Below are 105,743 nucleotides of genomic sequence, written 5' to 3'. Positions count from 1 at the left end.
GTGAAACACAGAGCAGCAGAGTTAGAAAAGTCCTTATTTTCACAGTCAATCTCCACATTCTTCTTTTGTTTTTGGCGATTCGCATGTGTCACAAGGTTCAATGAATGAGGAAGCGGGAGACGGCATTTCCAACTCAGGTATGTAACTCTTTATTCTTATGAACAGAAAACACGTTAGCACAAGGCGTTACGGTGAACACAGCTTTGCGGCATCTGTTTCTCTCTCTCCACTCTATGGACTGGTCACCTTTTATTTCCCCTGTCTCTCACTGCGAAAATTGAAACAGCAATTACCAGCAATTCATCTCCGGTGAAAACACTTATCGCTTCCTCTCTCCCTAGACGAACGCTCGACCACGCCCTCGCCTCCACAGCATGCTTCATGCATATTACCACCTACTGGGCAGGAGGAGAATTAATAGTAAAAAAGGACTTAAATATTGATCTGTTTCTCACCCACACCTATCATATCGCTTCTGAAGACATGGATTTAACAACTAGAGTCATATGCCTTTATGTGTGTTTTTGTTTTTGTTTTATTTTTTTGTTTTTGTTTTTTGGAGCTTCAAAGTTCTGGTCACCATTCACTTGCATTGAATAGACCAACAGAGTTGAAATATTCTTCAAAAATATTTGTTTGTGTTCACCAGAAGAAAGACAGCCATGCACATCTGGGGTGGCTTGAGGGTGAGTAATGGGAGAATTCCCATTTTTGGGTGAACTATTCCTTAAACTTTTAATTTTGTACCTGACAACCTTAAAAACAACAACAGTTTGAAGTGGATAAGTGCTCAAAAGAGTTCTCAATTTAAATATCTTTGGGTAGATTAATAAATGTTTATTATTTTTCCAAGAGTGAACAAAATATTGAAAAGAAAGGTTGTGAACAGAAAACATTTTGTTTTTAGACTAATATTTTTACAGACAAACATACAGTATTCTCACTATGTACAATGAAAAATAAAGTGTATTTGCATAGTCATTGTTTATTTGCATTTGCATATTCTCTATTAAGACTGGTCAGTTGGTCTGATCCATGCAGCTGGTACCCACTGGGGCTCATCCTGAGCTCTCCTCACTGCAGTCAGCAGCTGCACACATGCAGCCTGTAGGCCATCATTTACAATCACATGATCAAAGAACTGACAGTAATGCTGTTCCATCTTACGTCCTGCATCCTCTATTTCCTGAAAATCTTCATCCTAAGAAAGAGAGAAAAAGTGAAAAATATGAGAAGTACGGGGTTGAGAAAACTTTCAGACATAAATATTTCACAGCAGTTCAAAAGTAGACAAAAGTACTATACAGAAATTCAAGAGTGGCTGACATCAATTATAGCACCTTTAAATGATAACAGAAAAGGAAGGTGAATAAAATAGACTGAGTGGATATACAAATAGATGCAGGCCCACCTTAAAGGCCCGGCTGATGTAGTAATTTGTGATGATTTGAGAGCTCATTCGCGTCTGCTTCATCTGCTCAGTAGGAGGAGGCTTTATAAAGATGGCATACGCCCTCAGCTCTGGGGTCCTCACTGACTCTAATGCCTGGAGTTAAAAGACACAGCAAGAAGAGCAAATAATCAGAGGAAGTCAGGTGTGGTCAAGCAGTATTTATGTAAATTAGGGTTAGGTTATGTAAGTATTGCTTAAATTATATCAGTTGTGAAAATTTGTTCCGGAAAACTCGTCATCACAATGTAAAACTTGTTCTGAGTGGGTTTTTGTGCATTGCTATGTGGTTGGCCCGAGTCAAAAGAGTCTCTGATACGGCTTGGCTCCTTCAATGAAAGTCTATGGCATTTTTCGCCTGTTTTATCATCTTCAAGGTGAAAATCGTAAGCTTGATCCCTTCAATAAAGTAATGCCACACCTCTCTTCAACAAGCCACACAATTTGAGGTATCATTCATGTCCACAAATGATGTGGGACGAGTTATGTGTCTAAGTGTAAATGTGTAAAAGCATCAGTATTATTAACCTCTAATCTTAAAGGAATAGTTCACCCAAAAATGAAAATTCTTATCTTTTACTCACACTGAGACCATCCTAGATGTGTATGACTTTCTTCTGCAGAACACAAATTAAGATTTTTAGAAGAATATCTCAGCTCTGTAGGTTCATAATGCAAGTAAATGGTGGCCAGAACTTTGGAGCTCCAAAAAGCATTTATGCTGGTTTTATGTGCTTTTTGGAGCTTCTAAGTTCTGGTTACCATCCACTTGCATTTTACGGACGTACAGAGCTGAGCTATTCTTCAAAAGTCTTTATTTGTGTTCTGCAGAAGAAAGAAAGTCATACCCATCTGGGATGGCCTCAGGGTGAGTAAACGATAAGAATTTTCATTTTTGGGTGAACTGTTTCTTTAAGATTAGAGGTTAATAATACTGATGCTTGCCTTAGCAAATGCCACTAATAGTACTTGAGAAAGACATTCTCATAATAAACTCACATGTGGCTCAATGTCAATCACACAGATCTTTCCACTGGCCAAAACATCTTTAACTGCATCCACACTAGTGCCATAGAGATGACCTCTTAACTCCCCAAACTCAATAAACCTGAGGAAGACAGAATAAATGCCACTGAGCTACAATGGATTATGAAGAAAACAGGTTTTGACTAATGAAATGAATAAAACATGCAGTACATCAGAAAAAAAATATTGTCTGTTGTTGTACAGCCTAGTACATTTCAGGTACCTGTGATTGCAGACCATGTTGTCAAACTGTTCTCTGCTGATGAAGTGATATTCTCTGCCAGATTCCTCGTGGCATTTGGGTGGCCGTGTGGTATCTGAGAGGAAATAACAGTCAGAGAGTTTCAACAAAGCATATTTGTACACTTTTAGTTTAAACATGGTTAAGTTACATCTGGGATTTAAAATCCCATTTAAACCTGGACTTAAATGCTTTTAGGTTTTTGAAAAATATAAAGAAATATTTAACATTCTGCTATTTTTCTAGGTCACTAAACTATTATATCGTGAGTTAAAAGTAAAGATGACACACCAGGAGAGCCAGGGGTGCAGAAAATGTAATAGTCTTTATTGAGCTTCACAGATGGAGCGCGTTTCACAGAGTCAAAGTGAAAGAAGAGAAAGGGATTGCGGTTCCCTATCTATCACTCACTCGACGTTGTGTCGATGTAGTGACACTAGGGGTCAACCTTGGGAGCCCCAAACGTGCCTGGGTCGCAAATGGAACGGCAGAAGATTCAGCTCACTGAACAAAACCACTCGGCTCCTCAGCACAAAACCTGAATGAGTGGTTGCGAGCCAGCTCCTTTTATACCCCTATGTCCAGGGGAGTGGCATGCAAATTCCACTCCCCAATTTCCATTGGCCTTTCCTCAAAGATCAGAGGTGTTTGGGGCTCCCAAGGGCGACCCCTAGTGTCACTACATCGACACAACGTCTCGTTCCCTCCATCAGGGAACGGAGGTTACGAAAGTAACCAGGATGTATTCTATAACTATGTGTGTGCGTATTCGTGTCTTATCTATGTTGAGTTATGTGTGTATGTATGTGTCTTCAGCCAAAAGCCTTGAGGCCTTGGCGGTTTGCTTCTGGTTATCTAGTGTCTGCTGGTGTCTGGCACTGTGTTCTCAAGCAAGCATCCTGCACATACCAAACCCCCCTCTCTATCAAACAGGTGGAGAAGTACAGCAGTGGAAAAATACAGTCTAAGCACATTATGTTTTACACAGTTCTACATAGAAAAATAGCATATACCACATTTTCCCCCCTCTTGATAATGAACATGATCACCAATATCTCTTCACATTCGAGGGAACCAAAGGTGTAGAACTGCCATTAGTAGAGAGAACCTTTGATATGGCACATCAAGATGACAACACATATCAGGAGCAGTGGTGCAAACAACTGTGCCAGTACTTTGAACACTGAACCGAACATCTTTGTTAACCAATTCTCAATTGTTACAGCCCAATCGCTTGCAGACGGTGAGTTTGGCACCATGTCCCTCATATGTTTGATCAAAACAGTTAGGTTAGAAGAATAGTCAGGTACGTGGAAACAAAAATGGAAAATAAAAATGTATTTAATGACTATGAAGTGTCAAGTGAAAATGTCAAGTGGTGTACTACACTGAAAAAAATGACTAGTAAGATTTACCTAATTTTTATTTTGCAAGATTTTGTACACTGTTTTTATAGGTCAATTTTAATGGTATAAAATAACATCTACTTCATGAGATAATTTTGATTAAAGTGAGTAAATATAACTTAAAAATTTCAGTTAATACAGCGACTTTTACTTACAAATCTGATGTACATGGTACTTAAACTTATTACGACTGAAAAAATGTTGAGCATTTTATTAGAACATTACAGAATTTTAACTTTCCTTATATATATATATACAGTGTGTGTGTATATATATATATATATATATATATATATATATATATATATATATATATATATACACACACACACACACACACACACTGTTGGGTAAGTTACTCTAAAAAAGTAATTATTACTAACTACTAATTACATCTTCTACAGTGTAATTAGATTAGTGTACTAATTACTCTGTCTGAAAAGCAATTGCATTACTTATTACTAATTACTTTCTAAAACCCTTATCAACCTTGACCAGAAGAAAAATACAAAGATAGACATGAAACTTTTCTTTTAATTCTTTCAGATAAATCATGTAAAATCAAATAAATGATTCATGAAGTGGCCAAAGAATTTAAGTGGGCTGCATTTAATTAGAAAACATAAATTTTAACATAAGACATTACAGTACATTTCGATTTTAAATTCACTATTGTTTTATATAGAATTGTTGTATAGTCCATACAGTATTTAACATAATTACATCAGAAGTAACTGTAATTAAATTACTGAAAAATTAAGAGTAATCCCATACTTAATTTTCTCAACGAAAAAATAATTTAATTGCAGTAATTAATTACTTAGTAATGCATTATACCCAACACTGTGTATATATGCACCGATCAGCCACAACATTACAATCACCTGCCTAATATTGTGTAAGTCCCCCTCATGCTGCCAAAACAGCACCAGCCTGCATCTCAGAATAGCATTCTGACATGATATTCTTCTCACTACAATTGTACAGAGCGGTTATCTGAGTTACCATAGACTTTGTCAGTTCAGTCTGGCCATTCTCTGTTGACCTCTCACATCAACAAGGCATTTCTGTCCGCAGAACTGCCACTCACTGGATGTTTTTGGTTTTTGGTGCCATTCGGAGTAAATTTTAGAGACTGTTGTGCATGAAAATCCCAGGAGATCAGCAGTTACAGAAATACCAGCCCGTCTGGCACCAACAATCATCATATTTTTTCCCCATTCTGATGGTTGATGTGAACATTAACTGAAGCTCCTGACCCGTATCTGCATGATTTTATGCACTTCACTGCTGCCACACGATTGGCTGATTAGATAATCGCATGGAAGATTGTTGGTGCCAGATGGGCTGGTTTGAGTATTTCTGTAACTGCTGATCTCCTGGGATTTTCATGCACAACAGTCTCTAGAATTTTCTCCGAATGGCACCAAAAACATCCAGTGAGGGGCAGTTCTGTGGATGGAATGCCTTGTTAAAGAGAGAGGTCAACAGAGAATGTCCAGACTTGTTCGAACTGACAAAGTCTATGGTAACTCAGAAAACCGCTTTGTACAATTGTGGTGAGAAGAATATCATCTCTGAATGCTATTCTAAGATGCGGGTTGGCGCTGTTTTGGCGGCATGAGGGGGACCTACACAATATTAGGCAGGTGGTTTTAATGTTATATGCTGATCTCTAAAGCCTGAATCTCTAAGCTGATTTACAATCTTAAATAATATTTACTTACTTAAGCTAGAGCTTAAGTAATAGAATAATAGAGTGTTTGAATAGAGTGCAAATGTAGAATTTGACTCTACACGACTTAATCATTAATTTCAAAAAAGTTTTCGGTTACAAACATCAAAAAGTATTATGAGGGTTACTCCATTTGACCTGAACAAAATGTGTCTTTTCATAAAAATTTCAAAATATCTGATATGTTTTAAAAACTTCACACACATTCATAAATGGTCTGAATGGGTCCTTTCTGGTTTTTTTGACAACAGAATGACCACCTCCATGTTGGTTACACCACCTGACTTTGATTTGGTGGACGGAAGTTTTTCCAAATATTAATAACATAAAACAAAATTCACTGCTTATTTTTTGAAGAAATAATAATACATAATTCCAAACCACGTATGCCAACATTTGTTTTTAAGCATTTTAGCTTTTAATGAGACCATTTGGATATTTTTTACGTAAAGCCCAGCAAAAAATATCGAAAAAGAATACAGTGGTTCCCAACCCAGTTCCTGGAGCCCCCCCAAACACTGCACATTTTTATCTCCCTTATCTGACACACCCAATTCAGGTCTAGAATCTCTGCTAATGAGTTGTATCAGGTGTGTTTGATTAGAGAGATATCCAAAATGTGTAGTGTTGGGGGGGCCTCCAGGAACAGGGTTGGGAACCACTGCCTTAATAGTTAGGCATATGTCAATGACCCTTAAATGAGTAAAATGCTTAAAAGAAGCATTTTTTCAAGCTTTGGGAATCACACTATTCACAACAGTGTAATCACACAATTTCAGATTTACAGAATGAAACTCACGGGGAACAGCTCCTTGGTAAACCTTAGGATTGATCTCGATTAGCCTCCTGCGTAATTCATTGACCCCGACCCCAGACGGACCTGACAGCAGAACATCGGCAAAGCTTTAAAATTTTTGGTGCAAGCATGGATGCAGCTACAGGAAGTTGTAGCAGGTTATATGTGTTTTTGCTGGATGATTTTTGCTTCCACTTGTGTGGAAACGCAAACAAAAACACACTCACTCACCTAACAGTGCTATGAGGCGGTGTGTGTGTTCTGGGTGGGGCTGATATCGCACCACCTCCTCGTAAGGGTTAGCCAGGGAACTGTAACAGCTCATGGGACAACGAAGGGACTCGAACTGGGATGTTCCAAAAGCCTGACCCTTCCGCCGGCGACAAAGACGCAGACTGTGCCGAAAACCAGCTGACATGCATATGAGAAGATGCACAAACATTAAATGATGGAAAACAGTCTAAAAATGCCACAGATGTAGGAATAGACAGATAACGCAAGTAGTATACATTGTATTCTATAATTAATCAAAATCAATAATCAGTGCTAGTAATTTATGATCTAATGGGGTGGAACATTTTCTATGATTTTACAACCAACCATTAACTTATAATTGTCACTTAGATACTTGAAAGATTATGGTCTTATTCAACATCATTAGTATGTGGGAAACGTTGGGGTCTACAAACAGAGATCAGATAAGAAAAATTGCATTCATCTTGTCAGAGATTGTGATGCTGTAAACATGATTCATCTGATCTGCTTTAGGGAAAATTTTCTTGTAAATTTGTAATATTTGAGATTCACTCACTCAGATAAATCCCCTCAATGTTGGTGATGAATTCACTCTCCTCTGTAACAAGACACAAAGAGTGCATTAAATTAGTCTATTGGAAGAATTATTAAAAAACAGAATAATTAGCAATTAAATTTTATTTTAACTAGTTCACTTTTATGGTCTTTCAGTCATTTTCGGAGCTTGACAGCATTAGCCCCCATTTAATTTCATTGTGTGTAAGCGAGCAGCTTGAAAAATATATTATCTATTAGTGTTCCACTGAAGAAATAAGCCATCTAGTTTTAAAATGGCATTAAGAAATTGTAATTTTTGTTAAGAAAAAAAAATTCTTTAACTGTATGATTTATATTTCCATGAATAATATGCACTCACCATCCTTAAGCTCTTCTTATGGAAACATCATGCAGGGAACAGATTTTAATAAAGATGAGAAACAAGCAATTTAATGCATTTAACATCATATGAACATCATATTTAACACCATAAACTCGGGGGGTCACGTGATGCCATGCGAGATGTGTGAATCACGAGCTCTGCGCGCTTTGCTAGTGTTTAATTATTTTCATGTTTAATCCGGTGAGATTCGATACACCCAGTTACATATTTGCTCTTTGAGGCAAACATGGCAAAGAAGTCAAAATCCTCAGACTCTGGAGACATTAAAAGACACTTACGTGTTCAAGCTGAGGCCTCTGACGGGCCTGCGAGCCGGGGACTCGATTTGGAAGGCACGTCGGGAGAAGAAATCCAGCGTCAACTGTCCAACATCTCGGTGATGCTGACAAAGGTTGTCGCTGACTTGGAGGATCTCGCTGTAATACGTTGATCGATTACGGCGATGGAAGCAAAGTTCTCTGAGATGGTCACAAGAGTGACAGATGTTGAGAAAAGGATAGATTATCTGGAGTAATTGGAAAGGGAATTAACCACTAATCCGCCCGCGTCCAAAACAGACATGGAACACATTTTGGAAAAACTGGAATATTTTGAAAATGTGAGCCGAAGGAACAATATACAGATTGTTGGAATTCCTGAGCATGAAGAGGGCAGAGATATGGTGAAATTCCTGGACGAGCTCTTCCCGAGTCTGCTCGACATAACAGGCCATAAAGCTGGAAATCAAGCGAGCTCACAGAGTCCAGGCTCGGAGATCTGCTGAGGGAGACAAGCCCCGATCAATTCTGGCCAAATTTCTGAAATCAACTGATAAAGATCTCCTGTTGCACCAGGCGAGGAGCAAAGGAAAGCTTTCTTGGAAGAATCACAATATTTTCTTGTTCCCGGATTTTGCGAATTCGACAAGAGAGAAACGCGATCGGTTCAAGGAATGTAAGAAACTCTTACATCAACGGAAGATCGCTTTTGCACTGATGATTCCAGCCAAACTGAGAATAGACACCAAGGATGGCAGTAAAGTATTTTTATGCCCCAAAAAGGCACTGGCCTTCATACAAACTATGGGTGAGTAAACCATCGGGCGTTTCTTATGTGAGTGGACTGACTCGCTGTTCAGTGACTCGACTGTCTAAGCTGGGCACCATTTTTTGTTTCTTTTTGCGTTGGCTCCACCTAGCAGCTGGAGTTTGTTTTGTGGCATGACATTACAAGAAACTTTTGCATTGATGGAAGATCGTTTTTACACTGTTCCTGGTGTAGTTCCCGGACAGATTGAGAATGGACACTATGGATGACCTCAAAATATCTACATGCTCACCTAAAGGACGTCTTTTATAAAGTTGACGGACTAAGTCATGATGTATTTTTTTTTACGTGGCCTCCGAGTGCATTTAACTCGCTCAATACACACTTGATCATCCGAGGAACCTGGATGCCTGTTTTGTTTCTTTTCGTGCTGGTTCTGCCTAGAGGCTGGAGTTGGTTTTGTGGAATAACACTGCTTCGGGACAGTATTGTGGATGAATCTGTTCGTTCTTTGTGCTTATGCCTCCTGTTGGCTTTGTTTTTGTGGAGTATTTTTAAAGGACATCAGAATGATTACGTCATCTGCTGCACTCATAACAGCCAGCTCACTGAACAATTGTTTGTCTGTCCAAGGAAACTGAATGGCTTTATATCGGCTGGAATTTGTTTTGTGGAGGAACACACCTTCAAGACAGTTCTGTGAATGAATCTACACATTCTTTGTTTTTATTCTGCCTGTTGGCTGGGGCCTGTTTTACAAAGTATTTTCTGTTATTAATTTTGCCTCACAAAATTTGTATAGAAACACCGGGCTTGAGCAATCCAATGCCAAAGTTGTCACGGGGACTCTTGTATGTGTACATGGACCTTTTGAGTTTAGAGGGACTGACGCCGGTTGGCGCTGTCGTGCACGGGGTTAATGCGCACATTTTACTTTTTTCTGTTTGTTTTGTTCAGGGTTTGATTGTTGCATTAATGGGGAATGTGGTCTGTATAATCTTGCTTTTGACACACAATTTATTTTTTTATTATATCAATATGTCAAATGTTAATATGAATGGATTATCTCTCTCCTCATGGAATGTGAATGGGTTGGGGCACCCCATAAAAAGAAGGAAGGTTATTTCTTTTCTTAAGCGTTCAAGAAACGCATCTTTCCCCGCAGGAAGCTGAAAAATTTGGGAAGATATGGGGTGGGCATGTTTTCTTTAGTGCTGGCTCGAGTAAGAGTAAGGGAGTCATTACATTGATAAGTAAACCTCTACAATTCAAATTTCTCAAACAGATTAATGATAAATTAGGAAGAGTCATTATTGTTTTAACAGACATTCAGGGGCAAAGGTTGATTTTGGCTAATATCTAGGAGACTTTAATTTATTGATGGACTCAGTCCTTGATCATAGTGAAGCAAAAGTGTGTAAGCCCTCTAGAGCAACATTGACGCTTCACAGGATGTGTAAAAATCTTGGTCTTGTAGATATTTGGCGACTTTTGAACCCATCTGGTAGGGACTATACATTTTTTTCATCAGTCCCTAAGATTTATTCTAGAATAGATTTTTTTCAAAGTCACTCATTTCATCTGTTGTTGATTGCTCAGTTGGAAACATTTTAGTCTCAGATCACGCCCTGGTGAGTTTAGAGATGTTCCCACACACAGAGAAAAAGAAATCTTATAGTTGGCCCTTTAATGTATCCCTTTTGCAAAACCCTGATTTCCAACAAATGTTAAAGACTGAAATCAGTGTCTATATGGAGACCAACTGGTCCTCAGTATCCTCTGTGGGCATGGCTCGGGAGACACTTAAGGCTGTTCTTAGGGGTCGGATCATACAGTATGCCTCATTCATCAAAAAAGCTAAAGCACAAGAACTTGTGGAGTTGGAAGGGAATATTAAAAGTGCCGAAGCAGAGCTGAAGTGCCGAATGTCATCTGATGGCCTCAGAGAATTTACCCAACTGAAATATAGATATAATACTATTTTGTCACGGAAAGTGGAGTTTTGGTTGTTCAGGGCAAGACAGTCATACTGTGAGTCAGGGGACAAAGCAGGGAAGCTTTTGGCTAGATATATAAAGCAGAGAGAGTCTTTTTCTATAATTCCCTCAGTGAAATCTGCTGGTGGTGAAATGTTTACCTCGGCCATTGATATTAATAATGCTTTTAAAGAATTCTATATTGATCTTTACAGTTCCACGAATTCGTCTACTTATGAAGATATTAGAAACTTTGTGGAACCATTAGATCTCCCTAAATTGACGACTGAGCAAAAAAAATTCTCTTGATTCTGAGAAACCTTGGAGGAGCTTGACGAGGTAATTAAGCCCTTACCTACAGGCAAGTCTCCCGGGCCAGACGGCTTTGCCGCTGAATTTTTTTAGATCTTATGCTACAGAATTGGCTCCACTTTTGTTAGAAGTTTATACAGAATCATTAAAGAATGGAAAGCTTCCCCCAACCATGACACAAGCCCAGATCATTCTGATTCTTAAAAAGGACAAAGATCCAAGTGAGTGTAAGAGTTACCGTCCAATTTTCCTGATCCAGCTAGATGTAAAAATTTTGGCTAACCGATTAAATAAAGTTATGACATCTCTTATACATATAGATCAGGTTGGTTTATTCGGGGCCGTAGCTCTTCTGACAACATCAGGCGTCTAATCGATATCATGTGGTCAGTGGCAAATGATCAGACTCCAATCGCTGCCATCTCACATGACGCCGAAAAGGCGTTTGATATGGTAGAATGGGATTAACTTTTTAAAATTTTAGAAATATACGGGTTCGGGAATACTTTTATTGGATGGATTAAGTTACTTTATAGACACCCGGTAGCGGCGGTACAAACTAATGGATTAATTTCAGATTATTTTACTCTGGATAGGGGCACACAGGCAGGGTTGCTCTCTTTCCCCATTATTGCTCTGTCTTGCCCTGGAACCATTAGCAGCCGCGATAAGAAAAGAGTGGCGCATAAGCTTTTGCTTTACGCAGATGATATTTAATCATTAGTCTCCGACCCCACTAGTTCTATGCCTTGCCTCCACAGAATTATCAATTCCTTTTCTAAATATTCAGGATACAGAGTTAATTGGTCTAAATCCGAAGCTTTGGCTCTGACTGCTTACTGCCCAGTAACGGCTTTTCAGCCGGGCACCTTCCAGTGGCCCAAACAGGGCATTAAGTATTTGGACATTTTATTCCCAGCAAATTTATGTGATTTAGTCAGTTAATTTTGAGCCTTTAATGAAAAGGTTTTCGAGTCATGTGGGCAGGTGGGCTTCATTACATTTATCGATTATTGTGAAGGTTAATGTTATTAAAATGAACTGCATTCCAAAATGTAACTACCTGCTGCAGTCTCTCCCTGTAGATGTTCCCCTCTCTTATTTCAAACAATTTGATAGCATAGTGAAGTCCTTCATTTGGAATGGTAAGCGTCCCAGGTTACATATTTCAATAAATCACATAGGCCGATTGACAGGTGGGCTAGGCCTACCCAAGATTTTATTTTATTATTATGCATTCGGTCTCAGACACTTGGCCCATTGGTCGCTCCCACCTGAGAGAGCCCCTCCCTGGTTCTATATTGAACAGGAAGTTCTTGCCCCTATTTCGCCATTGCAAAGCCTTTCGATCAAACTAATCGGAGAAGTTAAGTCACACCCCGTTATCTCGCATCTGCACCTGGTTTGGACAAAAGTGTCCAGAGTGTTTAATTCGGAAATTCGGGGGGCAGGGGGCAACCAATAATCCTCTCAGCAGTCCGAACTGTCCTTTGTAGTCTTCTGATGTCTGATTTCGTAGCTAAACCAGACAGTTACTGAAGTGCAGAGGACAGACTCAATGACTGCTGAGTAAAACTGTATCAGCAGCGCCTGTGGCAGGTTGAATTTCCTCAGCTGGTGAAGGAAGTACAACCTCTGCTGGGCCTTTTTCACAATGGAGTCAGTGTGGGTCCCCCACTTCAGGTCCAGTGAGATGGTAGTGCCCAGGAATCTGAATGACTCCACTGCTGCCACAGTGCTGTTTAGAATGGTGAGGGGGGTCAGTGTTGGGGTGTTTCTCCTAAAGTCCACAATGATCTCCACCGTTTTGAGCATGTTCACCTCAAGGTTGTTTGACTGCACCAGACAGCCAGCTGTTCATCCTCCCTTCTGTATGCAGACTCATCATCATCTCAGATGAGGCCGATGACAGTGGTGTCATCTGCAAACTTCAGGAGCTTGACAGAGGTGTCCTTGGCGATGCAGTCATTGGTGTAGAGGGAGAAGAGTAGTGGGGAGAGCACACATCCATGGGGGGCACCAGTGCTGATTGTACAGGTGCTAGAAGTGAGTTTCCCCTGTCTCACAAGCTGCTGCCTGTCCGTCAGAAAGCTGGTAATCCACTGACAGATAGACATGGGAACAGAGAGTTGGTGTAATTTATTCTGGAGTATAGCTGGGATGATGGTGTTGAAAGCTGAACTGAAGTCCACAAAAAGGATCCTTGCATTTGTCCCTGGTCTGTCCAGATGTTGCAGGATATGATGCAATCCTATGTTGACTGCATCATCCACAGACCTGTTTGCTTGATAAGCAAATTGAAGGGGATCTAGAAAGGGTCCAGTGATGTTCTTCAGGTGGGTCAACACCAGTCTCTCAAATGATTTCATGACCACAGATGTCAGGGCGACAAGTCTGTAGTCATTAAGTCCTGTGATTTTTGGTTTCTTTGGGACAGGAATAATGATTAAGTGTTTGAACCAGCATGGGACTTCACACTGCTCCAGTGATCTATTGAAGATCTGTGTTAAGATGGGGGCCAGCTGGTTAGCACAGGATCGAAGACACGCTGGTGAGACGCCATCTGGGCCTGAAGCCTTCCTCGTCTTTTGTTTCCGAAAGACGCGGCTCACATCATCTTCACAGATCTTAAGTGCAGGTTGAGTAGCAGGAGGGGGGAGGAAGGGGGTTGCAGGAGGTGTTGGTGTTTGTGTGAAGTGAAGGTCAGAGTGGGTGTGGGGTGTGAGATTGGGCCTTTCAAATCTGCAGTAGAACATTAATAAGTCCCGTTTCTGTTGATCAGAGTGGATTGGGAGGGGGTTACTACACTCGATGACCTATATGAGAGTGGAGTACTGAGATCTTTTGATAATTTCGTTCAACATTTTAAGATTCCTAGATCCCAGTTCTTTAGGTATTTACAGCTGCACCACTTGCTCTGTACTATTTTTGGGAGTAGTGTACACCCCCCTAAAGCAGCAGATGCTCTGGAAATGGTGATTACTGCTTTTGGGAAAGGTCATGAAGCATCAGTGTATTACTCCCTGTTGATTCAGAGTCTGGGGGATGGAGCTTCATCTTCTCTCAAGAGATTATGGGAGAAGGATTTAAATCTGGTATTGGAGGAGGGAGTGTGGGCCAGGATCCTAAAAAGCATCAAGTCTGCATCTAGAGATGCAAGGGTCCGTCTGATGCAATTTAAGATTTTGCATCGGTTCTACTGGACCCCCTCTAGATTGTATAGGTTGGGTCTTAAAGACACACCCACCTGCTGTGGTGCCAATCAGAAGACGGGGACACAATACATGTATTTAGGGATGTGTAAAGATCCAAGAATTTTGGTTGAGGGTTCAGAACTTTATGAGTGAGGTGTTGAACACTGAACTTTCATTTAGACCCAGACTCTGTATCCTGGGTGATGGGATGACTCTGGACATTGGGGACAGTTATTTAAAAAGTTGGGTCCTAGCCGGAGTCATGATTGGTAAAAAAAATCATCCTCGGACTTCCGGTTTGGCGATGTAAGAGAGGGCAGCAGAGATGAGGACCTCCCAACCACACTCCTTTTAAACATATTTAAGCATCTTCTTTTTTTATCTAAATGCTCTGCAACATAAAATATAAGAACTAAACATAGTTCAGAAAGTGAAATGAGCAACTCTAAACAAAAGCAAAGTACCACACCAGCAACACGGTCAGGCGCTACCCTAGCGGGCAAGTTAGCAGCTATGGTGGCTAACGATACCACTAGCAACAAGGATACACCTGAAAAAGACAAAACGGATAACTTGTCGATGAGTAAGCTAGTCTCCGAACTGGAAAAACAGCAGGCCAGTTTTAAAGAGGACATGGCAAGTTTAATTCAAGATTCAATCAAGCCGTTACAAGCCTCCCTTGACATGCTACGTGAGACAGTCAGTTTGTTTCAGCACCGACTTGCATCTACTGAAGTATTGGTTGGTGAAAACTTCGAAAGGCTAGTCGCCGCAGAAGCGACGATTAAATCCTTGAAGGCACAGAATTCATCTCTTCTTGACCAAATTGATGACCTTGAGAATAGATCCAGAAGGGCTAACCTGCATATTATCAATATTCCGGAAGGCACTGAGGATGGAAAACACCTCATCGGATTTATATCTGGGCTGCTTAAAAATACCATGGAGAGCGTGTTTTACAAACCTCCTGAACTTGAGCGAGCGCATCGCGCACTTTGCCCCAAAACTGGAGCAGGGCAATCTCCAAGAACATTCATTGTCTGCTTCCACCGATTTCAGGAAAAGGAAAAGGCACTTCACTGGGCCAGGCGACATGATATTAAATTCAACGGAGTTTCACTGAGGCTATACCCGGATACGAGCGCAGCTTTAGCAAAGAAACACGCCGGATTCAAAGAAGTCAAACAATCCCTCTATCAGAAAGGCATAAAGTTTCAACTTCTGCATCCTGCCTGTCTCCATGTGAAATTCGGAGAGGAAACTCACACTTTTGATTCACCTGAGGCTGCCGAGGCTTTTTACAAACAACGCATCCTTGTACAGGACTAAAGGCCGGCTCTGGTCGTAATACATTGACTGTGAAGTTATATGACACAGACAATATACTTCAGTCAAAAAGGTGACTTTTTATATCTTTTTTCTATCACAAGTTATCTAAAACCTCAAAAAAAGACTGTATGTTTGTTTCTGTTTATTGCCTTAAAGTTTATTCAGTACAATGCGTAACAATGACGCTATGCTGAAATCCGTGTAAATATTGTGGTTTGGGGTCTCTCAAAAAGGTAGAGAGAAAAAGACTGGATAATCGGGAGCCATGCAATTTAAATGGGTTTCTGCGGCTTGTTTCAGTTGGGGAAGCAAGCATAGGAAAAATGTTGGGAAGTTTGGTTCTGTGTTACATTTATCCAAAAAGTGTTGGAAAAGTTTTGTTTTATGTTATGTTTTTAGAAGAACTTAATAGTGAGGAATCATGTATATTGCTGATTGCTGTTTAAATTTATATTTGCCCATGTCTAATTTGGCCGATTTAACTAAATCTCCGGGGTGGTCGCAAGTTAGATTTGTTAGCTGGAATGTCAAAGGCCTAAGTAGCCCAACCAAAAGAGGCAGAATTTTTGCATACTTAAAAAATTACAATCTTGAGAATTGAAATAAAAATGTCAAAAAAACGGGCATTGTTGATCATCTCAGAATTAGGCAATCATAGGTGGGACAAGTTTTTCATTCTAACTTTAACTCTAAGGCAAGGGGCACTGCCATATTGATACACAAAAGCATCCAATTTACTGCCTCTGCTTCTATTGCAGATCCTCAGGGAAGATATGTTGTAGTCTCTGGGATGTTATATAATGTCCCTGTCATATTAGTTAATGTATATGCTCCTAACTGGGATGATGTGAGTTTTATTAATAAGCTGGTTTCTTTATTGCCAGACCTAAACTCCCATCTCATGATTTTTGGTGGTGACATAAACTGCATTATGGATCCATCCCTTGACCGTTCTAATTCCAAATCTTTATCCCGTTCTAAGATGGCCCAAGCCTTATCTATATTCATAGATCAAGTGGGGGCTGTTGATCCTTGGCGATTTCTGTTTCCACACAGCAGAGTATATTCCTATTTTTCACATGTTCATTACTTCTATTCAAGAATGTATTATTAATTTATAGATAAATCTCTCCTTCCTTCTGTTGGACAAATCGAATATTTACCTATTGTGGAATCAGACCATGCTCCCTTGCAGTTAGACCTTATTTGCAATTTGAGGTATAACGAACGGCCTTTGTGGAGACTAAATATGGCCTTGTTATCAGATCCTGCATTTTGTGCATTTGTATCAACAGCTATAGATCATTTCCTATTACACAACAGGTCAGAATCTACTTCAGCATCTACTTTGTGGGAGACACTTAAAGTAGTTATCAGGGGAGAAATAATTTAATATACTTCAACTCTCAATAAAAAATGTAAACAAAAACTGGATGATTTAATTGATTCTATAAGAAGGTTAGATTGCCTATATTCTACGTCACCCTCACCTGAACTTTACAAAGAGAACTTTGCTCCTCTAATCGACAAGTTAAAACTGGAATTTGTTGTTTCTTTCTCTTGCAGGTAGAATTAATTGTGTAAAAATGAAAATTTTACCAAGGCTCTTGTACTTGATTCAATGTAATCCAATCTTTCTAACAAAATCCTTTTTTCAGAATTTAGACAGACTGATTTCATCATTTATATGGGGTGGAAAAACACCTAGGATTCGGAAGGAATTTCTCCAAAGACAGAAATCTCAAGGCGGATTAGTGCTTCCTAATTTCAGGTATTATTATTGGGCTGCAAATATCTCAAAAGTACTTTATTGGCTTCAGAACCCCAAAGATGTCTGGTGTATTTCAGAGGCGAATTCTTGTACTTCATCATCCCTTCCTGCTTTAGCTTTATCTTTGCCCCTTTGTATTTCATTGTATACTCAATGCCCAGTCGTAGCAAATACCCTCAAGATTTGGTTTCAATTTAGACAATGTTTTGGTTTCAAAGACTTCTCCATAACCAGCCCTATATGCAAGAATCACCTATTCCTTCCAGCTCAATTGGACTCAGTCTTCAGTCAGTGGAAACAGTCGGGTCTTGTCAGATTTAGTGATCTTTTTATTGATGATTTTTTTGCCCCGTTCTCCACTCTCTCCTCAAAATACAATCTGCCAAGATCACACTTTAGATATTTATCTAATCCAAAATTATTGTCCCACATACCCCTCCACTCCTCCCAGTACAGGATAGGATACAATTTTAAACATCCCCTAACATTTGAAGGGAGTAATTTCTAATGTATAACACTTTAATGTCAGTAAAACATATTAATCTAGATATATCAGAGGAATAACCTGGAATAATGCATTATTTAGAGTGAATGGAACAACCTCCTGTACTCGCTTAGGTTTTCAGTTCAAGGTCCTCCATTCCATCAAGGTCCACAGACTTTATTACAGCAAAGTTAGGCTGTCCAAGATATACACAAATGTAGTTGACATGTTGTCGCTCTGCTACAGCAGACTTGGCTCATATGTTTTAGGCTTGTCCCAGACTGTTTTATTATTGGACAACTATATTTAAAGTTTTGTCTGAGGCATATAGTAAGGATATCAGACCTAGCTTTGAAATGCCTGTTTTTGGAGTACCTGAGCAAGGTGTGTTCATGCCAAAAATTGTCAAGACACATGCGCTTTTGCATGTCTTTTGGCTCGGAGAAGAATATTACTTGATTGGAAATCAAGTAAACCACCTTTAGTTTCACTCTGGCTTAGTGATGTGATGCTGTTTTTGAAATTGGAGAAAATTAAATATTCTCTTAGAGGATCCACCAAACGTTTTTATTCAGTATGGACTCCAATGATTTCATATTTTGTAAAGGGCGTAACCCTTCCCCCAAACTAAAATTAATAGTGTAATTAAAAGGCCTGTGCACATTGGAATGGATAACGCAATCAGACACAATGGGCTAATAATGATGTCAATTATTTCCTCACTGTTTGTAATATCCGATCTTCGGGGGGTCACTGTTCTTCCTTAAATAAAAATATGAATGAAAAAAAAATCATCCTCAGGGGATAGAAGTCGGCTGGAGTACCCTCATTTAGGGAGTGGTGCGGGGAGATGGGCGAGGTGGCGGCGTTTGAGGAGATGTTTTTTAGAAGGCTGGGGAAATGGAAATGGGATTTGTTCGTTGGGGGGGTTATTTGGCTTTTTTGGATGGTTTTCAGGGAATGGCTGTGGAGAGGGATTTGTAGTTTAGTTGGGTATGTGTTTTATTGATTTTGTTTTAATGTATATCTTGTTTAGTTTTAATGTATTTTGTGGGGGGGGGGGTAATGTGAATAATTGATTCCATTTTTTATGTTGTGTTTGTATGTTTTATTTTTGGAATCAATAAAATTGTTAAAAAAAAACAAAACAAAAAAAAAACACAATAAACTCATTCACATTATGATCTTGCTGTTTCTATCATTTGCCCTAAAGAAAATACAATGTCTGCAGTATTTTTTTCTCCTGATAGGTCAGGACTTACCTACCAGATTCAAACGTCTCTTCATCTGTGCAAAAGAAAGGAAGTTTAGAATGAGCTGAATACTATAATGAAGCACACATGCATTAAGCACAACAATTGGGATAACGAAAGAAACTTTTACCTGCTTCTACACAATTTTCATCAATAGCAATCATGTCTTCTTCTAAAAGGAAGAAAAGAGGGAAAAGAAGAAAAGAAAGAGATCAGAGATGAGTGTACGTCAAATTCAAGACAAGGCCCCTGTGTTTCAAGAGTCCAGTTTAAATGCTCACCTTCATCCACTGTGCTCACTACAGGTTGGCATGGAAACAAAATAAAACCAATACATAACAGTTAAATGTGTTGAATCAAACACATACTAAATAAGAGCACATATGACACAAGCACAGTGAGACTGATCTCACGGGAAAATCTGCGTTAGGAGGTCAAATTTTTTGTGAGTCAAAATCAGTGTGTATGCTTTCCAAATTCATGAACTGCCCCAGAGGCCAAAGCTGGAACAGTTATGCGTATGTGCACCTCTGTGCATCACTGTGCAAGCGCAAGACATGATTAAACATTAAATGAATTAAAAATTGTAATTAGCCATGCACCAATATAGAATTTCTGGGCAGATACCGAAGGCAATAACCGCTAATTATATATATTTTTCAATTTTCAATTTACATTTGTAATCTTTTAACCTGGACTGTTATCTAATTCATTAAAAGCTACTCATTTGAGAAATATGCTATTTTAAAGCTTGGAAAAGTTTAACTGCTCCTATTTAAAAACAGGTTATACTAGTGTTTCCCAACCTTTTTTCTGCCATGGCACACTTTTTACGATTAAAAAAAATCCCACAGCACACCACTATCCCTCTATCCCACATGACCATCGTCGATAGTTTTCCTTTTCAAGAACTTGTCCATGTTTTCTATCTGTCTTATGCTGCCTTCATGTGCTATCGGAATTATCCTACTTCCCACTTCTGAAGTGGTAATTACGAGTAAGTCGTGTCCACGTGCTTTGTTGTTGGAAAGAACAGGAAACATGGACGATGCCAGGTTCATTCATTCATATTTCTTGAGGAACTTTTATTTTATTTAGATGGACCAATGAAGCAGAGCTGGAACTACAAGCCTGCTTTGACTGCACTGATTGGAGTGTTTTTGAAGCTGCAGATACCAATCTGGACGAGCTCACAGATACTGTGACATTATATATCAGTTTCTGTGAGGATATGTGCATTACTACTAGGACTTATTTAACATACAACAACGACAAACTGTGGTTTACAGCAGAACTCAGGCAGCTTCATCAGGCAAAAGAGGACCCTGCAACAGTGTGGAGTGGCCTGAAACAACTTACTAACTACAGGACTCCTGCCCCCAACACTGTAGTGGGCCAACAACTGGCTGACAACCTGAATGTGTTCTACTGTAGATTTGAAAGGCCCAATCTTACACCTCACACCTGCTCTGACCTTCACTTCACACAAGCATCAACACCTCCTGCAACCCACCTCCTGCTACTCAAACTGCACTTAAGATCTGTGAAGAAGAGGTGTGCCGTGTCTTCTGAAAACAAAATACAAGGAAAGCACAGGGACAAGATGGTGTTTCACTGACTTGTCTAAAATCCTGTGCTAACCAACTGGCCCCCATCTTCACACTGATCTTCAATTGATCACTGGAGCAGTGTGAAGTCCCATGCTGCTTCAAATGCTCAATCATCATTCCTGTCCCAAAGAAACCCAAAATCACAGGACTTAATGACTACAGACCCGTCGCTCTGACATCTGTGGTCATGAAATAAATTGAGAGCCTGGTGTTGGCCACCTGAAGGACATCACTGGACCCTTCCTAGATCCCCTTCAATTTGCTTATCGAGCAAACATGTCTGTGGATGATGCAGTCAACATGGCATTGCATCATATCCTGCAACATCTGGACAGAGCAGGGACATATGCAAGGATCCTTTTTGTTTCAAGATCTATGCACTGTGTTATATTGTGTTGGGGCTTGTTTTAAGCGCGATCCTTTGCTGTAAGTAAAGATATGCTATTTTCCATATTCTGTTAAGTGAAGTAATAAACCAGAACAGATTATCAGCGAAAATATCGGCAGTAATTCCACTATCGGCACAATAATTATATTTAGATTTTTCAGGTTATCTGCAATAGTACATAACAGCCACCGATATATCGTGCATCCCTAATTTAAATGGATGTGATGTGAAAGACATTTGAGTAGTAATTACATATATATTCATAATCTACTCCTAACCCAAACCCTGAACCTAAAGCTAACAGCACAAAGACCAAAACAACATTCTTTCACTTAATTCTTTGCAAAAGTAGCATCTTGCAATCCTTAGATCAAAAGGAATGGAAGATTTTCGGGGCACGAACATTCATCGCATAGTGGTTCCGAAGATTCCCGTGTGATCATGTTGGCACAGTAACCATGTGTTTACTCACAGGTCTTGACACAGATATGGGGTTGATAAGGCTGAGACCACCAGAACTCTTTCTGCTTCCTACAAACACACCCAAACACATTCGTGTCATAAATATAAAGCCTAAAATTCGGGACAGCAGTGATTATCAGCATAATCTTAAATCACATTCAACTCAGCTGCCAAATCTCATCACATCATAGCCCATGCAGATGTGTAATTATTGTCACTGACCTGTAACCCCTATCTACTAAGAACTGACCTTTTGAGCAAGCTGGTGGAGGGAATGAGGCCAGCGCAGGCAGAGATGCTTGGCAGTTTTATGGCCTGCCACCAGAGGGTGTCTGTCTGATCCACAATCTCCAGGATATCTCCTTTCCTGAAGGCCATACCAGCGTCTGCGCAGGGGATGGAGGGGTCCGCATGAGGGTTATAGTCCACCATGGCACGCACATACAGCTTGCAAAGAGAGCCATCAAAGAAGTCATGAATAAGTACAGTGCAGTTGTACAAAATCCAGAGATTCACAGGTGATAGACACACTGATAGGCACTCATGCTGCACAGTGTACACTAAATACTGCCTACTATTTTTTTAAAGTAATTTGTAAAACTGTACACAGTAAACATTTCAAACATTATTATGCTGCATTGTTGTAAAATGACTCATTATGTGCATGTTTATTTTGCAAGTGGTATCCAGTGCTCATATTTGAGTTAAAAATGAATTTTTTAATATGCAAATTCTGAACAGATCAGTGTGTAGATACACCCAAAGCTAAGGCAACAAATTAATTATATATGTATAAATACAAATAAGAGCTAGAACTCATGATAAAAGCAGTAGGTTACAAGAACTACTGCTATAGAATATTCCAATGTTAAAGGGATAGTACACCCAAAAATGGAAATGCTCTCATCATTTACTCACCCTCATGCGTGAAAGTTAAAGTGGAGATTGACTGAGCAGGTAGGAGAATTTACAGTAAAAAAGGACTTAAATATTAATCTGTTCAGGCCCGGTTCTTCGAGGGTGCTTGAGGATGCTAAGCACCCTCAAATGAACGTTAGATCACCCTCAATTGCAGACCAGGACAAATTACGGCTGCGCCTCCACAAGCGTTTAATATGCTCCAGGTTGCCAGATAATAGATGTGATTTTAAAAATCAGTATGTCCTCATTTTCAGTGACAGATCATGCGCAGAAAAAAAGAAGCAATAAATGTTTTCATATGAAAAAAAGATTTTTAGTTTATTTAGTAGCATTTAAACATGATTTCATCTTTTATTTTAATGTGTAATTACGATACGTCTCCAGTTTATACAGAGCACACCCACTATTTTCAGAAGCACCCTCAGTGATTTTGATCTGGAACTGGGCCTGAATCTGTTTCTCACCCACACCTATCATATCAATTCTGAAGACATTGATTTAACCACTGGAGTCAGATTCATATTTAAGTCCTTTTTTACTGTAAATTCTCCTCCCTGCTCAGTCAATCTCCACTTTCATATTCTTCTTGTGTTTTGGTGATTCACCTTCATCATTTTTTGTTTAGGCTACTGGGCAGGGAGAAAAAATTCTAGCCAAAAGGACTTAAATATTGATCTGTTTCTCACCCACACCTATCGTATAACTTCTGAAGATATGGATTACTTTTATGCTGATTTATGTGCTTTTTGGAGCTTCGACATTTTGGCACCCATTTACTTGTATTGTATGGACCAAAAGAGCTGAGAAATTCTTCTAAATATCTTAATTTGAGTTCAGCAGATGAAAGAAAGTAATACACATCTGGGATAGCATTAGGGTGAGTAAATAATGAGAGGATTTTCATTTTTGGGGAACTATTCATTTAACACAAGATAACTCACCATAGTTTGGTTGTTGACTGGCCTGTCAGTGATAGGAACGACCTTGAACATTATGGTTCCATGGGAGTGAGCCTGTGGCAGGAAATTAATAGCATGAACTTTATAAATGTCCCATAAAAATAAATTAGAATTTGTTTGGTAGGTCCTTTCGTTGTGATGAAAAGAGGGAGTTATTTACTCTATTTTAACCAGTGGGTCAGGGATTAGCAGGGTAGCAGGTCTCGATTAGCCCCTGCTGGAACTATACCCTATGATGGGAAAAGTATGGCTGAATCTGAATATTCCTACTATAAAGTATGGCAAAAACAGTAAGCCAATGAAGTAGTATGTCTAAATCCTCAGTATTTATAAAACAGTGTGCTGTAAATTCTGGTGAGATTCTAAAGTGTGCATCAACTGGACACTTTATTATCCTATAATCCCACGGGAGCTGAGGAGACGTCATGTTCAAAAGACTAGTTGGTGGAGAACCACAGGTCTTTTCAACTGTAAGTGCCATATATAACAAGAAAGTTGTTCTTTGTGTTTAGGCTAAATGGTGCTTTTTTTTTTTTTAACAAAACCAGAGCAGATTATTTTCATGGTTGTTGTTATTATCTCATATATTCAGGCCATGGAACGGTGGCGACGTTCCCGGATAAAGTATGTCTAGAATGTTTTCTTACTGCTTACCTGCAGACCTAAAGAACGTAATTTATTACCGCCTGAAAAGTGCATCCTTCATCAAATGCAGTACATATTCTAACAGCATGCGATTGCGGATGCAGCTCATACTTCTTCCTTGACAGCCATTCAAATGTAGTAATTTTTTCTGACACATTTATTTATTTAAAAAAAAAAAAACATTAAATTCCAATATTTTCATTACATAGTAGTTTTTGAAGGGCTCTTAAAAGCGTGAAATGGACTTTTTTTGCCTATCTGCTGCTACTGATGAAAGATTAGTCACATGATTTCATTCTTCCGGGGAACCCTGCGCTAGCCAAGCAAATACCATTGGTATGAATGGTAATGCTAACGGATAGCTTTATATTTTAGACCTCCTAGATTTTAAATATCAAAAAGTATTATAAAATTATGAACACATTCACAAATGTCTTGCTGGTCTCAGTTGGTTTATATTGGTTAGTGCTAGTTTAGCATTGGTCTAGCTGGTGAACTGGCATAGTTGTTCTGTTCACCAGCCATACTTTATTGATGAACTTGTTGATGAACCTGGTCAACCAGCATGGTCTTTCTGGTGAATCTAGGTAACCAAGGAAGTCTTGCTAAATAAGGTAGATAAGTAGTTTTGTGGGGACACTAACATGCCGGGAACCAGCATCCAGAGAACAATAGGTCAGTATATAGATCTGTAAGTGAGAGTGTGTACTAACTAGAATCTGGATGATTTGTTCTGGTTCCAGTCCAAACACAGGATAACCATTCACCTCTACCAGCCTGTCTCCAGCATGCAAGAGACCTTCAACAGGAAGCACATAGACAAGATGCATGAGACAAATACTACTGACATAGGGAGAATATGTTAGTGGCATATCACAGAAACAAACAGCGCGATGTTTCGAAAGAATAGTAAAATAGGACCATCCTCACCACTGCGGTCAGCCAGTCCTCCATGTATAACCCGAGCAATATATATTTCACCTGTCACCTCATCTCTCCTGATCGTTGCCCCCTTAGTGTCAGAAGAAAGCAAATATCAATCAAAATGTCTCCAAGGCTCCATTAGGTATGTATCATGTACAAAACATGCTTTAAACAAACATCATAACAACATCTGATAGGAAAGGCAAAAGGATGTTATTCAATGACAGACAACTGAACTGAGATTAGGGCTGGAAGTCGCTTAAAAAAAAGAATCGATTCTTCGATTCTGAGGCATTGAGAATCGAAACTTGACTCCACTTAGGGCAATTGATTTTACTCAGGGCCATGACATCTTCTGTCATTCATACTATCAGCCATAAATAGTGTGAAGTATGTTTTATATATGATATATTATATGGTCACCCTTTGCCTAGAATTTGCAGACATGTACTCTTGACATTTTCTCAACCAACTTCTTGAGGTATTACCCTGGGATGCTTTTTAAACAGTATTGAAGGAGTTCCCATCTATGCTGGGCACTTATTGGCTGCTTTTCGTTATTATTTGGTCCAAGTCATCCATTTCAAAAACTTTTTTTTTAAATTAAATTTTAGTTTTATAATGAAATAAATTAATATCGTGGCACAATTCTATTTTTGTCTACAAAACTAACTTCAAACATTTAAGCATACGCCTTCAGATCAAAAGATTTTTAAGATCATGAGAAACAATTCAGACAAGTGTTTCAAAACTTTTGACCGGTAGTGTATACATATACTGTGTGTATATATATATATATATATATATATATATATATATATATATATATATATATATATATATATATATATATATACACACAGTATATATACAGTACAGTATAAATACAGTATATATACTGTATATAATAAACAAGAGAAATAATCTCATGAAAGATGATTAAGAGGAGGAAGATGCTGAACCAATGAGATAAGGATGAAGGGGTAAAACAATTAGTCCAATAAATCACTGCAAATACATTGGAGAAGCACTGATGTTGTTAACTTGACATATTAGATGAATAAGGACACACACAGATTAAATGTTTGAAAGCAGCATGCCTGAGACTGCAAGAATCTGAAAGGATGTTCAGAACCGAGGAAACATTAAAATGACCTTATTCCTTTTTCTTGTTTTTCCTCTTCTTCTGGCTCGAAAGACACCCAAATGTGCTGCTGTTCACTTTGTGGTTTTTGGGAAGGACTGGATGTCAAGGAGCCATTGGTCATCTTGGGCTGTCCATAAACCTGTCTCCTTTGAGAAGATGTAGATGGCTTTGTTTTTACTCCGCTTTCAATGATGCAGTGTTGGAGGTGTGACCAAAAGATCTCCCCTTTGATACCATTTGGTGCCCTGGTAGAGTGATGGCAGATGAGGAAGATGACGAGGAAGAGGAGCAGGAATGACAGTGTGAACATCGAGAGGAAGTGGTGATAGCTGGACTGGCAGGGATACTGATCGATGTGTTAGCCGTCCTTGCAGCCTCAGTGCAATGTGGCAAAACTGCATTTATTGCAACTGCTTTGCTGCGGGCGTTACCAAGTCTCTCTTTCAAGGATAACACTGTGAACTTTGGTAACTTTTGTAGGTGCCGAAGTTATGTTGCCCGTGGTGACTATCTCCTGGAGCTAATCCACTACATGTGTAAGCAGCGTTAGAGCCTGAGAGTTCTCCTGCATGCTCTGGGACATGCGTTCTGTAGCAGCGGCCATCCTCTCTCCGAGCAGCTTTACGTTTTAAGAACTGTGCTTCATGCAGCAGGCTGCCTGCTTCAATGAACTCAGCTATTCATCTAGACCTTCCTCCTTTGCCGACCCTGTATGGGAGCATGTGGTGGCCTCTCCTACCCGATGAGAGTACACTGGGCTTGGGGGAGCAGTTTGGGAATGAGGGGTGTTTCTAGAAGGTTCTGTAGGGGCATTTGAAACATAATAGCAGGGAGACGATGAGGAAGTTCATGAAGATAGTTGGGGGTGCATATGTTGCATAGAATTACCGACATCACTTTCCTCCCCGTTGTCTACATACTCAGTCACATTGTCTTCAGAAAATGAATGAGAAACAAAAGATGAAATGGATGAAGACAGGAAGACAAAGATTAATGATTAGATAAGGCTTTCAGCAGAGTCACAAATCTTGCTGAAAAGGAATAATGGAAATCTCCAAATCCATAGGTTTGGTCCTTACCAATCACGATTGAGCTACAGACACAAGAGGAGGAGCAAATGATGGTCTGTTCCCATAATGCATTGCGCTGATGGCAACTTCCAGAAGTGTTGGGACAGTTTGCAGTGATGGGCAAAACAATGCTTGGGGAAACAGGAGTCTTGGCCGATGTGCAACTGCCCATCCTGGGACCTTCCAACATGGCGTCGAAGCCTCTAGCCAGCTGTCCCCCTGTTGAGAAGTATCCATGGTGGGTCGCTTGCCTTAAAGTGTCCCAGTGGCTATGGATCCCTCTATCAGCTCTGGTCTATCCTTGACAACACATCTTACAGTTACCAATGAGAGCACTTGACAGTTGTCAACAAGATGGCAGTTTGCTTTTTTCTTAAAGACCCTATGAAATCACTTTACAATCACAGTTTACTTTCCTGTGTTTATGTATTTTCTTTTGAAACTAAGTTGTGGCAAGATATTTCAAGGGGCTTGTTCCTATTAAATAGCCAATAGCCTTTAGCTTGCATCATAATCATGAACATGATTTGCTACTCGCTATTGCTAGTCAGAAGTAAGTGGAATTAGTGGGAGGTACATTCTCATTCTAGAGAGCATTTTATTGGACAAAATGAGTAAGTGCATGATAAGGTTGCCAACTCTTCTGTATTAGCTGGGACACCCTGTATTTTGGCTGAAATTAAGACTGTTCATATTTTGTAAAATAGCTCTAGCATATAGATGGCCTCAAAGCTGATAGATAAAGTTAAAAGCCACACAGATTTAGCTAAATGAATGTTAGAAGAAACAACAGCTAAAACCGCTCCATATTCACTAGATTTTAAACCACTGGCAGTCTCTATCTCTGTTCACTTGTTGCCATGTTGATCTGAAACACAGGCTCCAGTGATGCACATTGAGAGAAGCAACAATAAATCACAGGTCAGTAAAAACAAGCCTTAGATTTGCCTGCCACTCCTTTTTCTGGTCATGCTCACCAGAGGCTGATTGTTTTTGACTAGGCAGACGATCCTCATGGCTTCCTCGTCTTCAGGGATGTCATTAGGCAGTGGTGGCAATTCCGGCTCATAGTCCCTCAGACTTACTGTGTCATGTGCTGAGAGGAGAGCCTGAAAAATACATGCAGTTTCTATTATACACAATGATTAACAATAAATACCAATAATATTAAATAAAAATAAATAAATAATAAGTGCCACTTTTTAATAATGACTAATTAACAATAATATAAGCATAACAACAACTCAGCTGCCTTTGAGATGAATAGGAATGCTAACAGATAACTTTCTTCTATAGGCTTGCTTGTGTCTATCAGTGTCTACCAGATAATAATGTCTTGCATTTGTAATGGGAGCCAGCTGGTACATGATAGCTGTGCGGTATGTGTAAATCTCACTCCCCTGGCCTAAAGAGGTGCACTAGCGACTGATGTTAGATGCTGCAGCCTTTAGCCTCCTTGTTAGCGCGCCTGCCTCCCATGCTGGAGACCCTGGTTCGAATCCCGCTCGGAGCAGGTCGAGCAGGACCAGTTACAGTGGTGCTGTGACTTGGATGGGAGTGAGGTTTAGGGGAGTGATTGTAACTGGGAGTGAGTGTAACGGGAGCCAGCTGGTACATGATAGCTGTGCGGTATGAGTAAACTTCACTGCCCTGACCTCAAGAGACTCACTAATGACTGACGCTAGAGGCTGTAGCCTTTAGCCTCCTCGTTAGCGTGCCCACCTCCCATGCCAGAGACGCCAGTTCGAATCCCGCTCGGAGTGGGTCAAGTAGGACTGGTTACACCTTGCATTCCAGAAAGGTTACAGTTTCTCTTCTAAACCACATACAAACTCCTTACTGTTGACACCACACATTACAAAGTCATATATCTATAATATGAAGTTGGAGAGATGTTAAGTCCATCTCGTGACCTGAATGCTCACCTGTAAATGGGGCTGACTGAGGAGGTTATAAAGTTCTCGAGCTTCATTTGAGGGGTTAGGGATTGCCAGCAGGTCAGAAAGAATCTAGAATGCAATTAAGAGTTCAAATGTATTGGTGGCAGATGTATTGGTTAGAGTCAAGACCAGGCCCCTTTACTGTACACTGTGTCCTAAACAGACATGATGCGATATGATTCTAGAGACAAGCAATATGTCTTTCAACAATGAATGCAAAACAGCTGCAAAACAGGGAACAGTTACAGTCAATCAGAACATATTTGATGTACAGTTATGTACAGTAATGTACCAATCTGGATTTTAAACCAATGAGAGTTCACAGTGGGCGGGGCTCCCTGGCTGGCACAACGTCGCAGAAATAGAAACTAGGTGAACGACACTGCTTGCAGCGGCTGTGGCTGGCTTGGAGAAAAACTCAACATGGAAGAGATACCTTTTATCGTGTTACTTCTGGTTAGGACACGATGTTAGACCCAGACCTATACTAGACTCCCAAAAACTTAGATGCAAAGTAATACCAGACTCCCAAAGACCCAGACCCATGAGAATGTATGAGAAGAAACTACAAAACTTGAGAGCAGGGCTGACCTGCAGAGAAAGTCCAGATGAATAGGAGAGATACGGCCTAGCGGAACCCTTCAGGTGCTGCTGTAGACATTCATACACCTGCAGAGAAAGAGGATGAACCATGACTTTCACGCATTGTTAATAAGTGTTTAAGTGTATGCAGGGATATCTGTACCTTTAGTAGAGACTGCAGCCAGGGAGCGTTGAGCAAACTGTACAAAAGTTCAGCTCCGTTTATTTCTTTATTGATAGAGCCCCTCACCTCAGCAATCACATATGCCAAGATCTGCGTCAGGCCTGGAAATGCATGTGCAAACACATATAAAACTGCTTGTTTGTTAAATACATGACAGTAGCATGTATTGGTGGTCATTATCATTAGCATCCACAACAGCACTCAGATTAGCGTCACAAAGTCCAACTTTAAATTGGTAACTTTTGAAGTTGCGGCTTAGCTTGTCTTACCCTTGTCTCCCATCTCCCGTGTAGCTGACTCTGGATCATTCTCCATGTCTGGTCTCATCCTGAGTCCTGAAGCTACTTGGGTGTCAGGCTACAGAAAAACAACACACTGGCCTCCTCATATACAACTGCAGGAAAAACACTCGGATCACAATTCAAGTGAATTTCAATTTTCTTTTTTTTTTTTTTTTTTTTTATCACATGCTGTGAAAAAGGTCCATAAGGGCTGATAACCCAGAAGTTTTAAATTAAAGTCCCAGATTAGAGGATGGTCCATCAACTGGTGAGTACCCTTGTTACAGTTTTGACCTTGAGCAAGACCACAGGTTGCTTTTGGGGGCCTGTCCTTTAAGTATGTGCACCTTAAGTGGCTTTGGATAAAAATTACCTGTGCTACATAACCAAAATATCAGTCGGAACAGAATCTGTACTTTTAAATGTTTTATAATACTTCATAGTTACAGTCCTTCTAGTCTACATTAGAGAGTCCATTTGCATTGCCAAATCTGATTGTTGAGTGGATGTGTGCAGAATTTACACTTAACAAATTTGAATCCTCACTGGAGCATCCCGGGAACACATAGAGGAAGGGAATAACAATCGTAGTCATAAATAAACAGTCTGCTTGATTGTCCTACAGGGAACTTCCTTATAGATAAGCCCAAGAGGCAAGAACCATCCAGGCAGAGAGTCTTAAGAAGCAAATCCAGTTCACTTACCTCTCCTGTGACGTTCAGCTCGTCTTCTCAGTTTTTATTCCCAGTTTAGAATTTAACAGACTGAAGAGCTTTTGCTAGCTCTATTTTGTATGATGATGGTCAGTTTTAATGTTGCTCGCTCAGATATGCTGGTACAGACAGAAGAACAACACGCCTTAGATTCCATAACAGAGCACGGAAAAGTCCCCTTGGAAAAAGGAACGTAATCTTTCTCTATCCTGCTTAATCCCTTGCATGCAAATGAGTCAGAGAGAGAGAGAGATAAAGAAGGTGAGGGAAGAAATCAGGAAGGGAGGGATTGGATAGTATACAACAAACATATAACAAAAAACATGCTCACTATCACCAACACTTGGCACACAAACATTCAGTGATCTACGATTTAATAATTCCTCACTCACTGCATCACTCAATTATACCGCTCGCTCTCTCTCTCTCTCTCTCTCTCTCTCTCTCTCTCTCTCTCTCTCTCTCTCTCTCTTCAAATGTGCTTTATTGGCATAAGAAACGTTACAATGTATTGCCAAAGCATTTGCAATGTTTACAATGAATCTTGAATAGATGAGATCAAATTATAAAATGACTAAATAAAAGACAAATAAACATATAATGTAGAATTGTGTGTGGGTGGGTTTGGGTGGTTTACGAGGACATTTTTCTAGGTTACAAACTGGTAATTACAAGGGTATTATGCTATAAATGTGGTTTATGAGGATATTTCTACTGTCCCCCTAATTCAAATCACTTAAAAAACAGACTAAATGATGTTTTTTTGAAAATGTAAAAATGCTGAAAGTTTTTTGTGAGGGTTAGGTTTAGGGGTAGGGTTAGGGTTAGGAGATAGAATTTATAGTTCGCACAGTATAAAAATCATAATGTCTACGGAGAGTCCTCACAAGGATAGCCGCACCAACATGTGTGTGTGTGTGTGAGTGCATCACTGATTGGTCACTCCCTCTTTTTGTGGCAGGCATCAATGTACCATCCTGCTAGTAAAATGCAATCTCTTCCTTCATTTTTCATTTTGTGGATGATGATATCAGTGTCCTGAGGCAGACTGTTGTTAGTCATGTTCATCCTGTTAGTTGTGTTAGTCTGTTTTTGCAGCCTCAGGACCATCTGAATGAAGGGGCTTTTTTCAATAATCATTCCATGGTTTTTAAGGGCTTTAAAATTATAAGAGTTGAGGTGGATCATTTTGAGATGTTTTCAAAATTAGATGGCTCGTTTCTCAATGCGAATCAATAGAGGATATTGGCTAAATTCCGCCCTGCATGCATTGTTTGATGTGTTCCTCTGGACTCTGAAGATACTTTTAACATTCTGCATGCATCATGATTCAGAAGAGGACCCCACACTTTGCTGCCATATAATGCAATAGGTTCTTTAACTGATGGGAATGTTTTGAGCCAGACTGTAATTGGTATTTCAAATTGTATAGATACTTTGATGGCATAAAAGGCCCTTCTTGCTTTCTTTTTCAGTTAATTCATGGCCAAGCTGAAGTTTCCAGTTTGACTTATTTTCAACCCGAGATACGTATGTATAGTTTGTGGCATGTTCAATTTTGGTCACACCAATGGTGAAATTGGGTCTCTATCCCTGACATCTGTGTCTTTTGTGAAATGTTAGTATTTTAGTTTTGTTAAGGTTCTCTCTCTCTCTCTCTCTCTCTCTCTCTCTCTCTCTCTCTCTCTCTCTCTCTCTCTCTCTCTCTCTCTCTCTCTCAAATTCAAATTCAAATTCAAATGAGCTTTATTAGCATGGCTGCATACAATGTACAATGTTGCCAAAGCATTCTGTAATAGTAATAATACAAATAAACAAATATAAAAAAACATGTATTACATTCATAAATCAAATTGTGAACAATGAGTAATGGTAAATTAAACTGACACTTTCAGTATTTAGTGAGGGGTCACCCTCTCTCCCTCAGATAATGACAGGAGAACACATACTCTGCTGCTAAATCTATACATTCAGCCTCCTCTGCAAGAACATATGAGAGTTTCTCTATATTACTCATTCTGCTGAATTCAGCCAGTATCTGTTCTATGAGTGTAAAGTGTGTGTTTCTAATGCTCTCATATTTACTGCACTCAGTGAGGAAGTATAGTTCATCCTCTATGACTCATTGAGTGCAGTGTGAACACCGTCTGTTCTCTCTGGGTTTCCAGTTCTGTCTGTGTCAACCCGTCTCTACCGCCATGCTGTGTTCACTCACACAATGCTTGTGTAAGGAGCTTCCTGTGACGGTAGTCTTTAATTTTGGTCAGATATGATGCCAATCTACACTGCCTGGCCAAAAAAAAATTCGCCGTTTGGATTTAAATAAGCAGAGTGTAGTTTCTCATTTCTTAAACAACCACGTCGGATGATGTATCCCGGGGTCTTCTGATTTTTTTTACTGTATTTCAGAAGGGGCAAATTATTAGCCTGAATCAAGCAAAGAAAACAACTAAGGAGATTGCTGAAATCACTGGAATTGGGTTAAGAACTGTCCAACGCATTATTAAAACCTGGAAGGATAGTGGTGAACTGTCAGCTTTGTGGGAAGAAATGTGATAGGAAAAAAATCTTGAATGATCGTGATCAGAGGTCACTAAAACGCTTGAAGTCACATCGTAAAAAATCGACAGTAGAACTCACAGCTATGTTTAATAGTGAAAGTAAGAGCATTTCCACACGTACAATGCGACAAAAACTTACAGGATTGGGACTAAACAGCTGTGTGGGCACAAGAAAGCCACTTGTTAGTGAAGCTAATTGGAAAAAAACAACTTCAATTTGCTAGGTAGCATAAAGATTGGACTGTGGAGCAATGGAAAAAGGTCAGGTGGTCTGATGAGTCCAGCTTTACCCTATTCCAAAGCGATGGGCACGTCAGGGTAAGAAGGCAAGCACATGAAGCGATGCACCCAGTTCAACTCTCCCATCATCAATACAAGATCTCGGCCAAAAATTAATGCAACTCTGGACGGAAATGAACGTTGCATAAGGTTGTTGAAACAATGCCACGACAAATGCACGCTGTAATCAAAGCTAAAGGCGGTCCAACTAAATATTAGAATATGCAATTTTTTTTTCTCCCCAGTTTGGAATGCTCAATTCACAATGCGCTTTAAGTCCTCGTGGTGGTGTAGTGACTTGCCTCAATGCGGGTGGCGGAGGACGAATCCCAGTTGCCTCCGCGTCTGAGTCTGTCAATCCACGCACCTTATCACGTGGCTTGTTGAGCACATTACCACAGAGACATAGCGCGTGTGGAGGCTTCCCGCTCTTCTCAGCAACATCCACGCTCAACTCACCACGCGTCCCACCAATGAGCGAACCACAATATAGTGACCACGAGGAGGTTACCCCATGTGACTCTACCCTCCCTAGCAACCGGCCAATTTGGTTGCTTAAGAGACCTGGCTGGAGTCACTCAGCACTGCCCAGTTCTGCCCTACAGCCCAGGTTAGAAGCACTTCTGTGAACTCCCAGGATATTTTTACAGAATTCAAGGTGGAAAATTTCAATTTAACTTTCGTCTCAGGATTCATAATTCAGTTTATATTTGGGTCCCCAGATTTCGCTGCCATACATAAGTATGGGCTTGATGACACTGTCAAACAATTTCAGCCACAGTTTAATAGGGAGGTTCAATTTAAATAGTGATTTTCTTATACTATAATATGTCCTACAGGCCTTGTCTGTTAGGCCTTTTTTTGCCAAGTCAAAATGTCCAGAAGCAAATATAGTCAGACCTAAATAATTGTAACTGGTAACATGGTTAAGAATTGCTCCCCCAGGAGGCCTGGCTAGCTCAGCGAGTATTGATGCTGACTACCACCCCTGGAGTCACGAGTCTGAATCCAGGGTTTGCTGAGTGACTCCAGCCAGGTCTCCTAAGTGACCAAATATGCCCGGTTGCTAGGGAGGGTAGAGTCACATGGGGTAACCTCCTCGTGGTCGTGATTAGTCGTGATTAGTGGTTCCCGCTCTCAATGGGGTGCGTGGTAAGTTGTGTGTGGATCGCAGAGAGTAGCATGAGCCTCCAAATGCTGTGAGTCTCCGCAGTGTCATGCACAGCGAGCCACGTGATAAGATGCACGGATTGTCTCAGAAGTGGTGGCAACTGAGACTTGTCCTCCACCACCTGGATTGAGGTGAGTAACCGTGCCACCACAAGGACCTACTAATTAGTGCGAAATGGGCATTCCAAATTGGGAGAAAAGGGGATAAAAAAAATAAATAAAAAAAATTATATATATATATATATATATATATATATATATATATATATATATATATATATATATATATATATATATATACACACTATATTGCCAAAAGTATTCGCTCATCTGCCTTTAGACGCATATGAACTTAAGTGACATCCCATTCTTAATCCATAGGTTTTAATATGACGTCGGCCCACCCTTTGCAGCTATAACAGCTTCAACTCTTCTGGGAAGGCTTTCCACAAGGTTTAGGAGTGTGTTTATGGGAATTTTTGACCATTCTTCCAGAAGCGCATTTGTGAGGTCAGACACTGATGTTGGACGAGAAGGCCTGGCTCGCAGTCTTCGCTCTAATTCATCCCAAAGGTGCTTTATCAGGTTGAGGTCAGGACTCTGTGAAGGCCAGTCAAGTTCTTCCACACCAAACTCGCTCATCCATGTCTTTATGGACCTTACTCTGTGCACTGGTGCGCAGTCATGTTGGAACAGGAAGGGGCCATCCCCAAACTGTTCCCACAAAGTTGGGGGCATGGAATTGTCCAAAATCTCTTGGTATGCTGAAGCATTCAGAGTTCCTTTCACTGGAACTAAGGGGCTAAGCCCAGCTCCTGAAAAACAACCCCACACCATAATCCCCCCTCCACCAAACTTCACAGATGGCACAATGCAGTCAGACAAGTACCGTTCTTCTGGCAACTGCCAAACCCAGATTCATCCATCAGATTGCCAGATGGAGAAGCATGATTCGTCACTCCAGAGAACGCGTCTCCACTGCTCTAGAGTCCAGTGGCGGCGTGCTTTACACCACTGCATCCGACGCTTTGCATTGCACTTGGTGATGTATGGCTTGGATGCAGCTGCTCGGCCATGGAAACCCATTCCATGAAGCTCTCTACGCACTGTTTCTTGAGCTAATCTGAAGGCCACATGAACTTTGGAGGTCTGTAGCCATTGACTCTGCAGAAAGTTGGCGACCTCTGCGCACTATGCACCTCAGCATCCGCTGACCCCGCTCTGTCATTTTACGTGGCCTACCACTTCGTGGCTGAGTTGCTGTCATTCCCAATCGCTTCCACTTTGTTATAATACCACTGACAGTTGACTGTGGAATATTTAGTAGCGAGGAAATTTCACGAGTGGACTTGTTGCACAGGTGGCATCCTATCACAGTACCACACTGTAATTCACTGAGCTCCTGAGAGCGGCCCATTCTTTCACAAATGTTTGTAGAAGCAGTCTGCATGCCTAGGTGCTTCATTTTATACACCTGTGGCCATGGAAGTGATTGGAACACCTGAATTCAATTATTTGGATGGGTGAGCAAATACTTTTGGCAATAAAGTGTATATATATATATATATATAAGAACTGGTCCACCAAGTATAAAAATATTTTTTTGTCTTAAAATGATTTTTATTATGAAAAATGATCACAGTCATCTTTCGTGATTTCCTTTTTTTCTCCTGTTCAGTTTTATTTTATTCAATGATTTGCTGGCAACTGTGAAAAAAATGTTAGTCAATAGTTTTTTTTTTTTTGCCAAATTTATGCTTTTCTCGTCAGTTCCAAATGTGGATGGGAGAAACACATCAGTCATGTTCTCAGCATAAATTCTGTGGAGTTCAGCTTCATACTGGGCTGGACTGTCTTTTCTCCAGAAGAATCTGGTTGGGAGGGGATATAGTTTAGACTTCTGATCTGAAGATGGTAGAAGACTTTTTAAACTAATAACTATGTGACAGTGGTCCGAGGGAGGTAGCTGTGGCATCAATGTGAAGTAATTGATCTGGTTTTGGTCTAGACCTGTGATGGCGTAGTTCACTGTGCTACCACCTAAAGAAGAGCAATAGGTAAATCGATCCAGAGAATCATCCTTTGTTCTGCCGTTCACTATGTAGAGACCAAGGCTTTTACAGAGCTGCAGAACTTCTTTTCCATTTCTGTTTATTGTGTTGTCATAGTTCTGATGTGGTTTAGTGGAATGTTTATTTTGATTTCATATATTTGTATTGTTAATATATACTTATCTTCAACTGAACTACTATAATCCAGTTCTTTCCCAGTTCTTGCATTCAGATCCCCCATTATTAGGACTGAGCCAAGAGACTGAAACTGAATGATCACAGATTGTAATGTGGAGAAGATCTCCTCACTATAATTTGGTGACTCATGGGGGGGGGGGGGGTGTAGGTGGCACACAGGTAAGTATTCTCATCTGTAATTATAATAATTATAATTTTAATCCAAATATGTGTTCTCCCTATTTGGTCAGGCTTTAATGGGAAATATGTTCTTTAAACCAAACAATAATTCCTCCTGAACCTCTTCCATTTTTAACTTGTGGGTGTTTCACTGATGGTATATGTAATTATCTGTAGTTTAAAGGAGTGTAGGTTTTAGACTCTAATTGGCTCCATGTCTCAAGTAATATTATGACATCTGAGCTATATACAATATTTACAAAATCAGGATCTTGCTTTTTTCTCCAAAAGCAGCATAAAACATTCCCTGAATGTTGTAGTTTGTGATTTTAAGTGATGACATTGTGATTTTGACCAGAAATAATGATTCCTGACCCAATTATGTAATGAAATATACTGAATTAAATGAAGTACCTTAGAATATCAGATGTATAACAAAAAGAGAAGATACAGTAAAATATATGATGGTCATATACAGTGCATCCAGAAAGTATTCACAGCGCTTCACTTTTTCCACATTTTGTTATGTTACAGCCTTATTCCAAAATGGATTAAATTCATTATATTCCTCAAAATTCTACAAACAATACCCCATAATGACAACGTGAAAGTAGTTTGTTTGAAATCTTTGCAAATTTATAAAAAAATTAAAATAAAATAAATAAATAAATAAAAATCACATGTACATAAGTATTCACAGCCTTTGCTCAATACTTTGTTGAAACACCTTTGGCACCAATTACAGCCTCAAGTCTTTTTGAGTATGATGCTACAAGCTTGGCACACCTATTTTTGGGCAGTTTCTCCCATTCTTCTTTGCAGGACCTCTCAAGCTCCATCAGGTTGAATGGGGAGCATTGGTGCACAGCCATTTTCAGATCTCTCCAGAGATGTTCAATCGGGTTCAAGTCTGGGCTCTGGCTGGGCCACTCAAGGACATTCACAGAGTTGTCCCGGAGCCACTCCTTTGTTATCTTGGCTGTGTGCTTAGGGTCGTTGTCCTGTTGGAAGATGAACCGTCGCCCCAGTCTGAGGTCCAGAGCGCTCTGGAGCAGGTTTTCATCAAGGATGTCTCTTTACATTGCTGCATTCATCTTTCCCTTGATCCTGACTAGTCTCCCAGTTCCTGCTGCTGAAAAATATTCCCACAGCATGATGCTGCCACCACCATGCTTCACTGTAGGGATGGTATTGGCCAGGTGATGAGCGGTGCCTGGTTTCCTCCAGACATGACGCTTGCCATTCAGGCCAAAGAGTTCAGTCTTTGTTTCTCATGGTCTGAGAGTCCTTCAGGTGCCTTTTGGCAAACTCCAGGCGGGCTGTCATGTGCCTTTTACTGAGGAGTGGCTTCCGTCTGGCCACTCTACCATACAGACCTGATTGGTGGAGTGCTGCAGAGATGGTTGTTCTCCTGGAAGGTTCTCCTCTCTCCAGAGACAAATGCTGGAGCTCTGTCAGAGTGACCATCGGGTTCTTGGTCACCTCCCTGACTAAGGCCCTTCTCCCCCGATCACTCAGTTTGGCCGGGCGGCCAGCTCCTGGAAGAGTCCTGGTGGTTCCAAACTTCTTCCATTTACGGATGATGGAGGCCACTGTGCTCATTGGGACCTTCAATGCTGCAGAAATTTTTCTGTACCCTTCCCCAGATCTGTGCCTCGATACAATCCTGTCTCGGAGGTCTACAGACAATTCCTTGGATTTCATGGCTTGGTTTGTGCTCTGACATGCACTGTTAACTGTGGGACCTTATATAGACAGGTGTGTGCCTTTCCAAATCATGTCCAATCAATTGAATTTATCACAGGTGGACTCCAATCAAGTTGTAGAAACATCTCAAGGATGATCAGTGGAAACAGGATGCACCTGAGCTCAATTTTGAGTGTCATGGCAAAGGCTGTGAATACTTATGTACATGTGATTTTGTTTTTGTTTTTTATTTTTAATAAATTTGCAAAGATTTCAAACAAACTTCTTTCATGTTGTCATTATGGGGTATTGTTTGTAGAATTTTGAGGGAAAATAATGAATTTAATCCATTTTGGAATAAGGCTGTAACATAACAAAATGTGGAAAAAGTGAAGTGCTGTGAATACTTTCCGGATGCACTGTAGATGCTCATGAGTGATGAGCTGATGATTTGCTATGTGTACATTTGGCATGAGTGCACACACATCAGCTATCTCTGCATTAATGGCATTGATGATGTTTTGTGGAACGTCTCTGCGAGGCAGCAGTGTAGAGATGATGACTTTGGCACTGGGATAGATTCCTCTAGCTGTTTTCACCACATTGATGGGAGCTTTGGTGACATCCACTCTCCTGGTGGTGAGGTCGTTTGTCCCAGTGTGCAGTATGATTTGTGATGGTGTTCCCGAAACATCCTCTCTCAGCAGCTTCAAAGCAGAGTGAGAGGTGGGACACCAGAGTTTCCTTACAGTCCTCCTTGAGAACAGTCGTCTCTGGTCCAGGTGGTTGCCTTTAGAGTCACAGAGGATGATGATGTTGTGTTGTCTCTTCTGTTCTCTGTTGGATGTTGTTGTGGTCTGTGGATATCTCTGTCTGATGCTGATGTGTTTTCTCTTGGAGTTCTGAGAAGCTTGAGAGACCTGAGAAACCTGGGTTGCAGGGGATGGGCATGTGTGTGTGTATGTGTGTGTGTTGACACACTTCTGGTGTTGTGTTGTTTTTCTGATGTGTTCTGGAGGAGAGGTGTTGAGTGTTTCTATGCTGGCACACTGTTGCTGTTGTTCTGTGGTTGTGATGTGTTCAGTGTTTGTGTGTAGCTGTTGTCTCATCTTCCCAGGTTGTTTCTCCAGCATGTTGCTGTGTTGATCTCTCTTGATCAGCTCCTCTCTTACCCTTCTCAGCTCCTCTCGCAGCTCCTGGTTGTTCTCCTCCAGCTGTCTGACAGCAGAGCAGAGCTGATGAAGTTGTTGTGTGCTAAGGTGGCTGGTCTGGTTTTGGAGCTGGCAGAGGTTGTTGGTAGTTTCCTCTTTAAACAGGAAGTAGTCCTGCTCCAGCTCAGCGATGTTGTCTCTCAAGGCCTTGATCTATGGAGATGCAGGAGAGACAGGGTTTCTGTGTGCTACAGGGGTGCTCAAGCTGAGGGCTCCTTTTGTGACTATTGTGGAGCAAGACTCTACACTGCTCTTCACCTCAGGGTCTTTCTTAAACTTCTGAACCTCCATTTTAAAGTTTATGAAACTCTTCTGGAATTCATCAAGGCTGGGTTTTGATCCCTGGACCATGACTGTACCATTGTGATACAAGTTTACAGTCAGCTTTATCTCGATTTTCACCTTCCAGAGTGATTTGTCTACCTTTACTGATGCCACCTTTTCTGCTGCAGTTCATGGCAGTTCAGAGATTACTGTGCCAGGCTGATGGCTGATCAGTGAAGAAGGGCAGTTTACAATGGACTCTGTTGGGTTCTGGTACACTGTAGTCAGACAGCAGCATCTCTGGGTTCTCTCTCAGGATCATATCTTTCATCTTCTTATCTTTGTTTGATTTAACTTTTGCAGGATATATTAACTCCAGAGTATATTATCTTTTGACGTGAAAGTTAAACTAAACAAGCACCACGTGACTTTCAGATGTAAAAGTGAAAGTGGAGATTTAGAGTAAAAAAAGGACTTATATTTTTATCTTTTTCTCACCCACACCTATTATATTGGTTCCGAAGTTATGGATTTAACCACTGGATTCTTATGGATTACTTCTATGTTTCCTTTATGTGTTTTTTGGAGCTACAAAGGTCTGATCACCATTCACTTGCATTGTATGGACCTACAGAGCTGGGACATTCTTCTAGAAATCTTCATTTGTGTTCTGCTGTAGAAATAAAGTCACACACATCTGGGATGGCATGAAGGGGAGTAAATGACGAGAGAATTTTCAGTTTTTGTTGAAATATCCCTTTAACAATATGCATGTTAACATGATTTTAGTACGATAAAGTCCCTTTTCTATGTAGTTATATTCAAATTTAAAATCAGTTGCTATGACAACGTAACACTGCAAACTCTAAAATGCCTGTAAAAACAGTCATTTAAACAACTTTACAGCTTAAATAATACAATAATTTATGTAAGTGCTTTTCAGCTTCACATTCAGGCCTTTATACCCTGCAAAAATTGGCCCCATTCACTTCCATTGTAAGTATTTCACTGTAACCACGTTTTTTTTTTTTTTTTTTTTTTAAGTCGAAAATAATTTTTTGTGGTAATCATCATTATGCCACAAATGCTGTTGATTAAGCTTAACTTGTACTGAACCCATAATATTTATTTAATTGAACAAAATTAAACCATTATGGCATAAGGCAGGGGTCAAATATATTATGAATGCAGATTTTAACCTAAAGGTTCTCAGGACAAGGGTTTATTTTATTTAAATGTCAATCACATTGATGTCAGGGCATGTTGCCACACTCAGTGTTGCAGTTTTACATGTTGTAGTTTTAAACTGTTCCTAACCCTAACTGTAACTCATTTGATTCATGAATTGTTTGGTTTCATAATTGTTTTAATTTATTTCAGAAAGGACATTTTAAATACACATATGTTGTGCAAATTTTTTTTTTCTTTAGATAGTACAAAGATGTATTCTTCACAAAGGTGTATTGAACACCAAGTTCCCATTGTCACATAAAACCTGATAACAATATCTGAACTCTATCTTTTTTTTTTTTTTTCCATGGGAAGGTGTAAATGTTCAATAGGGTTTTTTTTTTTTTTTTTTTTTTTTTTGGCAAGGACTTTCAAAAGTAATCCTATCCTGAGAAATAACTGTCAATTTATTGCAGTTTCCCATCTATTAATCAATTTAACAATATAGCAAAACTGATTTGATGGGTTTGAGTAAAGTCCTACATTTTTTGTCTTTGTTTTTCCATTCCTACCATCATATCCCTTTCATGAAACTAGTGTGACCTCAAACAGTCTGAGCAGCAGAACCTCTGTGTAACACAACTTGACACAGAGCCGTTTTATTCTGTTCAGCAGATGCTTAGCAAATCATCCCTAGGCAAGAGATGACATTTTAATAAAGTATATCACAAGAGGATTCCATGCTTTAAAAACTGTAATATCCTTTTCCAGACGCTAATACATAAAAATCCCCCCAAATAATAAAATAAATAATTAGACAAAAACTCAGTCATCAATTTATTGCCTTCCATTTGAACTACGAGTCAGTAACAGCTTGAACAATAAAAGAAACAAATTACACAAAAACATCATACTTTACATATACACACATTCCGATTAATGTGCGACACATTAATGGTTAATGTGGGTACCTTGGCTCAGCAGAGGAATACTGATGCGGAAATATGCACCATTGACTTCCTGTACCAAAAGTACAATCATGATATTCATGCAACATTTCAAGTGTCAATGGTTGTAAACATCAATAATTCTTTGCCATAACAGTTTCACAGAGTTTGTCCGATTAGACACAGCTCAGACATCAAAATCCAGATCTCTGATCCTTGGGAATGGATTTTCCAACCATTTATTCAAACTCACTCCGAGCCACTTTTCATGTCATTGTTCTTATGTTGCTCTGTGTGAAATGCCCAGCAGATTATCTGCACCGCTCAGATTATTTTTGCTGCACACAGACCTAACCATCAAATAAATAAAACAAAGTCAATAAAAGAAATTGCATTAGTCTGTTAGCATTAAAACTTGACACTCAACTCGTACTGTAGCTATTGCTGGGTATAGTGATGCCATGATAACATCCATAACACTGTCAGAGGCACTTTTCAGAATTCTTAAAGGAATAGTTCACCCAAAATTTTCAAGTATGTCATCTACTCATCCTCATGTCATTCCAAACCCATATGTCTTTCTTTCCAATGCTGAACACACGTTTTAATGAATATCTTGGTCTTCCTTTTCAATACAATATCAGTTGATAGTGACTCACTTTAAAGCTTAAAAAAAGACAGAAAAAAGCATCATAAAAGTAGTCCACGCAACTCTTTCATCATATTCCAAGTGTTCTGAAGGTACATGATATGTTTTTTGGAGAAAAGCTACTGTGAATGCACAATGGACATTAAGATTTTAATTGAAAAATGTCTTAAATTTCAGGCTGTTTCACACCAAAACCTATCATACTTCTTCAGAAGACTTGGAATATGACGACTTGCATAGCCTACTTTTATGATACTTTTAGGCACTTTTTTAAGCTTTTAACTGATTGTGTAGCACTGTGATTGTGTTGGAGAGATGGAACGGGATGTTCATTAAGATTTCTCAAAGTCATGCAGGTTTGGAATGACATGAGGGTGAGTACATTATGACAGAAATTTCATTTTAGATGAACTATCCATTATTAACATATATGTTAAGAAAGAAGTACTAGTTTCAGCAATAAATGTTACAGTGTTTGTGCTTCATGATGAACTTTCTGCTAATAGTGACTCTTAACGTGAACACTGAGATTTGTAGAAAGCAGATCTCATAGTAAAATTAGTTCAGCATGCAAATCTTAGATTCCGGGGGGGATGGTATTCCTCCCAATAATCAAAACAAGCAAGTACAACCCCCCCAATATTTAAACCTTGATCAATGGAAAAATATAAATGGTTCACGCTGCAACCCCCCTCCCCCCTCCCCCCTCCCCATGTTCAAACCAAATCTACATCCTTGCTTGAGCGTTGTGGTGCATGGGAGCAAGACCTCAAAACTTTCGTCCTGCTTTCGCAGATTCGGTATGTTAACAAAAACATGCGAGTCCCTGACCCTAATATACTCCACCCTCACATTAAACACCCATGGTTTGAAACAATTCCAAATGTTATATGGAATGAAAGTTTGAAAGTCGTCTGCAACTGGAAAAAGCCATTTGAACACAAAAAATACTTCATATTCCCCAGAAAGGACTTGGGGACTGCTGTGCGACTGCATAGAGAATGAACAAACAGTGTTGACCAACAAACTGTTACAATAATAAGTTCAATCGAACTAAGAAGCCTGTAAACACAGATTTACATAGAATAAAGCAGGTCATCAATTCTGTGCATGGAAAAAGATAAAACAGCCCACCAATTGTATTCCAAATGGATCAGATGTCAGGCAGATATTTGAACACAAATCTGCTTGTGGGACAACAGTCCATGTCTTGCCATTTATTCATGGTCATTTATCAATAAGACACATATCTTGTTGCATTTTTACGAATGGATGCATGAATGAGGTCCAAGGCAGTGTGCTCATGGCATTGAATGATCTAATACTATCAGGAACAATTTCGGTTAATGGGTAGTTTACGTCAAAGACAGAGGTAGATGGCAACCATGATAACTTCATACATCAATATGGCTGGCGTCTGCTTATAGAGTCATTGCTATGTTAAGCTCCTTTCATTCTGTGGAATTGACCCTTCAATTCTGAGCCAGTGAAACACTGAGAATAAACCATATAATCATACCAGATGTGAATGATGTTACATCATCTTGGTAGTGGTGTAACAGTAGCAGTTAAAAAGCCTCAAACATTATAAACTAAGTGAGGAAGACACAAAAATATTAAATAATAAATGTTAGAATCGTTTCAGATGCAGTATAGATGCAAAAAATCCTTGCCACAACCAAAGACTAACTTCCCCAGAAAACTGGATGGTTTGGTGTGACTATGGGACCTCAGCCAGCGGTATAACCCTCCCTGGGCTTTGTGGACCAGGCACAGAATGTGACTGGCTCATCACACGTCAGGTCACAGCATCATTCCTCCACAGATACACTTTGATTGGCTGGTCTGTTTGTCAGTCATTCCAGAGGTGTTTGAAGAAACTTTTCATTACGTGACCTTCTCATGCTGGATTTGATAGTAGCATGCCTAAGTGAAGAAGAGGAAGAGTATTTAATCTCTATCCAAACATTGGCTTTGGGTAAATTCAGAGTGACAGATGTGTAAGTGAATACCTTGAGCGTGGTGAACATGATTCCATGCTCGCCATGTTGTACACACGGATCCATCAGGTCTTCAATCAGGCTGACCTCTGACCCCAGATTCCGTATACTGTAGAGAACAAAGGCAACAACTAAACTCTGCCCATTAATTCAAAATTGAATTAATTTTATATGTTAGTATACTCCTAAAAGGAGACTAAATTAACTTCTTAAAGACATACACATTTCAAATTTACAGTCGTTCTCTTTTCGGAGAAATGGATGAAAAATAATTTATAATTAAAAAAAAAAAATGTATCTTGCACTCATGGCCCTATCCACATTTTTGTCCAATCAAATGTTCTCTAGAGTGTATATGCTCCTCCCCCTAATGCCATCTGCCTCTGACTAGCAATAAGCATATTTACATTCACACCAATATCAGTTTAATCCAAAAATCCGACAACGGAAGAAAACAGCGTTTACATCATCGGGTTATTCTCTGCGTTTGACGGCAAAACGTAAACAGGCATGCGCACAACACCTGACACACTGGATAAGCCGGTAAGACAAATCAGGGTAATGGCCAAAAAAATACCTGTGTCGACTGGTTTATTTTTAAACCATTTATAGCCTTACCCTGAAAAAAGGAAAGCTGTTTAAGGTGTTTACATGACCACATACAATGCTGGCTTATTAAAGGGATAGTTCACCCAAAAATAAAAATTCTCTCATCATTTACTCACTCGCATGCCATCCCAAAGGTGTATGACTTTTTTCTTCTGCTGAACAGAAATATTTTTAGAAGAATATTTCAGCTTTCACAATGCAAGTGAATGCTGACCAAAATTTAGAAGCTCCAAAAAGCACATAAAGGCAGCATAAAAGTAATCCATACGACTCCAGTTGTATAATCCATGTCTTCAGAAGTGATATGATAGGTGTGGGTGAGAAACTGATCAATATTTAAGTCCTTTTTTACTATAATTTCTCCTCCATGCCCAGTAAGTGGTGATGTGCATGAAGAATGTGAATCACCAAAATCAAAAGAAGAATGTAGAAATGAAAGTGAAAGTGGAAATTTATAGTAAAAAATGACTTAAATATTGATCTGTTGCTCACCCACCCCCTCAGTAAATTTTTATTTTTGGGTGAACTATCCTTTTAAGGATAATCGGAGTAAGAACATGCATGTAAGCGTGTTAAATAGCAAGTAGCAAATCATGGTTTGTTGTTGTGACATCATTAATGGCTATAGGCTATTTAGAAAAAGAAGGGCTGTGCAGCTCGATATGTCCTGACTCAACTTCCTGTTTCCATAAGAAATCCATCAACACAAAAAAGAAAATTGCGCTCGTCAAGCGAATTCATGGGGTCTTTACCAATTCGTTTTTTTTCTGTGCTAACGCACCTGCAGATAAAGCTGCAGTCGCAATAGTCAATTTTTCCACCGATTTTCAGACGTAAGCATCCTTTGCACAGAAACTCGAAAATCAATTTAGTAATTCATGGTAATTGTGTAACCAAAGGTTTTCCAAGGGTTCGCTTTTATTTAGTACATTATAATTACTACAACTACAATTACAGAAACTGTTAACATTTCCATGGTAGTCCTGTTTTTATTTCTCTGAGCTTCACATTGATTTGCAGCCAAAATAAGCCATTCCAATACGTAACAGGGAGTCAGAGAGAAATGTCTTAGGTGGCGTTCGCACCGCACGCTTTTTGCGTTGTTTTTTTATTATTTTACAATGCAAATATGCTAGGGCTATGAATCAATAATTTAAAAAAAACAATTCATAGCACAGTTTTCTGTGATTAATCGCGATTAAATTATGGTACATGATACATTACAACAAACCGTAAAATATCATCAAAAATATACTGACTTTATACTTTGTCATTATACAAATTTTCAAGGAATTGTTTAGTCATCATTTATTTTAATATGTACATGGTAAAAAAAAAAAAATTATATATATTTATTTTATTTTTTTATTTTTTTTGCCTGATAGGGTAATTTAGATAATTTTTTTTACAGGTATTAATCTTTGATACAAGTATATGTATACATGCCATAAATTCAGTGGACATGTTGTATTTAAAAGTTGGGCAAAATCTTCTGGCCTTTTCCAGTGGACTTTTTGTTTTATAATGCGATCAACTGGGCAGATTCAATTAATATCAAACATTATTTGCAAAGAAACTTAAGTGCACATTGCCAAAGCATTATTAGACACTTAACATACAGCTTGCCCTTATCTCTCGCACGCCTGGTTCAACATTTGCAGGTGTAGTCTCCATTCTCCATACAGTAAATACGCTCCCGTGTTTATTATGCCCGGGACATGTGTCGCGCATAATGAATAAGCATGCACTGCTCCACAAAGTTTCTGTGTGAGGATGTGTAGTCGAGTCGAGAGTGTACCTCCTAAAAATGTATATATACCTATTTCAGCCATAGAAAGTGGGGGAAAACTTTAGTAAAATTTTGCACATTGTAAAAAGTTGCCTGGGTTTGTTCCTGGCAGGCAGCAGATGCCCCAAACTTGCCCCCACCCTAATTCAAACCTATAAAGCTGAGTAGTCTGCCAGGAACATCTCGGGACACCTTTCTCCTATTGCGTAAATTTTCAGGAAACAAACGAATAAAAAAAAAAACAGATACTGCATTAAGTGCGTACATTTTTTTTTACATGTTCGGCAAAAAATATGAATCGCAGAAATTAACGTGTTAAATTTCCCAGCCCTAAAACATGCACTAGATGGATGTTTTTGACCATTGTGCTGCATCTCGCTGTTTTTTCACCATCACGCACACGAGTGCCATGCTTTAAGACACCATGTTAGTTTAATAGAAACACAACTTTTAAAAATGCATCTTGAGGCACCTGCATTCTGTTCATTGCGCTGCATCTAGATATTTTAAATGCAAGAAAGCATTTGGTCTAAAAACACTCTTAGGCAGTTGTTTATCCTGACACCCCTCTTTCATTCTTAACCGGTGAGTGTGACAAACCAACCAACAGAGGAGGATGAGATTTTAGAAACAATAGTCAGTAGGTGTGGCATTTTCAACATTTTTGATTTGTTACTGAGTTGACTAGGGTAACGCCAGCTTACTATATGTTTTAAAGGAAAATATGAACCCACTTTATTTTAGATGTTTTTAACAACCACGAACTTAAGCATTTGATACAATGTACTTATTATGTACATGCGTATTGTTGCATTGTACTTACATTCAAAGCACCTGCATTTAATTACATCAGTAGTTATACTGTCAACCTTATCCCTATACCTACCTCAACCCTTACCCTAACCCATAACCCTAATTCTAAACCTACCTATACCTCAACCTCAGAGGCAGCAAATGTCAATGTTTTTGCAGAACAACATGTAGTAACACAATAAATACATTGTACTGTATGTGTTTAAATGTTAGTACATAGTAGTTAAAGACACCTTATATAAAGTGGCACTGAAAATATATTCCCCTCCTAAAAACATCTTAGAAACGCTGTGATCCTTACCGTGCACGCAAAACAACGAAGAGGAAGACAGGAAACAGGTCATCCATAGACCACAGGAAATCTTGTTTCAGGAGTGCAAGTACAACCTGGGTTATCTCTTCAAAGGTCAGCTGGATGACCTGGAGCTTATCTGAAGGCGTGAAAGTTGTGCTGTTGAAACAGAAAGGGAAAAGACTTGAAAACGATTTACCAGAGAGAAATGACAAAAATCAAAGAAATGCTTGCTTCTGTAAATCTCAAACCTGATTTGCTGTAGTGTCTCAACTGCTGAGGCAAAACAGGCGTCCTTAGTGCTTGAAATTACCTACATGGCCAAAAACACACATGAATGTAAACTATAATGGAAATGCAAATATTAAACCTTACATCCTAATAGAGTTTACTCATATTTACACTGATCTTTATGTATTGCTTCATGTTGCAGGGTTTAATTTCAGGGACCTTAAAGTGTATTGCCATGAGTGAGAGATTTTTTTAAGGGTTTTTATACTCGCCTGTTGTTTTTCTCCATGTACAGTAACAGTCACAGGCCAGAATTTCCTACAAAAACAGATTTTACTGGCTGTAAGATGAATCACTATGAATCTGTTTACATATCATATTATGTATATGTGCATGTGGCACTTACTGTTGAACCCCAAGAAAGGCGAGCAGTGCGAGGTCTGGTTGTTTGTTGAGTCGTAACACACAATCCCAGTACACATCATCCTCCTTCTCTTTCTCTAGAGCGTAGAGAGTGAAGAGAGGAGGATAGAGACGTGGCAAAAGTACCGGAAGGAGGAGAGCAGAGCTACTGACCACACACCTAAAAACACACATAAACATATCATATAAATGATAAATAAACACACAAAAAAAGCGAGGAAATAAACATGGGAAATAGAGAGTTACTGAGATCACAGCATGTATGACCAAAATACTTTCGAGCAAATGTAAATTCTCTCATCATTTACTCACCCTCATGCCATCCCAGATGTGTATGACTTTCTTTCTTCTGCAGAACACAAACGAAGATTTTTAAAAGAATATCTCAGCACTGTTGGTCCATACAATGCAAGTGAATGGTGATCAGACCTTTGTAGCTCCAAAAATCACAAAAATCAAACATAGAAGTAATCCATACGACTCCAGTTGTATAATTCATGTCTTCAGAAGTTATATGATAGGTGTGGTTGAGAAACTGATCAATATTTAAGTCCTTTTTACTCTAAATCTCCACTTTCACTTTTACATCTGAAAGTCACATATGGTGCCTGTTTAGTTTCACTTTCACATCTGAAAGTGAAAGTTAAAGTGGAGATTTAGTGTAAAAAGGACTTAAATATTGTTCTGTTTCTCACCCACGCCTATCATATTTAGACTTATAGATTACTTTTATGTTTCCTTTATGTTATTTTTGGAGTTACAAAGGTCTGATCACCATTCACTTGCATTGTGAGGATCTACAGGGATATTTTTCTAAAAATCTTCGTTTGTGCTGTGCTGAGGAAAGAAAGTCATACACATCTGGGATTGCATGAGGGTGAGTAAATGATAAGAGAATTTTCATTTTTGGGTGAACTATCCCTTTAAGAGCAAAGCATTTCAGGAATCAATACAGTCTATCCATACAGTCCAGTCATATCCATAATTAATCAATCAATCAACAAAATGGTTAAATCATGTTAGCCTGAGCCTTTAAAGCACAACATCTTATATACCCAGGTTTAGGAGACTCCAGCTGCTTCCCAGTGGGGTCTGAGTCACTCTTCTCTTTAGGAGGCTCGGCCAGTGAACAGCCTTCCTCTGGCAGATCAGGAAAGAGGAACCTAAACACAATACACACATTAACATTCACGGTTCAACACAAACTAGATGGAAGTACATTTAAGAACAGCCTTTTGTTGTCATTATGACACACACACCTGACAAGCTGGAAGATGCGACAGAGATAGGACTTGATCTCGTTGACGGCCTGGGGCAGTAATCGACGATTTGCTCCAACACCAACATACGTCATACGGTACACCGAAACCAACGTCTCCACCAGCCGACCCAGAGGATGCAGCGGGGTGTCACATGCCTGGGGTAAAACATCAGGGGTCAGTGATATGGTACAGACCAATCTTATCAGAAAACTGCTACAGCAGGGAGAAAACACTGGAAAGACTGAGACAATATAATGTTGGTAATCAAGGTGGTATTAGTATATTGACAGTGCATGGCCACAGACTCACCTTGACAAGGTACCGGCGGATTGTATGATACACCTCTAATGTAACAGGACCCACATGCTGCGGGATAAACTCAAGACTCTCCAGTGTTTTATGATGAGAGCGACTCAGCAACTCTGGACTAAAATACACACACACACACACATTTGTTTCACTATATTAGTGAGGGCATGTCATAGACTTCCTTTGATTTCATACCAGGCTAATTATATTTTTTCCCCCTAAACATAAACCTGTGCACATCAGGAGATTTTAAGCAAAACATTATGTGGTCGAAAAATGAGTCATGTTTACCAGTGCGGTTCAAGCTCAAAAGTCAGTTGTGTAGAGTTTTCACTACATCAGTGAGGCCATTTTTGACAAATCAGTGACTAGTGAGTGACAGAGCTTCTTTGCAGGGGTGTGTGTCCGTGTGCATGAGTGTTTTGGTGCACCTGTCTCTCTGCTGTCTCCTGTTAGCAGTGAGTGATATGGCGATGTTGTCCCATGCTATACTGGTTTGTCCCATTCCAGGAGAATCACAGCCCAGACTCTTCCAGCACTCAACAAACACAGCCTTCCACTTCTCCTCAGAGTGGACCGCTATCCTACCCAGCTTACTGCAATGAACACAATCACACACACACATCAGTCTGAGACAATGCCGCTTCAAGGGATAGTTAAAAAAAAACAATAACATTCTCATCATTTACTCAACCTCATGCCATCCCAGATGTGTAAGATTTTTAAAAGAATATCTCAGTACTGAAGGTCCATACAACGCAAGTGAATGGTAACCAACACTTTGAAGCTCCAAAAAGCACATAAAGGCAGCATAAAAATAATCCATAAGACTCCAGTGGTGAAATCCATGTCTTCAGAAGCTATATGATAGGTGTGCGTGAGAAACAGATCAACATTTAAGTCATTTTTTACTATAAATTCTCCTCCCTGCCCAGTAGGTGGCGATATCCACGAAGAATATGAATCACCAAAAACAAAAGAAGAATGTGAAAGTGAAATTGGAGATTGATAGTAAAAAAAAAAAAGGACTCAAATATTCATCTGCTGCTTCTTCAGAAGAAAGACAGTCATATACATCTGGGATGGCACAAGGTTAAGTAAATGTTGAGAGAACTTTCATTTTTGGGTGAACTATCCCTTTAATGTTTGAAGGCACTACACAGTTAAACACACACTCTTACATTGCATTAGGCTTGTCCTTGTCTGAGTCATAGAGGCTGGGTTTGTAGTAGGAACCGGAGATCTTTAGACCGGTTCCCCAAACCCCACTGAAAGAACCTTCAATGTAGTCTCCATTAGGCATCGTCAACACACCCTGTAGAAAGAGGTGCCAACTGACTGTGAGATCATTTAATCTGTGTTAAATGTAGATGGACACGCATGTTAAAAGTCGGTGAGGGTGTTTGTGAGCGTTTTAAGCCACCTTTCCACTTAAAGTCCAGTCCTCTGAAAACTCCCCTTCAAATGTGGTGTCATCTTCAGAGAGTAAAACACCAGTGCCCTTGGTGAGGAAAACAGACAATAACAAAATAGAAATCAAATTTAAAGTGAAATACCATCTTATTTCAGGCATAACAAATGCTTACGGTTTGGGTTAGGGTTACTATAGACTATAGTAATTATATTTAGTTGTATCTGAAAACAACAGAAATCAATGGGAGGTTCCTAGCTTCCTAGCCTAGCCTTTCAAACAAATGTGTGTGTGTGTGTGAGTGAATCTCACCATCATCTTGTTGTTACTGAAAGCACCTTCATAGTAAAGGCCAAACTGTGTAACAACAACTCCATTCCCCTGACGCTGATCATCCAGCCACATACCCATGTATTTCTCCCCTCTGACACAAAACACACAAAAGTTACTCATGTGTAAGAGCGTGTTTAATATGTTGGTAGCACTTTACAATAAGGTTCCATTTATTTACATTAGCTAACAACATTAGTTAACATGAACAATGAACAATACTTAAGCATTTATTAATCTTAGTTAATGTTAATTTCAACATATAGTAATACATTTTTTAAATCAAAAGTTGTATTTGTTATCATTAGTTAATGCACTATGAACTAACATGAATTAACAATGAACAACTGTATTTTTATGAACTAACATTAACAAAGACTAATAAATGCTGTAAATACTGTATGTTTAATGCATTTAAACTATACTGTGCCTTCCATTTAAGGCCAATAGCATACCTGGTGATGTCATCAAAAATGCCATAGCCAGATTTCTTGTCGTATTGCCACTGGCCAATGAAGACACTGAGAGAGGTGGAGTTCAGTTTCCCACTACTCAACATCCCATGACCGTGACGCAAGTTATCTTGAAACAAGCCCTCGTACACTTCACCGGAGGCGTACCTGAACACAAACACACCCGCATGAGAATACAAACTGTATTTTTTTCCATATCTGAAAGTGAAAGTTAAAGTGGAGATTTAGAGTAAAAAAAGGACTTAAATATTGTTCTGTTTCTCACCCACACCTACTATATCGCTTCTGAAGATATGGATTAAAACACTGGAGTCGTATGGATTACTTTTATGATGACTTTATATGCTTTTTGAGCTTCAAAATTTTGGCACCCATTCACTTGCATTGTATCGACCTACGGAGCTGAAATATTCTTTCAAAAATCTTCATTTGTGTTCTGCTGAAGAAAGAAAGTTGTACACATCTGGGATGGCATGAGGGTGAGTAAATGGTGAAAGAATTTCATTTTTGGGTGAACTATCCCTTTAAGGGCAAAAGTGTTGTGGTAGCAATGATGGCAAAACTGTAATGATTCGTAATTTTGATAGATAGACAAATTGATAGATATTAATATTTATATTGGTTTATGTTTATTTCACGTTTTGTTAAGATTAGCATCGTTTTTAATGTGCAATAATTTTTATTTCTTATAATGGATTTTCACAGTTCATAGTGGGTCTGGGATATGGCTAAAACAGTAAAATCAGTCAATAAAAGGCATTTGAAAAGTACCAAAAATAAATGATAAAGGGATGTTAAAAAGTTTTCCCAAATCAGTTTTAATCATGTAACAAAAAGCAAAAAGTTTAAATTTGTTTGTTTGAATAAAAATCAACCCCTTGGACATAAAATTGCCCGAAGATTATTTAACAGCAAAATACGCAGAGACTCACTTGAACGTTCCAAAGCCATGCATCTTGCCATCTTTCCATTGCCCTTGGTAATGATCACAGCTGTTCAGGTTTTTGTTTGGTACCACGTACTCTCCAATACTACAGAGAAAAAAAAAAAAAACAAAAATTGGCTGAAATGTTGCCTATTACAGAAATTAAGGAGTCAGAAATCAATAAAATTGACTAATTTATAATCCGCAGGACAATTTAGCCACTAACCCATCTTCAAGGCCGTTCTTGAATGTCCCTGTATACATTCTTCCATCCGGCCATTTGACCACGCCCCTAAAACACAGACATAGCCAATCACTATCTTCCCCTTTCTAAGATGAGTTCCAAACTCCCACAATTTCCCCTCTCATGGCCTACCGCCCATGGGGTTTTCCCAAGACCCATCGTCCCTCGTACGTGGCCTCCTTGAGCCGACTCTCTTTGTAGAACGTGTACGATGCCGTGCGTGAAATAGGTGGGTCTGCTCTCTGCGTCAACCCTGTGGAAGGAGGTATCCCATCATGCCCCAGTCCACTAAGCGCCTGCTCCACCGCCTGGTTTATAGAACGAAGCCACTTTGCCTGGAATCATTGGAAGTGGGACATAATTGTTTAACTGAAAATACAGCTACACAGTTTATAATAAATCTAAAAAAAGAAAGGGTACACAGCGCACATTGGTTGTGCTCAGAATGGAATACTAACTAATAACTAACTGAATACAGGTCATGCCTCATCAATTGCATGTTTAACTTTGTGCGTGCCATTCAGTTATTTAGCTTTCTTTTTTTTTTTTAAATCAGATTTGAACAAAATGTCAATATTTGGCAGTTTCTTCAAATAATATGTCAAGAAAGGAAATGGAAGGTCAAGTCAAACACATAGCATTGTTGAGTACAATATTACACAAAGTGTGTTATTTTGCATACTACTGCCCATTTTGGCAAATATACTGGGTCATACAGGTATTCTATGCATACAGAAAATGTGCATACGATGCACAGTATGCACTCTATAAACTGCATATACTGTACAGTAAGAGTAGTAAGGTAGTAGGCTATTCCAAACAGTCACAAATTATGAAGATTGTGGCCTGGTCTACCTTTTCAGCTGGTGAGGAGGCCATCAGAGTGAAGCTCTCCTCTGGTGATGTCACCTTTAAACCATACCTGCAAAGAACAACACACATTAACACACAAAAAAACAACCAGCATCGGGTAAGTTACTCAAAAAAGTAATAGACTAGAAATTCCTAATTACTTCTCGACAATTGTAATCAGATTACTTTTGTAAAAAAATACTTTCGAAAAAGTAATCATATTACTAATTACTTTACTTTTAAGTTACTTTCTCAAACACTTTTCACAAAAGGTTTGTTTTTTCATGCAACAAATTCAAAATAATGTCTATATTTCCACCTTGTTCACTGTCGTCGCTGAAGCGCAAACAGACGTACATATAGGGCTGTCACGATTATGAAATTTGGCTGACGATTAACTGTCAAACAATTAATTGCGATTATGACGATGTCTGTTTTAGGGCTATGATGGTTATATTTCTTAAGGTGCATGTGTGCTTCATACCCATAACTAAGTAATTTTTACATATTTAACTTCAAATATATAAATTAAATAATAAAATAAGGATATATGATTTCCTTATTTTCCTTCCGAGGGCTTTAAAAACTTAAGAATGTCATGAAAAAAAATAATGTTTTAAATAGCAAAAGATTTCTAAATACTTAAAATATGTCTTTAGTTTTGGTCAATTTTAAATTTGCACTGTTGTTTTTGGAACCTGTACATTTTATATAATTATAATTATTATTATTATTTATTTATTTTTCTCCCCTTTTCTCCCCAATTTGGAATGCCCAATTCCCAATGCGCTCTAAGTCCTCGTGGTGGTGTAGTGACTCGCCTCAATCCGGGTGGTGGAGGACGAATCTCAGTTGCCTCCGCATCTGAGACCGTCAATCCACACATCTTATCACGTGGCTTGTTGAGCACGTTACCGTGGAGACGTAGAACGTGTGGAGGCTTCACGCTATTCTCCGCGGCATCCACACACAACTCACCACACGCCGAGAGCGAGAACCACATTATATCGACCACAAGGAGGTTACCCCATGTGACTCTACCCTCCCAATACTCATAGAGGGGAGTGTTGAAACGTGTCTGCCAAGTCAGGATCTGATGACAACAGATGCCAGTGTTTTTTAAAACGTTTTTTTATACAATTTGAAGCAGGGGAATGAGTTGTAGTAAATGTAAAATAAACCTTTTTCTCCGTTTTTTACTAGCTTGCAATGATTCAGTGCATGTTTTTTGAAAAGCTGTTTTATATGCGTCATCAAACCACTTCTGTGTGTAACCGCGCTGTGGAAATTTCTGTCGCATTATCTTATTCTGTCGTATTTTCCATATAATCATTATCTGAATGATACAAATGTCTTATTCTAAAAAATTGACTTTTTGGCAGACCCTCTTTAAAGGAACAGGGTGTAAGCTTGAAGCAAGGAGTGAATTTCTGTTTGTCTCCTTCGTATACAGTAAAGACGCTGGCTATCACCCCTGAAGTTCACTAGTTTGCTAGTTCGAAACCCAGGGCGTGCTGAGTGACTCCAGCCAGGTCTCCTAAGCAACCAAATTGGCCTGGTTGCTAGGGAGGGTAGAGTCACATGGGGTAACCTCCTTGTGATCGCTATAATGTGGTTCATTCTCGGTTGGGCACCTGGTGATAAGATGCACGGGTTGCCAGTCTCAGATGCAGAAGCAACTGAGATTCGTCCTCCACCACCCGGATTGAGGCGAGTCACTACGCCACCACGAGGACTTAAAGCGCATTGGGAATCGGGCATTCCAAATTGGGGAGAAAAAAAAAAAGGTGACAAAATCTCTAAATGATATTTATGTGCATCTTAATTCACAATTGCTCCACCTTTGTCAGCAGGTTTAATAACAATATCTGAATCTTTATTTAACTCCGACAAAGCTTTTCTTTCATCAATAGACAAGTTTTGTGGTATTTGTCGAGAAGCGGTACAAGACTGCATAACATCTCGTTCAACAATCCGACAAAAGGTGTATATAGAATGATTAGAGACGTTGGGATAAAATGTGCTCTTGGGTATGAAAGGGGTAAGAGACTGAGACGCATTGGAAGAGACAGACTTAGAAAGAAATGGACGTAATTTCAGTTTTTGAAAACATTTATAGAAGTCCACTTGCAAACCAAAAACACTGACCCCACATGTAGGTACAAACGAAAGTCCTTTGGACAGAACAGAAATCTGATCTTCAGAGAGTTCTTTTTAAGGGCAAAAAATGTCAAAGATCTTTTGGTTCATGCCCGTTTTAAAAAAACGAGCCCACATCTAACCTGACTGTGTTAAGCCCTATTCCAAATGGCAATTATAGATGTGGCAATTGTGCCCAATGTAATAATACCTACACAACAAATCATTTCTGCCATCCCTGCACAGGGAAACGGTTCTCCATCTCTGATGTCATTCCATGTACCTCGACACATGTGGTTTATTTAATACTTTCTCGTTGCGGGATGGGGTATGTGGGAAAAACGTCTAGACAACTTAAACAACGCATCAGTGCAAATAAAAGTTCCATTAGATGAAAGGATATGAATTATCCAGATGCGGATCATGATGTTTCAACTTTACGATTCATTGGGATTGAAAGGTAAAGGTGCCACCTAGAGATGGATATATAGACATATACTACAGAGATGTGAGGTCTTTTGGATTTACTCTCTCCAAATGTTAGCTCCAGTGAGTCTTAATGATGAGCTTCCTTTTAATGTTATGCTGTGATGAAATTGAGATGTGTTTTGTACACAAAATTATCTGCAAATTTATACTACGCAGTGAAAATGTAATTTTGATATGTTTTGTAAACTAATGTATGTGCAATCTTGATGATGAATTGTTGGATTAAGGGGATTATACTGTATAGCCTTCTTTATTAGTTTTGATTTTGGATTAGGGTTTTCGATTTAACGCGTTAATTCAGTGCGATTATATTTTAAAAAAATGCGTTAAAAAAATAACGCAAGTAATCATGTCCCCGAATATTCCTTCCATCTGAGCAATTCAAGCTTGAAGTACCACCTGTTTTCTCCAGGGGGCAGTAAGCGAAACTTCAGCTGTTTGGGCAATGCGGTTATACAGAGAACAAACCACACTCACCGACAGCAGACAGCACAAGATGAGAACACTTTCTTGCATTCAAACACAGCTTGAAGGAGCGCAAATACGAACGCAGGGATCTCAAGACGTGCAAGAAGCTTCAAACTATGTTTAACTTGACACAGCTACCTAAAAACGGTATGTTTATGATGCGACGCAAACGAGACGCTCCAAAAGCGTCTGACACAGGTGTGCATTGACGCGTCCTTAGAAGAGACCTCATAATAAATCTATCTCGGACTGATTGACGAATTTAATTACAAAATGGATTGTGTGAACTGTAGGCCAATTATAGGCAGATGACTGTAACACAGTTCAATGGAAAGGAGGCGGCGAGAACCGGCTTAAAAATATAAATTATATTTTAATAATAAACACAAACGCACAAAGGTGTCGGGCAGCTGCCCGTAACTCTCTCTCTCTGTTGCACTGCCGTCTCCGGTCGCCTTTATCCCTCTCGGGCTTAATCAGCCTAATTAGGGGCCAGGTGTGTGGAATCACGGCCTGGCCCCGCCCTCCGCCCTGCCACAACGACATAAGTTCAATAATATGGAAATAAACATATATTGCACACAAAAGTCACTTTTTGAATTGTCTTTTTGGAAACACTTTACAATAAGTTTCTATTTGTTAATATAAGTTAATGCATTAGGTATCATGAACAAACAGTTAACAACATATTATTTACAGCATTTATTAATCTTTGTTAATGTTAGTTTATAAAAATACAATTGTTGATTATAAGTTCATGTAAGTTCATTGTGCATTAATTAATGTTAACAAATACAACTTCTGATTTGAGAAATGTATTAGTATATGTTGAAATTAACATGAATTAAGATTAATAAAAGCTGTAAATGTATTGCGCATTGTTAGTTCATGTTCACTAATGTTATTAACTAATTTTAACAAATGGAACCTTATTGTAAAGTGTTATCGTCTTTTTTAATACTTTACACATGTGCCACAATGATGTAATGCATTTTAATTATCTACATTTGTATTATTTTTAATATATATTTTTATTTATAATGACTTAAATATAACTATTTATAAGTATTTAATCATTATTTATTGAATTATTGTTATTTGAGGGGCTTTCTAAGCAAATATTTATATATGTGAGCAATTGCGGTAAATTTGATTAGTTAATCAGCATACCATGTAATTAATTTGATTACAAATTTTAACAGATTGACAGCCCTACTTTGGATAGTTATTGTTTTCATGAATTTGTTGTTTCCTGATGTCGATTTGATATGGTCTTGGTATGATTTTCAGAGGTTACATCTGTTTGGAATGTCCACTAGGTGGTGTATTCCTCTCTTTTGTCTTTCTAATTAAATAAAGGGATAGGTTGTCACACTTTTGCTGATTGTCATTGGCTATGACGGTTTTTGTAATTGATCTTGAATGGCTACTCCATACTTTAAATACGCATGTGATACACTCTTTTTCAAATACCTGATGAAGGTTGCATGACTGAAATGTTGTATTAATTCATTAAATTGTTTATTCGCAAGCAACAGCAGTGTGTGGGATTTCATTTCTTGTTTATTTATCTCAGTTGTTTTTCCTACGCACCTGCTGATAATTTATCAGGTGTGTGGTTGTTTTTTCTTCTTTTTTGTACATATTGTTTTTTAATGAAACTTTAAATTACATTTTTTAATATATTTTTATTATATTTCAATCATATAATGTTATATATTGTATTATATTACATTATGCAATTGTTAAACATTTCTGTCCTAATTTCTTCACATTCACATGTTATTTTAATGATTAAACCCACAAGCCCTTATTTCTCATGAAGCAAAACCTTTGAGATTTTGTTTCATCATTTCATCACTTCACAGAAATAGAGTAAATGTGGGTCTCCTCCTCTGTGTCACTGAGTGTCATAAACACTGTATGTATGAACTCACAATGACCAGAAATGTTTGCCATTACACGATCATTTTAAGTGAAACCGGAGCGCTTTGTTTATATTTGTTAGTTTATATTTTCGTGGGAGTTTGGTTCGAGCCTCTGCTGACGGCGCACGCATCAGAGTGCTTGAAAAGCGCATCACGTGCTCTTCCAGACAGGAGCTGCTCTGGTTGACATCTGCAGTGCGGCTCAGTAACACTCGGAATTCAACTGAATGACACATAAATGTGCCGTTTTTGGCATTTATATGCTTAAAATTCCCTTATTTGTGCATTAAAATGTGATTAGAATTTTAAGTGCACAATAACTGTGATCAGATGAGTATTTCATAATCGCGACAGGTCTACACCTGAGCATATGAACATGAAAATATATTTGAAATGTATTATACAGAAATAATATTGTAGAAATATGTGTAACCCAAGTAATGTACTTAATTGAACATTAGTAATTGTAATCCGATTACAAGAATTTAAAATGTAATGTGTTAGACTACTTTAATTATAAGTAATTAGATTACAGTAACTAATTACTTTGTAATCAGATTACACCCAAAACTGCAAACAACAAAGACACTTTGTAAGTAAACAAAGCAAATAAACATGATTCGCACACTCACAGGCCAGTGTTTTCCTCAGAAATAGGCTCCACCCACAGCGTAGCCAATGGGAAGACGTGATGAGTGGAAAACTGGGAGGGGTTAAAAAAGTAATGCAACTAATGCCAGAACAATTTGCAGACAATAAATGCACTGGGTCATATATGATTCTGCTCTACAGTTGTGATAAAATAATCTCATTTCCTGCATTTGAATTTGATTCACCATGCTCCCAGTAAGTAGCACAATCATTTTATCTAGTGAAACAAGGTTTTAAAATGAGGTACTGTAGGTCAGTAATGTCACGTAACTGCAAGTTCATAATCAGGGACACATTCACACACAATAAAGAGGACAGGGGTATCTGGGAATATTGGGAGGAAAATAAGGGATGAACATCTCAAATATTCACTGTACATTCACTAAGACAAGAACCAGTACTGTTCAACATAAAACCATCTAGCACAACATGCCCCCTACTACAATCAGATACAGGTATATTTATGCACGGTGCTTTTAAAATTATTTTAAACGGGGTTTGCAAGCAGGAAGCCTTGGAATGTACCCAGACAGATATACTGTCATCTTACTATGGTGTCGTACCACACTAGAAAAGGACATTTTAGACAAGGGAGCACTAAAAGGAATGAAAAAACAAAAATTCTTTCTTATGTGGAACACAAAAGGAGATCTTTTAATGAATATTACACCCCGAATATGATACATGGGCTACATGGACAACTTTTATGATTCTTTTGTGTCCTTATTTAAGCTTTAAAGGTGCAATATGTAAAAATGTTCATGTAATATTTGCCATTGTGTGAACGGCTTGTAACGCAACTTAAAAAATTAGCCCTTCCCGGACTTCCTAGGTTGCCTATTAAAGCCTGCAGACTGATTTTCATGCGAGGGGAGCAGGTCGCTTTTGCCGGGAAAATCCAAAGTATGTGACGTTTATGCTCACTCCCGAGAGCCTTGCCTCAGTGCTTCTCTTCCGCTATTCAACAGCGACGACAAACTGCAACACTAGGTAACGTTATCTTAGAGATGGAATCCAGCAAACGTCCGGCTCCCAGCACAACACCGACTCCTACACAAACTCAGAGTAAGCCAAAAAAAAAAAAAAAAAAAAAAATTTACTGAATCCCGTCTGGCTAAGTGGAACGTGATCGTGGTTGAGCGAAAACTAAAGCGAACATCGGCAGGGCATTTGATTCCTGGGGGGACCTTCGTTTGGTTTTGGGGATCAGAACAGACCCTGAATTGGGGTTCTTCTTATTGGACAGGTAAGCTTACATAACTGCAAAGCATGTGAAATATAGTGCCTTAAGGACTGATTGATTATGTAGCTGTATGTGTGTGTCAGTATGCTATGTTGGCTGATAAGTAGTTTTAGTTTAGTCTCAAAGTTTGTAGTAAAAGAATCATAACTGTGTAATTGTAATTATGCTACCTCATCTGTCAGCACGATGCCAGTGAATCACGTTCAGTCTCTTTGTACGTTACGTCATTGTTTTGGTCGATGCTCGTTCGCGTCCCTATGGAGTGTGTGCACGAGTGCGAGCACGAGCAACAGGTAGCTGCTGCAGTTCACTTAATGGCCACAGGTGTCATTAATAACAAGGGTTTCTGAATCTTACATACTGCACCTTTAAAGTGAGTCACTACTGCCACTGTATTGCAAAGACACCAGGGGAACATCATTAAAACTGCTTTAAAGGGATGGTTCACCCAGAAATTGACATTATTTACTCACCCTCATGCAATCCCAGATGTGTATGACTTTTTTCTTCTGCAGAACACAAAGAAAGATATTTTAAAAGAATATCTCATCTCTGTAGGTCCATTCAATGCAAGTGAATGGTGACCAGAATTTTGAAGGTCTAAAAAGGACATAAAGGCAGCATAAAAGTAATCCATACGACTCCAGTGGTTAAATCTATGCCTTCAGAAGCGATATGATAGGGTGAGAAACAGATCAATATTTAAGTCCTTTTTTTATATAAATCTCCACTTTCACATTCTTCTTCTTTTGTTTTTGGCGATAAGCATTCTTCGTGCATATCGCCACCTATTGGGCAGGGAGGAGAATTTCAAGTAAAAAAGGACTTAAATATTGATATTTTTCACCCAGATCTATCATATAGTTTCAGAATGGATTTAACCATTGGAAATGTATGGATTACGTTTATGCTGCCTTTATGTCCTTTTTCATAATTTTTGGCCACCATTCACTTGCATTAAATGGACCTACAGAGCTGAGATATTTTTCTAAAAATCTTTGTTTGTGTTCAACAGAAGAAAGTCATAGACATCTGGGATGGCATGAGAGTGAGTAAATGATGAGAGAATTTTCATTTTTGGGTGAACTATCCCTTTAATTTTCCACATAAGAAAGAAAGTCATATGGATTTGGAACAACATGGGGGTGAGTAAATTATAAAATAATTTTTATTTGTGGATGAATTTTTCCTTTAACAAAGGCATTGGGAAGATGCATGGGGCCAAACACTACAGCTGTAAGGTGCATCCTTGGTTACTGGGGGCAGTATGCTACAGAGGAAACACTTTATTTGTACAGCCCATACTTACAAGACTCTTATAGGGGACCATGCCCTACCAAAACAAAGATAAACATAACTAAAACATTAGACTTTGGAAACAGATTGTTTGTTTGACCAAATGCCCAGATGGCAAAAAAGAAAAAAAGAAGTGAAAGTATTGTTTGAGAAAAGACAGAAAAAGCAGAAATTAAGATGAAATAGTGGTGATTTAAACATATGTATAAGGACTGCAACAAACCTGTGCATGGACGAGCGCATCGTTAAAGAGGATGAACCAGTTGACAGAAAAACGCCCTGCGTTCTGAAGACTCAAAGCTTTATTACTGCTTTCACAGATCAGCCGACGAGACGGCTTCCGGAGGGAGTCCTGAAAAGAGATGAGAGCTTGTGAATTCAGACCAAGTTTTAAAGAAATAGTTCACCTAAAAAAAATAAGTATTATTTTAATTTGCCATTCAGCTATTATTCAGTGATAATACTGAATTATACGTGTTGTATGATGAGCAGACCCAAATTTAAACCGTTATTGACTGATAATCTTACCCTCTGCCATAGCGCTTAAATCTCATTTGTGATTGCATTTCTAAAAAAATTGCTGTGTTGCAATAAGTCACGTGACACATGAGAACTGATTCCATTTGGAGATGTGAAACCTACTGCAATGGGTCTAAAAACTCAAAATTATCATCATATGGCTTTAGAAGACTCAGAATATAGAAGACAAGCCGTATGGAGTACTTTAATGCAGGGTTATTTAAATTTATTTTTTTTTGTCTTTTTGGAGCTTTACAGTATAATTCACCATCTGCTTCACCCATAATACTGAGCTGGAATGTATTTAGGGTGAGTAAGTGATGCCAACATTTTCATTTTTGGGTGAGCTATTCCTTTAATTAACAGAAAAACTTCATCCAAGTTCTCTCTCCTCAACAGGGAGAACATCTGGCTGTCTGGTGCGCATTAGACTGTCTGCCACCTGGCAGCTAAAGTGCCTGTGAGACCCTGAGAATGTGACTCACGGTCATCTTTCCAGGAAAGGTCTTCCAGAAGTGGAGTGTGTACTCTGCTTCCTTCCTCCTCCTCTTCAGATGAAGAGCCATTGACTCGTATTTGGAGCAGGCATCTTGAAGCTTCTGATAATCCACCGAGTGCTGTCACACAAATGAGAATGAGTGAAAATCGTACTTCTGACGTGTGTTCAGAATGGGGTGGGATTACATCATTCAATATTACCCAACATGTTGCCTTGGAAAGAAACCATTCATAAGATACAAAAATGACCCAAGTTCAGCCATGAAACTGGTGCATTAAAAAAGGCGCAAGCTGGTATGTTCTCTGAACTTGTTATCTGTTAGCCAATTGGCTCGTTCACATGTGACATGTTAAGCCAATCGGCTTGAATGGTGTAAGCTGATTGGTCCTTTGACATGTAATCAGGTAGCCAATCAACTTGTGACTCTCTGTGTAACATTTAAATTGCTGTTTTACAGATAAGCTGGTTTCACTACAGCACACAGTGAGAGTTTTTCTCTGAAACCCACCTCCACCCCAGCTCCACTGGTCTAGATTAGCTACATGGGGATTGTTTGTATATCTATTTCTGTAGCAGCATGCCCTATATGCTCAATGCCGCATGTCTTGCATATTAAAGTGTAAGACACTTTATAAAAAATAAAAAAACATTTTAAAAAAAGAGAAGCAGCGCAACTGTCAACATGTCTATCTAGTGCATGTTTACAAAGAAAAACAACTGAAAAACAGGGAGGACTAACAAAAAAAGTCATTAGATGTGAATGGCCCATAAGGCTGAATGCTCTTCATCATGGCCACCTTGTTTGACCAGCCGAATACAATTCACTTAATCTCTGTGATCAATCATGGATGAATATGCCTGAGAATAGGGCATTTCTGCAATGACATTGGTAAGCAAGGGCACTATGGTTTCCCCGATGCGGATAACATGGATGGATTCGTGGACTCCAGCCAAAAAATTGAATTAACTATAAAATGCGGAATGTCACGGTATTTGACATTATTTGAGAATAAAATGAATGTTTAAATGTACAATAGTTTGATTCTTAAAACGATCATAATAAAACAGATTTCACAGGGCCCTAGGAAGTGAAAACGTTTTGCTTCCACACCAATAGATGGCAGTATAAAGTTTAAGACTAATGTTTTAACCACCAAGAAAACAAAGAAAAAATGCACCTTGAAATACATCATGGTTTCATGCTGTAACTATAAAATCAGGAGAGTGAATCATTTTTATGTGAAGTGAAGCATGTAATGAGTACTTTTGTGTGTTACGACAATGCGGGTGATGAAATGAAGAAGTGTTACCACTTCTCCAGTGAGTGTTGGTGAGAGTGTGTACCTACCACTTCATAGCAGGTAGCCAGTTTGAGCAGCAGTCGTCCATATTCATGCAAGTGCATTAAGGGCAGGTAAAAGAGATGAGCCAGATTATCAGCTAAGGGCAAACCCTCTTCAGAGCACTCAGACAACCTCTGAACAACCTCCGCCCCCTTCCCAAACACATCGCTTTAAAAAGACGAGAGAGAGAGAGAGAGAGAGAGAGAGAGAGACAGATTCTTAATATAAATGTCATAATTTAATCTTAAATTCTGTTAGGTCAGCTTCCACAAAAAAATAAATAAAAATAAAATACTACTACTAATAATATTTTATACATATACATATATATACACAGGTGCATCTCAATAAATTCGAATGTCGTGGAAAAGTTCATTTATTTCAGTAATTCAACTCAAATTGTGAAACTCGTGTATTAAATAAATTCAATGCACACAGTCTGAAGTAGTTTAAGTCTTTGGTTCTTTTAATTGTGATGATTTTGGCTCACATTTAACAAAAACCCACCAATTCACTATCTCAAAAAATTAGAATATGGTGACATGCCAATCAGATAATCAACTCAAAACACCTGCAAAGGTTTCCTGAGCCTTCAAAATGGTCTCTCAGTTTGGTTCACTAGGCTACACAATCATGGGGAAGACTGCTGATCTGACAGTTGTCCAGAAGACAATCATTGACACCCTTCACAAGGAGGGTAAGCCACAAACATTCATTTGCAAAGAAGCTGGCTGTTCACAGAGTGCTGTATCCAAGCATGTTAACAGAAAGTTGAGTGGAAGGAAAAAGTGTGGAAGAAAAAGATGCACAACCAACCGAGAGAACCGCAGCCTTATGATTGTCGAGCAAAATCGATTCAAGAATTTGGGTGAACTGAATGGACTGAGGCTGGGGTCAAGGCATCAAGAGCCACCACACACAGACGTGTCAAGGAATTTGGCTACAGTTGTCGTATTCCTCTTGTTAAGCCACTCCTGAACCACAGACAACGTCAGAGGCGTCTTACCTGGGCTAAGGAGAAGAAGAACTGGACTGTTGCCCAGTGGTCCAAAGTCTTCTTTTCGGATGAGAGCAAGTTTTGTATTTCATTTGGAAACCAAGGTCCTAGAGTCTGGAGGAAGGGTGGAGAAGCTCATAGCCCAAGTTGCTTGAAGTCCAGTGTTAAGTTTCCACAGTCTGTGATGATTTGGGGTGCAATGTCATCTGCTGGTGTTGGTCCATTGTGTTTTTTGAAAACCAAAGTCACAGCACCCGTTTACCAAGAAATTTTGGAGCACTTCATGCTTCCTTCTGCTGACCAGCTTTTTAAAGATGCTGATTTCATTTTCCAGCAGGATTTGGCACCTGCCCACACTGCCAAAAGCACCAAAAGTTGGTTAAATGACCATGGTGTTGGTGTGCTTGACTGGCCAGTAAACTCACCAGACCTGAACCCCATAGAGAATCTATGGGGTATTGTCAAGAGGAAAATGAGAAACAAGAGACCAAAAAATGCAGATGAGCTGAAGGCCACTGTCAAAGAAACCTGGGCTTTCATACCACCTCAGCAGTGCCACAAACTGATCACCTCCATGCCATGCCGAATTGAGGCAGTAATTAAAGCAAAAGGAGCCCCTACCAAGTATTGAGTACATATACAGTAAATGAACATACTTTCCAGAAGGCCAACAATTCACTAAAAATGTTTTTTTTTATTGGTCTTATGATGTATTCTAATTTGTTGAGAGAGTGAATTGGTGGGTTTTTGTTAAATGTGAGCCAAAATCATCACAATTAAAAGAACCAAAGACATAAACTACTTCAGTCTGTGTGCATTGAATTTATTTAATACACAAGTTTCACAATTTGAGTTGAATTACTGAAATAAATGAACTTTTCCATGACATTCTAATTTATTGAGATGCACCTGTGTATATATATATATATATATATATATATATATATATGTATATATATATATATATATATATATATATATATATATCTATCTATCTATCTATCTATCTCCAATAGCACATCATTCCTTCGCAATTTTTCAAAAACTCACTTGCAAGGTTTGACAAGTGTCTGAAATCCCCCCATGACTATGAGATCACCAACTGCAGTACAGTACCTGTATAAAATAATAAGACAGAAAAACAATAGAAGTGAAGGAAATTACTACAGTGAAACTGAACTGACGTGGAGGGTTCTAACTGTATATCTGTAAAGCTTAAAGGGGCCACATTCTACACTTTTGCCATACTCCAAATTTACAGTGTAAGTCAAAGTTTAATCAAAAACAGCATTTTGCACCCTCTCTCTGTCCCTTAAAGGAATAGTTCTCCCAAAAATGAAACTTCTCTCATCATTTACTCACCCTCGTGCCATCCCAGATGTGTATAACTTTCTTTCTTCTGCCAGTGAATGGTGGCCAGAACTTTGAAGCTCCAAAAAGCACATAAAGGCAGCATGAAAGTAATCCATTCAACTCCAGTGATTAAATCAATATCTTCAGAAGCAATATAATAGGTGTGTGTGAGAAACAGATCAATATTTAAGTCCTTTTTTTTGCTATAAATTCTCCTCCCTGCCCAGCAGGTGGCGATATGCACGAAGAATGCGAATTGCCAAAACAAAAGAATAACAACTCTTAAGAGAGACGAGAGCACTTATGAGGACTGTTTGAAAGTGGCCATTTTCAGTAAAAAAAGGACTTAAATATTGATCTGTTTCTGAACCACACCTATCATATCGCTTCTGAAGACATAGATTAAACCACTGGATTCGTATGGATTACATTTATGCTGAATGTATGTGCAGTTTTTGAGCTTCTAAGTTCTGGTCACCATTCACTTGCATTGAATGGATCTACAGAGCTGAGATATTCTTCAAAAAAATCTTCGTTTGTGTTCTGTAGAAGGACAAAAATCATACACATCTGGGATGGCATGAGGTTGAGTAAATGATGAGAGCATTTTCATTTTTGGGTGAACAATTCCTTTAAAATTAGAAAGGCTGTTGATACTCGGTTATGATTGGCTAACCTTCTGGCTGAAGTTCTTTAGGGTGGGTCAAGTTGATGAATATTGGACAGGCATCTGTTAATGTGGACGGTTATACGTTAATGTGTTTGTGATGTTTAAGGGGTCGTTTACACCAAACACGGTTTTGCATCTATATGCTGTGTTTTTCAATTGTTGTCCAACATAAACATGCAATAATTCTTGCGCAAGAAGCACTGCTTTTTTTAGACGTCATGTCTAATAAAAAATGCATCTTGAAATACCTGTGTTATGTTCTATTCGTGGTGCTGCATCAAGCTTTATTAATACAAGTATGTATTCGGTGTGAACGGCCCCTTACAATGGACACTTCTAAATGAGCTGTTTTTGCAACTTAGTTTCAATAAATCGTCTGGGCAGACAAGGGTGGGAGCTTTGTGTTCACATTTGAGCATAAGTACATAGTAAGCTGAACTCTATTTCAAAAAGCAAGTTTAATCCTGTTTTCCATTATATGTCCTTTTTAATAAAGATGGGGTGAAGAAAAACAGCCAAGGCCACTTATTCCATCTGCTGAGGTCATCACTGAGGTAACCTCCACACTTCAGAATATTTAATTGCCTGTGTGTGTGCTGTATACTTGCTCTGAATAAGTGTCCAGGAACAGATGTGCATCGTCAAGAAGAGCAAGACCTCGGATATCACGCGAGCGCCGCAGGATAGAGCTCAATAAGGCAGAGTTTTGACCCGTTAGCTGAGACAGTCGACTCAATCGTCCAATCAGATTCTGCAGCAGCCCTGCAGTGGACTGACCGAGGGTGGAGCTTAAAGAGTCTAAAAGAAATAAGTGAATTTTTAGGACTAAAATCCCAAATAATCATTCAGTCTCACAAGATATTATTTATAGTTTGATTTCTACAAAAACCAAGGACAAGATTGTAAAGATTCTGAACATTTGGGGAGTTTTTCCTGATGTGGTGGTAATGCAAACAATATAATTTTAGTTGATATAAAGTTGGTCTTGCAATGCTAATGAAGATATACATTATTCTAAATGAGAATCAGATGGAAAGAAAATGTCCCTGTTTACACCTGGTCTTAACATCCATCTCAGGTGATGAAATATCAAAAGTGGTCATAGGAGGTGGTTTGAAACCTGCTGTTTACAATGATCTGTCTTGGCGGACCACTTTTAAACAGGTCACCCGAGACGGATGTTAAAGGGATAGTTCACTCAAAAATGAAAATTCTCTCATCATTTACTCACCCTCAGGCCATCCCAGATGTGTATGACTTTTTTTCTTCTGCAGAACACAAATGAAGGTTTTTAGAAGAATATCTCAGCTCAGTAGGTCCATATAATGCAAGTGAATAGTGACAAATCTTTGAAGCTCCACAAAGCACATAAAGGCAGCATAAAAGTAACCCACATGACTGCAGTGGTTCAATCCATGTATTCTGAAGTGATTAAATCGGTTTTGGGTGAAAACAGACAAAAATATAACCCCTTTTTTTCCACTACACGATCATGGTTTCAAGCTAGATTACACTTGTAGTGTTTGACGCATGCGCAAAGCGCTAGATGGCGCTAGGAAGTGTAATTGAGCTTGGCATTATAATCGCCAAGGAAACTGCTGATGTCAAGATTTATAGTGGAAAGGGAGTTATATTTTGGCCTGTTCTCACCCAAAACCGATTGGATTGCTTTAGAAGGCATTGATTTAGCCACTGGTGTCATATGGATTATTTTATGCTGCCTTTATGTGCTTTTTGGAGCTTCAAAGTTTTGTTCACCATTCACTTGTATCGCATGGACCTACAGAGCTGAGATATTCTTCTAAAAATCTTTGTTTGTGTTCTTCAGAAGAAAAAAAAAAAAAAAACACATCTGGGATGGCATGAGGGTGAGTAAATGATGAGAGAATTTAAATTCGAACTACTCCATTAAAAATGTAAACGGAGCCTATAAGACATCATTCATGGATTGTCATACAGCACATACCACACACTGTCATACCCAGTTTGAGCAGTGGTTGGAGCAGGAGTCTCTTGATATTGCTGAGTTTGCAGTAGTATTTTCTCTCTGTGGCCACCAGCTCATGCAGACTGGCAATAAAACCCATTACATTATGGTCCGCCAATGCCGCGCAAATCTGTCCACCCGCACACACACTGCTCACATAGCCCAGCTACCACACACACACACACACACACACACACACACACACACACACAGAATGAAGAGTCATACAAAGTCATGTCAATAACAGTATTACCACACCATCAATAGGCACAACTCAGAGTCAGAGATTAACAATAGTACACCATAATATAGAAAATAGTCTGGACAAGGAATGAGAAAAAAACCATCTGAAATGATTGCTCACATTCATACAAAAGGGGAGCAGCACAGGCTGCTGTGTGTACTCCCCTGTTTGCTCCTCTCCCATCTGCTCCACCTCCTCTTTCACCTGCTGCCCACTGTAGTACAGGATTGGCTGGATGCAATCTCCATCAGCCAATAGGAGAGTGTGCTGTTGCCCCGCCCCTATATCCCAGACACGAATCCCCTCTGACAGCTGCAAGAGGACAGAAGGGGACAAACAGAGTAAACTGTCAAACTGTGTTCAAGAGTGTACACTTTATACAAAGAGACTCACACTGCAGGTTGTGTTTTGTCAGCATTTTGAACCAAGCCATACTTGGGGACACATTGTTGAAAAATGTCCCTAGATATCAGGTGAATGTGACTAAGCCTTCTTTTGGGGATATGCTCAAAGGAAAAAGAGTTTTATGAAAAAGGTAAGTTAAATAATGTTTTTTTTTTTTTTTTCCTCTCTTTAAAAAAATGCTAAATGTTTTCTTTTAGGGTTACGGTGTGGGATTATTTAAAAGTTAAGCGAGTAATTTCTGTGCCACTAATGGCACCAAATGTAATTGCACAAAAAATGATTGTTTTCTAACAGGTTTCCTGAACACTCCCCCCATTTTCCAATTGGTCAGCCATACAGGTAGCCCCGCCCAAAACTCACACCATCGGTTCAGCTAGAAGTTGACTTCTAGAAGTCAGACCACTCAAACAAAAAGTGCAACGTTGAAAGCGCATTAAACTCAGATAGGTGCAGTGGTCATTTTTACACACTTTTTTTATTTTAGTAATAATTTTTGTCTTTTAATGAAAATGTCCTTGAAAATGAGCTAATATTTAATCATGTCATATTCATTCATTTTCGTCAATTTTACTCAGGCTTTAAATGGTATATATCTTTGAATCGATGAAAAAAAAAACATATTTCAGATGACTACCATGTGATGTAAAATGACAATAAACATGTAAAACTATAACAGACCAAATATTAATATTCAAACGTTTTGAAAATATACAGTATAAACATTTAATTATTTAAACATGTATCAAACATATGATTCATCGACGTAAGCAACACGAGAAAAGTGTCCAGAAAACCTGAGCTAAATCCTAAATAGCGTATAACAGTGCCAGAAATTAACTTTTCCATAAATGGGCAATTATTGCCCCCTGGATTTGATTTTCAGGGGGATTTTATTTTTTTGAGGGCATTAACACAATGGCACGGAACATCAAAACAAACTGGTATTGGTTTTTTTTACATGTCTGGGTATCCAGCCACATAATTTTATACACATTTTAAGATATTGCATAAAAACTACTGGATGGAAACACTGAGATGCGACTGAAAAATTCGTTCATAACTGGACTAACCAGCGCACCAATCACCGGATCTGAAATGTTGCTCTGGTCATCCTGAAATAAGTTTGTAGAGGAAATAAATCGAATACAAACTCTAATTGTGCCAAAGACCAGGTTTATTGACACTTTTGAAAAATATCTTATAGATCCGCACGGCTAAGTCATAAAGATGGAGGAACGCACACACATAGTGCTCCCACAACTGTGTAACATGCTGTTACTCCCAAACATGAGACAAGTTCTTTAAGTGTTTTGTCTGTGTGCTCTAAACTGTGAGTATTTTAGTAATAAAAGAGTCACAGCAGCTACAATTTATCCGGATTGAATGACGATGTTGTTGTGAACACATGGGATGGAAACACAGCTTTATTCGCACATTGTTTGTGCGATATTATGGTTTTTCGCAAAAATTAAATTTGCAACTTGGATGGAAACATGCAAACGGGTGATTCACGGTGCCCTAGCGGCCAAACGGGAAAATTTATCAGCCGATTATTTAAAGGGGTCATGAAATGGAGAATTAAATTTGCCTTGATATTTCAACATATAAGAGGTAAATGTACAATAAAAACATACCATAATTTTCAGAACTAAAAACTTCCTTCCCAGTCTAAAAAGAGCATTTATAGTTACCACCCTGCTGAAACATCTCATTTTGAAAACTGTGTGTTTGTGACATCACGGGACATTGCTCTCTGCATTTACATGCCCCACAACATGCGTCATCGCACCCTTGGCCCTGCCCACTGGAGATCAGTTCAAGAGATGGAGAGAGCAGGACAGACAGGCCACGTGTGGTCAACTACTCCTGAACACCAAAGGGGACCCATCTGGACTATTTTGAATCATTTTTGTATATAAACATGCACTAGACAGACATACAGCTGTCATGTATCTTGCACCACTTTTAAAAGATGCGGTGTCAAGTTACAACTCTGAAATGGAGACTCCATTCTGTTTATTATCCATTCTATTAAAATTAGTCATTTTAACCATTTAACATAACTTTTAAAAGCCATCATTTTTATCAACTGTAGGCCTAAAATGCAAATGATCAGACTTCTGTTTTTTTTTTTTTATCATTTACTGACAACAATAACAGAAAACTTCCAATCTTTTAACCATTTTAACATCATCTAACAAACATCCCATTTTTGTTATTTAGCGTGAAATAATCCCAGATGATGTTCTTTTTTTTTTTTTTTGCTGTCGGCGACTGGTTGCGTCTTTCAGCACTTCTGCACTCTAAGATGAGCGAAAGGGAAAATAGTTCTATCCTATGCAACTATTTACTAATATAGCTCATTTTTCACTTTGACTCTTATGAAATGCAATAATGTTCATGGTAAATAAATAATACATTTACTAGTTTAGTAAAAAAAAACCTGTATTATCAATATGTTTAAGTGAGGATTGATCCCTTCGATACAACATCACTATCATTTAGTTTGTGTGTATACCTTGGTTAAATGGGGGAAGGTGGTGGGTGATTCCATGTGTCCCAGCTGTCCAGAGGTGTTACAGCCCCAGGAGAACACCTGCCATACACACACACATTACATGAAGTCCCACTGTAATAGAGTCACCTCTTAATAAAAAAAGGCACAGATATGCAGGTAAAGTATCACCTGTGATTGTGCTGTAAGGGCGAGAGAGTGATGAGCACCTGCAGCCACTCTCAGCACCTCTTTACCATTCAGACTCTTAATACAGATGGGCTGCGCTCTAGAAAGAGAGAGAAACAAATGAAGAGCTTTTCACTATAAAGTCTTACATTTTAATGCATCTAATAAGTTTGTCCTCACTGTTGTAGGGCATATCAATCTTTTAAAGCTTTGAATTTTACATAACTCATAAAGCTTGACTTTATAATACAGCGTAGATCAGGAGTGCTCAGTCCTTCTCACTGGAGACCTAGATTCAAGCCTGCATATCTGCCTGTGATTGACAAGTGAACCCAAACACCTAGACCTGGACAGTTTAAGTGTGTTTGGGTTGCTGACATACAACATGTCTTTTCAATGTCAAGATTTAAGTTTAAGATTTATAGTAACATATAAAGTGTATATTTTAGATGCTAAGATCTGGCCGTGACTGGTTACCATTTAAGTTTTTCACCATTTTAATCACCTTTTGCATTTTTGCAGTTCAGATAAGTAATCCTGAAGTGTGACCAATTCATTTTTCAAAGTAACAATATTCCATTTATTTATATGAATTCATAAAAACTGCATGTAGAATAAATAGGGCTATCAAGTCATGATTTTTTTGATTTTATTATTTGATTTAATTTATTCATTTCTTACATAATTAATAAGCCCCTTTATTACGTATTCCATGCTGCCTGCTCTTGGCATGATTAAATGTGTTAATATTTGAATTAACTTTTTTTTATTAATTGCACTAAATTAACATTAAACTGATAGCCCTAATAATAATTGTACAATATAGTTTTTTTTATGTTTAAAATAGTTTTAAAGGAAATTTAGCATGTCACACTGCAGGACACCTCTCTAGTAATGGGTGGAATCTGACCTGGGAAGCAGGTCTCCATGTCCAAGCTGCCCTTCCTGGCCCCGCCCCCAGCTCCACACTTCTGTCTGCAAGGAAGGCAGGCTGGTGTCGGCCTCAGGTACGCCTTCTGAAGCAATCGGAACAGCCCGCATTCGGGGACGGCTCGTCCGTCGCAAAAGACGAGGAGACACTGAGAAAGAAAATAAATAGCACACAACACATTCAAGAGAGCGAGGGACATCAATGTCCAGGTGGAGTAACAACATGCAAAATCACACAAACATGCAACCAAAGATAACCAAAGAAAAATCTTAAGAAAATAGGGTTTACACTTTATGGGAGCTCTCCTTTGTGAAAGGTTTGTTTATTGAATATATATTAGTTTGATTCTGCAATATGAACACAAACAAACAGCAAAGAGAAAATTCAAATGAATCAATTAACAGCACTGGCGCAGACCCTCACACTACACCAACACAACTCAACTGTATACCTCTCTGCAAAACACACACACACACACACACACACACACACACACACACACACTGCCATGCTGAGTCATGTTCCAGCCCCACTGGGTTCCATCTGTCGCACAGGTGGGGACAAGAATGAGGAAGGTGTGTGTGTGTGTGTGTTTGTGTTGCAGGTAGCTCAGTATTGGCTACCATTGTCTTTTCTAGCCCATCTATCATGCTTTATGATGTTTGAAGACAGACAAACAAACCGGGTTAAAGGGATAGTACACCCAATAGAAATTCTCTCATCATTTTCTCACCCTCATGCCATCCAAGAAGATTATGACTTTCTTTCTTCTGCAGAACACAAACAAATATTTTTATAAATGTATTATAAATCTCCACCTTTGTCAGTGGCTGAATGTGAAGGCAAAAGTGAAAGTGTAGATTTACAGTAAAAAAGGACTTGAAAATTGATCTGTTTCTCACCCACAACTATCATATCGCTTCTGAAGACATGGATTTAACCACAGGAGTCATATGGATTACTTTTATTCTGCCACTATGCCCTTTTTGGACCTTCAAAGTTCTGGCTACCATTCACATGCATTGTATGGACCTACAGAGCTGAGACATTCTACTAAAAATCTTAATTTGTGTTTTGCAGAAGAAAAAAAGTCATACACATCTGGGATGGCATGAGGGTGAGTAAATGATGACAGAATTTTAATATATGAGTGAACTATCCCTTTAAGACCGTTTGTCCGGCGCTCCAAGTCTCAACAGCAGAGAGACCTCAAAAAGCTCCAACATCACAATCTCTAACCCTGCAGACTACATGTAAATATTTTTTTACACATGCAAAGCACTTCAGCAGAATGTTTTCCGAGAGCTTGCACGAACTTGTTTTGACTACATATAATTAAAAAAAAGAGAAAATGCACTATCATCATTACATAACCCTCCAAATACAGTTGACAACCTGTTTGTCAGCTAAGTAAGAAGGACTACTTCTATGTAAGGGTGAATCGCACAATGCCTGTCAAGAACATGTACAGGTCATATTTCAGGGCAAAATCAACAGCAAAAATACATTAAATTTAAAACATCAAATTAAAAGCCTGTATGAGGATCTCTCAGAATTTTGCCACTGCAAAATTGTTCCCATAAAAATTAAGCACATTTTCCACCAAATTCAGTTATAACAGTAATGAGAAGAGACTCATTCCCATTAATGTGATGTGAGTTAAAATATTTATATATTACTTACATCTTTACAGACTTTACATTTATGCTGATTTTAATAAAAAAGTTAATAACTGTATTAAAGTATTTTGTTACTGTTTTACAGTAACAAAAACTGCAAGAGAATAATCATTTCATTGAGAATAATCAGAATTGCATTACAGTAATGACAATTTTGGGGGGAAATGTGCTTAATTGTCATGAAAGTTATGGTGCATGTTCTTCATGAAAAATCATTTCTTTTGATTTTGAGCTGAATTATGACCTGGATATGTGTCTGTGACATTCACACCTAAATCTACTTCTGATCTGTATGTTATTGTTCATTCAACTACAACTACACACAAAAAAATACCTTCAGTCGCTGCAGTGGAAGACGACGCCTTCACCTGAGACTCTGCATTGTCTGTAACCATGGCAACAGCAATATATGGGACACCTGTCAAAGTGTGCCATCGGCAGAAATTTGAAAAGGCACGCCGATAAAAGCCGTGCCATTAACAAACACATTACAGTACACATTCACATGTCGGAAACGCAGAGATTTGCAGGGCTTTGCTTTGAACTGAATGAACTACAGAAAGTCTTGACGAATGGCACCGCATTATGCTTAAACCCCACGTGCTTAAACATTCAGCTAATGAAAGATCACGTACAATAGCAATCATTCCTCTGGTTAGTATTAGGCATACCAGTCAGCCTCACAGTTTCATCACACCCTCTAAAACAGGGCTCTTCAATTACTTTTTTTCAAGGGCCAGGTAATCCAAATGAAAATTCGAGCAGGGACAAACTTTTTTTTTTTTGCACGCGTAATTATCAGATCTTTTTATTTTATTTAAATTTTATTTTATTTCAGATCTAATTGTGTACCTTTCGCCTCCCAGATGTCCCTAATTTTTTTAGTAAAATGGGGAGAGTATTGAGACAATTCATTGAAATTAGCCAGCTTACTGTCATTTAATTTGACAAATAAATGCAGTCAGTAGAGGAGGAATTGCAATCAAAAGGGAACAGTTGCCCTTCTGATAGGATTGTAATATTGGTCCTGATATTGCGCCTAATGCAGGTTGCCACTGGTGCAATCATCATGGCCCTGTTCAAGCTGGCAACCTGCACCAAGCAGTGGGGAAACTTTCAGTCTTAGTATAAGGATCATCCATCGATGTGTATATGCTGTGTGCACAGCTATTAAAGACAAACTGATGCAGTGTATTATCAGGGTTTACATATGATACATTCCTGATATTCAATAGGCTATTTTGAGCAATCATCTAATCTAAAGCATTGCCATCACAACTGCATTATATCCTGCATATTTGTCCAGCAACTTTTAACGGCCAACTGAACTTGATTGTCATCTCAAATTAATTTTAGCGTCATAATGCAATTTACATTTTCTGAAGAAGCTCAGCAAATGCAATCCGAGGTAAACAGGGTTAGATTTAAAATATTTAAAATGTTCAAAAGCTAGTTTTCTGAAAGTGAACTCAGCATTGGACAAATAGTTCTGATATAGTCTTGAAAAAAGTGTAGAACATTCTGAGAATGTCATTCAGCCAACTTTTTTCGTCTAAAGAACAGGGTAAGACTAATTTCATTTTGTGTAAAGAAAAGGCATATATAGGTCTAAAAAAAAATTAAAAAAAATTTCATGTGGTCATTAATTATTTTATTTAATGCTTTATTCATTTGGTAATTTATTTAATATAATACAGGGAATTTAGATGGCATTTTGACATGTACATGTAAGCTAAACAATAATTTTATAGAATTGGGCTATATGTTAGTGTTCCAAAAAAGCACACTGATGCTTTTCTCCTAGTATTGTGTATTTATTTTTAATTTAAAATATCTTTGTGCACAGAAATTATATGTTTTTTTGTATTATGGGCTAATTCCATGACTACCGTCTATTATTTTGAATGGTGTGGAAAAGCAACTTTAATAAATAAACGGATGGCTACCGTGATTAAATTAATCACAAACAGTGGCCATACATTTGTTCTCTGTGCACTTGTCCATGTGCATGATATGAGATATTTGTGTTGGCACTCCTGGAAGTGTCATGGTTGCAGCATCGGATCTATATGCCGTTAAGCTCAATTCATAATCACGTACAATAAATTGGCTTTCAAGGATGTATACCGTTGTCATGATTAACGCAAGCTAACGATTGGGGTAAATTCTGTCATGTGACACTATATTTTCGCATTTAAGCCAATTTTCTCGACAAAAAGTGTTTCCAAACCAGGTTTTCATGACATTTGAAGTATCGACATAGAGTTTATGCGCTAGATTTAAATGGAAAAATATTATGTCGACACTTGTGAAATTTTAGCGATAATTTGCATTTCCATCAGCCTTATTTTGATGTGCTAAAACATTTTTTGCAAAAAATCCTTGTATGGAAATGTAGTTAGTGCTGATGAAGGTCATTGCTGACTTGGAGGATCTTGCTGTGATCACTGCCATGGAGGCGAAGTTCACTGATGTGGTTACAAGAGTGGGGGATGTCGAGAAATGGATCGATTACCTTTATCGGGTTTGAGGGTCTTTATAATCTTGTTTTTGACCCACAATCTATTTTTTCTTAAATGTCAAAATGTCAGATGTTAATATAAGTGGATTGTCTCTCTCCACGTGGAATGTAAATGGGTTGGGGCACTCTATAAAAAGAAGGAAGGTTATTTATCTTCTTAAGCGTAAGAAATATGATATAGTCTTTCTTCAAGAAACACATCTTTCTCCACAGGAAGCTGAAAATCTGGAAGGATATAGGGTGGGCATTTTTTATAGTGCTGGCTCGAGTAAAAGCAGGGGAGTCATTACGCTGATAAGTAAACATCTGCAATTCAAATGTCTCAAACAGAGTAAAGATAAATTAGGAAGAGTCATTATTGTTTTAGCTGAAATTCAAGGACAAAGTCTTATTTTGGATAATATTTATGCACTTAACATTGATGATCAGGGCATTTTTATAGATCTTGAAGGGATGTTGCAAGCCGCTGGCACCCCTCATGATATAATATTGGGAGGAGACTTTAATCTTTTGATGGACTCCTTTTGAGTCCTTGATCATAGTGAAGCAAAAGTGTGCAAGCCCCCTAAAACAACATTGACGCTTCTCAGGATGTGTAAAAATCTTGGTCTTGTAGATATTTGGAGACTTTTGAACCCATTTGGTAGGGTCTATAATTTTTTTTTCAAATAAGTCCATAAGATTTACTCTACAATAGATGTTTTTTTATATATACATAAGTCCCTCATTTCATCTGTTGCTGATTGCTTAATTGGAAACTTTTTAGTCTCAGATCACGCCCTGGTGTGTTTAGAGGTGTTGCCACATATGGAGAAAAAGAAATCATATAGTTGGCGCTTTAATGTATCCATTTAGCAAAATTCTGAATTCCAACAAATGCTAAAGGCTGAAATCAATGTCTATATGGAAACTAACTGAATATCCTCTGTGGGCGCTTAAGGCGGTTCTTAGGGGTCGGATCATACAGTATGCCGCATTCACCAAAAAATCCAAAGCACAAGAACTCGTAGAATTGGAAGGGAATATTAAAAGTGCAGAGGCAGATCTGAAGCGCTGAATGTCGTCTAATGGCCTCAGGGAATTGACCCGATTTAAATACAAATATAATACTATTTTGTCGCAGAAGGTGACGTTTTGGCTATTCAGGGCAAGACAGTCATATTTTGAGTCGGGGGACAAGGCAGGGAAACATCTGGCTAGATATATAAAACAGAGAGAGTCTTTTTCTACCATTCCCTCAGTGAAATCTGCTGGTGGTGAAATATTTACCTCGGCCATTGATATTAATAATGCTTTTAAAGAATTCTATCTTGAGCTCTATAGTTCCACGTCTTCATCTACTGATGAGGATATTAGAAACTTTGTGGAAACATTAGAATTTCCTAAACTGACGAAAAATTATCTTGATACTGAGAAAGCCTTGGAGGAGCTTGGTGAGGTAATTAAGGCCTTGCCTACAGGCAAGGCTCCGGGGCCAGATGGCTTTGCCGCTGAATTTTTTAGATCTTATGCTTCAGAACTGGCTCCACTTTTGCTAGAAGTTTATACGGAATCATTAAAGAACGGAAAGCTTCCGCCAACCATGACACAAGCCCGGATCAGTCTGATTCTTAAAAAGGACAAAGATCCAAGTGAGTGTAAGAGTTACCATCTAATTTCCCTGATCCAGCTAGATGTTAAAATACTACCAAAAATTTGGCTAACCGATTAAGTTATGACATCTCTTATACATACAGATCAGGTGCGGTTTATTCAGGGCAATAGCTCTTCTGATAACATTAGGCATTTCATCAATATCATGTGGTCAGTGGTGATTGATCAGACTCCGGTCGCTGCCATCTCACTTGATGCCAGAAAAGGCGTTTGATATGGTAGAATGGGATTATCTTTAAGATTTTGGAAATGTATGGGTTCGGGAATACTTTTATTGGATGGACTATGTTACTTTATAGACACCCGGTAGCGGCGGTACAAACAAATGGATTAAATTCTGATTATTTTACTCTGGATAGGGGCTGTTTTGTCTTGCCTTGGAACCATTAGCAGCCACGATAAGAAAGGAGGATGATTTTCCATGGGTGGTGGCGGGAGGTGTGGCGCATAAGCTTTTTCTTTAAGCAGATGATATTTTATTATTCGTCTCCAACCCTACTAGATCTATGCCTTGCCACCACAGAATTATTAATTCGTTTTCTAAATTCTCAGGATACAGAGTTAATTTGTCTAACTCCTAAGCTTTGGCTCTGACAGCATACTACCCAGTAACAGCTTTTCAGCCAGGTGCTGCCAGTGGCCCAAACAGGGCATTAAGTATTTGGGTATTTTATTCCCAGCAAATTTGTGTGATTTAGTTAGAGTTAATTTTGACCCTTTAATAAAAAAGGTTTTCGAGCGATGTGGGCAGGTGGGCTTCATTACATTTATCTATGATTGAGAAGGTTAATGTTATTCAACTACCTGCTACAATCTCTCCCTTTAGATGTCCCCCTCTCTTATTTCAAGCAATTTGATAGCATAGCGAAGTCCTTCATTTGGAATGGTAAACGTCCCAGATTACACTTCATTAAATTACATAGGCCAATTGACATAGGTGGGCTAGGCCTACCCAAGATTTTGTTTTATTATTATGCATTCGGTCTCAGACATTTGGGTCATTGGTCGCTTCCACCTGAGAGAGCCCCTTCCTGGTTTTGTACTGAACAGGAAGTTCTTGCCCCTATTTCGCCATTGCAAAGCCTTTCTATCAAACAAACTGGAGAAGTTAAGTTACACCCCGTTATCTTGCATTTGCACGCGGTATGGACAAAAGTGTCCAGAGTGGTTAATTCAGTCATTTATTTAAATGTTGCGTCGAACATATGGCTGAACCCAAAATTATGTATTAATAAATCCCCTTTCTGTTGGACAGAGTGGATTGTGAGGGAGATTAATACGCTCGGTGACCTATATGAGAGTGGAGTGTTGAGATCCTTTAAAAATATGGTTCAACATTTTGGGATTCCCAGGTCTCAATTCTTTAGGTATTTACAACTGTGCCATCTGCTCTGTACTATCTTTGAGAGTAGCATACACCCCCCTAATGTGGCAGACACTCTGGGAGTGGTGATTACTGCTTTTGGAAAAGGTCATGAGGCATCAGTGTATTACTGCCTGCTAATTCAGAGTCTGGGGGACAGAGCTTCAACTTCTCTCAAGAGATTATGGGAGAAAGATTTAAACTTGTTATAGGAGGAGGGAGTGTGGGCTAGGATTCTAAAAAAGGTCAAGTCTACATCTAGAGATGCAAGGGTGCAATTTATGCAATTTAAGATTTTACATCGATTCTATTGGACCCCCTCTAGATTGTATAGGCTTGGTCTGAAAGACACACCCACCTGCTGTCAATGCCAATCAGAAAATGGGGACACAACCCATGTTTTTTGGTGGTGTGTTAAGATCCAAGAATTTTGGTTGAGGGTTCAGAGTTTTATGTGTGACGTATTGGGCACTCAAATTTCATATTGCCCCAGACTCTGTATTTTAGGCGATGGGGCGGTCATTAATATAGAGGATAAATGCATAAAAAATAGGGTTTTTTTTTTTTGTGTGTGTGTGTATACTTTGGCTTTGACCACAGGGATATCTGTTGAGGGTCAGGGTGGGGATTGGGAGGGGGAAAGGGAATAATGGGGGTTAAAAGTTGATTCTGTGTATATAGGTTTTGCTTTTCTGTTTCATTTGTTAGAATCAATAAAAAGTGCTAATCAGAAAACCTTTTTCAGGCATTCTTCAAAAATGATGGAAAAGAAGCGATACGTTTGAGCGAAACGTTATTTAATAAAGATTTACAAGCTATGACAGTTACCGGAGGGCCAAATAAATAAATAAAAATTGACGGGCAATTAGTTGACCAGCCCTCCTCTTAAACCAGCCTATTAGAAAAGCATACTATTTTCTTAAAACATTAATAAAACTCATCACAAAATGAATGGAGCTGTTAGTTACTCGTAGCTTTTGCAGCAGCAACAATACGAAAGAAGCTCATCAACTAGTCCATGCTAATAAAAAAAAAAAACACACGCATACACTCACCTCTCCATGCAGACTTACAGAGATGGTACACAGAGTGTAAGAGAAGAAGGTGTATACCCTGAGAGAGCAGGCCAGGCAGAGAGAGGCGACGGCTAAGCTCCGCCTCCTCCTCACGAATGTCCCCCAGGCTGGAGCTTTTCTTCCCCTGCATGGGCTCCTCTTGACGCAGTCTCTCCTCAACTCGCTCACGCCCCTCTCCTGGAACCTAAAGGACACCGATCAAAGATCAATGGTCAAAGATCAGCTCCTGTCTGTGATAGTTGGATTCTTGTTTTGTTATTATTCTTCAATGAGCAGACTTCTTATCCAAATCATCTTTGAACAACACAAAACAGAGTGCAAGCAGACGAGTGGGGGCAGGGAAGGGGTGGAATGAAATATAGGTTCAAACTCAAACAGTATGTACTAACTGTGAAAATGACATGAAATAAATAATAGAAATGGAATAGTTTTAAGGTTTATGATTCAGGCATGAGAGTGCCATTGTATCAGTGTAACAAACAAGTAACATGAAACAAATATTTGGTGCCACTTAAAATATATTTTGGAGAGTAAATGGCAAAAATTGATGTTTTTTTTTTTTTTTTCCAGGTTGAAGTATTTGTGTGTATAATTAGAGGTAGACCGATATATCGGTTTTACAGATTAATCGGTGCAGAAAGCTGCTTTTTGGAACTACTGGTTATCTGCTAAATTCCATACCGATAGTTGCCGATATTTTTTATTCCTCCGTGTTCGGCGCTGGAGGATTCTACAGTTAGAAAGGCTTAGTTCTACAGTATAACAGCGGCCTCTAGAGGTGAAATAAAAACAATCACTGACACTTTGTGGGAATTTGCTATATGTAAATCTGTCATCATCGACAATATTCATACATATTTTTATCCTCACTTTTTTTTAATACTCACTCGCATATTTGTATTTTGTTTAGAAAATCAAGTATTATAAATTGAAGCGAGGGCATGCAAAGAAATGCAACTTTATAGAAATGGGCTCCATCAGCAGATACATCATGTCTCCAACTTCATATCTTGTGAATAATAATAATAATGAACCATATCGCTCATAAACCTCATCATTAAAATAAATAAACAAAACCCTTCATCTGGTGAATATATATGATATAAAAATACTTAAATATGCACTCAGTAACTTTTCTGTTTGGACTTACACTGACACCTAGCGGCTTGGATGCAGCATCATTTAAAATCAATAGCTTTCAGTTACAGATGCCATTGTAGAAATTCACTATTCACAGTCAGCCATGATTACTTTAATCAATGAGTGAAAGTGTCAAATAACAGGACGGTTTCTGAGATTAAACGAGAAGTATTCGGCTGGTCATGTGATTCTAAAATGGCAGCCCCCATGTGCGGACCCTCTCCATGTAAATGAAAACAGCTTTTATAAGGTTACTGATATGACTGGAGTCTGGATTTCTGGCAAATATTGCAAAATTACAATTCATGTCTTTAGAAGTTAAACTTTTTTTAATGAGGAAAAAAATTACAGAGTGAACCTTTAACTATAGAGCATTGTGTTGGAGTCAAGTCAGTGTCATCTCAAAATAAGAGTCACCGGTGTGTTTTAGGCTTGATTACAGTCCCAGAATAAAAGTCCTGGGTTATGCCTGGGTTTTTTCCCGGTTGTTATTGGGATTTTGGATGCACAATAACTGCTTCTGGGATTTTATTCATTTTAGAATCTTATAGCATCTATGTCTTTGCCTGTCATAGTAAGGAAAGACAAATCATTTTTAAGATTCCACAAATCGATTTTAAAAACTAATCGAATGATTAATTGTTTATTGGCCTTTTCAACCACCTAAATTGTCAGTATCGTCAAAATCCACTATCGGTCAACCTCTAATATGAATAAATGAGTAGGCTATATAAAAATGCTTGTAATCAAGTAATGTGTTTTTTAATTTGTTTGTTGGATATATTAAGTGTATTAAGAGATGTCTTGCAATTATGTTGCTGTTTTTCTCTTTTTTGGGGGGTTATTTCTTTTAAAATGCATTTCCAAATAAATAAAAAAAAGAACAAACTGGTCATCAACACTTACCCAGTAACCAATCACTTTTCTCAGGGAGAGCGCCTCATATGTGGATGCTACACGCTCCCCAACTGCAGATGCACACGACACCACTAGGTTATTTAGCGCTGACCCCATTGGAGTCACAGACTGGGCAACCGGAATCAAGGGGTTACATGTGAAAGCATCAGCAGGGTCACCAGAGAGCTGTGATGGGACACAAATAAACTGAACATGAGAGTTCTGTATAGTGCAATTCAGATTAGGGATGGGTCAGGACGGTTGACTAGTCGCCCAACAACCAAGGCGGTTAGAGAGGTTGATTAGTGAGTTTATATACATGTTAAGTATTTTGAAGGGATCATTTTATAGACAAAATTTTAATTCTTTAAAGAAGTTCTGATGTAGACTTCTAACAAAACTAATTTCACGCATTTAAGCATAAGCCTTTGATCAAAAGGTTTTTAAGATCATGAGAAACAAACTTTTGACTGGTAGTGTACATCCACTTTATGCTTGTTGAACATTCACTGTTAAGACTAACGAGTTTGAATCCTAACAAAGAAAAAAAAAAATCAACTTATCAAGTTCAATGCAACTGGATGGGAAAATATTGTTTTAGTGAGTAAACTGTTTGTGGTGATGTGGGCATGACCGAGCGACATCTGTGGAGAGCGAGGTTGGGAGAGGAAGAGTGGTAAGGGTTGACACCTATGGGAAATCACCTCTAACAGCTGTTTTGTGTTGCAGTGAGAGCCGGAAGGGGTTAAAAGGGCAGTCCAGACCACCGGAGGAGAGAGAGAGAGAGAGACACACACGCAGCCAAGTTCATTCACATTTATTTACGTTGTGCTAAAGTTTGTTACGCTGAAAAGTGTGTAATAAAAAGACTTATGCTGGACATTTATCCAGCCCTCGCTTCGTCCTTGAGAAGAGAACTTGTGATCTATCACACTGTTATACTATGTATTTTTGAGAAAGATAAAGGAGAGCCCTTTAAGTGTTTAATGTGACTGTTATCTGGGGGTTTTCAAGGGTGTTATAGTATTGAGGGGTTCCACTGTACTGATGAGTGATGTTTGTGGTTAAGTCAGAAACAAATCATTGTAAAGACACTTTTATGGTAATGCTAGAGCAAATTCTAATTTCCTATACCTACAATGTTGTTGCAGCTGATAAAAATGAGAAATCTATTAAAACTCTAGTTTAAAAAAGTATGCAAGAAATGTAATCCTTGTGTCCATGTTGGTTTCATAATTTTCTGAAAAACTTTAGTAGCATTTTATACAAAAGAAAATGGATTTAATGACTTTAAAAATGTCAAGCAGTGTAACCATCAAGGAAAAGGTGTTAAAATACTTTGCACCTTGAATACACGTGAGTGTATTTTCACTCTTTTCTTTTCACATGACAACAAAATGGCTACTTGCAAGATGGCTAAACCACCTGCCTTTGGTTGTTCTTTTTTATATATATAATTATAAGATTATTCCAAACTACTTATGCCAACATTTCTTTTTTCATGAATTTCTGCTTGTAAAGACACCTTTACTTTTATTTTTTTTTTATCATCTACAGTCGGTTACACAGAAATTACTTTGAGCTCAGAAAATGAAATCATGTTCATCCTAGTAAAGGTATATTCAAGTAATTGCTTAAATATATTATTTTAAATAACAATAGATCCGGACAAAAAAATTTGTCATTGGCCTATTTTCCACCATCGGGTCGAACGATTCTGAGCACGGTACGGAATGGTTAGAGTAGCATTTCCACTTAAGCACGGTTTGGCACGGCATAGTTAGAAACCGATCTCAGCTTGGAATTCTCCGCACAGTTAGCTAACCGTACTCAACCATGCTGGTGGAATGGGTTTAGTACGTGGCGACTCGTTTAGTGTATCACAATAAATCATGATTTTATTAGTATTGTAGCCTACATTCATTTTTCTTCACGCCTTTTTCATCAGGTAAGAAGATTACTAGCTCATTTAAACTCGAAGTATATCAATATATTCTCATATACTATTTTTATATAATACTTACAATAGTACTACAGTATTTTGTCAATAAATATCCTTTTTAGCTAGTCTTGGAACGTTTACCTTTCTGCATGTTCGTGTCCGGTGGCAAACACAAGCAAATGATGGTAAACCTCTCGCCTTTTTCTCTTTCCTTTTTACAAAAGACGGATCTGTTCCGTACCACGGTGGAAAAAGAAACTTTAACCACGCCAGCTGGCACGAATCAGCACAGAATGGTATGGTTTTACGACAAGAACTGTTCGGCCCAATGGTGGAAAAGCAGCTATTGACTCTCATATCACATCAGGGTTTATAGAGTTGTTGCATGTGACTGACCTGAGCAGAGTGAAGCGTACTGGAGGTCTTGGCCGTGTGTTCTGGCAGCGAGTGATCAGAGAGTCTCTTCAGGTAGGCCTTCACTGCCTGCTCATCTGGGTATGGAGAGGACTTCATCCCTGTTCCTAACACAGACCCACTTGTGGTCTTACAGCAGTCCGGCTCAGGGATGCTGGTCTCTGAGGCTTCAACACAAGCCTCTCCATTAATGACTGGATCTTCAGGCTTATTTGAGTCTTTTAAGGCTAGTTCTGCAGGTTCTTGGCCATATACAGGTGCCTGATTTTGAGGTTCAGAAGCAGGTGTGCTTGAAGAGGGAGGTGTAGATACAGGGTTGGTGCTGGAGGTAGGTGATTTTGGGATCTCGCTGGGTTCCGAGGGAGAGTTCTTACCTGTCTTATCCAGTAACCCCTGATCTGGGCTACATTCTAAGCCAGATTTAGTCTCAGTGTTCTCAAGCTCAACCCCTTGTGGACAGTGATGGCCATCAGAGATGATAACATGGTCCTCCTTGTCTGTCATTGTGTAGAGCAGCTGATGGCACTGGCCACACTTGTCTGGAGGGGGTTTGCAAGGTTCCTGTGGAGGGGGCAGACAGCGCACTAAAGCCAGGCTGTGAGAGGCTCCACAGGCCACCTGCAGAACATGCCTTCCAGCCAGGTGCTCCACCTTCTGGGGCTTCCAGACAGGAAAAGTTGAGGTGTTCAGGCCTAGCTGGCAGCCGCTCCCCCAAGCCCAGACTTCGTGCTTGGCTGAAAGAGCCAGTGTGTGCTCATCCCCACATGCCACCTCCTGGATCTTTATTGTCTGAGAAGGCATGGTCTCAGAGTCAACCACTCCCACAGGGGTGGGGTTAGGGATAACAGAGAGTCCTGATAGGCCACATTGGCCGTGAATGTTTTCTCCCCACATGTGCACGCCTCCATCCTCTGTTACGACTCCACTGTGGGCGGAGCCAGCTGCCACAAAAATGACACGTTGTTCACTAAGCACCGCCTCCAGAATGGGCTCAGTTGCCACTGATGACCCTTGGTTTTGCTTCCATGGCAACTCACCAAAACTGTAGACTTGTCCCCCTAAATATACAGTGGTTATATAAATATAACTGTATTGTAATCTCATTGCAAAATGTAAGAGTAGCAAAAATGTATTTATTGTCAAATCTTTTCACAACATGCAAAAGCACATGCTGCAATCTGAATTGCTAAGCTTAAAGCAATAGCTCACCCAAAAATGTTAATTCTCTCATCATTGACTCACCCTCATTCCATTCCAGATGTGTATGATTTTCTTTCTTCTACAGAACACAAACAAAGATTTTCAGAAGAACATCTCAGCTCTGTAGGTCAACACAATGTAAGTGAATGGTGACCAAAACTTTGGAATGCAAAAAAGCACTTAAAAGTTATCCATATGTCTCCAGTAGTTTAATCCATTTCTTCTGAGGTGAATCAATCTATACAATTGGAACAGACCAAAATATAACTCCTTTTTCACTATAAATCTTGACATCAGCAGTCTCCTTGGCGATCATGATTTCAAGCTCAATTACACTTATAAGCGCAATCTAGCACTAGGAAGTGTATTAAGCTTATAATCATGATCGTGCCTAGAGACTGCAATGGCAAGATGTTCAGTGAAAAAGGAGTTATATTTTGGTCTGTTCTCACCCAAAACCGATTATTATTTTTATGCTGCCTTTATGTGCTTTTTGGAGCTTCAAAGTTTTGGTGACTTTTCACTTGCATTGACCAACAGAGCTGAAATTTTCTTCTAAAAATCTTTTTTTGTGTTCTGCAGAGGAAAAAAAGTCATACACATCTGGGGTAGCATGAGGGTGAGTAAATGATGACAGAATTGTCATTTCTGGGTAAACTATCCCTTTAAAAACCTTTGCAATCCATGTTACTTCCATAATTTGATGTATTTTTTTCTCCCAATATTGGAATGCCAAATTCCCACTACTTAGTAGGTCCTCGTGGTGGCGTGGTTACTCACCTCAATCCGGGTGGCGGAGGACTAGTCTCAGTTGCCTCCGCTTCTGAGATAGTCAATCTGCGCATCTTATCACGTGGCTCGCTGTGCATGTCACCGTGGAGACTCACAGCATGTGGAGACTCATGCTACTCTCCACGATCCACGCACAACTTACCACGCGCCCCACTGAGAGTGAGAACCACTAATCGCGACCACGAGGATGTTACCCCATGTGACTCTACCCTCCCTAGCAACCGGGCCAATTTGGTTAATTAGGAGGCCTGGCTGGAGTCACTCAGCACATCCTGGATTCAAACTCACGACTCCAGGGGTGGTAGTCAGCATCGATACTCGCTGAGCTAACCAGGCCCCCAATTTGATGTATTTCTGATTGAAACAGGATATTTAACGAGAAAAGAAGGGCCTGACTTGACCTAAAAGTCAGTTACCAGTCGCTTGTGCAACTACATACCTCCTGAAACTCAGCTGGCACCCACATTTAAAGAGGTCTTTTCACTGTTATTTGAAAACTAAAGGCCAAGTTCCCCTTTGGGAGCATCTCAATGGTAATACTTCTTTTTCAAAACTAACGTTATTTGCTATTTTTACCATAACCTGCATTATTTGTAAGATTTCATAAAGGCTGCCTTACATACAACAGTGGCCTAAAACAATGCCTAAATAGCTGTTTGGCTACTGGTTAACATAAAAAGAATAGTTCACCCAAAAATAAAATTCTCTCATGACATACTCACCCTCCTACCATCCCAGATGTGTATGACTTTCTTTCTTCTGTAGAACAGAAATTAAGATTTTTAGAAGAATAATTCAGCTCTGTAGGTCCTCACACTGCAAGTGAATGGGTGCCAAAAGTTTGAAGCTCCAAAATCCACATAAAGGCAGCATAAAAGTAATCCATACGACTCCAGTGGTTAAATCCATGTCTTCAGACACGATATGATAGTTGTGGGTGAGAAACAGATCAATATTTAAGTCAGTTTTATCATAAGTTCTCCTCCCTGCCACGTAGGGGGCGATATGCACGAATAATGTGAATCACCAAAAACAGAAGAAGAATCGGAATGTGAAGTGGAGATTGACTGAGCAGGGAGAAAAATTTATAGTAAAAAAAAAATAAAAAATTTAAATATTGACCTGTTTCTCACCCACACCTATCATAGTACTTTTGCAGTACTTTTATGTTGCCCTATGTGGATTTTAGAGATTAAAAATGTTGACACCCATTCACTTGCATTGTATGGACCTACAGAGCTGAGATATTCTTCTAAAAATCTTCGTTTGTGTTTAACAGATGAAAAAGTCATACACATCTTGGATGGCATAAGGGTGAGTAAATGATGAGTGCATTTTCATTTTTGGGTGAATAAAACTTTTGACTAAAATCCCACAAGGCCTAGGTGATGTCAGACCAGCAATGTGTATTAAGAAAATAAACAGGGTCCACTGTGATTTCATATTGACTTTAAACAAAGGGCTTATACAATATTAGTGCCTTCCTTGCACATATTGAATTGCCTAGTCTAATTTGCATGTTTATCCATCTCTTGTTCAAGTGTGAATAATGAATGTATTACCCTCTACAAGGAGAACACCATGTCTGGCCCCGAGGGCAGCCTGGAGCACCGGCCGGGAGAGCAGCACCCTCTCTGGTGTGGTGCTGTAGGAATATCCTCTCCACTTATAGAGCAGACCTCTCTCCCTAGAACTGTCCTCTTCACCAGAACTTGAAACACACCAATACACTTACATTCAGAGTAGTCACGAGACCATGAATGCACAAAGTCTGCATTGTTCTACATTTCCACAAATAAAAGTGCCAATGGGAAGATGCACTCTCACCTCTTGTGTTTCTCCATCTCTAAACATCTCCCATGTCACAGCTGGTGCTTTTGTCCCTGTGGATGATTAACCTGTGAAAGAACAGCTGACAAATGAGTTAATGTAAGATTCATCTATCGAACATTGTTGTTGCAAATAATCTGAAATAAAGTTATCTTGCAGGCTGACATAGATGAGGTTTTGTTGAAATTGTGAGATATGACTTATAGTATTGAAAGCAGCTGTATGAATGAGTTGAAAATTGCAAACCAATCAGTAATGTTTTCGCTTTCTATGCCATCAAGTTCAAGCAGGAGTTTTTTTTAAAGGGATAGTTCACCCAAAAAAGAAAATTCTCTCATCATTTACTCACCCTCATGCCATCCCAGATGTGTATGACTTTCTTTCTTCTGCAGAACTCAAACAAAGATTTTAAGAAGAATATTTCAGCTCTGTAGGTCCTCACAATGCAAGTGAATGGAAACCAACATTTTGAAGCCCCAAAATGCACATAAACGCAGCATAAAAGTAATCCATATGACTCCAGTGGTTAAATCCATATCTTCAGAAGTGATATGATAGGTGTGGATGAGAAACAGATCAATATTTAAGTCCTATACTCTAAATTCTCCTCCCTACTCAGTAGGTGGCGATATGCATGAAGAATGCGAATCGCTAAAAACAAAAGAAGAATGTGGAAATGAAAGTGGAGATTGATAGTAAAAAAGGACTTAAACATTGACCTGTTTCTCATCCACACCTACTATGTCTCTTCAGAAGACACTGATTTAGCAACTGGAGTCATATGGATTACTTTTATGCTGCTTTTATGTGCATTTTGGAGCTTCAAAATGTTGGTTTCCATTCACTTGCATTGTGAGGACCTACAGAGCTGAAATATTCTTCTTAAAATCTTTGTTTGAGTTCTGCAGAAGAAAGAAAGTCATACACATCTGGGATGGCATGAGGGTGAGTAAATGATGAGAGAATTTTCTTTTTTGGGTGAACTATCCCTTTAAAAAAACACTTGCTTGAACTTGATGACATACAAAACGAAAACATTACTGATTGGTTTGCAATTTTCAACTCATTCATACAGCTGCTTTGGATTACTTTTATGCCACTTTTATGTGCTTTTTGAGCTTCAAAGTTCTGGAAATCATTCACTTTCATTGAAAGGACCAACAGAGTTGAGATATTCTTCTAAAAATCTTCATTTGTGTTCTGCAGAAGAACGAAAGTCAAGCACATTTGGGATGGCATGGGGGTGAGTAAATGATGAGATGATTTTCATTTTTGGGTGAACTATCCCTTTAATAACTGTATTAGCGTTACATTGCAGCTGTATAGTTTTCAACTATTATTGCAAATAAAATAAAAATATTTGTAACTTAACATTTTACTAATACAAATGTATTTTAAAAATACATTGCTAAAAATAAAATGTATTTATTTGTCACTGTCACTGAGTATTTCTGTTCCCAAGGCTCAGGCTACATATCTTATTACCTAATAAACAAAAAAGTGAAATGTTTTTAAGTCCAAACTACGTGGCAAGCCAAAACCATCAATACTGACAGTGTAAACACACACATGTACACACACATGTACACACACATTGATCAGGGCCAAAGGTGGCGTGGAGCTGTGATGAAATCACACACTGATAAACACACAAGAACATTTTGGAATGATCTGGGAGATGGTCTAATTATTTGTCATTGTGATCAAATAACACTGATCTTAATAAAACACACACACACACACACACACACACACACACACACACACACACACACACACAAAGCTATCAATCTGTTTTAGGTCGTTCTGGCAAAATGACATGCATATATACAACAAGAAAACACATTATCAATGGCTTGTCACATTCAATACTCTAACTGATTTCTCTGAAATGTGATCTTATAGTGTTTGATCTAAAACTTAAGAAATATATGATGAGATCAGAGCACAAATAGGACAAATCTGCAACCTAAAAATGTGGAGAAAAGATACGACTTAAAGATACTCACAATAACAACACTGTCAGGTCCGGAAAATGCAGTAAAACGTCCAGAAGACAATAACAGCTCTATTTCTCGTCTTATTTGTTGAATTAATAACGTGTAAAATGGTCTAAATGCTGTTTCGGTTATTCTTAGCTCAGATTATGAACCTCTCAAAGAGACAGAACCCAATAAATCTTGTGTGAATATGTTAGATTTTAAAATACTTCAAGGGAGGTGAGAAATAAGCTGGTGATGAGGCAGACAGACAGACAGACTGCACAGCAGAGCTCATAATAATGAGGATGATGATGATGATCGGGGATGTTGTTATGGTGTTGTTGTGAGCGCATTGGCGGACGGAAAGGCAAGACGGACAAACGAAAGGAGGATTTACGCTTTCGCGTTTTCTAGATGGAATGGGAGAGGTGAGCTGGTTGCTTCATGTTTAGGTGTCTGTTTGCGTCAATATTGTATTAATATAAAAAATAATGAAATGATACAGTACCGTACCACCATAGACATTGCATGGAATGTGACACAACCTCTATATTAAGGTTTGTGGTCGATCATTTTGCATTTCTTATACTGGCTTTGGCCTGACCCAATCTTTCAACATTTGGTTACATCCTATAAGATATAAATGGCATGACATGATATATTGTATTACAAACATTTACCATGGTAGCCACAGTTTCCGTCAAATAGTCACCAATGAACTGTGGTAACTTGGTATTGGCTACTACTGTCATTTCATAAAACAAAATTAAAGGAATTGTTCAGCCAAAAATTTAAATTCTCTCATAATTTGCTCTTTACCCTCATGCCTTCCCTAATGTGTATGACTTTCTTTCTTCTGCTAAACAAAGATTTTTAGAAGAATATCTCAGCTCTATAGGTCCATACAATGCAAGTCAACAGGGTCCAAAACTTTGAAGCTCAAAAAGCTCATAAAGGCAGCATAAAAGTAATCCATATGACTCCAGTGGTTAAATCCATGTCTTCAGAAGCGATATGATAGGTGTGTGTGAGTGAGAAACAGATCAATATTTAAGTCCTTTTTTACTATAAATCTCCACTTTCACTTTCAGGTTCTTCTTCTTTTGTTTTTGGCTATTCACATTTTTCATGTACACTGCCATCTACTGAGCAGGAAGGAGAATTTCTAGTAAAAAAAAGTTTCTTATCCACACCTATATTATCACTTCTGAAGACATGGATTTAACCACTGGAGTTGTATGGATTATTTTTATTCTGCCTGTTGGGCCTCATGTGCTCAGATAGGAGACAAATGCAGGCCTACACACCATCATAAAGACTGACTGAGGCTAGGAACACTCAAAGCCTGATAACACAGAATCAGCCACCACAATCAAACAAAGGGAGTCTAAACATACTACAGATCCCATCAAGCCTTGCTCACTTTACTCCTCTCCTATTGGATGAAATGCATGACAGAACGCGTCCCTCAACCGTGATGTCATCGAGAGTATAAAACCCCAGAGATTCCTCCTAAGCTTGCTTGCAGTGATAGTATTCGCCGCGTCTTTTTGCAGCCCTGTTGCTCCCAGGTCTAGCCTCACTGCCCAAGGAAGTAACGTACGTACCTGAACACTGGCCATACAATCTCCATCTCGCTGGACGAGCCGAGATTCTCCGTGTTCCACCGAGCACGCTAACAGATCCGAAGGAGACCGCTGAGCAATCCGCGTCTCACCCTTTTGACTGCATAAGTGAAGAAAGAAGATTTCTCTTCTTTCTTCAACCAAGTCGACTTCACTGATTTCTCCACCAACCTGCCGAGAATCAGCCGCCGTACCGCCCACCGACAGAGCGAGTAAATGGCCTCCCGTCATCACCCGAGCTTCGAGGAACCGAGTCGGAGTCAAACAACGGACGAACACACATTCTACCCACGTCCTCACGCAACTCAATTAAGAGGTTTACGTCTGGGCAGAGACAGATTTTTATAGTGTGTTATTCTTGTGTGTCAAGGTCATTGCTTATACAGTATACGTACGCAGAATCCGCTCATTGCTCAAAGTATTACTGTAACTTTCTGTTACCACGAATGAGATTTGCTGTGTTGTCGTCCAAGCATGTTGAGCTGTTTGTGCATTTCCGCCATCACGGGTGAGACCGGCACACTGAGTTTATCCATTAAAGAACCAACGACCATGGCGGACGGATTACGAGCTGTTCACCGAGTCTCTGAGTGATAAACCTAACGGTTGCCATCTCTCCCACGATCACGAAGCTGGCTTTGGTGCCATCACTTTGTTCTCTCTCTCTCTTACTAACCGCACACACACACGACCCATCACAAACATACCCGCACACACATTTGGCGAACAGATAACTTGGCGATAGAGCACAACTTTGTCCCTAAGTTATCGTACCAGCAGAGGTATGTGTTAAACGGGCAGACGCCATTAACCAGTCTCTCCGCCCACATTCGCAGCCACATTCTCTGGCCGGAAACCTCATGTGACATACTCTCCACGAGAGCCACACCCACAATTTTGTGCACTCCTCTCCTTACACACACACACACACACACACACACACACACACATACACCCATTCACACACACACACACACACACACACACACACCTACCCTCCTCTCATGTATTATAGGCTTATCTGTTACCATATTTAATCATGTTACTGTTTAGTTTGTAGTTGGAAGTCAGAAATTTATCGACTGCATTGTATTGATTATTAATTGATATTACTGCATTAATAAACTTTGTTATACTTTAAAAGAAGTGTTTTGGTATTGTTCTGCATGCACCTGTGCCAAGGGCTGGCAGGGGATGTCAGTGCTCGGATTCAAGCCTTCATTGTTTTCCTTTTGAATGTCGATGTTCTCCGGACATCGACTTTCCTAAGAGAACAATCCATTATTGAGACTGCTGTACTGTCTGGTTATTAGTCCCTGATTCCAGAGTGGTGCCCCGGCAATATTAATCCTTATTAATATTCTATTGATTTTAATAATTAATGATTATCTTTGATAAACTAGATGTTACAGAGAGGTGTCAGGTCACCTAATTAACATCCAGCAAGGAGAGTTCGCAGTGAAATTCGCACATTGCATAACAGTAACCTGTAAGCCACAGGTCAAAGCCTCTCACCTGTGCGTTCATGTCAGCATTATAGCAACTGTAACACAACAAGCTATTAGAGCCACTGTGTCACAAGCATTTTTACTGCCCCGGTAAAATGAGTCGCCAATCGCCCCACGTGGCCGGAGCTGAAGCTCCTCAAAGTCAGACAAACCAGCACTGCAAGATGCGGTCACCGCAAACCTCCATCTCTTCATAGAGGAGAGAGATAACCTCAACGGCTACAATGTTAGTTGTTGTGATGAAGCATTGCAGGAACTAATTGATTATGTCAACAACCCAGTCGGGAAGCCAGAGCGCACAATCTCAGACCTCGTGGGCCACATTTTCCTTCTTTATCACTGCAGAATCCAACTGCAAGCTGCAGAGCACCAGGCCCAGCTCACCCAGCTGCAGAACAGCTACCAAGCGGTGCAGAGGGAAAATCTCAGCCTACGCCAAGAAGTTAGGTGCACCCAAGCTGAGAGAGTCTGGGCACAGGAAGATAATGCCAGGATGCAGGAGGTAAATGAAACCCTGCACAGGCAGCTCAAAGCTGCCCAGCTAAGAGCAGAGTCAGATAAGGTAAGTGCAGCTGCTGACCTGGCCACCCAGGAAACACACAGCACATCATCTGACATCGAAGAGGGCCTCCTATTTAGCACAACCAGTAGAAATGTGCCCCTAGGAAACCCAGGGACACATGCTAGGAGCTGAGCTTCCCCTAGTGGTACAGTCTCTGACTTCGTCCTCCAAGACGCCTTTCAAGCTCCTCCATCAGCCTGCTTGTTGGATGCAGGTGCCCATCCTTCTGGTTGCCTCCCTCAGTCTGTTTTCAGTCACACCACCTTGTGTTTCAACCAGACTGATTCCACACCAGGAAGGGGGGAAAATTACTTCCAAGCCCAGAGTGGTATAAGCGGCTCGAGGGCCCCATTAGCCAGGTAGCTGTATGCAACACGGGGCCCACCCCCACATGTCGACAGGACTCCATCCCCACCACGAAGGGGAAGAAGTCGTCCTCATCGCTATAGTGGTCTGAGTGACTATGGTGTTTCGGATGACTCGGACAACCCACGATTATACCGACACCAAGGCTTGTGCACTTGACAACTCGAGTCCCTCGCAAGGGACATGGAGCGTTTTGACCCAAGTAGTAGAGATTCAAACATCGATGATTATCTCAGAGAAATTGAGCACTGCCTTGTTGACTTACCTCATGCTTCATCGCATAAAAACTCAAGCTCATATGGAAGACCATGATGAGGAGTGTCCATGTGTTCATGGAAACGTTACCGACCGGTATCCGATACTCAGCGCTATGTAAAGCCTTATGCGAGGAGTATTCGCGTATACCGACAAAGCCTCTGCTACCCTAGGCGCTTTCGCCATCGCGCAGAAGAGGCATGAACCTCCGCGCGAGTATTACAGATGCCTGAGAACCACGTACTTCCAAGGACGTAATGCAACAGGTCTGGAGGAGGAAAGGGCTTTCAAGTCTCTCTTCCTTCACAACTTCCACGAGAGTGTGCGATATGACGTCAGGATGCACTGCAGAATGGGCAACACAACCATGCAGGAAATCAGAAGTTATGCGCAACTGGCATGTGAGACATGCTTGCGCCCTGCTTGAGGGCACGAAGGTGACACCAGAGTCCTGGGGATCCAAGCCTCTGAAAACGTCAACCTAGCGCTTGAAGGCAACAAGATGCCTCGCGTTAAGGTGAACATTAGAACAGGACCCCAGGGGTGCCGACCACCATGCTAGCAGGGTGGGCAACAGAACCAGGGGGTGGTGGCCAGACACACCCCCAGGATCAGGCCGGGCCAAAATGGCAAAATGCTCGCAAGCTGAAAGGAAAGGTACGGTTCGAACGGAAATCCAAACAAGAAGGTGAGTGGAAAGACAAGGTTTCAAAGCCCCCCCAGAGGACAAGGTTTGAGACAGGAAATGGAGGGTATAATCAGGAGATGCCTGATGGAGGCAGTAACGCAGTTTGACCTGCTCCTTCATTCACTAGGGCCATGAAACTCCTAAAAGGAACACGGCACTGACCCCCGTCAGCATGACTAGACTATGTACACCCTCCCATTAACTCCAAAGTTTACTTTGTTGGTTGGGAAAGTGGAATATTGGAGGCCAAGTTGCTCCCTAAAACAGTCACTCCTAACACACCACACCCTCCTTTTCTTACCTTCTTGGGCGATCTGGGCCGTAAGGGCAACGCCCGACTCATATACACATTAGTAGTGGTAGGGGGGTGCATCAGCTCCCACGCACTACTCGACACTGGTTCCGAAATAAGTCTGATGGGTTCCAACACCTTCACAGAGATGGCTAGAGCAACACTCTCCCTCGGCAAACTGTTACAGATAAAGACCTGCAACATAAGCATCACAAGCAAGACACAAGATAGGTCGTCTATCACAAAACGGGCATGGATCAACATTACCTTTCAAGGGATGATGCTGGTACATCCCATTTACATATGTACCATTAATATGGAACCACTGTTAGTTGGCCAGGACCTACTGGACCGACTGGCTCCACTCTGACTGCCGTCGTGGACACATGTGGGCTCAGGTTTACACACAGAGGCCACTTGGTCCAGAAAACAGTTTGCAGGCTCCACTCTGACTGCCGTCGTGGACACATGTGGGCTCAGGTTTACACACAGAGGCCACTTGGTCCAGAAAACAGTTTGCAGCTTCAGATGGACAAGTCACCATCATCCAGGAGTCCAGAGGACCCCTACCAATGATCATGCCTCCTCCAGAGCCTGACCCTGGCTTTGATCCTTCTGTGCCACCTGCGAGCCGGTTAATTGTCAAAACTAATTTCATGACCACGAGTCTTCCTTTGTTCACTGAAGAACAAAAACTTAACCCTGTACAGCCCCCACGTAGTGGGAGGCATGCACCTCATCAGTATAGTGACACCAGAAGCACTTGTAGCGCTCTGGTCAGAAAAGACCGCTATGAGCCAGGACCTATACGATGACTTGTGTCGACACAGTCCTCCTCCGTTCTTCACACAGTGACATCACCGCATTCCCTCTGCAGGGTCACCACAAAGTCTCCTCAAAGCAATTGGGGTATGCGCCCTCTCCGTACGGATTGGAAAAAGGCAGGTCATGCGTTTCATGAGTGTAGTCCCTCAACTCCAACCCCCGTTCTTCGTGGGGGTGGACCTTCTGGTCAGACTAGGCACTCAGTTGGACACAGTCAACCAGGTTCTGTGGTCTCAAGCCCAGGCTGAAAGGCATTCTCTGACCATTGAGGTAGAACACATGATATCCGGTCAGACCATTCCCCAGGCGTGCCAGGTTGCTAGCAAGGTAGATATGACTATTCCCGCATGAGCAGCAGGTGTTCCCATCTGCCTGGTGACCTCTAAAGGACAGAATATGTCTGGCCCACAGGCATTCTTCCAACCCTTGCCCTGCTTCTGGGAACTCAATATGACTGTCTGCGGCATGCCCCTGCTTGAGTTGAGCCACCACTCAACCTACTTGTTGGTTCAGAACCTGATGCACATCCCGATTCAGGTGACGTCATGGCGACCGCTAGGAATGTTGGTTGATAACTCGTTTTATGATTTCAAACTGACCCTGCCAGTGAGAGAATTACCTCCATCACTAGCTAGGGACGACAACATGGACGGTGACATGTCCACTTTCCCGACCAAAATGATTATGGTGGCCCGCCACGAAGCACTACAAGGCAAACCAATCTGAAGTGCTACCCTGGGCACCAGAGGTGAAATGGTTGGATAGTCTCTTGTGACTCAACCCGGAGACACAACCCCTGGTGATGACAGAAACTGTTCCTCACCAGAGGAACCCTACGTTGGCTTTGAGGCCAAGGTCAATGAGCAGCCAAAGCAGATGCTTTAACAACAGAGGATCAGAGAAACGCGCACCGGAAACTCTTTCATGATTTCCAGCCAGTCTTCTCGAGAGATTCCCATGACTATGGGGTCACCAACCTCCACACCGTTCACATTACCACTGATCCAAAATGTGCCACCCACATTTGTATGCTAGTGCAAAATGCCCCTGGCTGCCTATGAGTCGATCCAAGGGATCCTCGACAAGTTTTTGCCAAAGCAAATCATTCGGGAATGCAACTCAACCTACAACTCGCCTATTTGGCCAGTGTTAAAGCTGACTGGCAAGTGGTGTCTCACCATTGACTATCACCCTCTGAATAAGCAGGTACAGCTTTCCCAATGGCCAATGATCCATTTGGACCAAGAACTGGCCAAGGTCAAAGGGGCCCGCTTCTTCTCTACTGTGGACATGGCTTCTGAACAATGAGAGTCGACCCAGCTGACCAGTACAAGCTGGCTTTCTCTTTTGGTAACCTCCAGTACACCTAGAACAGTTGTCCATTTGGATATTCGAACTCCCCAGCCGAGTTCGACATCTTTCTCCATAAGGCCATGAGTAACGCCACTGCCCGCGGTAACCTCATCTACGTGGATGACATCCTCATGAGGAACCAGACTTTTGAGGAACACTTGACCAAGATCCGACATGTACTTAAACAACTCTCCACTGCTGGAGCTAAGCTTGCACTAGCCAAGGACCAGTGGTGCCACACCAAGATTGAGCACGTTGGTCTAACAGTGAGTGCAGATGGCATCGAACCCCAAGCTGGGAGAGTTCGAGCCATCCATGACATCAAAGCTCCAACAGGTTTGTCAGAACTCAGAAGCTTCTTAGGTGTCTGCAACTACTCCCAACAGTTCATCGAGGACTATGCGGAGATAGCCAGACCCCTCACGGAACTACTCCATAAAGACAAAACATTCGAGTGGTGAGATCCCCAGGAACAGTCTTTCTGCCAGATGAAAGACAAGCTCAGCTCTGCGCCGTCTGGCCTACCCGGACAAGGATAAAGTGTTCCACCTCGAGGCAAGCTTCTCATCCCATTGTCTCAGTGCCGCCCTGACACAGAAACAAGACACAGACAAACGTGTCGTCGCCTAAGGGAGCCGACCTCTTAGTGTTGTTGAGATGAAGTTCTCTGACTGCGAGAAGGCCCTTCTGGACACCGTATGAGCTGTGGAACACTTTCATTGCTACATTGAGGGTCAGAAGACAGTCATTGAGACTTGTCACCAACCTGTCACCTTCCTGAACAGCCAACGGCTGAGGGGTGGGTGGGTATCCAACAGCCGCATTTCCACTTGGATGATGGCACTGCAAGGCTACAACATTGAGGTCAAGTATGCCCAGAACCATTAAATGGCCTTGGGCCAGGGCCTGGCTGTATGCCAACACTGTGACTGCGAAGGGGAACTGAGCCCAGAATCCTTACTTGTCACCACTCTGCTGCTCCCGTCAAATCATCATTACTATGATGAGAATACCTGAGCAGACCTCCCAGGGGTCTACGTGGATGGCTGTTCATTCTGCCATGAAAGTCAGACTTGGGCAGGAGCCGGTATTGTTTGGTTCAACCGCAATGCCAACAAATCAAACAACTACCGACTGGGCAACAAGACAAGCCAGTATGTGGAGATTGCAGCAGTGCTCATCTTGATCCAGCAAGCCACCAAGCTGACTGTTGAGCAACTGACGAAATACTATGCTCATCATAGTTTTATCTCTCACTTTCCCACATGGAAAGAGAATGGCATGTGGAACATGAGAAACAAGGAAGTCAAGCACTCAGAAATCTTCCTGGCTTGCGACCGACTTGTGACCGACTTGGGAATGACAGTGTACTGGAAAAAGGTCAAAATTAGTTCCCAAACCTCTGGTCCTGACAAAGATGGTACTGACAAAGCCGACCGCCTAGCCGAGCTAGGTGCGGTACAGGGCACGGCCTGGGAGTTCTGAGATGAGTGGCTTTCAATTACCCAAAAATGTGCGGTAAATGCAATCACCCGTCAGCAGGCAAAAAAAAGGCAAGAAGACCCGCAGACCTGCCCACAGACTCCGCACCTGGGCTGGAGACCCAGCGATGCAGATCTGATCACCATGTAGGAACAAGACCCGGTCATCCTAACCGGCCAGCAGTGGGTAGCAAACCCTGCAACACAAGGGGCCTCTCAAACCCCACCGTGTGATTCGGAGGAGCTACATGCTATCCTTCGCAACCAGCCACACCTTAAACTGGAGCAAAGTTTGTTGGTCTATACCCAAACTGACCTGGGACCTGCTCGCTGGGTTGCCCAACCGATCAAAGGGGAGTGATGCTAGCCCACACTTATGACTCCCCTGTCAGAGGCCACCGGAGTTACAAGGCCAACCTCAAGACCCTACCCCAAGTCATTTATTGGCCATCGATGGCCCATGACACCCATTCCTATGTCAAAGGATGCCTGGTCTGTAGCCAGTTCCAACTGTCCAGACTGCTGGATCGGGCCCCACTCCAGAACCGAGGGGTCACGTTCCCGTGGTCCCACCTCCAGTTGGATTAGATTAAACCAGTCCCCAAGTCCTCACGAGGTACCTGCGCTTTCAACAAGTGGCTGGAATGCCTCCCTGCCCCTAGCAACACAGCCACAACAACCGCAGTCCTGCTGCTGAACCATGTGTTCAGAAAAGTACACACATACATAAAACGTATGTTAACAGCAATGGCAGAGATTGGGATGTGAAACTCCCTCTGGTGCTGATGGCCATTAGGTCTACTCCGCACCACTCCACAGGAGTCACACCGAAATGATGACTGGAAGAGAAATTACCCTTCCGCTACACCTTCTGTACTGCCCCAAAGACGTCAGTGTTGCAACCACCTATACAGTGCACCAATACATGACGGACCTGCGCAACTATTTTCAGGTCACATTCAAGTGGGCCCAGAAGAACTTCAAGGGATCCAAAGCCTACTATGACAGGAAAGCATCTCACCGCAAGTACCAAGTAGGCAACAGGGTACTCTATTTTTTTAGGTTCACCAAACTGGCAGGAATCTCTAAAAAGTTCCTACCAAGTTGGTCAGGCCCCTTCAAGATAGTGGGAAAGCTCTCACTAGTAGCCTACTGCATCTCAAAACCAAGCCAAACACTGGCATACAAATGGGTCCATTCGAATCAGATTAAGCTCTTCAAGCCGTTTTCACTCCAAAGGGGAGAAGACGCACCACAGTAGCACCATAAGGATAGCTGCGTGTCTCAACCCATCCCGTTGGCATGCATTAACTCCTAGCACCACTCCACTTTCATACAGTAATCAACTCTGGTTTGTTTCAGAATGAAAGTCTCATGGATCCTCGGCATTCTCCTCAGTGTACAAGTCACCCTGTCCAGTGATGTGGTTGACTGGCATCGTCCTACAAGGGACACCTGGCCTCTTGATCACCCATTGCAACCTGTACACCCAGAGAATCTACGTATGTTTAGATCCCTGGGATGTATACCGCAAACACATCTGCCTACACCGACGATTGACTGAAGGCAGGCTAAGCGAAACCCAAACGCACGACACAGTCAAACGTGCCAAACAGACAAATGTTCACACCCTTGAACAATTGCTGAAGTTCCTAGTGACCAAGGAGGACCTCAGTGGCCAGACACGACCAAAACAATTTCTTGGCGGCCTGCTTGCAGCGGCATCAGCAATCGGGTCACTATTCCCCATTGGCCTCTCAGCTGCCAACTGTCAGCATCATTGCGCTTTAAAGGCACATGGGTGAACTCGATGAGGAAATGCCAGAAATCCAACAGAGACTCCTCCTCCAACAAGAACAATTACAGGGCCTGGGTAAAATCCTTCAGGGTACTATAGTCACTGTAAATTTGCACTCTGCTCTTTTCAATAACACTTTGCATGCTTTAGGGACTTTGTCAGAGGTGTCAGAGAAGACATAACTTATGTGCATATCATTAGAGATCTAATGCAGGACCTCATCAGGGAAATTAGCTCCTCAGTCAACAGTCTGAGTGGTGGAACTTATCCATCGTTTGACTCCATCTTGGTTCCTAAGAAGCTCAGGTGATGACGGGAGACTCTGTCGGCGGGCAGTACGGCGGCTGATTCTCGGTGGGTTGGTGGAGAAATTGGTGAAGTCAACTCAGTTGAAGAAAGAACAGAAATCTTTCTTCACTTCTGCAGGCAAAAGGGTGAGATGCGGATTGCTCAGCGGTCTCCTCCGGATCCGTTAGCATGCTCAGTGGAACACGGAGAATCTCGGCTTGTCCAGCGTAGTGTTCAGGTATGTATGTTACTTCCTTGGACAGCGAGGCTACACCTGGAAGCAGCAGGGCTGCAACTAGATCCTGCAAATACTATCGCTGGAAGCAAGCTTAGGAAGAATCTCCAGGGTTTTATACTCTCAATGACATCATGGTTGAGGGATGCGTTCTGTCGTACGTTTCATCCAATAGGAGTTGAGAGTTCAATCCTTCAGAATTTCACACCTAGGTGTAAAGTGAGCAAGGCTTGATGGGATCTGTAGTCTGTTTGGACTCCCTTTGTTTGATTTTGGCAGCTGATTCTGTGTTATCAGGCTTTGAGTGTTCCTACAGGCCTAAGTCAGGCTTTATGACAGTGTGTAGGCCTGCCTTTATCTTCTATGTGAGCACTTGAGGCTCAACATTCCCCCCTTTGGTCTGAAGAGTTGGTTTTTGTCCAGCGTCTTTAGAGCAACTGAAGGGCCGAACAGTTCCTGTAGGTTCACAGTAACTTGTGGGTTACGCATCCGTGTCTTCCTGATAAAAAAGAAAACAGTTGCACAGTCCATACAGTTCATAGTGTTCACAGAGGCTTTATCATCTGGGCAGAGACTGAGGCACATCTGGGCATAGAACTTCTAGCTAAGTATAAAACTACACACACGACCCCTCACAAACATACCCGCACACACATTTGGTGAACAGATAACTAGGCGATAGAGCCCAGCTTTGTCCCTAAGTTATAGTACCAGCGGAGACATGCGTTAAACGGGCAGACGCAATTAACCAGTCTCTCCGCCCACATTCGCGGCCACATTCTCTGGCCGGAGACCTCGAGTGAAG

General features: G+C 39.9%; 2 protein-coding genes across 6 annotated transcripts; both read right to left on the bottom strand.

The window, feature by feature from the left end:
• Positions 1–289: 289 nt before the first annotated feature.
• On the bottom strand, positions 290–31,335 carry LOC127448855 (MAGUK p55 subfamily member 4-like). 3 transcript variants are annotated; one of them, XM_051711715.1, is made up of 22 exons: positions 31,012–31,335; positions 30,296–30,383; positions 30,006–30,127; positions 29,852–29,929; positions 29,246–29,329; positions 28,298–28,429; positions 25,110–25,191; positions 24,893–24,978; positions 23,517–23,588; positions 21,905–22,101; positions 21,665–21,723; positions 19,476–19,493; positions 19,325–19,366; positions 19,208–19,228; positions 7,826–7,840; positions 7,466–7,507; positions 6,886–7,065; positions 6,658–6,738; positions 2,700–2,793; positions 2,450–2,558; positions 1,412–1,546; positions 290–1,201 (listed from the first exon to the last, which is right to left on the bottom strand). In XM_051711715.1, the coding sequence occupies exons 2-22, from the start codon at positions 30,351–30,353 to the stop codon at positions 1,010–1,012; spliced, it is 1,899 nt and encodes a 632-aa protein (XP_051567675.1). In that variant the 5' UTR covers positions 30,354–30,383; positions 31,012–31,335; the 3' UTR covers positions 290–1,009. The 3 variants fall into 3 exon arrangements, with proteins under 3 accessions (XP_051567675.1, XP_051567674.1, XP_051567676.1); XM_051711714.1 differs by having other exon boundaries at positions 291–1,201; positions 30,296–30,420; XM_051711716.1 differs by lacking the exon at positions 7,826–7,840 and having other exon boundaries at positions 292–1,201; positions 30,296–30,420; positions 31,012–31,334.
• Positions 31,336–41,701: 10,366 nt separating this feature from the next.
• Positions 41,702–94,000, bottom strand: LOC127448854 (alsin-like). 3 transcript variants are annotated; one of them, XM_051711711.1, is made up of 37 exons: positions 93,690–94,000; positions 91,678–91,748; positions 91,413–91,561; positions 87,841–88,916; positions 85,512–85,688; positions 83,445–83,649; positions 77,187–77,270; positions 75,153–75,321; positions 74,246–74,342; positions 74,078–74,155; positions 71,275–71,466; positions 70,905–71,076; positions 69,532–69,721; positions 67,951–68,016; positions 65,909–66,071; positions 64,547–64,678; positions 63,766–63,894; positions 63,556–63,579; positions 60,985–61,055; positions 55,332–55,398; positions 54,609–54,811; positions 54,459–54,524; positions 54,240–54,338; positions 53,290–53,454; positions 52,817–52,928; positions 52,517–52,594; positions 52,275–52,408; positions 51,525–51,689; positions 51,094–51,211; positions 50,782–50,939; positions 50,578–50,685; positions 49,506–49,682; positions 49,372–49,417; positions 49,120–49,181; positions 48,878–49,027; positions 45,378–45,474; positions 41,702–45,291 (listed from the first exon to the last, which is right to left on the bottom strand). In XM_051711711.1, exons 2-37 carry the CDS (start codon positions 91,692–91,694, stop codon positions 45,253–45,255), a joined length of 5,235 nt encoding a protein of 1,744 aa, XP_051567671.1. In that variant the 5' UTR covers positions 91,695–91,748; positions 93,690–94,000; the 3' UTR covers positions 41,702–45,252. The 3 variants fall into 3 exon arrangements, with proteins under 3 accessions (XP_051567671.1, XP_051567672.1, XP_051567673.1); XM_051711712.1 differs by lacking the exon at positions 63,556–63,579; XM_051711713.1 differs by lacking the exons at positions 63,556–63,579; positions 77,187–77,270 and having other exon boundaries at positions 41,703–45,291; positions 83,502–83,649.
• Positions 94,001–105,743: the final 11,743 nt, after the last annotated feature.

The sequence above is a fragment of the Myxocyprinus asiaticus genome, chromosome 12 (assembly GCF_019703515.2).
Source record: "Myxocyprinus asiaticus isolate MX2 ecotype Aquarium Trade chromosome 12, UBuf_Myxa_2, whole genome shotgun sequence".
Classification (NCBI taxonomy): Eukaryota; Metazoa; Chordata; class Actinopteri; order Cypriniformes; family Catostomidae; genus Myxocyprinus; species Myxocyprinus asiaticus.
The sequence above is the reverse complement of the archived record's forward strand: the minus strand, read 5'-3'. Positions and strand labels throughout refer to the sequence as shown.

Bases quoted from the DNA above. Each gene is read 5' to 3' on its own strand.
- LOC127448854 (XM_051711711.1), bottom strand. The intron at 54,525-54,608 runs GTAGGCCATGAG...TCTGTGTTTTAG, and splicing joins TTGGGAAAACCCCATGGGCG to GGGCGTGGTCAAATGGCCGG. The intron at 51,690-52,274 runs GTAAGAGTGTGT...TGTTCATTGCAG, and splicing joins AAGGACAAGCCTAATGCAAT to TAAGCTGGGTAGGATAGCGG.
- LOC127448855 (XM_051711715.1), bottom strand. From the start codon at position 30,353: ATGAGACCAGACATGGAGAATGATCCAGAGTCAGCTACACGGGAGATG. The intron at 25,192-28,297 runs GTGAGCATGACC...TCTGACACTAAG, and splicing joins TCAAAAACAATCAGCCTCTG to GGGGCAACGATCAGGAGAGA. The intron at 1,202-1,411 runs GTGGGCCTGCAT...TCTCTTTCTTAG, and splicing joins ACATCAGCCGGGCCTTTAAG to GATGAAGATTTTCAGGAAAT.